A 141,023-nucleotide genomic window follows, 5' to 3' on the forward strand; every position below is an offset into this window, starting at 1 on the left:
CAACTATTTAACTCAAATCTCTTTATTGGGGGCCTTAGAATGTATCCACCTGGAGGCTGGAAAACCAAAAGGTAGAAGGCTACACAAACACAGAGTGAGGGAATTTAACCAGCAGGAATGTGGCCTATAAAATTAAACTTCAAGAACTGTTTAAGAAAATTAAAGCTTGTGCAACAGCTTGGGTTTCTCTACACATTAGTTCATTTCTTGGTGACTCCAGTGTTCTTATTAATATAGATTTAATTTTTGAGATTGTCTTCTGTAGTGTTCCAAGGTTGATTGTGATTGCAAAGGACAAAACCCTGACTCACTGTAATTTGCCTTTACACAATATAGCAAGATCCCAACCTCCTTATCATATTAGTATTTATTTGGGGCCCAAAGAAAATAAAAATCTTAGATTCAAACTGCACCCCAAACTTCCCTAGTCTGAATTGCCAGGATATCCTAGCTTCAGACATAATGATCAAATGCCCTTGGAGTTTATGGTGAATATTCAGAAATAAAAATAGAAATGTTTCTTTCCAATGGTTCTGTGAGAGTGATGCTGACACAACAAAATGTGCTCTTGTGTGGTGGGGAGAAGAAAAACTTTGCTTCAATCTTACACAGACCCTGCATATTATTTGTCTAGAACCTGGCCTCATTCTGCCTGCTCTTGACCTCAAAGGTTCATCTCCTGAGCTTTTAAAACAACTTGCTACTTAAATAATTTGAAATCTAAGCTCCTGACAAAACAATTGCAATAATTATGTCAGGCTCCGGCAGCATTCAGAGATGGAGTTGATTACATTTTCTAGATATTGAAAGAATTTTCATTTCTTTAAGTGGCTAGAAACTCTGGGCTATTTGTGTTACTAGACCAGTTAGCATTTCACTTATATCCAACCTAAATCCATTCAAGAAAAGCTGAAAAGTAGATAAAATGCAGGAGATGGTGGGAAACATATTAATAGACATTTAGGACACAGTCCTAACATAAGGACACCAAGGATGTTATAACTTCTGCTAACTTGCAGGCAGAACCACTCATGCTTAAAATTTTGCATGCTCAGAGAAACATGGAAATGAAGAGACCTGCAAAACCTGATTACTCAATTGCACATTGTTATGTGGTGACTGTTATGACTCTACCTGCAAAGCTGCAGATGCCAGTAATATTAATGCACACTTCATGACAGATGATATGTCTGTGAGAGCAGAAACCTGGTGATGAAGTCAAAAGATTAGGATTCTTTAGAGTGGCAGAAGTTGCCATTTCAGGAGCTGAATTTTTACCAATGGTTTTGAAAGTATGGCCTTTATGATCACAACACTCATCTCTCATGTGGAGTGATGGGAAGCAGTGCAGGATTCTGGAGTTAAAGGGTGCTGCTGAAAACTTCTGGGGCAGCAGAACCCGACTGCTCCTCTGGACTCAGGGTCTGTTGCATAGCACTGTGCACATCTGTGTGTTCTACAGACTCTGTGCTCATGGCCCAGGACTTGCCCTCCTCACCCAGAAATCTTGTTTCATAGGGCTCCACGTGGACATCCTGCCTTGGTTCCTCATCCTTGCCTTTCCCATCCTCTGAAAGGCTGGGTGCATGAGGTACAAAAGTGCTCTCAGACCCATGGATGGGAATCTTCCCCTGCTCGCTGGAGGTAGGTTCTTGAGACAAATCTGGAGATCTCATGAGGTGCTGGGTGTAGATCCCTTCTGACAGAGAGCCCACCTGGGTCTCGCTGTGCACGCGCAGCCAGCGGTGCTGCCGGCTGAAGTAGTTGTAATGTTGGTGTTTCCCCAGCCTTTTTTTCCCTAAAAAGCCCAGTGGCTGCTTGGAGCTGGAGGACTTGTCCGTGCTTTTGGGTGTAAGCCCTGCCATTGTCAGGCTGCTCATCTGCTCTGTGCAGCTCTCAGCACTGGTGTCCAAGGCTCCACACTCTGTCAGGCTTTCCCTCAGCGCCAGGCAGGGCTTCACGTCGTGGGCTTGGAGCACGTTGGGTGCACTGCCCCCCAGGCCACTGCCAGCCTGCTGGGAGATGTCCTGGCAGGAGGAGTACAGCAGCTCTGATTCCCTGGGGCTCAGCGCGTCGCTGGAGTCGTAGTCGCTGTCGGTTGGCAGGAAAACCTCGGAGCAGCCTTCTTCATCCGAGCAGGGCTGCGAGTCTGCAAGGAGAGCTGGTTAGCACCCACGGGACAAGCTCAGCAGAGAAATGCCTCAACTGGTGTTTATGTGGGTTTTGTCTTAATTTTAAATCTCCAGTGCTGGAAATGAACGTGTGTTTCCTCTGTGGAATTGCCACGGGCCGAGGTGACAGCAAAGGCAGTCAGAGAGGATTTATCAGGGAGGAGTTACAGATGTGTTAGACAGGTGGTGGCAGAATTAGGAAAACCAGAAATAATTAATTTTTTATGTTAAAGACAGGGAAAAATAATTTTAATTTGGATTAAGTTCTGAGAGGATGTTTTCTTATATCTTGCTTGTCTACTAAATTTCATAGACATGGAGATTTGTGAGAGAGAAAATCTCTAATCCAGGTTCTGTTATTATTAAAGATGCCAGTTAAGTTACTGTAGATTTATATCTCTGTAATGGTGAGCAGGGTGCAACTCTAAGAGGCTCAAGGCACAACATGGAGGTTGATGCCCTTTTGGCCATCAGGTGTATTGTGTGTTTAAATCCAAAACAGACACACTAATTCAAAAAGTAATTTGAAAAATTTGAAAAAAATATTTGTGGACCAAGTCCCACACTGGCACTGAAATTGCTTCTGTCTTTTGGCTTCAGGAGGATCAATAAGATAAGAAATAGTGGTATGTGTGATAGAATAGATTGATGCTCCATTGCCCTGGATAGTTTATCTTAGATTCCAGGAATTAAACATTGATTTTATACAGTGCTGGCTGCTCACTTGGAGCTCGTGTAAATTGCCATAGAGCCCAGCATTAATGAATCCAGGGTGTGCAGGACAAGATAATGCTGCAGTTCCCACTATGCCAGAGCCAAGGATTATTCTGCATTCATGGTCTGTAATACAAGGGAAAAACAGCACAGGGAGGAGTGCTGAGAAAGAACACCACAGTATAATGGAGTGGAGCAAAACACCAGCCTCTTCAGGTTTCTTTTAACCTCATGAAATCTAATCTGAATAGATTTATTCATTTTCCTTAACTGCATAAAACTGCCAATTTGAAAAATCCCCAAAATATTAATACTATAATGGTCATGGCAGTTGTTTAATGCAGCATCTGTTGCTTTTGTTTCTACTGTTTCATTTACTTGCTGCTTAAAGACAGCTCAGCAGAATGGTGGTTTATATTTTTCTCCAAAGTTCTTATTTTGTTAGCAAAATGGGTGTTGCTGTTTCCTTTGCCTCATCTTTATTTGTTGTGATACATTTCTTTCATCAGTTTAATTTTCTGGCTATGCAGAGAAGTAATAATGGTCAGTGAGGTGGGTACTTATTTGTGTAATTTAAAATGTTTGTCTAAAACACTGAGAACTCTGAGAGGTGTGTGAGAACAGCTGTTAAACTGGACTACTGGCACTAAAATTTGCTTTATCAAAACAAAGCAAGAGAGGCATAAGAAATAATTGCTGCAGAGCAGAGGAACACTTGGTGTAATACCAGAGAAACAGAAGGTGGCAAATGGAAACTAATGAAAAATCTGTGTTAGATGCTGTAAAATTAATGAAAACTGTGGGAAAGAATAATAGATACATGAGTGATGAGAATGGGTCAGTAGCTTTTGCTAGCAACTCATGTCTCATCAGTCTAATAAACTCTGAACATGTGCACAATTAATACACAGACATTGTCAGAGCTCTGAAGAGCTTTTGGTAATGTTCTTTACCATAGGCTCTGCAGCTGTAATTGGGATGAAGAGAAAGCTCCCTCCATATAAAATAGCAGATTGTTGGTGTAGGCAACAAATGAAGCAGGCAGCTTTCATCATGGATGGATTTTACTGGAATTCTGGACATCATGGAGAAGCCAGTGATAGCACTTGTCCCTTCCAACCTGTTCATTAAATGATCTGGAACAGTGAGGTGACAAAGTTGGCTGATGATGAGCAGTTATTCTGAGTAGCTGAAAATAAAAAATGACTGTAGAGATTATAGAAGGATCTCAGGATACTGAGTGGCAAATGATTGATAAAATGAGTGTTAAAATACCTTGAGAGTTGTGTGAAAAAATTTACTCCTTTTATAAAAAGACATACAAGAACTGTTATAATTAAAAGTGTGTTCAAAGAGTGCTTGGTGAACAAATAAGAGTTCTCTTACCACTCACAGCTTTTCTCCTCTGGATTCTAGGCTCAGGGGAAGAGGGAGGTGAAGGAAGACAATCTAGATGTGAAGAGGTGGAGCTCATTTTCTTCTGAGATTGTTCTTCTGAAAGATCTACAAGCTTCTTTATGGGCAGGCCTGCTGCTGGCTGCTTGTATCTTGCATACTGCAGTGCTTCTGTGATCCATCTCATGTCCCTCCAGATCTCATCAATTTGCTGTGGAGAAAACAATAGTGACAAAATACAGTTAAGTCTGAGTATTAATTTTACCTAAGTCTGTACTTTTTTCAAGTGCCCAAGTAAGTCTATAGTTACTGCCAAGAGACAGCAGCAGGATCCCCCAGAAGAACATTCAGATTGAGGTGGTCTGAACTGATTTTGGTTAAGAGGTTCCTCAGTTAAGAATTTGTAGTTAGGAGGGGTGAATCCAGACCTAAAGTCTGACATGGAAAGAACATGAAAATTTTGTTTTGATGGAATAAAAAATTGATCAGTTTGTAGAACATCTGGAAGTTGGTTTGATTCTCTACTGGAATAAAAGTGAGACTTCTGGAGCATCTTTGCAAACCCAAGTTAAAGCAATTGCTCAGGTCAGACCTAGTCTTTAACAAAGAACATACACACGTGTGGGTACATAAATGGAGGGCAGAAGCACAGCTATGAGCCAAACTGCACTTTCTCCCTTACCATTTTAGTCTGCATGCATTTTAAAAGTATAAATCTACAGAAAAGCAGTTCTAAGACATGCCTGTTGATGGCAATAAGAGACAAGTGCCTAAATCAATAGCAGGATGTAGATTTAAGTATCTCTGCAGAGAGAAAAGATACTGTTTAATGTGGGTCTGAAGAGTCTTTTGGTAATGGAGCACTTTCAACATCTTTTAACGTCATCTTCAAGCCATTCAAGATCTTTGATGGCTGAGCAAATGTTGCAACCATCAAATGGCAGTAGCTGTGAGTAAATACCCTCCTGCTGCAGTGCCCTTTCTAGAAGTTCCCTGCACTTTTCCTATAAAAGGTTCTGAATTTCAAGTGAGCTTTCCTATTAATATTGCAGTGTTTGAGGGAAGCTGCTTTGCAGTTACACAAGCTACATTCTGCAAGAATGCAGTGGGAGTTCTAGGTCAGTAATGGAGAGGCAAAAGTGAGGGGTACTTTGTGCAGTGGCAGTTGTCTGATAGGGGAGTGGCAGAGGGATCAGAGAGTGACAGAGATGACTTCTCTTAGCTGGAGCTACTTCACAAAATGCATATTCAAAGTGTGAAATTTACTCCCAAGGGATGCTGTAGATGCCAGATTTGCTGGGGTAGTTCCTGATGAGCCGTGTTGGAGGCAGGATAGCTGGGCAGATGGATCTTGGTTTTAACCTAGTATGGCCATTTTTATGTAAAGGTGAAATCCTGACTCCAATGATGTCAGTGCAAGCCATGCCACTGAGTTAATTTGAGCTAAGAATATACATCAATAGGAATAGCAAATGGTTCAGAGATTAATTCATAATCCGGCATAATTTCAAGACTTCAGTGTAGCTCCATGAAGAGAATTCCAGTTAGCAAACATCTCACCTATTTGATTTTAGAGATTTTATACATCCTTTCTGTGATCCTTCCTCAACCCCAAACAAGAACCATCCTGCATGCAGTTTATTAAAATGCAAATCCTGGTTGGTTTTTCACCTGGTGCTCTTCTTCAGGACATTGTAATGAACTGTGGTTCTTTTACAATTTAGGAGCATTTGAAGCATTATATGATATAAATTACAGTTTAACTTCAGTTTTAGTTTCAATGTCTGTAGATTTCTTTCCTTTCTAACATTCTGGTAAAGACTCCAAGTACTTTGTATTCTGGTTGGGGTTTTTTCAATCATTTTTACTTTTCAGTTGCCCTCTGACTCCTTTTCAGAACTGCATTTATATAGACTCCCTTGCTCTTTACAATGTTTGGTTTGTGTAGTGACTTCAACACTGTCTTAGATCTGGGATCACACAAATGCTCTTGTGGTTTCGTGGTCACCACTGAAGATTGCGGTATGTGGTGGGCAGAGATATTTTTGCCAATAGGTGGAATACAGCTGGTTTTCATTTGAGAGGAAACCTGACAAGCCTAATACACTGTCACAATAATTCAGCACAAAACAGGGTAGTTTAAAATGTTCTCCCATATTTTCCCAGCATAGATATGTGATTCAAACACTTTGGAGAAGAGGAACACAGAGCTGTCTATACAGTACCTGTATATTAATATACAAATGCTTGGGTTTGATGTGAAGGATGAAAATTTTTCAAATTCTTCTGCAGACTGCAAGAAAGCTAGATTTTCTGAGTGTGAGAATGAGAGGTGACTGAAAGTAAAATGGATCTTCCCTCTCTGCCCTGCTGCAGTTTGCCAAAAGTGGACAAGGCAAAGGGGGTCTGAATGCAGAACAAAGATAAATAGAAATATTATTCTTTTGTTCATAACTATGGAGGGCCAAACATCTTGTCAATGGGATAAATGGTGTCTTGGCCCCTATTCCAACAGAAGACAGCTTGAATATTAAGAATATAGAGCTGTAAAGTTATTTGCATCTCTTTGTAGAAAGACAGTCAACTGTGCCCGTAGATATACTCTGCAAAAGTCATGAGCTCTATCTATAAATAACCAATTGCCAAAATAGTTTGCAGAAGGACAGGGTTTGCTATGCTGCACAACAGAGTGTAGTTCAAAGACCCTGAGTTGAGTAGGTAAAGTCTTGATTTGGGAACAGTAGAGGAAATTCAGGATGAAGGACAGAGAATAAACAAATTGGACAAGTATGGTAACACTGGTGATCCTCCTGCACTGGAGGCCTGGAGCAGTGCCACTGCATGGTGCTGGCCAGGCTCACAGCTGCTTTTGGGGCCAGCTTGACATCTGAAATGCAGAGCTGTATTCCTGAGTGTGATATTGTTGGTGGAGATTGTCTCCACAACCTAGTCTGAATTTTCGTTTTAATTTTTTTAATTGCCACATTATCACGGTGAAAAATGTCCCCATTTCATACAGACAAAGAAAAACTCTTACACAAATGAATGCCCAGACATGGTGCTAGCTTACCTCACGTTAGATGGGAGGGAGTTTTACAAGCAGGCTGACACATTTCTTTATAACAGTCTAGTATAACTGTCATTTGATTTTACCCATAAAAATCCTTCTATAAAAGCAACAACTAAGGAAAGCATGTTCTGGGTTTGAATTTCATAAAAACAGAATTGCACTTTTGATACAACTGGTCTTTTTATGATGTCTGTGAATAATTCTCCATTTAGATTTCAAATTACAGCCCCATGCAATTTTTAAGAAAGCCACCTTAAAATCTCCTTGGAATAGTCAGAAACAGACTATTACCTGTATGTAGTCTATAACTTGCTGGTGTCTTTGTTTGGCTGCAGCGACTTCACTGTCTGAAATTGCTTCCCTCAGGGACTGCTGGGTTTTCAGAGAGTCCAGCTCTATGACAGCAGAAAGGCGGCAATACAGGCTTATAAATTTTTCCTTGTAACAGCAAAAATGAACTGTGAAAAGACCAAGTGCAAAGGAAAATTGTTACATTCTGGTTATGAAATATGAAATCCTTAGCTTGCAGAACACAAATTTTATTAAATATAGTAGCTAACTCTGGATGGGTTTCTTTAAGCTGGAAATAAATAATCCAGGCTTCAGTTCTCCTCTCATTTACACTGGATTTAGTCTGTAACTTCACTGATTTCAAAAGAGTAATTTCTAATTATATCTAAGTGAAGGGATAATCAGGCCCTTAGTATGTAGCTCCAGAGGCTATCTTTCCCTTGATAGCTTTAATCAGAAAGGCTATTTCTGAGGCTTTTATAGCTCATCATTTCTTTTATCAAGAAAGTAGTGACATGACTGGAAAATGAAACTCATATTTTATTTTTTTTAATTGAGTGTTTCAGAATGAAAGGATTATTTTGAAGGCTGATAGCTTTCTCTTGGGCTATGCTGGCTTAAATCAGGAACTTCAATGTAAATGACTCAGGAGGAAAAGCATTGCAGTGATATCAGAGTTTGGGGGAAACAATTAAAACTCTTTTAGGTGTTATCACACATCATCCTCTGAAGTCTCCTGCAGAAGAGTAACACAGAGAGTTCAGACATGACCTCCTGCTTTGTGTAATTTGACTTTGGAGCAGCACAGAACTATCCAAACTGTACCAGAGGTAACAGAGACAGAACAGCTACAGTGCCACAGAGCTTTGCAAATATTAATTTACCTGGTATGTTAAAGCTACATTATTCCAGAACCTGCCACTGCTCAGGCAAAACTGAGCAGTTACCTCTCCAAATGGCAGTGCAGACATACTGAAACTTGCTGAGGGAGAGCAAGTTTTCAGAAATACTTCCCCATTCATTGGTGCTGCAGTAAATGCAAACATACAGCAAGATCTTGTTAGAGCAGCGAGTGCCAGTCAGATTTACTGCTGCTGCTCTCCTGGACTGGGGCAGGACATTTTTCAGGGTGTTCCAGGTATGAAATGCATATATTCTTCTCATCAGAAATATTAACCAAAAAAAAAAAAAAAAAAAAAAAAAAAAAGAAATGAAAACAGTGTCCCATGTCTACTTATCCCTGACAAACAATTAGACAACATGATTAGAATAATTGAGAATATGATTAGAAGAATTGAGAAGAATTTGTTGAACTAAGAGATCCAATCACATTTTTGGTGTTAACAATAAAGGCCTAATCTGAACATAGAAATCTCATTAAAAAGTGAAAGAATGAATTCTACCTTCTGGTTTCAGCAATGCCTAGATATTGCAGGGATCCAGTGTGAATAGTGTGTGGTCTTCCAGTACATATGCCATATGTGGTGGACTCCTGAGTGAATTACAGCTGCGGTTTCGGCTCCAGTGCTGAAGTTTCGAGCCTTTGTGGTTTTAAGTCAGACCCTTTAATGTTACTTTAACAAATGTTACTTCAACGTAGTCTTTTGTGGTTATGCAATTATATAGTTGGTAGCCACCAGCTAATGGGGAATGGAAGCTTCTAATATTTGAGATGTGAATCACAGTCACTTTATAGAACATCAGGGATACATATATAATAAGTCGTATTGAAATGTCATCTGCCTTTGGCCAGAGGACTGCTTACTTAAAAAAATACTCAGAAGTAAAATTCAGCTTTCCATACTGTTTTCTCCACCATGAACTGCTTTCCCACTGCAGCAACATTGCTGAACAGAGAGGCTGCACCAGGAATGCCTTTTGGGAGATGGCTCTGTTGCATATTTGCCAGTGCCACACCATCCCATGCAGGCTCTATTGATTTGTCAGACCCATGCAGGCTGTGTCCCTGAAATGAGAGGCACTCCTGCCCCTGTCCTGTGTCCCCCTAATGAGAATCAAATAGTCTGCACAACCTCTAGTGAGGAGATTATTTGCATCAGAGATTAATATGCTCTGTGCATTAATTTGCATAGCAAGGCAGCAGGCCCCTCTCACCAGGAGAAGTGATGTGCTCCGTACTCAGAGGCCAACAGGCTTCAGGGTGGCACATCTGAAGATAAAAGTCTGGCTTTAGGGCACTTCAGCCATGGCTGTATGACCCAAAGCACTGAGCTAACTCTTCTCATTCAATTACATTAGCTTTCCTTTGAAGGGGTAACTCTTCCTTGGCAGGCTACACCATGTATTGTGTGGCTGTTCCACTCATAATTGTATGGCAGCTCAGCTGGCATCTGTCCTCCCAGGGGCAGCAGAAACCCCCAGAGCTGTCATGGGCACCACTGTGTGCTGTGGCTGATGTGGCATAAACCCAGTACTGTACTCCTGCCTGATCCAAATGCAATTTGTGTTGCTGGGTGATGGTAGCTCATGGATGAGTTGTGACTGCAGAAACACAGGCAAGGCAAGACACTCCATTAATATCTAATCTCCTACATAAGTGATTTGAGCAGCACTTGGCACTGATACACAGAAGATAGGAAAGTAATGGTGTCACATAAACACCTGAGAGGGACATCACTAGGGACACAGTCCCCACTAAGGCCTCTCCTGCAGTGGCTCCTGGTGTACTTAGTCGATCAGTTTTGGCTCATACCTTTCACTCTTCTCCAAGGCAGAGGAAAGAAAGATCCCCAGTTTTACAGGCCAGAAGGAAACAGAGCAGACTGATGTGTAAGGCTCAGCAGCCCCCACATTTTAATATTCTTTCTAAAAAGAACTGTTAAGTCTTTATGAGCTGCTTTTATGTGGAACCTTTTCTCTGTGGACCAAAGAAGAAGAAATGAGAAATAGAGGACCTTGAAGCTAAAGCATCTTATGCCTTCTGTGAAACAGCTGGAAAACTCTGTTTTGGGGAATTCTTGCCCAGTCAGCAATGCAGTGGAAGAAGAGAGCTGAATCTGCTACAGCACAAGATGTGCTCTCCAAAGAAAGAGATTCAAGTCCAGTTCTTAGGCATTTTTCAAAACAGGCTTTTGCTGCACCACAGCAATAGGACAGTCTCCTGCATTTTTCCAGGTATCAAAAGGAAAAAGATGCCTCTCACATGGGAAAATCTATTCAGACCTTTCACAAAGCTGTGAAGGAGTCAGACCTTGAGTAGGGCCATCTGCAATCAGGATCTGCATAAATCCCCATCACAGAACCAGCGATTATCCTTGTGACAATGCAGAGAGATGTTTTTTACATCTCCTGTCACACTCCAGCCTTGCTGTGTCATGTGTAATTTCTCTTGGTTCTGTGTTTGAAAGAACATCATCTTGCAAAGGAGCTTCTAGACACATAGTGGATAACTGTGGGCCTTGCTCTCTGCTTTGCATTTCAATAACGATGGCTACAGTGAATGCTTTAAGCGCCCTGCTCCCTCTGTAACTTGTACACCGTTATAGGCAGCGTTGTTGCCAAAGCCATCATGTGATTTATTGACTCTCCACTGGGACAAGGGGGAAAACAGATACAACTTTGTGACTTTATTATAAGGAGACTGGGTTAATATTTCTAGGTGAAGCAAGCTACTATACCGAGTTCAAACATCTGAAGAGGGAGGTTAAGAAATCCTGAGTGTGGGGTGTAAGGATTATTCTGTCCTGGGGCAGTGCAGACGTCGTCTGGGGCGGGGAGCAGGAGAAGAAAGGAGACATTGTGACCCAGTTCCAACACCTCCTGTGTGTACAGACGGAAGTGCTTAGCCTGTACAGGGACACGCGCGGGGGAAGGAATAGGAGAGAATTACAACATGGCACTTATATAAACAACACCCCAAATGATATAAAACATTAAAGAAAATTTGCACAACATCAAGCTCGGAATTTTTATAAAACGTAAATATTTGGGGCGGGGGTGGGGGGGTGGTGGCTAAATGTGGGTTCATGTCACTACATAAAATAAAGATTTAAAGCTGCAATGTTCCACATTAAAACAACACACACAGACACAGCCCCCCTGAAAACAACATTTATGTTTCTTATTAGGCAGAAAATGATCACATGCCATGTGCTTTTCAAGATTATGATTGCATAATTATGTGAAAACATGAAAATGGATTCAATTAAAAACCTTTAAGATTCAATTTAGGGTTGGTTAAGAGAAATATGCAGCCCTCCCTCAACACAGCACTGAGCAGGTTTAACAAGTGCTGCAGCAAGAGAAAATGGCCCAGGCAGAAGTGGCCTGAGGCTGCTCAGAGCTGCTATTGCAGAACTGCCTTCTGCCCTGGCTGTGCCCCAGTGCCACTGTCCCTGCTCCTGGTTACCACAAAAATAATAAAAATACATAAATAAATCCGTGGAATTAAAAATGCAATTCATTAACATAAAAATTTGGTGCTGAGCCATCAGGCCATTTGCATCTGTGTTTAACTGCAAGGTCATGCTGATGTCTATCTCTCAGGCACAATAGATGAGCTCAGATGCTTGGCTGAGCTGCAGCCTCAGGAACATATTGCACCATGATTTCAATATTTTATTCCCTAACTGTAAAAGAAAAAAAAAAGTTGCACAAAAGGTATAACCTCCAAGAAAATGCAATAACATAGAGACCTGTACAGAGCCCTATTGAATTAGAGTGACTGACCACAAGGCAGCACACCATCTGTCTTAATTTTGGATTTACTTGAGTCTTACTTGGCTCTTCCCAGGCTAGAAGGTGAAGCACTGATGGATTCCTTTTTAAAAGCAAAGTCTAAACCTTTCAAAATCAAGAAATGTAGAACCAGATTAATTTATTTTAAGACCACATCTTTCTAGCTGCACAAACAGACCTTGAAGTGAATATAAAGTTGATTTACTTCTACTTTAAGACCTCTTTACCCTTGCAGACCAAAATAAAATGGAATTCATGTAAACAAGAAACAAACTTCTTAGCTTATTTTTTCATGGATCTTTCACATCATAGATTATTCTCCCTGACTTTATTTATTCACATATGCATTTCTTGTACCGAAATGTAAAGCCAGAAGCCAGACACCTCTCCTCACCCACAGCAATCTGGAGGTCTGGGACTTTGTGTTTTAGAAGGGGTACATTCATCTGTGTGCAAAAGAAAAGCAAAATGCTCTATCTTTACCAGGCCTTTCCTAAAGCCTCACTCGAAACAGAAACACTCTCAGAAAACAGTCACTTGCTGTACTTGCTTGCAAAAATGCCTGTTTTTCTTTGTCATGTTGGTAAAGGTGCTCAAAATGACTACTTTCATGTAAATGTGCTTATTTGCACCTGCCTGAAGTTGCACAAATAAGCTCAAAGATGAAAAAAATAGCAGGTAGTTGAAATTAGTCTCTTAATCCTTGAATGTTTGCATGCCCAGGACAAGAACTGTTTTACTGATGTTCCCCCTTAGAATAATGGATATAAAACTTCTCTGCTTTGCTTTTCTTGCAACCCTGACACTGAATCCCTACTTTTCAGAGGCACAGTTTGTAGCTTTTTGTTGCTTCTTAGGAACGGGGTTTTAAAAAGGTGATAAATCCCACAAAGGCAAGTACCTGATGCAGAGGTAGATTGATCTGTTTGAGGAGAGCTTTCACTGCCGTCTGGAGCTCATACAAGAACAATTGAGTAGGGCAGTCTGAAGCATGATCCATACTTTCCACAGATTCTGAGCCAGAAAGTGTTTGGATCCATTCCCACTCATCTCTGTATGTTGAGTCAAGTTAAAATTAGAAATATAACAACAGTTCAATGCACAAGCAGGAATTCGGTGTATGTGCATTTGGGATCTGTTGATCATTTAATCCTCATATACCAAAACATTCTAAACTTGTGCAATCTTGATTGGACTTTGAAAAGTTTTATTTTTCTAACACATGTACATCAGGCTGAACATTCCTCTGAAGTCCAACTGCCTTTGAAATACTTCAGAAAGACTTCTCATTTCAGTTTTTATTTTTTTTTTTTTTACATTCTTCATTCCCTACCTACCACAATATTTTAAAAAACATGCATTGGAAATTGTTACAATTAACAGGAAGTTTGATCTCTGTGAAGGACTGTCTTCTACTCACTGCAACCAAAGAACTTCCTGCTTTCCTCCACATGTCTCTATTTGAGACCTGATAAACATGGGAATCATAGTTCTGGATCCAATCCCTAATTCAATCTGCTATTCAGTCTTGAATAGCAGCCAGCATCAAACATTGAAAAAAAAAGAATGTACAGGAAACCCCACTACAAGACAAGTAATAGTTGTGGTATAATCGCTGCTAAATAAAGATCTGATCTTAAACTTTAAGAGTTGGGATTGTTATAAATTCTGAAGCCTTAGCCTTTATGTTCCTTCCAACATTGTTAGCGTTCACTACTACATTCTGGATATCCTTGTTATCTATGTAAATATCCAGTTCCTTTTTCCTCATGCAAAATTCTCAGCTGGTTGCTGAAATATGTGGGATTAAAAAGCTCCAGAAAAAGCTCAGTAAAATGAGTTGCCCCCCAGGCAAGGACCAGGCATTCAAACAGGGCCCTTGCCAGTGGGTGAGGGAAGCAGTGGACAAGGGGAAAATGGCTTTCCCAGAGCACAGCAGTGTGCTGGGTGTTTGCATTTATAAATATGGTTTTCAATTGCTGTGGTTTAGCTTGAAAAAAAACAGATATCATATAAGAGAATCAACAGAAAAATTCTCCACACCAATGCCCCACAGTCAGTGACAATCCATGGAAAGGTGGTACTGAACCCACTGAAGACTGAGTCAGGGCTGCAGACTACAATCCTCTGAACAGATCGTTACCCCTGGGCAGGATTGGAATAACCATGGAATACCATCCTTAGAAACCAATGAGCCCCTATCCACGTGCTCTGGATGGATCCTCAGACTGCTGGGAAAACCCAGGTGCACCTGCTCAGCTCAGCAGGGCTCTCTGGGGTGGCACACACCACAGCCAAACCTGCTGCTGCAATGGCAGAATTGCCTTGGCATTAACGTTTGATCCATTGTTTCCAACTTTAAACAACTGTTCTCTGTGTGTATCTGTGTGTTCACTTACTTGGAGACGTTGCTGTTGTCTCGGATTTTGACGTGACACAGGACATTGGGCAGCTTCTGCAACACAAGCACTTTGATCTGATCCACAGAGCTGCAGAGTTTAAGGTAACCCAGATACAAGCCAGGAGGGAGGCGCTGCTGACTTCGTTTGTGATAGGAAAGTATGTCCTGTTTTAAGGGAAACAGTCCTGCATTAAAATCTCATACTTTTTTCCACATAAGCAGAAGAGTTTCAGAGCAAAAAGCAACAAATGTTTTTACAGCCCTTGTTCCCAATTCAAAAAGCATTTAAGCACATGCTTAAGAATATGAATAATCTCTGGTAGTTTGGGTGCACTTGGACAGTTTCTCACTTAAAGCCATACACAGGATCTCTAAGGTCTCCATGTCATGCAGGAACTGGCTCTGACAACCTGAGGTTTCAGTCTTCTGCAACTGTGGTGTTTAAACTGGCTTAAATAACCCGCAGCTCTGCCTCCTGTCTGATCATTTCAGTGGTGAGCCGGGTCAGGGAACTGATTCTTCTGAAAAACAACTTGGGAAAATGAGCAGTTGTTTTTCAGCCCAGCAGTTCCCTGGTTTAGGTTTTGGTTCGTGGCTACACAGAGGGAGCAGAGCAGCGCTGGGGAAGAGCTGGAAGGAAGGGGCTGCAGGAGCCAGGAGTGTCCCCAAGGAAATCCCAGCCCACATCTCTCCAAAACCTGCTCTGTATCACCTGCTGTCAACAGGAAGATCCCTGTCAGCATGGGGCTTGGTAGTTTGCAAAATAGAATTAGTGGCAGCATTTTCTGAACAAATATCTTTATCAACAAATAGAGCTTAGAAGAAATTAGTATTGATGGTGAATTTGCTGAGGCCAGGAGACACTTTTAGAGCTATGTATAGCAGCTCTCCAAAACTACCTGAAAAATGATGTCTGCTGCCATCCATCCTGAGAAATGTGGGCTTCTGCAGTGGGTGAGGATTAAGACACCTGGCCCTATGCCTTTTCTCTTTGAACCATCAGATTATCTGCCAGTGCTATGCTTGGCTCTGACCAGTGCAATTAGACCCTCATTTTCACAAGCACTTCATGAACAAAATACCCACTTGATGATTAAACAAGTAATAGAAGAAAGGGTGGGCATTAGATAGGAATGTGTAAACCATTAGGGGAACATTTTTTCCACTAGGATCTCTGTGGAAATCTGATCAGGCCTCTATTTTGCTTTTCCTAATATAAAACTTTTGCCCAGATTGACAATTTTCTGCACCTTTAACACATTGTAATACATTAAATGTAGCATAGATCAGGTAAGTTTTATTTTCTTTTGGAAACTTTTTAACGTTCCTAAAACCTGGTAACATATATTTTGATTGCCCGTCACTTCCCGGTATGAAAAGCAGAGTCTGTACCCAAGAAAGTGCCTCTAATGCAAAAATTATCCACAGCAGCCATCATCTCATGGACAGTGCTGAAGAAGTGACTAAGGATTTGTCTGGTATTTTGGGTAACTGTGCAACAGTTTTAGGGAGATTGGCTGCTGTTACCTACAGAAAACATGTATTAAATTTAACAAAAATTATCTTTGTTTAATGTGAGTTCAGAGATAATTCTTGAAGGGCTGAACCCCCATGGCTCTCAGGGATGGTGACTGAGCTGAGTGTGCCAAGCAGCTTCTAAGATCAGTCCCTACTTTGGCATTTTTTAATTGCAAGTCTATGAGCATGTGATGCAGAAATTAAAGTGGGGTTATGGTCAGTGAAGGATTCCTTAGTGGCTCTAAGGAACCCTGAACCCCACAGAAAAAATTTATTAAGTAGAACATTAAAGTTTAAAACTGAGATTTAGTTTTCAAGGTTGAATGGAAAAATCTTACAGAGTATAGAAATTCTAAGTGTCTGTATAGGTGCTTAAGAACATCCCAGAGAATTTTAAAGCTTTTTTATATCCCATGGTACAAAATTCCATAGCCTGGTTTCCCAAAATCGATAGAAACTACTATTTTCTGCTAGGACTTTGAAGTAATTTCTTTAGAATGTCATGGATATTTTGCATATTAAAGATCTGATCCCAGACCCACTGGAAGTAATATAAGTCTTTGCTCTCAATGGGAGCCTTGCCATTAATTTTATTGGGCACTGGACTAAGGCCTGAAATTCTACAAAACACTTCCAAAAATCAGAGCTCTGGCACAGGCTTTACAAAAGCAAATAACACACAGTAAGAGAAGCAAAGCACTACCTGGATTGTTATAAGCAAGATGTCTAATGCTGTTGGCTCCTCTGGAGTTGAGAGGGATTTCCTCTGGCTTTGTAGTTTGGATACCTGCATCCATTTGCCATTAAAAAATGAGTACAGACTCTCCACTTCTCTTACAGTAACTATCAGCATATTGCCATGTCGATCCTTGATTGGCTCATAAAAAACTCTGCCTAAATTGTGAGTTCCCAGCAAATTCTAGAAAACAAATATAAAATGAAAGTTATGTATCACATATTGTTTGAAACATAACTTTGTGCTCATTGACATCAGTCCTATTGACTTCACTAAGAATGAGACACTCTGTGTTTCTCCAACCCTTGCCTTACAGTCATATAATTTAGTGACAAAAGGAAATGTTTTTCCTTAGGTTGTGTTTGTAGATTGAGTTGTGGATCCTCTGATGCATTTGGTCCAGTAGTGTTTACTCCAATGTTTAATGGAGAACCTCAGAAAGACTATTACAACTCAATGCCTTTGTAAAAGGTGAATTAATTCACCCATTTATATTTAGGCCAAATTTCCTAGTTTTGCCCAGTCATGTAAAGGTGAAGGATGCAATTTTTGAAAGCACTTGTTGGTCTGCTGGTGATTCATTTGGTTTGAACTTAAGAGCTGGGTGCTTATCTGAACCTTCCCAGAACCAAATGTCAGAGATCATATAAAATTCTTCCTCTTTCCCCAAATCATTCATAACAGAAACTTTAAATATTTTTTTGCTGTGTTCATTAACTATAATCTCCATTCTCAGTTTTAAAATTATTCAGATTATTTTGAGCAACAAAAGTAAGAGATCCTCATGTTTGTGCTGAATGTAAATAATTCTGGAGCTAAACTATGGAGTGTGTTTGTGAAGCACAGGATTTGAAGAGACACGAACCCTTTTACTTCAGATACCAAGAATGTGCTAGACAAAACAGGCAGAAACTAACAAAACTACCAAGGCAAAGCTCTCCAGGAAAATATGTGAGGATTAAAGAAAAGTAATTTTAAAAGACTCCACATAAAATACATATTTTGGTTAAAATCCCTTTCTTCACACAGTAAGGCATCTGCTTATAGGTGCAAACACACTCAATCCAGTGACCAGCCACTGAAGAGATTCCCAGATGTCTAAAAGAAAAATGCCTAACATTTAAAATATGCTCATTACTTTGTGATTTTTCAAGAGATCTACAGTAAGCTGGATAGGGAGAAGGGTAGTGTAAAATGAAAACCTGAATTCACAATGAAGCACATTGTATCTTTAGGGAAGTGCTGTACATTAACTTAATGACATTGTAAACTGATAAATTATACTGAAATTAATTATCTGCACTTAGCAGGCAATATTTACTTATCAACTTTAATATTATTAAATTGTTTATAAACTCTCAGAAGTCAACACAGTACCTGGGTTTGGATGGCATAAGTTGTCTATTTTACCTTTGTGCATCTCTTTCCAGGGCAGACTGCTGATATCAATATAGCCCCTCTCCTCTCCCTTCTAAAATTGTTCTGCCTTTTGGGGTTTGTTTCCTTCTCTGACTGACTCTGGGTGTTTTGAGTGTACACTTTGTACTAATCCTTGTGTCTCCAGCTGGGGCAGACCCTGCCAGTAGTACTTAGCCATCTAATTGTCATTAATCACTGCAGCAAGTCAATGTGCCCAGATGAAAACAAACAGTTCTTTACTGCCACTATGTTGTGAATGATATTCCAGCACAGGGAATGGGGGACCTACTACTATCAATCCTAAAAAAGTTTTGTGTCTGCTTAGCTTGTTACCCCATCACTTGTGCTTTGTTTTAGTTGTCTGATGGTGACAACAGGCAAAGTTTAAGTCCCTGTTGTCTCTGAATCTACTGATCTAGTCCCTGAGCAGCTGTGTCATCACTGATCTTTTCCATTCTGTCCTAAAATCCTGCAGAGTTAGTCTATTAACTGCCTCAATAAAAAGTATTCAACCATATAAACTTTATTGAGATCCTTCCACTAGCAGGTCCCATCGGGCCACACACCATTAGAGGGTGGCAGCTGGTGACAATCCCTGTGCCCCTCAGGGACCAAGCAAACAGAACAGACATTCAGGGCAATGCATTTGGCAAAACTTCAGCAGGGCACCACACACACCACATGGGCTGTGTCTCTGTGTTTCAAGCTCTGCACTTTGCATCTCTGGTAGCAAATAGAACCACGAAGCACTGGGAATGTTTGGTGTGTCCCAATGCTCTCTGTTAAAGGAGGGATGGACCTGAGCTAACCAAATGTGTGCTACCTGTGCTGAGCCAACCTCACTGGCAGAATATTCAGCAAATACAGTTAAAACTTTCTCTACTGACAGCTCCAAGGACTGACAAGCAGCTGCTGCTTAACACAGGTGGTCCTCCAATAAAAGGCATTGATACATTTCGGGGCACTTTTGGGAAATTACTCCAGACAGGTGGTTGCCCAGGAAGGCTGCTCTCCTGCACAGCATACTCAAAAGGTGTAAAGTAAACCCCACATGTATGTTGTTAACAATGGCCCCACAGTGTGTGGCTCTCCCAGCTGCTGCAGGCCAGGTCACTGTGCTGGGTGATGTGTGGCCAGCACAGTGCCCAGCAGTGAGGATCTGCAGTAATGCCAGGACTGTACCACAGATTTTCTGGGAAGCTTTGCTGACTTCAACAAAAGAAGAAAGTGAGGCCTGGATATACTTTTTCTGTAACAACCATGCACACAGCTTTTTGAAAACATAATTTCCCACAAAAGTAACTATTTTAATGAAAGTGTCTGCCTGCCATCTAGAGATTTCATGTTGTTGTGAAACCCAGCTTCAGAGCTTTACAATGCAGGTAGAAATGCTCTGCTGGACAAAGTCTAATTTCTATTTGCATAACAAGTAGTGAACTGAGACACAGAAGGATTTAAGTGACCTGTTCTGTTCTACTCAGGTTGCATTGGAATAGACATTGGAATAGAACAGAGTTTAAATACTTCATTAATAGATCAATAATTAATAATGAATAGGCCTATAAGAGACTTTTGAGCAGCAAATATTAAGATTACAACTTTGGATTCCCAATTTGCACACTCACAGGCTTCTCTGCTGGTTCATATCTGTTGGTTTCTTCATCTGGCTTTTTTGTGCTTTCTTTCTATTGTTGCTTCCCTTTGTTATTCCTACTCTTAATGTAACTGCTTCCTTCCTGGCAGGAGAGGCTCAGTGCCTCATTTCACTGGAGATGAGAATGCTGCTCCAAAGAACAGTCAAGGACAAAGGACAGCTGGCAGCTCTGTCCCTTGAAGATCAGAAAGTCACTGAGCTAGCAGCCAGAAATATGCCATGGGACCCACCTGTAGCTGTGCTGCTGCTGAAAGCATCTTCTGCCTGGCCTGGAGTGCTGTGGATGAGGACACAGACACAGCCATGTTCTGCCTCAGCCACCTGATGTCATCCCACATGCAGGACAACTGCAAAAACACATCCACTTCAACCAGTTCTTGTTCTCAGCATTTGCAAAAGCAGAAGTGATATTAAAATGCATTTTGGACTTGGAAAAATCAGTAGATACTGCACATTTTGTGTTTCTGCAGATGGCAATCAGCTGACTGGATAAGTGACACAGATAATGACTCACACAGAAGGTGTTCTGTAAACCTGTTTCAATTGATTCTGGACTATTGCCAACACTGATTTTCTGTTCTTTGTGGTATAAAAAAAGTAGTGTGAGACAACTTGAGTAATGGCATAACCACAACACCGAATTTAAAACCCCTGATTGTTTCTTTAGGCTCTTGTTCTAAATGTCCATAAAATCTGTAAGTTCCCACAGAGCAATCACTCATCTAGGATCATACCTTAAGAGTTAATTGCATCACTGTCAGTGGTCCAGTCAGGATTTAAGTCATGTGACTGGTTTGTGAAAATTGCCTTTAATATGAGTGATAAAGCACTTCATCATTCAGCTTTTAATGACAACATTTCATACATTCAGAGTGATGAGCTAAGGCCTATGCAATACCAGCAACAAATCTGCAGAAGCAATAGATGAAATGAGACTCCCATTTACCTTTGTGAACCACAGGAAATCCTGCATAACTGAACTACTGTGAGAGTCATCGATTTCCACAATTGGGATTTGATCTTCATTGGTTACTAACAAATTGTCTTTGTAAAAAAGTATAACAGATAAGTAGAGTCCCCTAAAGAGAGAAGGAAACACTATCAAACACCTTTCATGTCTATTCACATCCATGCCAAATTTAGTCAAAGAATCATAGATGTTAAGTGCTGAGAAGACAAAGCGAATCATTTGGTCCAAACTTTGGTGTAGTATAAGGTCATGGCAACTTCAGTCAGTCAATTCTGAAAAGATATTTGGGAAGTTTATCACTTTAGATTATGTGAGCCTATAAGAGTCTCATATTTGAAGAGATTATGGATCCGTGCAAGCCACTGACATCAGTTTCAGGGAGAATTTTGCCAGAGTGCACAGTACACAGTAGAGACCTTATGCCCTTTAGAAATCAGAAATTTGACTAAAACTTATAATTAATGTGCTTAGTTCTCCCTTCCTGTACTTCAGAGCAAAACTGAAGTAACTCAGTTGAAATCAGGTGGGTTATTATGGATTTACATTGGTATAATTGAGTGTAATTTGGCTGACATATCTGCAAACCTGTTTATAGAGGCCATTCCTTTCAATATTTACCCTCACAATTAATTACATATGTTAAGTAGTTACTGCAGGGAATTTAAAGCCTCTGGAGAGCTCTTCTGAAAGAATCAAACTCTTATCAAAATACAAAGAAGAAAATGCAAATTGAACAATCTGATGAATGAAAGAAGAAATAATTCAGAATAAGCAACTTCCATTTGCTGAAACAAATTATCAGGGCTGAGAGTTGGGTCACAGTGGGCTGCAAACCCAGCTGAGGATGTCAGAGATTCTTATGTGTGTCCTTTTTGCAAATGTTATCTGAGCTCTGTGCTTTATATTATGAATGAATAAATGTCATAATTCCATTAATGAGCAGCAACAGAGGCAGTGCTTTCAAACAGCTCAGTGGCTGCACTTTGGGTTTGCACAGAATGTTTCACTCCTGCAACAATTTGAATCCACTTCCAAAAGTAACAAGGAAAAAGTTCTGTTGATTTCAGTAGGAGCTGGAGCCCTTTTCTTTCCTGTCACACATCTGTGATTTTATCAGTTCATTCTGACCAGTTGCTGTCTCATCAGTAGTGGCATATTCCCACATATTTCTAAGGTGCTTTTCTCTAATACAGAACAAGTGCCAAAATTCAGAATGTCTTGAACATAGAAGGAATGACAAACCGTTTCAGAGTCTTCACAAACTTGTTTGATGAATGGAAAAGGTGCTTCAGGCTTCTGGAAACCGATTGCTTGCGACCAGCATTTTGTAATTTAGAACTTTCTGAAATGGGAAAAAGAAGCAAACCCAACACAGCTCTTAAATTTCAGTTAGTGTCTCATAAAAACCCTCTGTTTCTTAAACCACAGTACTAAATTTCAGCCAGTGCCCATTACGTTCCTTTCAAAAGACAACATTTATAAAGATGCTCAAATGCAACCCTTTGATAGTGTTTTCATTAACTTAGTGATACACAGCAGCAGACAATTTCCTTACTTGCTGCAAACTCAGAAAGATAAAGCTGTTTTGCTCTGAGGCAAGCTTCAACCAGCCCTACACACTCTTAATGCTCAGAAAGGATGGGAATTTTGTAAGTGGTCTCAAAAACCCAAGAAGGGATTTGAACATTACAACATTTTAGGGTGTTGTAATTTCTAAATTTCTTACCACATGTAGCTTAAGCTTCTAAGAAGTGAATAATTGCTGCCCTGGCTGATACTGACATCCCAGCATCACCAGTGTAACCTAGGGAAAAGCTTTAAGGAGACAAGATTAACCCTCATCTTTCTGTGTATCACATTAAATGCATCTGCTGTTGCTTGGATTTTTTTTTCTCCATCCCAACAAATTCCACTCATGTATTGCCTCAGAGCTTCCACAGCTACTTTTGCTCCCTAGTAATCTGGAGTCCAAGGAACAGGTGTTAAACTCTTCTGTTCACTTCATGTCAAAGCTGAGACCTGCTGTGTGCCTGCCAGCATCTCTGGGCCAGCTCTCCAATAGAAGAATTTTATAAAATTGTCCCTATGTTCTAAGAAAATACTATTAAATTTTTATACATTGCATTCTTTTTCACTTTGATGAATTTGACTTAATGTCTTCCCTTCTCTCATGCATGGCCTTGTAAGCCAAGGAAATATCTTCCCATGGGCATTGAAAGCCATGAGTTCTGTGTAACAGCTGTGAACAGCTGTGTGCCTGTGTACCAGGTTTGGAGGGGACACCAAGAGATGGCAATCAGGGACAGGAGGCACTTTATAATGTACTGGCAGTTGTTGTTCATGTCTGGATTTGAAAGCAATGGGCATTTAACACTGTTTGGGTTTGGTTTTGTTTTTTGCAATGTCTGTGCTGTCTAATGCTGTTGGTAAGAGAAACAGCAGAAATACTTTGAAACATAGAGTAAATTCTTCAGATACTTGCTGTGATATGAAAAGAAAGACAAATCAAAAAATGTCACTGTGAAAGCACATCTCACTTTTCCAGGATCTGACTGTTTATTTGGATGAAGCGTGGATCCTCATCCAGACTGAAGTGTGAAACATTTTGAGGGACACCCTTCTCCAGTGGGAAAAAAACAAGACTTATGAAGAGCCAATGCTGAAACTGCTTAGGTGCTCTCAGAGTATTTCCCACTTACCTCTGGTGCAGAATAGGAGGAGCCTGTCTGTGTCTCCCTGGTGAGATCTAATTTTGAATACTTGAAGAACATCTAAATTTGCTGTTTTCACAACCCCATCTGTGGAAGTGCTCGGCATATTTTAGATGATGAATAAATTTGCACCACGATTGGCACATTGAAAGCCCCAGCAAGCAGACACATTGTTAGCAGTAATTACTGCTCTGTGGAACAGCGAGTACAAAGAGAACAAGGTTCTGTTGGGGGTGAAATCATACAGTTCAGATGTATGAGACTTATTAAATCATCAAATCCATTGTCTTTCCAGTGCAAACTTGTTCTCCATGGCATATTCTCCAATGTACTCTTCAGCTTAAACAGACTCATCCAAATCCATGACTACTCCTTTGTTTTCTTCTCCTTCTAAAAATATTCCTTTGTATTTCTATCCATATCTCCTTAGATAACGGTTATTTTACTGTGAATCTTTTTCAGTGTATTGCAGTAATGCAAACCAAATGCTACATGAAAACTCCTGTCTTACTGTTTCCTTCTTCCAAGGTTCAGATCAATTTAGGTATATAAATTTCATTCTAATTATTTTCTTCTGTATTCCCTCTGCCTATACAGAGGGAATGGAGGAGGAAATTACTGAAGGCAAAGCAACATAATTTTGTATAAAACACCCAGAGACTGCAGCATTAAAATAAGAGGGCCCATTACAAGTGAAATATATGTTATTGGTCTATTCAGTGGTTTGGGTTTAGTCCACAGCTTTGCAGAAGCCAACAGAAAAAAAAAAAAGCCAGCAAAAGAATTAATGTAAAACTAGATGGAGACTGTAATCTTTCCTATATTGCTATTTACTTTTGTTTTACAGTATTGTGTGTCTAGAAGCCAGAAAACATGGAGCTGAGATTAGAGGATAATTTGGATCTGCAGGAAATGGAACTTTGTCTGTTACTTAATTAACTAATAAATAACATAGAGTGACCTTCATGGAAAAGCACCAGTAGCAACACAGTAAGTTTATATTAACAAATGATACAGCAACTGAGCTGTGAGCTCTTTTAGAAGCCTGGGAGTGAGCACGTAGTATCCAAGATGGGAGAATTTCCAGTGATTAGATTTAGATCAGAAGCATTCAAACCTGGACTGAAATAGCAATTAAATAAAAAGGTGTATTTATGATATTGGCAACCTTTCTCTTCAAAGGTAGAGGGTGTATTAATATTTCTTTGCCATTTTTAACATAAATACAACACATACTCAAAAGCAACCTCTTGGAAGAACAAGAACCACGTTGTCCCCTAAAGCAAGTGTGCATCTGGGGTTTCTTCTTAAATTTCCAACCTGAACTTCTCAGTCTATAGCTTGGTTCTCAAGTCTAATTTTGCATATGCTCGCAAAGAATTATAATCTAAACATCTTAAATGCCTTAAAACAATGTGCTCTGCTTGTGAATCAAATTAAAATGAGAACATTTTTATTTCACCTTTGACTTGTCTAGTAAAATAAATTTCAACTGAATCTCAGAAGGAAAATATCTGGTAAGAATTCTACAGAAGTGTTGGGTTCCTTTCTTAATGAAGTGTCACACAATTACTTAATCCACTTTGAATTGTTTAGAAAGAAAGATCTAAAAAAAAAAAAATACTTAAAAAATATATTTGAAGTGTTGCCAGGACACACAATTGTAGTAACTCAGTTATGATAGTCTATAGCATGGTATTATGAAGACAAATGGATGACTGTTATTTGTAATTATCAGGGTTTTCCAGAAGATTAAACATATGAAAGCAAAGCTTCCTAAGTAATTCCCCAGGAGATTTCCTCATATCACAGAGCAGGTTCAAAAGCAACAGCTGATCTAATTCCAAAAGCTCTTAAACTCACTGTACATTCCAGTGTATTCTTCCTGGTATTTTTGTAAGCTTGTTTTCTCCAGCCCCTGTAATGCAAAGCCCAGGGCAAAAGGCAGAGCCTGAATGAACAGACTTGGCCAAAGGATCTGCCTGGAATGTGGACAATGTCCCTCCCAGATCCCACAGGAGTGGCAGCACACAGCCTTGTCCTCCAGCCTCTCTGGCTTCTGAGGCTTTTACTGCGTTGTTCAGATAATCTCACACCATTTCCATTGATTCCTCTCAGTTTTTATCACCTTCCTGTCACTGTGCTGTGCTCTGAGCAACCCGAGCATCATGAGCAGGAACATCCCACACAGGAATCACTTGGGAACAGCTTGGACACCAGGTTTGGTACCAGCTCTGCTCCCACTGAGCTCTATTTGTGCAGAGCTGGTTCTGCTTTCACAGCTCATCAGCATCTGTAAGCAGATTCAAGGATCTTCCTCAAACCATGTCCAGCCCTTTACTGACAGCTCAACAACAAATGGGGCAAACACAGGTCACAAGATTGGCACTAACTGGAATGTGGTAAAGGGAATCATGGCAAAGAACAGAAAAATGCCTGGGCAGGTCCTCAGCCTGTGTGTAAACAGCAGGCCATGCGACTTCCACCCTGTCAATCATGCTGATTTACATTAATTAACACTAGAGATCAAGCCTCTGTATTACATGAAGTGAAAGCTGTTATTTGGAGTTTTCATAGACAGCAGCTTATCTCAGATCCTTGATCAAACTCGTCAGATTCCACTGAGGTTGATAAATATCAGAATAAAGTGACATCATCATTCTTACTTTTCCTGCAAACTTTGATTTCTTACTGAATTAGTGAAATAAAAGGGACTGACATCATTGTGTGTTGAAGGCAAGTTCCAAAGGTTCTCCTATGATGATTTATCTCAACTATACTACTGTGTAATGCTACCATTACAAGCAATTATGAGATTTTTATTTAGTTGGAGGCAAGGGTGTTGCTCAAGCTGACTCCACAATGTGGTACTGCCCCATGTGAGGTCCCACAGCCTTTCAGGCATAGAAGAAAATGTTCTCAGATAAACACATTTTCTGTATTGTTATTTATTATTTAAGGAAAAGGTGTTAGGAAGTCAACAACAGATTTGTCTGAGCTCAGTTTTGAGACTGGGGTTAATTTCAGGAGCAATGGAATTTTATAAGAGCCAGGCACTGGTGTCAGAATGTCAAAATGAGGGATTTTCTTCATTATATTTATAACTGCTTCTGTTCTGGGCTGCTATGTCAGTAAAACAATTCATACTAATAATATTTTCAGATGTTCCATCACTTACTCCCTGTTGATGGAAAGGTGGCTGGCCTGAAAGAGCTGAGATAGGCACTAACTCCAGAGAGGAAAAACTGTACCAGGAAAAAAGCCTTCTTTAATAGCACAAAAAGCCATGTAAGAGATAGGATACATCATCTATATTTTCAGTACCAAGACCACCTGCAAGTGATAATGTTTGCATGAATTTTAATTAGAGAAACAACATTTTCTTGCAATATCTCCTTTCCCTTTCCAAGCATCATAGATGAGTAGTTTAAGTTGCCATGGTTACAGTGGGTTGTGTCAGACCGCGGATGGGTGTGATGGTTACAAATTTGCATGTAAAGAACAAAGGCTGCATCTTTTCATTTCAGCCAGATGATTTTAGCTCAAAGTATTTCTATGATTTTAAATTAATTATATCAACATAAAGCAAAATTATATCAAAATTAAATCAACATAGCAGTCATACTGGGTGAAGAAAAATGAAAACTTCATGATAGTTTAACTTTTCCATTTAAAGTAAGTCCCTTTGCAATGAAGCATTATTCCAGATAGAAGTTTATTTTAAGAAAATAAATAGTACTTTTCAACAACCTGTATAGAACAGGATTTTTTATATAGGCACTAAAAAGAATGCCAAGCTGTTGCCTTGGCTCTTGAGCTATTAAAGGCACAGTCTGTTTCTCATGAATGAAGATTGGCTTAGATTTGAACTCTCTCCTAGTTTTGATCCATTCTGTTTTGAAATGTAGCAATCTTATCTTCCCATTGCATTGTGCAAGTATTTTTCATTATGGATTGGCATGACATCCACTTAGTGTCTTCCATTTGGAGGCAGCCAATTCCTCCCTTTTGATCCAAACCAGTTGTTAACTGTCTAAAGTATTTCTTTATATGAAAAAATATAAAAAAAAGCTGTCTTTGAAACATTTTAGTGGAATCCTGTGTGAAGCTAATTTGCAGGGGAAAACAAATCAATAGGTAGGGTATGGAGGGAGAAAGGCTGTGCCTGTGTGTGTGCACATTGCAGCCTTCAGATGTTTTCATCCAACTAATTTCAAGGGTTAAGAGCGAGATGGTGTGCTAAAGTGATTCCAGATGGGCCAATATTAATATCTTTCTTTTCCTGATGAATGAGAAGGTATGACCTAGTTAGAAAACTGCTAAAATTACAGGCGCCACAGAGGCTTCAGCTGGTGCCCTACCACAGATATTTCTCCTTACCTCTGCAGTTATGGTGCTGATGAGCTGCTCGAACCTGCTGAAGGAGGCGTTCCAGGGCCTCCGTGTGTCCCCTGTGCCGAGGCTCTCTGCCACTGCAGTCTTTCCAGTCTATTGAACAAAGGAAATAAACAGAAATGAAGCACAAAGGTGCAGGAGAGGGTCTAAAAATATTTTCTTGCCTCTGGTACTTCTCGGCTCTAGAGGAGTTTTACATCTCGGCAGTCAAGAGTCATTTTTAAGTCTGTTGTTACTTGTACACTGAGTTTTCTTTGTGCCAGCTGGGTAATTAGTCATCATGATTATTAACAAAGAGCTCACGACCAGCTCTGAGAAGCCTGTGGTGGTGACTGGACCATGGCTATTGCTGTCCATGAATGGGCTCTGGTGCTGCAGGCAGGGCTGCCCCTCACCAAGGTCACACAATATCCTCCTGCCACTCCTGCCACACCAGGAGGCTCCACAACTCACCAACAGTTCTGCAAAGCAGAGAATGAGCCTCTTCCTACACCCAGAGCTTGCCCTGTAGCCAGAGATACATGCTTGAAGTAAAATCACTTCTGGAGATCTGCTCTCAGGCAGAGCCTGAACAAACCCTGCAGTTGCTGCCCTGGAGCCCACAGCTGCTCAGCACTGCACTCCTGAGGCAAAAACCTGCTGTCTTTGTTCTGCACACCTTCAGCCTCCCACGAGTTAGTTTCTTTGTTTTCATTCACTTGCTGCTAAAGAGAATCTCAGTCTTCATTAAAAAAAAAAAAACAAACTCATCACAAATAGGAAGAAATTGTGTGTATCAGAAAGGAGCTCTTTAATTCCAGGCTTGGCTATTTTCATACTTTGATTATAATGACAAAAACGCATTGCACCCATTTCCTGGCCCAAAGGAATGGTGGATCAAGGAATTAAGAGATCTGTCTGCACAGGAGACACGCTCCCATCTTGCTGGCACAGAGGCTGTGTACGTTCTCATAGCCACCAGCAGTTTGCTCACTCACTAAATATACAGATCCAGTTTCTAGTGCAAGTTTGGAGTCAAGCATTCCTTCCAATGGGCTCACTATGCCAGGGATATAAATACCTGTTTATTTACATTTAGTGTAGCAGTCAGAGTAAGCCCCATGAAAGGCTGGAAAGAGAAGACCTTTGGTATCCTGATAGCCTGTGGGCAATGTGACAGCTGCAGAGGGGCTGTCCTGTGTGCTCTGTGCTCCTGCAGACATCAGGGCCAGCTGCATTTACTGCTCTGTGTGAGGGAAATGTCCTTAGAGCTCCAGTGAGCAGCCAGGAGGGACTAACTGGAACTCACCAGTCTCAAAGTGCTTTGGTGTTATCAGACTGGTAGTTTCAAACAAGCTTGTGATCTCTCTATCCCTGTGGTTTCCAAACTTTTTGAACTTCCAGATTGCTGAATACTTTAAAAAAGACACAGAAACCAGACTGGCTTCCCCTCATTTTCCATCACTCACCTGCTAGTGAATAAACCTAGAAATATTTCTGTCTACTGGGATTCACAGAGAAGCTGCACAGCATTGGCCACCACTTTCCAGTGGCTGCTGTGTGTGTGGGAAACAGGAGGACAGTGGCAAGTGCTCACTGTCATCACACACACACACATCTCCAAGAGTGTCACCAACCTTGGATGCTCTGAAATTGGACTGGATCAGTGTCAGGTCCTGAAGCTCTCCTTTCCCTTGCATATTCTTGTGGCTGCTGTTACAGACAGTATTAATGTATTCTCATTTAAATTTTAGCTCAGGGCCATGTTTTGCTATGCAGCACTGGTGTAATGTCAGCTTGCAGCTTCCTTGCCAAACACAAATCTGCTGCTTTTCAAAACCAGTGGTGAAGGCAGTCATGTGATTAGGGAGGTTCTGCCCCCAGTAACTGCAATGGTAAATAACATCTTGTCTCTCTAATGTGAGTATTACTTAATGAAAAGATTTGCATTTAGGTCTGCTGGTCTTACTGTAAAGCTCTGTCCCTAAACCCAGGAATTCCAGGACTTTTTGTACTCTTAACACCCTGAGATACTGTACAAGGGGAATGAACAGAATTCTCTCCATAGCTTTTGTGCTGATCCACTGAAATCTGCAGGAAGATTTCCCTCACACCCCAAAATTTTGGAACTGGAACATAATGTCAGATTTCAGAGGGTTAATAGCAGGGGGCTAAAAGGGAAGTCAATGCAATATGCTGAACCCAAAATTCACATCATACAAAGTTGCAGTCTTAAATACCACTTGTCTTGCCAGGAGTGCTCCTTCTTTGGGGATATTTGGCTGAATAACTGGAAGCTACTGTGAAAGAATCTGTCCCCCAGCTGATGTAAATGTTGGGTTTCTGGGGCCAAGTCTGTGTAGTTACACCTGGCTATAGTCAAGGTAAATGCCTATCAATCACCAAGTTATTCAGTTATCCACAGTAGATTTGCCCCATGATTGTAGCCCATTTTTGTTCTCAAACAGAATATTTCTTTAGCCTAGCTCTGGTAGTGTTCTGGAGAAAACAAGAATAAAATTGAAGTAAAATGGGACAATGGTAATGCAAAAGCCTTATTTATCCAACCCTCTCTATTATGACTACTGAGAGTAGGTACAGCTTGTTATATTTTTTCACATTAGCATGCAAGGTTATTAAATTGTTACATTAGCCTAATAAAAACTAGTGTTAATGCAATAAAAAGAAAAGTCCCATGTTACTGCATTAATCAATACAAGGGGAGCTGTAATACACTGAGCCAGTTTGGCAGGGAACACTAAGTCTGGAAAAGCAACTAACAATACCATGTGATTATAATAGATTAAAAATTACAAATAACAAATCATAGCCCTAATGGAGTTTGAGAAGACTTGTCAGAGGCTGGAAAAGGAAGAAAAGCTTTTGGATATTTCTGGAACATTTACAGGCTACATCCTACCACCATCTGTGTCCATAGTGGAGTATTTTATGTTACAGGATGCTGTAAGAATGGTCCAGTGAATGACATCTGAAATGCTACAAGGTAAAATGTAAAATTACATGAGATACATGAGAAATGCTGTGCTTCTAGTAGCTCAGAATCAGGTTTTGATCCATTCATGTACTGAAAAATGAAGTTCCAAATATCAGAACTCTCCTTAGAGAAATGAAGATTAAAATATTTCTAATTTTTTTAAGTGTTAATGACTAGGAAACAATTTTCTGTCAAAGGACTGGAGAAGAATAAAAGCTGAGACATAAATACACATAAATTATTATTTTTCTTATTTTTGGGGGGTTGGAAGGTGTTGAGTTTTATTATTTATTTCACTCTTAGATAACATGACAATTACATCATGAATTTCAACATCACTAAGAAAAATGGGAGGGCAGACAAACCCAACCTACTTGAAGGAGAAGCATATTCAGGAGTAGATTTGTGTGGAGGTCCCCATCCTCTCATGTTGTATGCTGAGACACGGACAAAATATCTCTGGCCCTGCAAATGGAAACAACTGGAGTCAAAACTATCACTGGATTCAAAATCTTGGCTGTAACAACTGCAAAGCAGTGCCTCACAAAGATTTTTTTTTTCAGTGAGAAACTTAAATAGCTTTACTAATTTAAATGCACCATGATAGACTGAAAAATACTACAAAGATTTGAGGACAAGGTTTGAGACCCAGTTCTGTTTGGTGTAAAAGAGATATACAAAGACAAATAACAAAAATGAGAATGATTGCCATCAACATGTGCATTTCTGGAAGAAGGAGAAGAGAAAGAATTGTTATTTGAGGTACTAATCATCAGAGCCAGGTCTAGATTTCTCAAGAGCCTTTGCACTGATTATCCCATGATCCAGAAAACAGCAGCTTTTGCTCCAGTCTTTCCCAATTTCTCCTGAGAATGATAACTCAAAAAATGGTTCTATTCCTTTGTGACTTTTGGATTATGGCTACCAGACATACCGTACTCAATCACAGGAACATGTTGCTACAAGAAAAGCTCTGCAGTGATTTCCAAGGGGTGGAGATGCAAATTCTCATCTTTGTATCACTGTGGGGATTAGGCCATCAAGGTCTAAATGAGTCCTCTGGAACTCACCGTCCTGAGACCTGTGATGGAGCACCTCAAAGAGTGAAGTTTATCCATAATTATTTCACCAGCCAAAGGAGAAAAGTCTTCTGAAGAGCTCCATTCCACTAGAAACAAATAGCAGGAGAAAATCAAGTCAGGTACCAGTCCAAGCAAAGAAGTCAAAGGACTTGGATCACTCGTAGATTAACTTTTCTCTGAGCAGTTTCCCAGTCCATGTGGATACTAAAAGTCATGCCTTACAGTAATGTACAGCAAATATACAGTAATTAAATTATATCTCTGTGTATGGGAGACAAAACCAAAAAAGCTATTTGTTCAAAAGCTTGTCAGGAAAGAATGCTTAAAAATAGACAATACAAATACAAATTACTTTGAGTCACCATTGCTCTCATTTAAACAATTTCCTTTTAAAGATAGAGAAGTAGTGGAAAAGAGAAGGTGAAGGAATTGGACCTGTCAAAGCCATTTGGCAGTTTATACATCCTAACCAACAAAAAGCACTGACTTGCATTGGATCTGCACAGGTGGGCATGGGCAGAGAGTCCTTTTGGCTCCTCAGACCCACAAACTACCCTTGGCTAATTTGTACAGGAATATTCTCCTTGGATCTGACACTCCCTGGTGCCTCATGGTTGGTTTTGGTGCTTCTGGCTCTCCTGGCCTGCTGCTGCTGCTCTGTCACTGCAATTACAGAGCTCCACCAGGACCTGGGAAGCTGCATCCAGTTCTGAAGGGGTTTGAGTGCTGCTGGGCTGACAGAGCCCTCCCATCCTTCCTTCATTTATGGGCACCTTCACCAAGGTGCTCCTGGCACTCCTGTTCCTGCTGAGCTCAGGAATCCTCTTATGGATTCCACTTATGGAATCCTGCTGTCCATATTCTCCCTCTTGTACTTGCAAAAATTATTGTGCTTATAAAATAGTACTGAGCAGACCATGAAATGGTCTGGATTGTTTAAAAAAAAGAATATGTGCAAGTGAGGGATGGATGGCTGCAGGCAGGAAAACAGCCTTTTTTCTTAAATTATTCCCTATTAATGAGAGGTGCCATCCTGTTAATTCTGGAGTCATACCTCAGGGATTTAGTGACTTGTACCTTCAGACTCAAAATTCCAGGAAAACCTATCAAAAACCATAGTGAAATTAATCTCTTGAATTATTCTACAGTAGAAACTCATAACTCTCCTGGATTTACACCAAAGAATTCAATATAAAGCTTTCCTTTATTTCCTAAAAGCTATTCACAGAATAGTTTTTAGACACTTTGTTTGTATATTCCTTAGTATTGGAGTTGATAATTTAGAATAGTTCAAAGGATATAGGTATTCTAATTTCAACATGTGGAATTTTCATCTTCTGACAGTGTCATACTGGTATTTTCACGTTAAAAGAAAGTGGCTTCAGAGAATTTCTTGTTTAGCATATACAACATTTAACTGCCAACACATTTTTCTGAAACAGCCAAGTATCAATAGCACAACTCATTTTTCCCTTCTCCCCTAATCGCTCCTTTTCTATGATTGCAGTTTGTGAATGCACAGCATGCTCTGCAACATTTTTGTGTTTGCTGCAATGAAAAGAAGATTGCTTTTTTATATCCTCATTGAATTTTTTCACTGTGTATTTTTCTAGTTTTCCACGGGTTTTAAATACCTAATTACTGCCACCTTTAGTGGAAGCTATCTCTGCACATTAGCAGGAAAATGTAGAGACTGTTGCAGTACTGTATTGTAGGGTTTTGTTGACAGTTTAATTATAGGGATACTTAAAATTAACCTTGAACTTGATAGTCTGTCAGAACTTCCATTGTAAACCATGATTTTCAAGGTTTCTAACTCTACTTGTATTAAATCACTGCAGACACTGTATGCATGCTGCAAACTTAGACATGTTTTCTGTTTTCCAGAAGGAGAAACCAGAAGGAGAAACCCTGCTCAAACTGCTGAATCTGCTGTCAACAGGGGCTTGTAGTCACTTCAGCACCATTTTTCTTTTCAAGGATTCATGTCAAGCAAGACAGTGTCACTCAGGACAGATTCTGCCAGCAAATCCTGACTGCATTGCAATCCCCAGGCATGGCTGAGTGTCCTGCTCCATGAGAGGGGCAGTGGTTGGGTCACACTTCAGACAGCACAAAGCAAAGGCCAAGGGTGAGAGAAGTAACTCTAGGCAGCATTTGATCTTCCCAAATTTTGAACTGTTCTATAGACTGGAGACTGCCCAGACATAAAGTGGTACTTCAAGAGGCATATTTCAATTTGGGTAGCTTACACCCAAATAAATATTGCAGTCCTGTCCTGTGGTGTGCCACTTGCATTTGGCATTGAGAGGAGTGCTCCCAATATTTAGGGATGTCTGAAGGGGAGTTAGTGCCTTAATCCGAGCAGGACTGCAATCCTACCTGTCTGTAAGCCTGTGACCAGCAGGAACACCACAACACTGGTGCTGTGACTAGCAACAGCACGGCAGCTTGTTCTCAGAAATAATCAGACTGCTGAGCTCAGGGAGAGACGCTGAGTTTCCAAGGGGAGAACAGGCTGACATGGCCCTCAAAGCCATCTCAGCAGCAGCAGGGAAGTTTGAGAGGTTTTGTGATGGTAAATCTCAGGGCTTGGCTCTGATCTCCCAGTGAGCTGCTGCCCCAGCTGGTGTCAGTGCTGGCACTTCCCAGCCTCTCCAGGACCCAGTGCTTGTCCTGCCATGAGCGCTGGGGGTGCACCCCTGGGTTCCCCTGCCCCTCCACCATCCACCCTCCACTGCCTGCCAGGCTGAGGCTCAGCTGTGCCTCTCCTTATACAGTCAGCAATGCCAGCATTTTGCTTTTTTTTAGCTTAGCCAGTGGTGGCTGAGCCCCATGGATTTGAAACACAGGAGTATGATATTAGCTTGTGGATCAGGTTATGGTTATCAGGGTTGAGAACCCTCCTTATAAAGTGTATTTACCTAACAAGATGGTGTACCCAAAGTTACTCAAAACTTAATTTTCAAATGTATTTATTTAAAAACCTCCCTTTTGGAAAAAAACCCGTCCCCCAGTTTCAATAAAAATTTCCATAACTGAAAAATAAATATTTTTTCAACAGCTGTGTTGGAATAGTGCCTTCTTTTCCCCCTCATTTCAAAGTATATCTGTCATAAAGAAACTCATAACAAGTTTCAGAATTTTCTTGCTTACTTATAATTTTAACAAACTTCTTTCCTCCCTTGATTTTATGGATTCAAGTGAGAAGACTACATGATACAGCTTTAAAGAAATGCAAATTGACAGAAATAATTTATCACTTAGGTTTATATCTCCTGGCCTGCATTACCAGTTTTCAGCTCCCTATTGCAATGGTTGTCTAAAAATAATACATAATATTCTGCTATGCTGATTCATTGGGCTAGAAACCTCCTAGGAGGACATGGATACCAGTTTTCCTATGTAATAGAAGTGAAAATGAAGTAAGGAGGGGTAGAGCACCTTGTTCAGTCAACAGGCCCCAAAACAAGGGCAAAATCCATGGATTAGGCCAGTGCTGCTCCCACTGCCTGGCTTTGTGGGGTGTCTGCAGCTTTTCCTTGTACCAATACAAAGCCACTCATCCACAGCCTTACCCTGGTGATAAATCTGGGCCTAAAAATTATGTAATCTGTGCATGAGCAGCCCATCATGAAGGTTTAGCTAAATCTTTGCCTCCTTTGTGTGAGAGAGAGTGCTAGGAGAGAGCAAACAGAAATTCCCAACCATTTGTGTCACGCTGGAGTCCTTGGGACTTTAAGAAGGAACAAAAGGCTGCCTCACCTCAGCACGTAAATGCTGAATTATAAACATGCTCAAGTATAGAAAGCTGAGGATGAAGAGGGTCCTTTATAAGAGCCCAGGAACAGGAGCTGGTCTTGTAGACTGCACCAACTGTGCTGTAAAGGACCTGAAAGCTGTTGGGTGAATTAAGGATGGAGCATGTTCCAGTCCTGTTCTGAACACCCCAAAGGGCTGCTTTGTTGTGAACGCTGAATGTCTTTGCTGTTGCGGCTTTCCATCTGACACTTCATGTTATGTCAGAGCAGGGCTTTTTTGTGTGTTTAATATATTGGTGACTATGTGTTTTAATGAAGGTGCCCTGTATTCCAGAGCTAGCAAATGCACGATGTGTTGCTGCGGTCGCCAAGATAAGTAGTAATTTTTAAATAAACAGCAGTATAAACAGTTACATAAAACTCATGTAAATTGCTGGCACATAATTTTAGACTGGCTTAAGTTATGTAACTTACTTGTGGCCAAGTTTTTTTTTTTTTTTTTTTTTAAATATTCAATTGAATTGAATATTCAATCCACACACTTTAAAATAAAGGGAGAAGTTAATTTTCACCTGTTTCTTTCCCACACACAATCTTTCTGTTATACTGAGCGTGCCTTTAAACAACAGAGAGATGGACAGACAGATAAAGGGCAGACAAAACACTTCCTAACTCTATTGTAGATTCATTCAGGAAAGCACCTTCTCCTGAGTCAAGTAAATAGCCTGAGACACAGTAGAATTTGTTTCTTGCCTTGACATTTGTTTTTCCTTGCACTTAAATAACTGAATTGCTGAGTATGTTAATTAGACTGAGGGACAGGAGTTCTGCTGCTGCTTGTTGGGGTCTGCAGAGTAGTGTATGGAGGTGGAATTCTGGATTTTATTCCTGCATTTGCCACTGACTTGCTGAGTGACCTTGGGCAGTGCATTCTGCCACTCCAGCTTTCCAGGCAGGCTTGAGCAACAAAGATTCTGCCTCCTTCCCCTCCTCCCATGTCCAGGGCCTGGGCTGATGGTGGTTTTATCTTGTGTTTCCAAGGGCTTCCAAATGAATAATTGTGTTATTTATTAGCTTCCTTTGAAATAGAAAACTGACAGGGAGCCCCACCAGAAACCACTTCACGCCATCTTTTTCTGCTTGCTGATCTTGACGAAAAAGTTTTGATGATTTATTCTCATAATATCTTAGCAGCTGGATTTAAGGACATTAAACACTGCCATTCATATGAATAAAATTAGGGTGAAAGACCCTAAACAAATATTTATCAAACAAATATTTATGAAAAAGTGAAGAGACCTGAACACTAGGGAAAAGCAGGAATCTGTTCGTGTAGGGTGTCACCAGATCTGATGGAGAACATTGTTTGCAGTATTTGGTCAGCTCCTCCTTGCTGTTTTCAACTGTTCTTTCCAGCCTGATTTAAGAAAGGAACCCAATCTTTTCAGATTTTCAGTTCAGGCTGTGTTCATGCATTTCTCATGTTTGGAAATCCTCCAAGAATTGATAGGAGAAAGACAAGTCATACCAGCTGTAGGGACTACTGACAACATAATGCTTCCATTAGGCAAAAACAAATGTTTGGCACTGAGCAGTTTGTGCAAACACAGAAGTTAAAACAAAGCCATGGCCTGGGACTTGGATTTCTAGGTACAGCTTAAATTAAAACCTGAGCTCCAAACTGCTCTGAATATTAGTGTTCATTGTTTTGGATCTTATCTATCATTTCAGTTATTGTGTAAGCTTATCCAAGGCTCTTTGTACTGGGTTAGTAGAAGCATCAGTAAAGCTGAAGAGGAATGAAAAAAGATGCAAACAGCTCTGTGCCCACCTGAGGCAAACAAAGCACAGCTGTGGTGTGGTGGGAAAGAGCTGCAGGGAGGTTTAAGGGACTCTCAGCAGAACAAGACGGAAGAGTGCAAGACAAAATACCAAAAAAAGCATCTCTAGACTATTCCTAGAGAGCACATCTCCATTTGGAAATTCCATGGCTATAAATCTTCACAATACTTATGCCAGAGAATTTTTTTTTTTAATAATCAAGTGCTTTATTTGCAGTAAATCATCTTCCCAACAGCTCTGGGCTCCTTTGCATTTTACGCCTGCTAATAATAACCAATGATGTTTAAGGACCTTTCTTGTGGCCTGTTTCTGGATGTTCCTTTGACCCAGGCCAGAACACTCTATTTTATGTCTTGACATTTACAGGAACCATTATGACAGCAGGCTGGGTGCCAAAGACACATCTTTGCTTAATCATGGTTTCACTAGTTCATCTTAAAGCAAATCTGCATTATATAAATGATTTATAAGATACTATTTTTACTGAATTTTAATAAAATTCTCACCAAGGGAATATTAAAAAAAAAAAAAAAAAAAAGATCTTTTTTTCTCAAGTATTTGATTAGTGTTTTCTAAATCCCAGCAATTCTTTATCTGTTTGCAATAAGGCCAACTATTCCAGTACAAGAAGGAAACTTTTTCCTCTGCTAGTGAAAATAACATCTCTTACTAACATTTTATAAATAACTAAGAAAATATGCCATGTGGGTGCACATTCAGCCTTCCAATGTGGGCCAGTGGTTAGAAAGCTACAATGGATTATAATAACAGCCAAGATTTGTTTCTCAGCCCTGAAATGACAAACATATCCCATTCTGGCCATGGAAAGAAAAGTGGGATAGAGCATGTGTTAGAACTGTGAGAGGGGATTGGAGAATAAATGGGATTCTTATGCAGAGGCTTCACATCCTAGAAAAGCTTGGCTTGGATTCTGCAAGCTTCCCCTCCCAGTGGGATGTTGGTCTCTGGGGTGTGTGCAGCCAGAGCTGGGGAAGCTCCTGCACCCAAAGAGAGATCACATGGGGCAGGCTCAGCTTCCTCCCAAAACATGGCATTAAAATCTAATTACTAATGAGCAGCTGGCAAAATGCACACAGAAAGGTAATGTATCACAATGTAGGGGGCAAAGCAGAGCACTGCAGAGTGTGGGGAAAGAAGGAAATACTCAGAGCCTAATTCAATTAATTTGTTTAATGGGGTTCCACACCTTGTCCTCTAGTTCTATGATATAAAGAGGAACTTTGCTGCATAGATGTGGATTTTAAACTAATTATAAACTAATCCCTACAGTAACTTAAAGAGCTTTCATCTCCCCTAGCAATGCAGACAGGTGTTGCAGGCAAAACAGCCTTGATTTGGGAGCTTTTACTTAATTTAATTTATTGCCAATTGACACAAATTTCTAATAATTAGTTTGAAGTGAGAAGAAATAAATATAATTAGAAAAGCATCTAAGTGAACACCTTCCCACCATCTTTCCTAGACTGAATTTAATCCTTTATCCTCCTCCTTTCTGACTGTCAGCTTCCCTTCTCTCTGCTGTAGCTTTCACCCACTGCTGGGCTCCCCATCACTCTGAGACACAGCCAGGCCAGCTGTGAGCAGCACACGGCCTCTCCTGACCTCCTCTCACTCCTTCAGCTGCCCCTGGCTGCTGGAACCTGCCATCCATGCCCATCACTGTGCCCAGGAGTGAGCCAAGTGGGTGCTCAGGTGTGAAGTGACTGAGCTCAGGTCTGGGTTAAGAGGGGGATCATGGGTGAGCCAGCTGGGTGTTGGTTAGAAAATTAACTGGGTGCTCCTGCACAAACAGATGGGGTGTCCCTGCCTGAACTAACTGGGCACTCATACATGGGAGCAGGAAACCATGCAGTATATGCTCAATACATGAGGTAGGAGCTTGCAGCAGATACCAAGGCCTGATTCCAAATTTACAGATATTCATCAGTTCTGGGGGTCAGATCTGATTACTAGAACAGGATAAGGCTTTGGTTGGGAAGGCAAATAAGACCCAGACCTTTGATGCTTGTCAATGGTCCAGAAGACTTAAGATGAAGCTGTGAGCAGGGAAACTTTGCCATAAACCCTTTGAAGACATTCTGGTTAAGTCTTCAGTGAGTCTTCATTCCCAAACCCATTAATCAAAATATCTGCTAAATCATGGACCTCCTTCAAGACAGAAGCTGAAGGTCTTGAGTCCCTGTCCTTCCACTAACTACAAGGAATTCACCTCTTCTATGCAGTACCTATGAACTGGAACTGTAACAGCCACATACAAACAATTAAAAAAACCTCAAAACTTACTAATTTTAGTAAGTCAAAGCAAATATAAAAGGCAAAGCAGTGTCTAAAATTCAACAACATCATGATACAAGCCTTTTTGCTTAGAAACCAAGACAGACAAAAGTAGAGCCTGTATGTCTGGGTTTTCTCAGAGCTATTCATCTTGAGCTGCTGTTCAAAATCCTTATAAAACACAAAGCAGGAGGAAAGAATGATTCAGCTGAGTAACTGGTTTCTGATTAGCTGCATTAGTTAATTACACCATCACTTAATACGTGATTCATGTTCAAAGGTAATTTTAAATACTTAACAAACTTAAATAATAGAAGGTCTTAAATTTTATGTTAAGTCCAGCACATACTACAGACATTGACAGGAGCTAGAAATAGAAAGGTTTGTTTTAAATTTACACATTTCTGTACTGGCTAGACATAAAAATAGAAGTCAAATTGCACAGTCCTGTTAGCTACCAAAATGTAACGTGCAAATAAAGTGCCCGGGAGACCTAATAAAATGCCATAAATGAACTACTGTAAAAAATATCAGACCACACCTATTCAGCAGGATAAATTCAAATGTCTTACAAAGAAATGTATTCTCTTTTCTTTTTACGGAGCAGGAACTGTTTTGAGAAAAGAAAGAACGCGTTTCAAAATATACAAAGAAACTTTGAATAATAAGTGGAAAGTGTCTCAAGACCAAGTGCAGAATGCTGCTCAATTCCACTATGGACTGGACCAGAATCAAGCAGTGACACAGCATCTGCTTTAGAGAGACAGAGGTATTATTATTAAAGCACTAGTGTTCTTCTAGATATCAAGGAAAGCACAGGCTTGCTGCTTTCTACTCTGACACTGCTGTGTGAAAAGATAGCTGCCACCAAAGTGGAGAAAGATATATATATATATATATAGCTATGGATATAGATATATGGAGATACAGCAATATATCTGTATAATCAGGTCTTTGAGGATCACTGCAGGGAGCCTGCTATGGAACAAATCCAGACTTCATCAAACACGGAAGGCCAATTTCTGATAAACATATCAAATACATAATTAAAAAATGTGGTATCTGCTTTTTGTATGTGCTTATGGGGACAAGCAGAAGCCCACACAAAATGGTGAGATTATATGGTTGTGAAGGAATTACCCCCAAGAATATAACATGCAGAATCACACAAAATATATTGATGTCTCCTGTAAAGTCTTGGAGGCTTTTCACACTGAAATCTTCAATGTAAATTTTCCAGCGACCTGGAGAAAAGCCAGCTGAGAATCCCAAATTCAGCTCCACCCATCCTTTAGCTGAGACTCCCAATGACAACAGCAAATTGTACAGGTCTGCTCTGGACTGGAACTGACCCATTTCATGCAGCTGATTGACAGCATTCAAAAAAACCTCTGAAATGGGCCACCAAGTGCTTTGGAAGAAAGGAGGCAGGGAAGGATCTTTTCTTAAAATTTAAGTAAAGCATAACTCCTTTCCTGATCTAAGCTAACCTGTTTTGTTTGGTTTTGTGTTTTAAAGAGCTATGCTGACTGAAAATAAAAATCTTCTCTCCTTCCAAAAGAAATCCTGGAAGGCAGCTGGGAAGATCTGACAAACATGAAATACTCTGCTAAAATACCAAACTAAACACAAAGGTAACAAGGGCTAAAGTGGCTTAGACAGCTCAGCATCACTATCTGGAAAATAACTTGGCATCCACAGCTACAACCAAACAGAGAAGATTAGCTTTGTTTGCTACGTCAAACATGTCTTTCTTCCTCTCTCTTCAAACATAAATAGTTCCAGGCTCTAAAATAAATTAGCTCAACTTAGGTTATACAAGCTGTTTCATTTTTTTTCTTCAAAAGAGAATATAGATGTTTGTTTAAAAATTGTAAATAAAATATAAACAGAGATTTTTCATTGCATGGTGAGCCTTTCCGGTAGGTAGTGATCAGCACTATGTCCATTTTTCTTCCTTATCCTATACTTTGGGATCACAGCATTATTTTGACTACTTCTGATGGGAAATGGATGAAAAAAATCATACAGTAAGAGGAGGTTTCTCTGTACTTATTCACTGTAAAAGCAAAATGATAATCAGGTTTAAAACCCACAGAAAAATAAGTGCAGCAAAATTACTTAACATTACTTTGAAAAAAACCTGCTTTCTTTATGTGTATGTGTTGTGTGGAACATGTGAGCCCTAGAAAGGCTGATTAGTGAAAGATAACAGTTCTGAAGAGCCCAGCAAGCACTTGCTGCTCATCTCTGGTGGGATGTTCCTGGGAGCTGAATGCTGTCTGTCTGGACTCTGCTGCTGTGGGTATTTTTCACTGGGTTGGCTGCAGTGGTGCAGCTCTGGGATAACAAAACATCCTTCAGGACCAGTATGGTGTGTAAACAAAAATCTCTCCCTGGCTTCAAGCTGTGGCAAATTGTTTTGTATGTCAATGTGGAACGTTTGGATTGTGTTTTCAAAGATGTAGAACTAAAGCAGGTCCTAAGTACTTCCATGGTGGGATGTGAGGTTTGGCTCTAGGGCACAATTAACCAAGGGCAGGGGTTTTTTTTCTCAATATTACAGTGATGCTTCACATCCTTCCTAAAACTGGCTGGGGTGAGGTGTCTCTGGCTTTGAGTCTTTCTCTAGCATGGAGCAGATTATTACTTTTATTATTGATTTATGTCATGCCTGTCTGCTTCCAGCCTCAAAACACTTTACTAAGTTACAATATACTCAGGAATCATTTCATGTCAGCCACCACCACGCTGCAGCCTTCTCCAGAGGGAAACTGAAGGGAGCCATTAGGATGGTGCCTGCAACATTAAACAACAATCCAGGAGAGGAAGTAAAGAATACTCTGGCTCCTTAAAGCAATGGCTGAACAGAATGCAGCCACTGAGCTGCCATCCAGCTGGGACACCAAAGTCAATACCCATTCACCGTGTGTGGTTAAAATTAAATCTCCTAATGAAGTGAGATGGTTTTAGTGGTTAGAGAGTGAGTGCAAAGTATTATTCTCCTGTATGATTATTTGTAAGTTATATAGCCAACAAGGGAAAAGATCACACACAGGAAAACAGCAGAGAGTTAGATAATGTTCCAAGTCCAGTTTCTAAAAGACATTTGGGCAAATAAAGCTTTGGAAAAAGTATATTTAATGAAAAAAAAAAAAAAAAAGGAAAAAAAGGAAAAAAAAAAGATGACACAGGAAAAATGGAATTGGCATTTTTTCACTGTTTTTAGGGAACTAAACTAAACCAAACAGAATTGATGTCAGTTTCTATTCCCTATAGTTCAGATCCAGAAAAAAAGAACATTATTAGTTTCTGTTAATGAGCAGGTATTCCCTAAACACTGTTGCAAATGCTCCTGAATTTTAATTTGCTTAGAAAAAGAAATGGTAAAGTATTGGTAAAAACCCACCTTAATAGCCTTTTTTTTGTGTGTGTGCTTTTTTTTTTTGTTTGGTTTTTTTTTGTTTGTTTGTTTGTTTTTGTTGTTGTTGTTGTTGCTCCTGAATTAGCAAAATGCTTCAGTGATTTTCTGGACAGGAGGTTTATATATCTGACTAAAAAGATCCTCACATTTTGTTATCAAGCTCTCCTTTCAGGGTTAGTAATTGCTAGCTGGTTCTAATCATTCTTGCAAGTGATCATTTGAAAGGTTCGTTTTATGACCCCTCAAAGTAGCACAAAGAATCTCACTCAATAATGTAATAAACAATTCTACAACCAGTGCTTAATTAATTCCTGAAAGTCACCAAAAGGAGCTATTAATGATCTTTCTTTTTATCTAACCATAAATATGCATGTCTCCTGGGACAAAGGATTTAAAAAGAATATTCTGGCAAGACTAACTGTCAACTTGATAAAGCACAAATTGATCACAAGTGAGGGTAATTCAAAATACAGGGCAGTGCTACCTGGTCTGATCAGAAAGTTAGGTCAGGTTGGATTAAATTTCTCTGAATGCTGTGTTTATCAAAAACAGGACACCACTGACATGGTACAAACCAGGCTCAACCCAAATGACTACCCAAGAGAAAAGTACTGCAACCATCACAAAATTATTTTTAAAAATTAGCTCTGTTTGGGAATTTGGTTTCCTGTGAAAATACCAAGAATTATTATAATTAGAGGGTGGACAATGTTTCAGGGTTATTTAAAATACAACTATTGCAAAGAACAGTCTGATATTTTCTAGAGAACTTTGGTGTTTTAGGAGCCCAAGTATTGTTTTCGTAAGTAAATCAGGCAGTGGGAAGCTCTTAAATGAAATTTAGTTTCCTGGCAACACAAGCCATTGCCAAAAATTTGATTTAGGCTTCTGAAGAGCTTTGATGTTTTTTAAAATCACACTTCCTGCAGCACTGCACAGCTGACTAGGTGTAATATAGCAATTTGCCTTCTACTGAGGCTATCAGGGCATTATCACTGATGGCCTCAGTGGTTCTGGGAGGTTGGGTTTTGCTTTATTTTCATAGAATGTAAAAAATTATTTTGCTGGGCACGGCCCGTGATGAGTGGAGTCTGTGACCAGAAGCAGAGGAGGAAAGAGAGAGAGAATGTGCCTTTTCCAAAATAAGCTCCTGTAGTACTTTGGGAGCTTGTGCTGCTGCCAGTGGGGCCTGTGCATGCATGTCCCACCTTTGGAAGGGCTCCAGGAGCTGCTGGACCCTCAAGGGATGGGATCTTTCTGAACCTCTCCTGTTGAAACCATCCCTGGGACACCCACCCATGGAAACATGAAACTCTCCCCACCACGCAGCCAGGATGGTTCTGGCTGGGAGTATGGAAATTTTAGGTTTAGGCACCTCTGAAAGGAGTTTCCAATGATTAGGACAAAGAAACAAGCACAGCAGGAAGCATGAAGGGAGAAAATGGGGGAAATAACTAAGAGGACTTTCAGGTTCCCACTGCAAGACTCCCCTGGGCAGGGTCAAGGAGGCTTCAGACCCCCAGTCCTTGACCTGAGGGAGGATTCATGCTCCCACTGGAAGCTGGAGGCTGTGGATTGCTGTGCTTAACACTGAAGAACTTACTGTTACAAAGATTGTAGAAAACCTGAAAGCTCCTTTAAACAGGAAATTTTTAAAATTGTCATTTTTGTTCTAATCTTCAATAAAACTTGCTTTTTTTCTTAGTGTTGGAATTTCCTGTGGAACAGAAATTCTGTTTTAAAACCATCTCTATTCAACAGAGCTATTCAGATGGAAGCATTTTCTTATTCATTCCACTTTTCAACTAACTGGTGCCACCCCAAATGTATCACTCTTCCAAGAATGATGTGGCAGCCCTGGAATAGCTAATTAATTGGGCTGTATGATGCCTGTGCCAGAAGTTTCAGCTTCCAGAGGCATTCCTTTAAGGAATGGTGGTGTGGGCTAGGATTTTACAAGGATACACACGGTTTCAGGAGCCCACAGGCACCAAAAGTTAGTTTGTGTTTTGTAACTGCTCATCTCAACCCAGTCATTGAGCTGATGTCTTAACCACAGTGAGTCAAACAAACTTCTTCAAAGCACTCATGGAGAAAGCTTTTGGTTAATTTCTTTTTCTTTTTCTTTTTTTTTTCTTTTCATAAAAATTTTGTCCTTGAGTAATCTTTCAAGAAAATTCCACTCCTATGTCTGTTTACTGGGAAGATAATCACATTTAAACACTACTTGCATCATAATATGATCTCTTGTAGATAGATACCTTTGCCACTTAGTCCTGAAATTTTTGTGCATTGTTAAGGGGAATGAAAGATGCCTAACTCCTGTACCTTTATACTTGGTCACCACAGCTGAGTTGACACTGAGGGGTTCTTGGAAGGTGACAGTGAGTGATGTACTGCTCGTTACCATGAGACAGACGTTGGTTGGCGCCTCGGGGGCTCCTGGGAGAGAAGAGAAAACATCAGCTCTTCAGCACAACAAATCCTATTCAAACAATGTTCCTGAGCCTTCAAAGAACCCACTGAAAATCATCCTGCAATTGGGAGTTTTGGGTTGTAGGTGTTTGTGTTTGCTGCCTTTTGAGCATTTTAATTAGTGCCCCTGCTAAAAATATCCTGCAGACACCATTTGTTTCTGTCATGGTTTTTGGCTCCTTTTTGGTTAAAAATATCTTCCTGCATATATGTAACCCAATAAAACAGATCCATGCTAATTATGTCAATGAAAAGCCCCTATAAATCTCTTGGGGTGGATAGGAGGAGAGAGAAAGAACAAAACCACAAAGAGCTAATGAAACCTTGATGCTTTCACTAACAAACTCAAATTTATCAAAAACCTAAAAACATTTTTATGTTATTGGGATTCAAAAGTTGCAAATTCCACAATTGTTTTGGTGTAATAGTTCCAAAGTACAGTTGTCAACTGAGGCCTAACATTTTTGTTTAAAAAAAGAAAAGGAAAAAAAAAAAGCTTAATTTGCAGAATATCAATCAGATTCAATTCAGAAATCAAACACAAAATATCATGACTCACTGTTGGGACTGATTTAAAAGACCAGTATATTAACTTTCACTACTTCTGTATTTTCTGTATTTAGTATCTAAGAGAAGTAGCACTACATCTGTCTTGAAGAAATAACCTTAGCGTACAATGAATTTGAGAAAATTGTTTCTGAGTACATTTATATAAAGATGGTTGAAAAAATGCTAATGGCAGCGATTGTATTTCATCATATAGGATACAGCTAAAAGATCCATGTGTCTAGAAACAATTCAGGCCTGTTTACTCCTTCATTTGGGCCCAAATTCTGATTTGATTTGGGTAGACTCACTTGTACAACTGTTTAAAGTGACTCAATTTGTGGCTGTGGTGATGAAATAGATACCAATAGATTAAGATTAGTGCTTACCAAAATAGAGGTTAAATTTTTACAATACTTATGTGCAAAATGAAATGCCATTCCTTGATCAAATATTTAGAACAATCTCATTCCAAAACAGTGAGTTCTTTTGAAAAATAATCAAATTACAACAGAGAAAAGGCCAATGTCCTCATCCCTCTTTTTGCTTATTTGTATGTTTTATAGCATCCTGTTTTAAATTCTGAACATGGTAAATGAGATCCAGGAGTAAATCTGAAGAGAGATAAGCAGGGCAGAATCATTGCATCCCAAATGAAGAGTTAAGATGTTGGATGTCTTATTAATTTTATGCAGCCTAAGGAGCCACGTGCTTGCTGCTCTCAGATATTTGTTCTTTATTGTTCTAACACCCGTTTCCTTCTCCCTCTTGAAAAGGCCATTTCACCTTTGTGCCTCAGTTTCCCCATCCCAACCTGCTCCTGCTCCACAGCAGTGCTGTGAGGATCAGCATCTTTGGGGAGGGTTCTCAGCTGCAGATCCCTTCCTGGAATTTTGCTGTTTCCCTGTACGTGATGCCATTTGGTTTTTGCCTATTTTCCTTTTATATGTTCTCTGTATTCTCCACAGATATATTTGGAGCTCTGTAGCTTACTGTATTAGTAGCCAGTTTTCCCAGTACTTTTCCATAGCCTTTCTTTAAGCAGAAGTACAAAAATTCTAGAGCTCCAGGCCCTGGGAGATGCAGGGCTCCAAAGCTGTCTTGGTTCTTCCTGTGAACCAAGGTTGAGAACAACTGAGATCCATTTCATGGCCAGAGCACAGCTAATGCCAAGGAGGGGGCTCCAGAGAAGGGACTTGATGTGGAGGGGGGGAATTGCATAACCCTTTTTCCTTGTAAAATGTGGTTTTCATCCATTATGTTATTTTCCTAAAACCTATAAAAATGTACTCATCCCTGTAGGAGTGGATTTTGTGGACATCTTTCCTTAACTGCCCCTGAATGCCTTCAAATAGAGATCATCTTTTATACCACCTGCTGACTGAAATGACCTAGAGTTTCACTTGCAGGCTGAGCAAAGGGCAGCATACTCACGGGCGTGCTCGTAGCCGTCCTTCATGCGCTGGTAGAGCCTGGCCCTCCACTCCCAGCCCTTCAGCTGCCTCTCCCTCTCGGCGCTCTCCGTGCCCAGCCCTTCACTCCCTGCTTGTGCAGATAACTCCACCACTCTCTGCTGGGCCTCCTGCACCAGCGTGCTCAGGTGCACAGACCTGCTCTCCACGCTCACAACTGCCAGGAAAAAAGGGAAGTAGGAAGTGCTTGGCAAAATTTCGGCCATGCTGAAAACACGTTATCAGACAAATTAGATGGGAAAGGACCTTCTTTAGACCAATCCTCTTCAAAAGAGGCTCAGCCAAGAGGTCAGATCAAGTTGCTGAAGGCATTATCCAGTCTGGTCTTGAAAACTTTCCAGGATGGATGAAGATTGTTCCACTGCTTCACTGTCCTTACAGTGAAAAAGGTGTTTTATGCAGCCTGAACCCTTCATTTTAACTTTTGCCTCTGTCTCTCATAACAGTATGACAGCCAGAGTTAGCAGAGTCTAAGAATAACCCTACTGATGTGAAAAGTGCCCTGGGATCTTTACAGCCACATGAGAGCAAAGAATTACTCAACACCTCTGACATCCAAAGGGTTGTTTTTGAAGAATGTTTGTCTCTAAGACTTTGCTTTCAGAAGCTGGCTTGAAGCCATCCTTCTTAAGTTTGATCATTCTTCATATGGACATCAGGGACATATGGTCAGGCTCCCTGGAACCTGCTGGTATCCTCAGAACTCTTGTTTACTGGGAGGCCAGAGGTGATAGGGTTTCCTGGATCCATGCCTACAATAAACATGCAACACATCTGATAGCACAACAGGACTGAGGAAGGAGATTTTATGTGCCAGAGCTTCAGGTGGTTGAGAATTGGCACTGGTTCAAGTTCTCACTAAGGATCTGGCTCTATCTGTTTAATCAAGGTTCAGATCCACATTTATCGAGTCTTGGAAACGTGTCCAATCAGCCAGTGGGAATTTTAATCTTATTTTTATTTGGGTTCACATGAACAAGCCAAACCATGAATATATGATGAATAATAGTAACTGAAAAGATAACACTTTGTCTTCTCCCCAGCTAAATTAATATTTTAAATGCTGTACTCTCTGATCTTAGTTACTTTGTTTTTAAAAGATGTTGGGTTCCTGTTGAAATTTATACAATCTGAATTCCATGTGGAGATGAAGATCATAGTTTTACTTTCTATTGCTTTATCTGCTGCTGTTCCAGGCAGAAATCCAGGTGATACAGATGGAAGCTATCTGTCCTCCAGATCCTCTTTTCTACAGAGTTAGGTTAGAGGCTATAATGAGATTTCAGCTGGATGACTACAGCTAATATATACAGTGGAAGAGCAGAGGTTATCTGTGAGGGAAGCTTTTTGTGTGCACTTGGAATGAGGAATTCCTCTATTTTGCCTTCTATCAGCTCTGTGCATCTGTCTTGTACCCTTCTAATCACATTCAGAGTTGCTGTGTCCAGTCCCAAAACTGCATGAGCCAAAATTTTACCCTCCCATTCAGCCTGTGGAAGTCTTACTCAATTGTCCACCATAGAGAAAGGAAAATGTTCCTTCTGGGTGCTGGATCATGTTCCTGCAGCCCTGAGATGATACAAACAGGATTTAATTTGAACAGGGTTGGCTGAGTATGGAAAGCAGAGCAGAAAGTCTGGAGAAAATAGAGAGTGACTGCCATCAGTTCCACAAGAGGGAAGGCAAGCACAAAGATGCTGTGAACTTTTGTTTTGAGGGCTGAAAATAACTTTTTGCACTTCACTCTCAAACAGCCACTGCAAACCCTTCAGGTAAGAAACCCAAACAAAATGATTGTTTGCTTTTACTGAGAATGTTTCATCCATTATTTCAATCAGAAAAACTAAAAATCAAGATAAGTGAAGTGGAAATTTGGTGGGTATATTTTGAAATGGAAATGAGGTGGTTATATATTCATATTCTCTGTGTTCATAGGCATGTTTGCATTAATTACAGGAAATGAATACTAATTTATGATTGCCCCTGCTCGCCATCAGACTGCATTTATTTACAGATGAGGTCAATGAAAAATTAGTTTAGTCTTTTTTACTGCTGTTTAGAACACTCAAGACTGTGTTTTCCTCTAGATTTGTCATGGTTAATGAATGTTTCTTCAGCAGTCAATCATGTACTCTAAATGCTGTCACACTTTTTTTTAAAGCCTCAGTCATGAACCATGACAGAAAAATAAACAAATAAATATAAAACTAAAAAACTCTTTTCACTGAGCAGCTACACTATGCAAAAATCTCCAGGGAAGGTTAAAGGAGGCCAGAATAAATGATAATATAAGTGCTGTGGATATAGAAAAGCAATAAAGGTGTACCAACACTGAGGGTCTGGCAAAAAAACTCAACATGCACATGCACACACACTCTCCAGTGAAAAAAAACTGGCAATGTTAGTAGCCTCAAGGTGCAATTTCCTGGAGCACTGAGATTGACATGCCAGCACTAAATGTTGTTAATTTAACTAACTTCAAATTAATGGCAGAGTCTGCAGTGGCCGAACCCCTCAAACACAGTCTCATTATAGCCTTGCTAAATATAGGCATTGACAGTTTCAAACAAATTCTCTTACATCAGGGTATTTTTAGACGCACGTAAGGCGTTAGAGTTTGTGTCATGGTATATGGTTGATTAATTGGGTTGGTAAGTCACCCTCCAACCCACAAACTGGGCATAAAAAGGCCCATGAAGGAATACAAAGAAGTTTTATAACTACAATATGTAGTTATAAGCAATATTGGTATTCCAGTAAAGTGAAAAGGTCTGTTTTGTGTTTAGGTTTTCTCTGGTTCTGTAGAACTTTGAAATTCTCGTTTAAGTGGGATTTTAGGCCACTTGAAGACAAGTAGTGAGGGATCTGTGGGGAATGGAAGTGATAGATTTCAATACTATTGGCTTCCTGAAGGCAGCATAGCCAAAATCAAAAGGCTAATCAAAATAAAGCAAAGTCTAGACAACCCATCATCCTTTCATTTCTGATGACAAACTACATTTCAGACCCTAATCTTTGAATCACTGAGTTCCTGTTGCCATATTTGTAAAGATTTTTTTCTCAAAATTGCTATTAACCCAGCTGCCCTAGTGTTAATCACATTAGAAGCTCAACCTGATTCATTAGTTGGTGTACCTGAGAGAACAAAAAAGATCTGCTGAGCAAATATTCAACAAGCAGTTATTGCTGCAAATATCCTCCAGCACTCTTGTTATAATCACCCTTGTGATAAAACCAGGCAATTTTTGTGTGTTGTGTAATTGATTTTCATTAACAACAGCAACATTGATCTCATACAAGAACTATCTAAGTCAGTTTGTGTTCTTTACTTACAGTGTGGGCTTTCCTTTGCCCCAACGTGCAGAAGGGTCCTGGCAATGGGGACGTTGTTTGTCAAAATGGCAATGTCCAAAGGAGTGAGTCCCTCGCTGTTTGGGGTGTTAAGGTCCAGTTCTTCCAGGGTGAATTGATAAAGAAGAATCTGAACAGCATCCAGGTCCTGCTGCTCTACAGCCTCAAACATTGCTTCATTGCACTGAAAATTCTGTGTCAATAAAGATAGAAATTCAGTAAAACTTTTCATATGTTAGTGCTTTAAAAATAGAGAAAATATGTGTTTTGTGAGATAGCTCCTCAAAATAAAATATTGCTCCTCCAGCCCTAACTTAGGCTCAGCTTGAAGGGTGGCAAATGTTTGCAGCAGAATTGAGCTTGCTCTACCCCTGGAGTGCTTGAAATTACTTCAGGTCTGTGGGAAAATTCAAGTGAGATTCAAACCCATATGAAATAAGCACATTTTTATTTGGACATCTGTCCTGTAATCAAACTGTATGAGCAACATTATGTTTGCACTGTGAAACTGGATGATACAGTACAATTTTGGCAGAGCCTTGGATTAATAAGTTTTTCAAACTCAAAATTTCAAGAAGAAAACTACAGAGGATGAAAATCCAAATCAAACAAGCAGCTCTGCAGAAAAACCTTCCTAGTTCCAGTGGGACTCAATGTGTTCATTCTGCAACCTCAGTCATTTCTAGGTGCCTGTATTATTGCATTTAAGTTGCGATTAGAAGAGACTTTAAAATTTGTAGGCCTTAAAAACAGGAGTAGAAATTGGGCTGAAAAAATGGACTGTCCATTGGTCATGTCTGGGCAGCAGAGAGCACAAGCAGCCAAACCTGAGAACCTCCATGGCACCAACCCTCAGGCAGGGAGAACCACTGAACCTTTTCCTTACCAATGTCAAGGAGATAAAAGAATGGCACAATACAAAGGCCCCTGTTGTTTCCTAATTGAGCTGGGGAGAAGCAGGTGCAGGAGAGTAGCAGGGCCTGCAGGTTTCTTTTATGAGAACATCCTTCTGGAGCCTGCAGTAATGACAAGTTGTTTGCCAAGATTCTCTAAATTCTCTCCCAGTGTCCCATTGCCATAATTACCTGAGAGGGTTTTTCCCTCTTTGGAATGAATTAGCAGGAGAAAGAGGCCCAGCAAGGCAAGGAGGGCTCAGAGCACAGATTCAGATACACAGTGTAAACCAGCTCCCTGTGTCCCAAAACCACAGGGAGGGAGCACTGAGAAAATTCTCATCACAGAATGCACTCTTTATTCTATGAAATAAATACTGAACTGAAACCATCTTCTACTGTGATTAGAAGTTAACACTTCAACCAAACTAAAACTTAATTTTCTTTTTTAAATATGAATTTATCACCAGTTTTATTTGTGTCCAAGTTTGCTCTCAGTGAAACAACATTAACCTGCTGGAACATCTTTTTTCTACTTGTAAAATACATGGACTAAAGGTTTCCAAACAGTTCTGGAAACTGCAGTCCCCAGCTCCACCTTGTAATTTGATCAGTTCTATAGAGGGTTGTTTTCAGTGTGCTTGAAGTTAAAACTGTCTTCTGAAATTTTCAGAAGGCAGGGATCTTCTGGTCTACTCTTTGCATGTGAAATATTGCCACCACGCTAAGAAACTGCAAAGGTGATGTTACCTAGAAGTTTTAGTATGGACCCCATCTGTGCTAAATATTGGGAATCAGCAGAATGGAAGGACAAATGTACAGCAGGTGCCCTGTACCCCAAACTGCCAGAGTAAAGAAATGAGATGTTAAGATGACAATTTAAGGGTGAGATGAGCTATGCAGCAAAAAAGCAAATCTGGGACAGTAGTGATGACTTGGGAATCTTCCTTGTAGATACTGAAGTACAGAACAGCTCATGCTGGAGAAATATTTTTTCTGTAGGTTTCCATGCAGAATAAAAGATATGACTTAAACATCAGTGCTAATCATGGGGCTCTGTCATATTCTTGGGTTTAGACTCTTCTCCAGATGATAAGATTCAGTTTTAATTTTATAATCAAATACTTAGGGCACACTCCAGGGCTGGTATAAGATAAAAATCTCAGAAAAAGGGACAGTTGAATGGCAAGCAGCTCTTATTTGTCATTCTTTTTTAACCCCTCTATTCAAGATGAAAACTGTTTGTAAGGACATACACCGTCATTATGCAGAGCACATGTCCAGAAAATTCTAGAAAAGAAGGCAGCACATATTTCTCTTAGTATAGGAGAAAACTTTAAAAATGTCAAAAATTTTTTCCTGCAATGCAGGAATACTTCTTATCATTCTAGAAGATCCACAGATCTGCTGTCTTGCTTATGCAACACCTTTATAATCTTGATATCAGAGACCTCATGCTTATTCTGGTGTTTTGCCTGTACCCTGAAGGTATGAAGTGCTCTTTCTAGAAATGAAAATAATTTTAAGTAATTATAATTGCAAAATATTTTAATTATTGGTATGATTCTGATACTTCTATATGTCTTCAGCTCCACTCAACAGTGATATTAATTTAACTGCTGTATGTTACTTTATTGTGTACTCAAAATTAACATGCAGAGAGCACTGATGTTTGAAGTGCAAAGGAGAAAGAAAGTTGTGCTCTTCACTCTATGAGACTTCATTATTATGATGCAGAATAGTGAACTGAGAGATTTTTTTTTCATGGAAATTACTAGAAATGTAAAATCAGAAAATCACAGAATGGTTTGGGCTGGGAGGGACCTTAAAGATCAATTTGTGCCAACAACCTGCCACAGGCAGGGGGACCTTCTACTAGAAATACATTCACCAGTTCTTCTATATCAGCATTCTAAACAGTATTAGCTTCATCACTGTTAATGTCCATTTCAAAATATTTTTCTACTGTTATTGGATTTCTCTACAGTGTTGTTTGTGGGAATACAGGATAATTATTCTTCAGAATCATCTGCATTTTTATCCAATCAGAAAACAAGCATAAGCATATTACTCTTGTAACTGATCACAGCCATGAAAAACTACTTATTTAGCAGTGAATTAATCAATAGCATATTACAAAGGGAATTGGTTGAAGAAAACTTAATGACTGCATTGGTCTGCATTTCTTTTAGTTAAGTTCATTTTTGGAAACAGTCTGGGAGCAGAACAAAAAAGTTAGGCTGCTGATATTACAGAGAGAAAGGCTGTGGTGCTCACTCAGGACAAAAAGGTAGTTATTTCATATTTTCCCTTCTGTGGTGATGCCTAGAGAGGCTGATCTGCAACAGAGACAGTTGAAGGAATAAAATGGGTATTTATTGAAATGCCTTAAAAGGATACACCTCGGGCAGTGCAAGAGCCTGGCCAGGGCTTCGGTCAGGATGGATCCAAGATATATCCCATTCACAGGTTTTCACACTATTGTAAGTTTTGGTTCATCCACACATTGGGGTTAATTGTCCAACCACAGCCCCAGGCTATGAAGTCTCAACCCCCTGGCTTGCCCCCTTCCCTTCAACCTTGTTTCTTCTTTTTGGGTACCAGTTATCCTTGGTTCTCCAGCTGGAAAGGGATTATTTCGTTTAATCACCCTGTGAAGAGAACTTACTAACACCTAACATGAAGTTTCAGAGTTACATACCAGGCAGCAGAGAATCTGAAAAATATAAAAGCTAAAACTTAGGGTATCAGTGGCACTGAGTACACACATGGCTTTCCTTCTTTTTAAAAATCAGAATAAGTAATTATCTTTTAATTGGCTTTACATATGTGCGCAATAGTTAAATGAGTTAGCATTTGTAGAGTGCTACTCTGAGTGCTCAGTATCATTATTTGGCTTTAATTCCAATTTTGTGAGAAACTTGTACTACATCTCAGAAGTTTCTTCCATTATATAAAGCAAAAATTCACTATTACATGGTAATAAAAGAGAGATGGATAACTTCACTATTATAGCTGAAATTAAGCCAAATTATGGCTGACAAAAGCATTTGGTGCTTTTAAAATACACACACACACACCCACACACACACACCTTAACAGATTCTAACTACCTGTTGGATTGCTGTAGAATTGGTTTAAAAACTGATTTAAACTGGAGCTTTTTGATTCAGTTATCACTATTTGGACCTGCCAGTGTGCCTTTAAAAATGCATCTTTGGACTTTTGCTTGCCAAATGAAATACCTGAAGTATTTATGAAATTTTGGCCCTAAGTAAGCTGCTGAGCAGAATCTAAGCACGTGTTTAAGTTAAATTTGTCATAAACACTCTTGCCAACTGACCTGTTGGCGAGAATGTTTCACCAAAAGGGAAAAAATAAAAGCAAATGTCTATCTCTTCATTTCATTAGAAATCTGATTGAAATAGCTGCACTGATTTAAATGAGAAACAGAGCATGAATATTATAAGCTACTTCATCCAATCCAAACAATTACAAGACCAAATTGCAAATATCAGGTTTTCCAAATGAGCAATTCAGGCACAAGCAATAGGCTGAAATACATTGGCAAGTCTTGTAATTTCAAAGAGTGTAAAATCATGCATGGCAGCTGTGATGTGGCCTTTCTAACTGCTCCTGTGTGCATCCCTCACCCATAGCAGAGCACATCAAACTCTGCTAGACAGTCAGAAAGTATTCTGGAGAGGCAGCACAGTATCTATTACACCTTCACCCATGCTAGTGAGCTGCCCCATTTGGAAGTCTGCATCCACCCCAGCTCTCCAAGTCCAGGAAAATATTCTACACACCTGACCAACTTTCCCCCAACTATTTGCTTTCACACAGAAAGCAGAACTATATTTGAAAATGACAAAGTTTGCTGCAAAAAGCATATCACATTCCATGTAGAAGAATCTCTAGTCTTGCAGCATTTTTTAGGCATCTGCAGCCTAGGGATAAGAAATCCAAACAGGTATAAGGAGTAATATCTTTGGACCCCAGTGCTCTATTTTAGTCCAGCTGGTATTGTCACAAATACCAACAAGAGCCACCATTTACCTTTACTAGATAATTTCTGCTCTGAAAGGACGAAAGCATTAAATTCCAAGAAAAACTGAATCACATTTGAAAGTGATTGGGTGAAGTTTAGGAGCAGTTTTTACATTGCTTTTTCCTTGACTCAGTCCTGCAGCCTCTAATCATTAGCTGGACAGCTGTGCTATGTGATTAATTTATTTAGGTGTTACTGTGATGCACAAATGTATATACTGAAAAGAACTACAGTATTGCTTTGCAGTAAGTAATAACCATGTTCCAGTAAGTGATTCAGTGCCAGAATGTTTAGAAATGCAATCTTATGTAGCTTAATTAAAATGAAGTGCCCCTTTCAAGCTATTTGCTCTAAGTTTGACTGAAAAAGTCCACTATGTACTACTGGAGTTGGAAAAAGTGGTAAAGTAGTTTCTGCAAAGACTTGTTTTGATAAACATGGGTTCAAGAATAAAGCTATTTTGGGACATTGCTATGTCTGCAGCAAGACAACAATTTACTGAATGGAAAGTGTTGCACAGCAAGAGAGAGTGGAAAGAAAACTCCTCACTAGCCAAAACTGAAAGAAAACTAATTCTAACAAATGTTATTCACTTGTCTGGAGGCATGATTTTACTCCTTAGTTCAGCAACACAGAAACTCAATGATTAGAAAATATGTGAGCTAGCGACTTGACCTGGAATGTTTCTACCCCTTCACTAATGGTTTTCTTGCTGTTTATTTCTAGGGAAAACTGGGAAAACAAGAAGCAGAATGGATAGAATGGGATCCAAAGGACTCTGGAGTTCAGTGGGAGTCTGTTGATACCTAAGGTTGCTCTGCTGGGTGTTTGGAAGAATGAGAACTTCTGTTAAAGCCATCTTCACTTTTCTCAAAACACTTTCTATTATTTTCTTGTCAGAGAAACATTTGCATCCATAGATTTAATTCACGTTTTGCCATGCAAGTGCCAAGTTACAACCTTACTCCTAAAACAAAGCACCATCACTTGAGTAGGTGGCCTGTCTTTACCCTTCAAGAGGGTCGAGCTCTGTTTTGACAAAGGATGGTAAATGGGAAGAACGGCTGGGAAGAGCTCCCAGCACTATCAGGGAACAAAGTGAGGTGATGAGAGCAGCACAGGTTAAAAGCCAGCTGACTGAGGAGAGTGAGAGGCAGTGAGCTGGTGAGGGAGGGCCGGCATTACCACGGAGGCCTTGCGGAGGCTGAGGCGGTCGGAGCGCGCGCGGAAGTAGAAGTAGGCCTCGTCGAAGGACGTGTGGCTGCCCTTGAGCTTCTCCGACAGGTTCCGGTAGAGCCGCTTGGCAGCGCTGGGCGACGGCGGCACACTGTGCTTCTTGCTCTGCAGCAGGCCCAGGCTCTGCATCTGCTGGGTCATTCTCAGCCTGGGCTTTCTACAGGGAAAAGAGCAGCCATTTAGTGAGGTTTTGGTGCACCAACATCATTGATCAGAAGTGTGTCACTGAAACACACAGAGCGAGCCTACCAGGGCTAAAATCACCTTCATACACAGTGTGAGCCTACCAGGGCTAAAATCACTTCACAACAGAGCGAGCTTACTGGGGCTAAAATCACTTTCACACACAGTACAACCCTATTGGGGCTAAAATCACTTTCACACATAGTGCAAGGCTACTGGGGCTAAAACCACTTTCACACACAGTTTCTGGACACACAGAGGCATCTTTGGGGTTTTTCCAATGGCAAATTGCTCTTTATGGAATTAAACTCATGGATATCTATGGAAAAAGGGAGTTAAAGATGAGAAAATAAAATAGACCACCCAGAATTATTTGTTAATTTTTATAAGGAGGAGGGGTTTCAATTAATGAGGGAAACAATTTGCAGAGTGAGTTTTGGTAGTACAGGTGTCAGAAAAAATGACACGCAAAAGTAAATATTGGTGTGGACAATTTCATACTGAGGCTTCTTCCTCATGTAGTGGGCAGGCAATGGATGTGTCTGTATGTTGTATTACTTTATCTGTGTATTGTATTACTTGTATTACTTTAAAATTACTGTGCTTGTCCTGTCCATTTAGAGTATAAACCCTTCCAAGAGGGACTGCTGCCTCTCTCTGACTGCCTCGCCTAATTGGATTTACATATTATCTCAGAATTAAACAATACTTTCTGTGCTCTATCATTACAGTAATTTTTCTGTATTAAGAAAAATTGAATTAATATTTAACTGGAAGTACATTATGTGGAAATAATTTTGCCTTTCTGAAGAGAAACTTCAGAATTAGATTTGACCCAGCTGCAGACATAGGAAACTCTGCCTATGTATTTCTAAGTGAAAAGGTGACAAAAACGCACCCTTTCTTCACATTTTCCTTTTCCCCTGACAAGAGTGTGTGCACATCTATAAGGAAGAATTCCTCTTTAGGAGCCTTCACAGTTGTAATAGTAAACCTGGCTACCCTTTCAGACTATATTTTCTGGAAATAATCTGTATGTTTTTTTGTACTATGATACAAATTCTTTGTCGTTCTCATGGTCTCAGCCTTCTTCTGAGCAAATTGGATGGCAGGACCAGACTTTAATGACTATTTCCAGTAAAAGCATTCTTTACTAAACACTCACCCTGAGTCTGGTTTTGGCAGGTATTTGTCCTCAAGATTGAAGACACCAGCCAGGTCTCCTAAGCTTTCTACATCTTCCATTCTCACTGTACACTGTGGTGAGCAGACATCCTGAGCATAAAAGGATCTTATTACAAATAATTTCACATATTCTCCACGCTCCTGGGGTTTTGAAGAGAGACCAAATTTCTGAAGGGAGACTGAGTCAACACAATTGTCATATGGGGTGAAAAGACTTTGTTACATTAGAACACCAGTGTGTGCAATCAGAAGGGAATTATGCGAGCTGCACCCCTGAAATAAATGTGCAAGTGTGGAGATGATCAGAAGCTGTCTGGGACTCAGGAGGCAGCAATACTGCAAGGATTTTTGACTGATTTTCCCCGAGTTTACAGAGTAAACTGATTATCTGTCTCCCACTTTTCCATGTAATTAGTATTTTAAAGAAACTCAGCAAGTTACTAAATTTAATAATAGTTCAGTTCTCAGTTACTTACAGTAACACTTCCAGTTTCTGTTAGTATATAGTGCTACAGATTGTCCCACATAAATTTCCCCCTTTAACTCTGTTTTCAAGAATTTCTTCTTTTCATCAATAAAGTGTGGGTCAAAACACAGACCCAAAGAGTGAATAAAAATAGGCCAGGGTGTGCCATAGGCATGTTTGTAAAGGAAGTTTCAATTTCCCAAAATAATTTGATTCCAAGACTACAAATTTTGAATACCAAATACCACACAGTTAGCAGTGAGCTCAGGATAGAGACTCAGTTTGCATTTGCCACACAAACCTAACCACCCTCAAGATGAGGATGAAGAAGAGTAGACCCAAGCAATTCTTAATTCAAAACCACTGCACTGTGTCTGCTTTGGGATTAGGATTTTTTATTTGAAAAGCAGCAGCCTCAGCACATCTGAGTGGCACAGAAGAGGTTACCAGGTTCATGAAGCCGATATGGGAATTTACTGAGGGGCTGTGTAGATATTTAGTAAGTATACATTAAATAAATTAGGAACATCTACTTAGTAGGACTCCTACCTATTGTGTATCTGTTAAACAAAACAAGAATATCTGGTATTAAAGCTAACATGGCTTATGCCTCTATCAGTGCTCTCTAGGTTGATAAACTTCTCCCCCTGTCTTACTAGACCATACTACCTGAATCCCACATTTCTAAGAGAACAGCTTGACAGCAGCATTTTCTTTTATAAGAAATTACTAACCTGAGCAAGTAAAGGAGAAGCATCTGTCAGTTTTTGGACAGTTTTCCAGGAAATCAGAGTCTTTGGGAGAGGTGCCCTAGTGACACCTCTCCCAGTACACATTCAAAACTCAGACATTTTGGCAGGGCTGTTTTCTCTGTTTCAATGTGTACACTGTAAAGAGAAACTGCAGTCTCTGTTGCAGCATTCTAGAATGCTAGTGTAGGATTTGAACCAAAGCAAATTTAGGCATCACTGGGGTGCTAATCTCTGTCATCAACCCAAAATGCTTCAGACCAGTTAACCACCTAGTGTGTTTCCCATGGCGTGCGTTACTGTTCTTATGGACTGTGACTAAATATAATTTGACTCCAGATGTTACTTGGGGTTGCTGAAGTCCTTCCCACCTTGATCTGGTCAATGAAGCACGATTTGTCCATTCAGAAGAAAACAAAAGTGTGTTAGTAACCACCTAAACAGCAACTCTGAGGACAGTAACCACGGCCTGCCCTTGCCACACGTGGAAGCTTTGTCAGTGAAAAGCCAGGTCAGATCCCAAGTCTGACACTGATGGAAGAAGAGAACAGAATCTTTTATAATCTCATCAATGTTTCTGTGAAGTTAAGAGCAGGTGAATGTATAGAGAAGTAAACACTCTTGAAATTGCAGCTATTCAACAATAAAACAGATGGCATCTTTGCTATCCACACAGAATTGGTGAATCACAAATTACTTGAAACACAGATATGTTCCCTGTATACTCACCATCAATATCCCAAACAAGTGCAGGGAATAAATGTGGAACAACAAAACAATAGCTGGAATGACATGATGCAAGCAAGCTGCATTTTTTCACCAGTGTACTGCAACAGAAAAGTGCTAAATGCTACTGCAGATTATCATACTTAGCATCCTCCCTAGTCACATACAGGCATGAAATGGAAAAAAAAGGCAAGTTGCATATTCTGTAAAACTTTCTGGAAGTGGGACCTTATTAGGGTGTAGAAATGACTCACAGTAGAGCAATAGGAATGAGATTGGGCAAAATCGTGGGTGAAAAGCATAAGAAATAAGGAAAAGAGACAGCTTGGTTCAACGAGTCTATAATGGAAAGCACAGGGTTTTTTGGATGCTGGCACTTTTTAATAGAAAAAAACAAATTTCATGAGAGCAGTTTTAGGCTCCTTTAAAAAGTTATTAATTTGATTTATTTTACAACCATGTCCCTGTCTCAACAATCAGGTGAAGACCTGAAATGTGCATTGTCTTGATTGAAACAACAAATTCCCCAGCTGAAATGCCTTAGCCTGAGGATGTGTCATTGTCAGAACTAAAATTGTTACAGCTCATGGAAGACTAATAATTTAGAAAAAGAAGATGTGCAGAAAAGTCCCATTTGAGATTTTCAGATGGAGATTTCAGATGGAAGCCCCTGCAGAAAGCTGACACAGGTCAGGATGATATAAGGCCATCTCCATATGGTTTGGAGTAGCTTTGTGTGATCTTACTTGCAACCCCACAGCAAGGTGAGCACTGCAACAGGCAGCACAGCCCCAGCTTTTACTGGGAAAGGCAGGACTAGACAAAGCAACAGCAGCTCTCCTTACAACCAGTCATAATTAACAGCAGTTCGCATTTCCAAGAATTAAAGAGCATAAAAGTCCTGCAGCAGATCTCTGGGGAAACAGTTACTGCCCTGCCCTGGAAATACTCATCAAACCAGTCTGGGTGACTGTCACTGTGCTATAGCTGTGAACCAAACCAGGGACCATGGTCTCTCAAAACACATTTCATGCTGCACATCCTGCAGCTTCCTCTTTGTGATCGGATTTCTACTTGCACCTAAGCACTGAACCATTTTATTCCCCATCAGCAGAGTCCTTTAAAAGCCAAATTCAAATACAAAAGAATATAAAATAGTTACCTTTATAAAAGATTTGTGGATTTTTCCTTTTAAATTGTCAGTTACTGACCTGATATTCATGTCCCTCAAGAAGATATTGCAGAGAAAGACAAAGAAATACCTAAATTATAGATCACTCTCTGTTGTCTGTGGTACATATAGGCTACACTCTATAGACAGGTGCACTTGTAGAGCACAGCATAGATGTAAAAGCAGTCTCCTGGGATTTTAGGGAAACACAACAGCTGAGAAACTACTCAATACTGTATGTTTGTGAATCAATCATACTTGAAACTAATATTTAGGAATACATGCATTAAAGAGTTAAATTTGACTTACCAGCTTAGGTTATCCAATGCAAAACGTGAACAAATTGCTGGTAATTGTCCACTCTCTTCCTTCAATGAATCACATTAGATCTGCTGTCTCTGCTGGCTGAGCCTCTGGGCAGAATGAGTAAATCTCTTCTTTACACTGCATGAATGATCAGATATGAAAAAGCCTATTACTAGCAATTACTGAAGTCCAAGACTGCTGCTAAAACCTCAGAGCAGAACAGTATTAAAAACAAGTATTACTGTATCACAGGTAGAATGTTTGGTGCCTTAACTCTGCCCCAGTTACCTGTGCAGCTGTAGGAGTGACTAATAAATGAAGCCTCCATGTGAGAGATGCCATGACTTCTGTGTGCTTTTAGCTTGTTGTAGCCTTTAAAATTGATCAGCAGCACAGTGTGCAAGTAGAAAAAATAATTATTGCCAGAATAAACAAAAATGTGATTGTAATTAATTTGCCATGAAGTATGAGCCAAAAAGACATTAATGCAGCCATCCTCAAGCAGTTGGTTTGATGCTAAAGCAGTGAGAGGAAGGGAAAAAAAATCACAGTGCAGTAGTGCTTGTTGCATGTGATGTATTGTTTCTTCTTTCTCCAAGCAAGCTACCACTACAGCTGTCTGCAATCATAGCAACAAAAGCAGCAGCCAGAGCCATAGCTGTGGGACATCTGCAGCATCATTGGAAAGCTCCCAGCCTGAACAGGTTACGCCTCAAAAAGATTATTAAATGGATAACAAAAGCACACTCTATGGAGGTTTCAGCTAAAACAGATCCTGTAATATCTGCATTAGGATCTTCTAAAATAGTAGGACAGTGATATTTCAAAATCTCATTTTTTTCTACTATAGGGCAAAAAAGTGCAAAAACTGGAACCCACAGAAATCCACAAAAATGTTACAAAGTCAGACGTGGAATATTTTAAATGTCCATATACAGTATGCTAAAAACAGTGAAGGTGACAATCAAAGATAAACAACAACCTAGAAAACTATTATCCTTCTAGACAATCCACTGGGTTAAATTCATGCAATCAGAACACTCCAGTGCAACATCAGCTAATAGAAAAGAACCAGTAACCATTAATATCTACAGAAAAAGTATTTTGGATTGTTTTTAAGGAGATACCAGAGCTACTCTCACAATCTACTGAAATTTTTTCCCTGATTTTATTCAGACATGATGCTTGATTTTTGGAAAATGTTGGAAACCTCCCAAAATCTGTTGATCAGCCTGATTCTCCCACACTTCAAGCCTCAGCTAAGGATGCTGTGCCTCATACCCAAGGGTATTCTTTTGCCCAAGTAGCTGAAGCTAAAATGTAATCCTAGGCCTGATATTTGCATGCCATGGCCTTGAAGTTCATCTGTATTTTTTAAACCAATCTGGATTAAACCATTCTTTGGGGGGTTTCTATTGGCACATGTGTGTGCCTGTACACGTGTGTGTAAGTGTGCACTCAGATGAATTCCCAGGGCATAGTGAGAATATGAAATGCAAACAGTTACATGCTTTGCTGCAGCAGAGAATTGCAAAGTGCTATTACAGTATTCTATGCACAATATTCTATTCCTTCTCCTGTACCATGAAAATGACAGGCCCTCCATGTACAGGATTCTCTCTTTTGTTCTGCTCCTTCCAAGGATCATTAGTCAGAGAGCTGGCTGAGGTCACTGCTCCTTCCAACAGGAGGAAATTGGAAATCTTTCGAAAACCACCAAATACCTCTCTAACACTGAGATACTATCTGTAAAAAAGCATGCTGAAAATCTGAAATTACTAAATCAGTTAAAAATAAATGTAAGTCTAAGAACTCCATTTTTAGTGCTGTCCTAAATAGGGATGATTCTTCTGAGTCAAAATCCCCAATTAAGGTTTTTTTGGTCTGAATAGACCTTATTTATGGAACTCGCTCGTAAAGGAATTCTCAATTTCCAGCTGTTTTCAAGGGAAAAACATAAAGTGAATTTCCAGAAATTATTCTATGCTTAAACATTTTCTATCACTTTCTCATTGTGGTTCAATACTTCTATCTTCTGCTTTCTCCCTTCAGCTTGGTGGAAAGCAGCCCTTTTACAATTGCCAATTACCATTTGACCTATAAATTCATAATTAACCTGTTCAAAAGCCAGAAGACACAAAACAATGTTCAGTAAGGTAAAAGAAGTAATCATACATTTAGCAAATGATAAAAAATGACATTATTAAAAATTATTACCAAATGTTTGTAAATAACTATGAGAGGCACCTACATCCAGTTCTGGAAATGAGGAAGACTAAAAGAGCTACAGAAACAAACCCCTGGGTTTATGATGAAACACATGGAATCATATCCTTTAGCCTGATCTCCTGCAGAAACCTGCCCATCCTCAGCCTTTGATGCTTCCATGAGAGAACAGAGACGTCCAGTCATTATTGCACTTGCATTTCCCTCTCCATAGTTGTACAGAGCATTTTGCTGGCTGTACTCACCCTGCTGACTTAACCTATTGTGACAGGTTTTCCTCCCATGATTGATGAGTCTGGAAGTTCACTACCTGCAGCACACAAGGAGAGCTGATCCCACAAGCTGCTGTTGTTCTTATTGCTGCTAAAGCTGCGCATTTTTGGGAAGATGTCCATTTAGTGCTACATTTTGTTTAAAGAGGCCACCCAAGTAGGCTGTGTTGGCCTCTAACTCCATTCAGCAAATTCTGTTTGTTCCTCGCAGCCATTGGGCATTTCTGGGATGGAAGGTCTCGGGTTTCGCGTCCTCCATACATCGATAGGTGGCAGCGTCCACCCAGTTCTCCAAAATCCTGGCATGTCCCTGGAGCGGCGGCCACGCAGGGATCCTTGTCCCCGGGACGGGATGCCCAGCAGGCAGCACATCCTCCATCCCAGAGCCCAGCGTCTCTGTGTTTTACATCGCATCCGCTGTCATTGGGAAAAACATTCGGGTTTTCCCACTAGAAACTGGGTGGGAAGTTTGGAGTGAAGAAACTCACATGGAGCCTGAATCACTTGCAAATGAGTCAATGGCAAAGCTGTTGCCATCATAAGAGACAAAGCTGCATTTCAGACTGTTCATAATCCCACTAAAAGAACAAATATTGTTCAAATATCAGATCTCCACCTGCTGTTGCAGCAATGAGCCAGGCAGAATGAATACCTGGGAATGGGATCTCCACTCCCTCCCAAAGTAACGTGGCTAACTGTTTGGCACCTGATGCTCTCATCTTAAAAATCCATTACTTGAAAGGTAGTCAAAGTAACTCTTCTCCTTGAAACAAGATAATGTTTTTGTGTTTTTGGTTTTGTTTTTTTGTTTTTTTTTTTTTCTTCACAGTCAAAACCATTCAGTGGGAAAGGTAAAATAAAAACCAAACAAAACCCCCCAAAAATGCATAAAAGTGTATGTTTCTTTTCCCCACACTCATTCTTTCTTGAACATTTTTATACATATAAGGTACTGTAGTACCAAATTCCATCTCTGGTTTTGGCAATTTCTGCCTCTCTGGCTCCGTGTTTACCTATCATCTTTCACACATTCCCCTTTGCCAATTTGTTTATTCTCTGTCCCATTCCCTAGTTTCTTGTGTTTCTTCAAGAACATTGATTTGAGTATTACTGTTTCACTAGTTACTTTAGTTACTTTAGTTACTTCTTGATCCAAATCCACAGCAAATAACCTATTATCCACAGAGACACAAAAGTATTCAGTATGCTTGTAAAAAAGACAAATATTTCCCAGTTGATCAGTCACAGACATGACCAAACTTGAAAAATTCTGAAATTGTGAGTAAAGAAAAAATAATTGTGTTTGGACTAAGGTTAGAAAATAATTTTCCCAAGTATTATGAAATATTTGAGGCAATGTGATCTAACTGACCAAACTGAGTTGGGATGGGCAGCCCTGGCTCCCCCAGGTTTCCTCTGTAGCCATAGTCCCATCAGCCCAATCTGGAATCTAGCACACCCAGGCTCTCTGCAGAGCTGGAGCTGGCAGAGCCACCAGTGCCTGGGGCTTGCAGGCTCCCACTGCCAGAGGAAGGATGCAGAGGGGAGGAGTTCTCAGCTTTGTGGCAGCTGTGGACTTGCAGCTTGTATTTCAGAGTATGGTTTTAAATGAACTAGCAGAAACTCAGAACTGTTTGGTTAGAATTCTTTAAGGATGGCATGCTTTTCATACAGTCCCAGTGGCTTTTTTTACCCCTGCTAGTTTTTTACTTTTAATTCCTGGCTGCAGCGGAATAGAATCGGGCCTGGGTTGTCAGAGCTAGAAAACTACTGAGTCATTTGGGATCTTTTAGAGTGTAAGTTAAGGTAAACAGAAATAAAATAATATAAGAAGTCCACGAAAGCCTCAAAGCCCTTCCTGTTTGAACCAAGGAATCAAAGGGCAGCTGCTGTTACCTATCAAGAGGTATGCACCAACTCTGATTGATGGCAATGCTGCCCTATTGCAAAACCAACGCAGAGCTCTTGGCTGATGGTTCTTGCAGTTGTTCCCCAGATTAGGGAAAACCCCTAAATCTGTGCAAACACATCCATTACAGGAAGCCTGCAAAATCACATGAGGACATTGGATGTGTCTGAAGATATTGCTGCTCCTCAGAAACAAATTACCCATCTGAACATCATGGAAATAATGAAGTTGTCAGCAACAACAGGCGGCTGTGATGTTTTGTCAGCGTCCTGTTGATTATGTTATCTCGTCAGACACTCCAGATAGAGATAATTTATGCCATGTATTGTTTAGCCATGAGTACTCCCAGCTGCACTACATTTAATTCAAGCTACACCAGAACATTTTACAAACAGAAATTAACAGGCTGGCAATTTATAGATTAGGAAAGAACAAAGGAAAAAACAGAATTTAGCAAAGTTGAGCATGGAACAAAGCTGAACAGAGGTGGACATATAGCATCCCAGAGAAGCACCTTCTTTTATAAGCTAAAGACATTTTTAGGCTCATGACACAGTCTTTAAAAAGACTGAATAGAACATGCAAATATATAGATAGGTATTATTGCAACTTTTGTATGATTGCAGTAATTAGCAGTATACTTATTAATATAAGGCCTGTTTCTGAAGATTTATCTCCCTTTTCTTCAAAACTTGTATAAGAGCATCTATTATAAAGTACTTCACAAGTGCCATTATTTTTCATAATGAATAAAGACCTTCAATAACAGAAGAACAATATCCTGCTCTTCTGTGAACCCCAAGAACTGTTTATCTCACTAAGCAGATACTCCTTAAAGAGCAGGTTGTTTGCCCTGATGTCTGTTTATGGGCAGTGACCTTAACATATTAAAATCAGACGTTTAAAAAGAAACACATACATGTAAACAACAGCAACAACAAATCTCCTACCAAACAAACCACAAAAAAACCCCAGAGTAAGGTACCATGTCAGGAAAACTTTGCTACTGAGGACAAAGAGTAGTAAGAGAGGGGCTTTTTTCAAAGGGTAATATTACCTGGGTGAACAATTTTTCCAGTTCCAGATGGAGACAGATTGTTCTAGATACCAACAATTCAAACCAAGAACCCATTTGTCTGCATTATCAGAGGAAGAACCACAAGGAGCTCTGTCTCCCTGGACCAGTTTTTGTGAACAGCCCCGCAGGTTATCTTTGCAACAGGGGAGCATCCCCCTGCCTGGCTGTGAGAATTTCCCACAAGCTGGAATTCATACTGCAGTCATTTGAGCTGATGTTGCTGTTCATTTACATTTGAGTTTAAATGAAAATAACTCAGGATTTCCAAACCAATTCATCACAGGAGCCATGCAAAAACCCAAACAGAATAGAAGTGATTGCTGTGAGGTAATTCTAGATTTGACAGTGCCATTCTTTTTCACAATGAGTTCAAATGAACACTTAAAAATTCATTTTTTGCTGAGAAGTTATGATAGATCCAAGGTTTACTGCAGATCCAATCATGAAGATCCAAGGTTTACTGCAGAGGCAATGCACATGGACATAGCAGTTTTTGTTGAAACCTTTTTATACTTTAGAGAGACAATGACATATGATTGTTTATCCTTTACAAGTGAAATGAGTGGCAAAAATCTAAATATGGGATTGTTCTTTCCTCAAGTGCAACATTTCAATAAAAGTGAAATTAAAAGGTAAGAAGGGCAACCAAATCTTGTCTATTTAGAACATAGAGGATATGTAACATACTTTACCAAAAATCATTCCTTTTTCACTGTAGTGGAGGCTATTAAAAACTAGCAGTGAGAATAGCAGTTCATGAAAACATCTTCCCATCCTTTTCTTAAGCTCCCAACCTAATGAAACTGTTCCCTCTCAATTAGTTGTGCCAGCCTCTCACTGAGCAATAAACATCAGTACTTGGCCTTGCTGTGTTGCCACAAGTCCCATCTCCACCACACAAACAAGATCAGAATACAAAGTGATAATTGCTCCCTGATGAGAACACACTTTTTGGATTAATTTAGTTCACAGCCTCTCTTCCCATTTCTCTCTCTTCATCAATTCATCAATTGAATGCATCAACCAACTCCAAAGGTGAGAAATTTATCTGAAATGAACTCCTACTTTTCATGGCTGAAATGTCCATTCATGCTGTTTCATTGCAGAATGACTTACTCTGTTTTCCAACAGGTCAAGGAGAGTCTGACTCAGACTATAAAATTGTGGGCCTTATCTCCCACATTCCAACTCTGACTTAGCAAAGTCCTTGGCAAACAGCTATCAGGCCAATTCTCCAGGAGGGGTTGTGGTCTAGGCCAAATCCTGATGTGTTGGTGAAAGTCTGTGAACTTCCATCCTGTTCATAGACCCTCTGGGATGTTCTTTACTCCTTCTCAGTCCCCTCAAATCAGAAAGAGCAATGCTGGTTAATCTGGGGGCAGAGGTGCTGAGAGCACACAAAGGACACTGGCAAGTGCCCAGAGTCACTGTGGGTGGGACAACTCAATGCCAGAGCTGCTTCAGTCTCAGGACCTTCTGTTCTTCAAATCATGGTAAAGCACTTGTTAGCCCTAGAGCAGAGACATTGGCTGGGGAAACCTCTGAGGTATCAGGCTCACCTGCCCTAAGAGTTTCCTGTAGCAAGGATGTTTGGTTATCATGTGCTCACTTATGTTTCAGTTACATGCAGAAAATTGAAAATATTAAAAAATAACTTCAAAAACTATAAAACCCCAACTCCCCAATAGCTTATTATAAATAACTGCTTCCTGTATTTTATAAATGAGGTACTTCAAAAGTGTTTGTACATCACCATCCAGTTATTACATTCATTAGTGTTGTCACAGGAGACAGATGGGGAATATAATTTGCTGCTGTGTTAAAAGATTGAATATGGATTTGGAAACGAGAACTCCTGGTCCAATGAAACAACACTCTCTGCAGCCAGAAGTGCTGATCTGATTTCATCTGAATTGTGTTAATAAATATTTGCAAAACCAGGCAGCTTAGGTGGCTTAATTAAGAAAACACTTGCTTTTCACCTTTAGCAATTAATTTCCTTCAGGGTCAGCATTTGGTGGTCTTACAGCTATTGCCCAAACTTCTACACACTTTGGGATGATTAATGGTCTCTGTTCTGGAAAATTATGAGGTGCTATAAGGAAAAATTAACTGAATTCACACAATGTGAAACCTTTCACTGAGTACCTTCTCTCTGCATTTTTTTAAGGGGCATGGGCTGTATGAATGTGTGTCATAGAAAGCTTGTAATGAGTTCCCCACAAACCTGCACAGAATTCTCTCATGCAGTAATGCAGTCAGTCTCTGCTATAGGCAGCACTGAGCACAAGTGAAATCTTACACATTTCAGTGCTGGCAAGAGAATTACCCATCAAATAACACTGATCAGTGTGACACCTGAGCCTTGGGACAGAAAGAAATGCTCAGGGTTTTACTTCAGATGCTTTTCCTGGTTTCAGCATCAACCATCCTTCCAAAACAGCCTCTCACATATACATACAAAGCACAACCACAAAATGGGCACATTTTGTCCAATTTTGGCTCATCTGACTTTTGTTTTACACCCTCTCCCCTTCAAGAATTTTCTATGGAACTAAATTTTCAAATTACTGACTTGTTACATTGATACTTGTGTTTGAGAAGCCCACAGATTACATGAAGTTGGAACAGAATAAAGCTGGTGGACAGTGAATGATTCCATCCTTTTTCTCTAAATGAATCTACATTAAAAACCAGCTTAACAGTAAGAAAATTTTTTTGCACTTTAGCAAAAGCTGGAGTATTAGTATTTTGAGATCATAGAAAAGTTTGATTACTGAGCCCATTATTATATCACAGTCTCACAGTTTAAATACAACTATGAGACTGTGATATCATATTCTTATAATGTAGTTCTTTGAATTTTTTGAAGAACAACCAGACACTAGGAAAAAAAAGCTGTTCAAAGAGGGGCTGTCCTTAAAGAATGATTTTTTAGAAAGGTGAGAAATTGAAGCCTAGCTACCAGCCTCTCCTGAAAATAGGCAATCTAAAAATTGAATGCTCTGATACATCAGCACACAAGCAGTGCTGAGAGAATAAGACATTGTGGGACACACAAAAAGACAAGTGAAGCAGTTGTGTTTTGTGACACTCAAAGAAGCACAGATTCAAGCTTAGTAGTACCAGTCTACCACCACAAAGATTGCATAGAATTCCCTTTACTTATACCAGAATTTAGCTTTTAAATATAAATGATAGGAAAACCTGATTAATAGAATTCCAAATAATTTTAATATGAGTTTAAAGAAATAGTTATACATCATTGAAAACAGAAATTTTGGTCAGAGTTTTTTCACAAACTTATCTATGAACCACTGAATGGCATTTTCATATGCAGCATTTTGTTCAATAGGCTTTCGAAAATAATATGGAGAATACAACTAGTACTTTCAGCCAGAATCATTCATAGAGCCCTCATGAAAAATAAGGAGTTCAGGCTTAAAAATGAAATGGATCTTCCCTAATTTTATGTGAAATTCCACAGCTCCATGTAATATGATCTTCATTCCATTTAGGGGGCCCCTATTTAGTTAGCAAATAATAACAACCTCTCTAAATTACTGCCTTTTGCATATCTCCTACAGATCTGCTGGCTCAGGTCTTAGCTTTGGATAGGGACAGCCTCCCAGTGGGTTACAGATATGAAACCTTACTGCACAAGAGAAATACTCACTTTCATCTCCTTCTTCAACCCCAGCTTCAGCTATTCAAAGCAGAAAATCACAGTACAAACACCAGCCCTAACAAACCTTGGCAGTAGGGAGCAGCTGCTGTTCTGAGTTGTCAATCAGCTGTGAAAAAGGAAAAGAAAACTGTTTCTGCACTCAGACAGTGTTTCCAACTGTGCACATGGTGCTCACAGTAGATGACAGTGCAAGAATTAAATGTCACTTGCATACCAGAAATACTTTTGAAACGTGCAGTGGGAAATAAAGGACTGATCACGATTATACAAGAAAATCCAATAGGATTGCAGTGGCAAGCTTTGAATTTGCAGAGAAAGTTGTGTCCCTGCAAGATATGGTTTTTCTAGTGCATGCTGCAAAGCAAAACCACTTTTTTTCAATTTCCTTCATCTGTCTACACAAAGCAGCAATTGAACTGTGTTTTCAAGCAAACAATTATATAAAACTAGGTGACTTCTCAGAAAAGTTCTTCTTTCCTTGAAAAGTAATGCAGAAAATTAAGGAATTACTGTACTGAAAATTAATACATCTATATGTATCTATCTTAAAAAAGTGACTGAGAATACATTAAAAAATGAAATATTAGATACCAAAAATGAGTTGTCAGACGTCATTAGAGAGCAATTCCTGAAGTATATCTACCAGGTAAATAATTTTCTGTAAATAGCACTTTTGAGAAAACTGCTTGCAGATGATTTCTAAGTAAAAATAAGTACAATTCACTGTAGCATTTGCTTCAAATTATACAACCAACTAATTAGGAAGTAGTCTCTTTTAACACGAAATAATTAATACAGCTGATTAGTATACACAGATGGGTGAGAAAATTAAGCTTATGAGTGAAGTATGAAAGGAATGGAAATCTGAAAGTAATTACAATGTATTTTCCCCTCCATTTTCTCTCTGTAAAGAGTATTTTGTATTAGTTCTATATAAACTCATTTTCACCTCTGTCTCTGACAAGACAAGCAGAAAACTGTTACACAATATCACCTATTTCAAATAACACCAGATTTTACACTTTTTTTAAATCCAGGAACAAATAGATAAGAAAATAAAAAAACCCAAATTGTGTTTCTTTACAATTGATGAGTCATGATTAAAAAAGGTCAGAAAAGGACATTTGCATTATCTGCCTTGTTCTGAAAATAGTATTGTATTAAGAATAAAGGATGCAAAATTTCATCAAAAAACCTCAGCAAATGAGAAATGAATACAATGAGTCAAGGATCAGAAATTCCCATCCAAAGGTGCTGGGCACTGTTAACTACAGCAGGCCCTGAGCCAGTCAATTGCTCCAGGAGCACGTTTTGATTGGTTTAATTCTTCTGCTGGACAGCACAGAAGATGTGGAAGAATTTCTTAGCCACAGGCTGGACATTCTGCTACTTTTTGCTAATATTCACTACTCAACTGCCCTTGTTCTTTATTGGCACCTTGTATAAAATCTGAACAGCCAACAGAAAATCTCTTTAACCTCCACTGATACCATCACAGCAGCTGCCAGGGAATCCAAATGTGCAGCACCCACCTATCACTTGTTTGGAGACAGATTTTATTTTATTTTTAAATCCTGAAACACATTTTCTTTAAAAATTGCAAAGGCTTAGCAATAGTGATTTCCTAAGGGAAATAACTCTTGTATCCACAACTTCTTCAAGATAAAGTTCAAGGCAGGAAGAGCTGCTGAAAATTGAATCAGTACCAAAAGACAGACAAAGGATACAAGAAACCAAAATAGATGGAAGTTTAAGTAAGTGATGGAATAATTTCTTGTCTTATGACTAGTCATATTCTTAATAAATGATTCTTACCAGTTAAAACTGATATAATTTCAGTCAGTAGAAGAAAGTGAGATGCTCTTTTAGTAAATAATTTAGAAAGTGCCTATAGATGTGTATCTGGATGATTCAATAAGAAAACTTGAAAAGAAATGGTGCAGGATGTGTTAAGATTTATCTTTAGAAGGGATTAATGACAGGGTCTGGGTAAGGAAAACATACAGGAGACTTCTAAAAGCAATTTCTGATAGTAGTTCTTCAATTACAGCAGCAGTTCATAAACAGCTGAAAAAATAGGACACCCTCTCTGTTAGGTATATTCTGTGCCAGAGGAAATAGAATCTGGTTTTCCAAAAGCTAAATGAAGCAGAACTACATGGATTCTGCATAATAATGAAAACAACACTCTAATTTATTGGATCTTGAAAATATAAGCAAACAATCCAGGATCTCTGCTTGAGTATGGATATATATCCATTTATTTCAAGCTTTTTGTCTTTCCGGAAAGCCTCCACAATCTCAGTCATTTGGATGAAGTATTATACAACATTATAAATGATTATTAAATGACAGGAAGTATTATAAATGATACGAACTTATTGAAGAGATAGTAAAGGGCTGTCCAGGAGATTTCAAGTAACAAAAAGATATTTTTGATAAGAAATCTGTGCTACTGTTTAATTTGCAGATTTTTTGCTGCAATTCAGCAGCTGTTCCTTACGGTCTGAAGATTCTTCAATTATCACCTCTGTGCTGTCTGGGTAGAAGGTCATTGAAGACTCCTTTTTAAAAGTTGCATCAAGTTTCCTAAAGCAAATATTTAGATAACTGTTAGATTGTGTCGCTCTCTCAGAAAAATCAGGATGTTGATTTTCTCCCTGCTTTGATGGTCATCTTCATGACAATATTCCTGTGAAATACAGTCCTTCAGAGAGGGATTGGGGATGAACTGCTCTGGAGCTCTTCCTTTTATTTGTGCTTCCTATTGAAAGATCAGAAGTGTGGAGCATTCAGCAAGAGCTGGCAGTGCCTTCAGCACATGCAAGCTATTATTCAGCAAAGCTGGCTGTCACCCAGAAAGACACTGCACTGTCAATTTGCAAGCAGGTTAAAGCAAAGCAGTTTAGTGATAACTTATAACCAGAAATGTATTGCAATGATCAAAATGGTTTTCTTGCATTTGGAATTAAAAAAAAAAAAAAAAAATAGGAAAACATTAAAAAGTCTTCTTTCACACTACCACTGACTATAAAGGTAGGAATTTGGAGGACTTGTGAAATAGTGGAATGATAGCTTGGATCAAGCTTCAAAGTGCAGGTTAATATCTCATTAACTTTGCTAGTGAAGAAATCAACCCTTTCTGATTGATGCCTTAATCATGTCCTAAACCAACCATAAGGCAGTAATTTCATAACCACTTCCCTCACAGCAGCAAAGAAAAACTGTTCTTTCACATCCATTCCTTACTCTGTAAATTAAAAGGGAAAAGATATTTGCTTGATAAATGCAAGAGATATATTCATGGTAAAATATACCAAATTATCAGCAGAAAGATGTTTCACATAAATGGTGTCCTCAAGTAACCTTCTGAGAAGCTTGCATAACTGTGTGACATAGAACTGCTTCAAAAATGAGGTAATTGAATGGATTTTTGAGCCAATTTACATGAAATAGTTTTTAATGCAATTCCAAGCAAATCTGCTAGGTTATTAAACAGTGAATTTAATAATTAACAGACACTCCTTTAAGTTTCTAATGTAGCTGAAATAACTTCCATTCTAGGAAAAAAAATTAATAGAATGAACTCTGCTTTAATCTACATTTTCAGGCTTTAAGTTGCATTTTTAGAATTTCTTTCAGCTGCCTTCAGCCTAAAATGGCAAATAGACCTACAGGCCCAGTACCACCAAATAGTGTGAGGCTTTGCACACATTGAAGCTCATGGATTTCTCAGGCTAAACTATATTAAAGCACCAACACAGCCATTAAACCTCACTTTCCCTTTCCTTCCCAGAGCCACTTCAGTAGTGACTGTAGGAAGAAACTGTTGTTTGATGACCTCCCTAGTGAATGAATAATTTTAGACTTTCCTTGGTGATTACTCTTGTTTTGCCCACCCACTTATAACATCAACTATAATAAGGCTATTTATGGTAACTACTACAAGATAAATTAAAGCCAGATTTGTGATTTGCATACACAAACCAGGCTCCACTTAACAGAGCAAAAACCTTTGTGCCTCAGGAGGGCACTGACTGATGTGTGACTGAGGAGGGCAGTTCTGCCATTTTAAAGTGTGACTCTTCAACCTATTTTTGGGATTTTTGAGTCACACAGCACGTGACATTAAACAGCAGAAGCATCCACACAGCTGCTCCTTGGTATCAAGATCAATGAGCCTGTCAAAATAATCAAAGATGCTCCCTTGGTCATGCAAAATACTGAGATTTCCAAGTATGGGTGTGATACCAGGATTCACAGTGCTGTCCTGGAGCTTGGTACAACTCCAGCCACATTCATAGTAGCAATCTTTTCACTAAATTCCATACCAAAATACATCCCCATTCCTTCAGGCCTCAAGAAGGCAGTCACTTCATTCAACACTGCTGGAGCTACTGGATTTATAAGGATGGGGTTTTAAAAATATTGGGGAAAACTAGTTTGGGGTTACAAGTGGTACCTCAGGAAGTTTTTCTCTGAGTTGACAAACAATTGCTTGGAACAAGGGGAGTAGTTCTGACAGACAGACTGACTCTGTGGTGATGCAGGTGGATCAACAACCAGGGAAGAGGGAAGGAAGCTCAGTCCCTCTCCACACCTGTCTGCAGCCTGTGAGTTTCTATTATTCCTCCATCTCCCTTTTTCAGAGAAGAAATGTAACTATGGATTGGAAAATTACAAAAGCATTGTACAATGGTCAAAGTTTCCAATTCTCACAACCCTTAGTCAGAAATTTATGCCTAAGCCCAAGAAAATTACTCAAGTGTTGATATCATTGTGTTTTGAGAAAAGCCTCAATTTTTATAAAGATCTTTCAGTGAAAACAGTACAGTAAGAATACATCATTAACTCCAATTTAGTGTGATGTGAATGCTCCATAATGACCACCCTCTGTTTTGTTCATGAAACCAGCTGAAAGAAGCTCCATATATGAAATACAGAAGCTTGGAACATTCTGCAATGTGCACAGTGGCTTGAAACAAGAAAAAAAATGCTCTGAAGTCTTTACAGTATTAAGATATGAATAACGAACATAAACACATCCTACATGGTGAGTAATGAGCATAAAGCTTTCATCTTTCTTCGTGGGAAATCCTATGGAAGGCAAATAAACCCATAGAGACCATTGTAGGAGCATTTGAGAAAGCTTTCTTTTATCCCAATAGCTGGCAACAAAATATATGCATTTACAACAGATTTCTTTTTTTCCCTTTTAATCTGTAGCTAACTGCAGTTTTAAAGCCTCTCATTTGTTTAACTACCAGGCTGAACAAGGAAGGTTGGATTTAGAGAAAGAAAATAAATCAAAATCCAGTTAAATCTGGCACCTTCCTTGTTCGTTCTTCCCCAACAGTCCTGACTTAAGAATGGTTATTCTCCCTTCTCTTCAGATCCTTCTCTAAGCTCTCTCACCAGGATTTCAAAGTTAGATGATCAAATGTGCAAGAGAGGCACCTAATTTCTCACAGGCACTTCTGAAAGCTCCTGACTAGGTCTACAGTGAACAATTTTCTTTCTCTTCCCCTGCCCCCACCTTTTTTTCCCTAGCCTTTGATCTTTAGAAAGCACAAATGCCATTACAGTGAATAAAGTCATAGCCCACAGAGTCAATCCCCTACTATTTACCTCCCCCCTTCCCAGCCAGGCTGGCTTGGTTGGGCTCAGAGACAGCAGCAGGTATCATCAGCACTGTGACAAATGAGAATGTGTGTCAGGGGAGGCTGTTCAAACAAACAGTTGGATGCTTGGGAACACAGACAGAAGAGCTAAGATCTAGCTTTTTTTCCCCCTCTCTTTTCTTTCTCCCTCCACCTTCAAAACAGAAGATTAAGTTTGCTGTGAACATGAGCTGATGAAAAGAATTCAAATAGTGCTTTGAATAGTACCACTGGGAGCGTCACAGGAGAATTACAAATTGCTGCTGGAGACACCAGTCTCCCTTTACAGAAAGTTAACATAAAAGTACACATATCTTCTTTCTATAAGGTACTAACTTGTAAATTAACCTTTAATGGAGTATAAATGATGTCCTGAAAGAACTGCTTATGCAGCTATATTTATGATCTAGAAAATTGCAAATATTTACAAGATTATAGGTGTTAATGGTCTGTCAAAAATGTTTGTATATTGTACATACATTAAACCTCAGTTTAAGACCACCCTGCTATAAAGACCACCCCATTTCTTGTCCCATATAGAATTTCATTTGATTCCATATATTGCATTCCTTATAACAAGGCTAGGCCCCAGCATACACCCAAACCATTCCAGACAGGGAGCTGCTCCTCTGTAGGATCCACTGGGAAGGAGAACATGTTTTAGCCTCTGATCCCAGATTCCCTGTGCAGCCCCAGCAGGCAGGGTTATCTCTGGCATTCATCCCCAGTAGGAGACTGAAGAACAGCTCCTGACACAGCAGAGAAGGCAGAGCAGAGCAGGAGGGGGCTCAGCAGGACTCAGCAGTTTCCCTGCCCTGCAAGGAACAGCTCCACCTCCCAGCACTGCTGCCTTAGTTTCCCCTCTGGGGTACACGTGTTTTAGGGGAACACCCTTGGTGTCTGTGTGTGCTCCTCACAGCAGCCAGAAAGGGAAACAGCTCAAGTTCATCCTGCTGGCTGCTCTCTGCCCCTGGCTTTGTGCTGCTGTCCCCACAGCAGGTGGACCCAATTGTAAATTTTCATTTTCTACATTCAGGTCTCACATCTGACTTTTTTATTTTTCCTTTTCTTTTTTTTTTTTTTTTTTTTTTTTTTTTTTTTTTTTTTTCGCTAAGTTCATTATTGAAACTGTAATTTTCCTTAAAACAATTCACATTTGAGGCTTTCTACAAGTCCTACAGTGAAAGAAAAAGAAAACCTCCTCTAAAACATCCCCTCTTTGAGTTAATTCTGTATTTGTCACTGACTCAATTTTTGCTTTGTAAATAATTATTAATATATATTTTCTGGGCATAACAATAATTTCAAAACAAGCCAAAATATATTTGCTACTCAAAGTGAGACAATAACTTGTTCTCTGATTGATTACAGCTTCTTTTCTGGTCAATTGAGTAACTTTCTGTGTTAGAAATTTGATCCCTACTTCTGAATTGAAATTTCTTTTTCTGAAAACATTGCAAAATAAAAAGCAGTTGGACAGTGTCAGTTGTGATAGTGAAATTTCAGAAAGGTCACAGTTTGAATTTTGAAAGAGGAGAAACTTTTTTTTGGAAATGAGCATAACTCAAAATGTTACAATTTTTAATACTTGTTTTACAAACATCATTGAATTCACGCATAAATACAGCTGGGGAAAAATAAATACTTTGGGAACAAATACTTGGGGCTCTGCCCAGGTTTTATTGCAACAGATTATTTTCTTTTGTAATTTATCATTTGCTGTGCATTATCTTGCTCAATGACTGGAAAAAACCAGCGTTCTTCTTTAGGATAAAAAGTCAAAAGAAAACTTGAAAAGGCTCTGTCCTCCCTGACCTCATGCACATTTTTATTGATATCAAATTGCTCATTTTTTTTTGCTTTGCCATTTTCATTTTTATACCTGCTGGATCAGATCTTCAAATGATGTAAACTGGCATTGGCTAATGGTTTCCATGAAAGTATCAGAGCTGAGGATCCGGCATTAATTACTGGGCATTGTCTGTTATCCAGTGAGATAATGTAAAACCAGTTCCTTGCCCAGCTTGAAAGACAAAGATCTGTAAGTTAAGTACAGAGACACAGCTTAAGTGAGGTGATTTTAGGGAAAATGAACTTCTGAGATTTTACACAGATCTTCAAATGATCTAATTATTGGTGCCATAATCTGCACCAAGAGAATAACCAAAGTGAGGTTTCTCACAAATTATGAGACACTTGATTTTTTTTTTTCAAAAATACAAAATTCATTTTGATAGCTCAATGAAATGATGCCATTTGGAATTTTGTGTTGCTTTACACAGAATGAGCTGGCTTACATTGGTTTGGCTGTTAAAAGTGGTGGAGCAAAAAACAAAGGTATATAATTTTTTATTTTCAAGCACTTTTTTTTTTGGCAGACATAACCAGACACATTTCAAGTTTCCCAAATCTTTCTCTCATTTTGAGTGCTTAGTTTTAATGAGTCTTCTCTCCATCTTCTTCTAAGATTATTCAATCCAAACACTTAGACAAGTACCTAGAATAACTTCAGGATTTTATCTTCATCTCCTGGTATGGGGGATATCCAGAGAGGAGAAATCTAAAGAACAAGATCTCCCACAGGTAAATGAGAGGTTTTGTTGCAGGCAAATACTGCACATGTCACATTCTGTGTGCTTCCAAAAGGTATTTCCCAGTAAACCAAAGCATGATGAACTATGTATTTTTAACTCTGCTGGAGAACAAACAAAATCACCACACCACCATGAGTCTGGGTCAACAAACACTGAAGGTTCTACTATCAGTTTCTAAGGATGAATACAGCAACATGAGATGCCTCTTAATTTTCTCTGATTATCAAGGCATTGATACACATTTCCATGAATATAATTTGGTTTTTTGCTGCCAATACTCCCAGTGGAAGAGTCTTTTTCCACCAGCAGAAGGTCACTTCCTGATTTACCTTATGTAAACCTACATATTTGGGGGTAGTTTATACTATGCTAATTGTTTTTGTTGTTTGGACATGTATATCCAACTTAAGTGTCTTCCCTCCTGCTACTTATAGAGAGAATGATTGTGGACTTTGAATCATTTAATTGATTACAACAGCAGTGAAATGTCTTTATGCCATTCAAGTTTTTCCTCTGTAAAAGGAAGAGAAAATCTCCTTCCTTTTTTCTCCTCTCTATGTTCATTTTCATACTGTAAATTCTTCCAGGCAAGAATTATTCCATTAATCAATGCTGGTTTAGTGCCTACTACAATGGGTATCCTCTCACAGTGGGTTATTACCATGCTACAAAAAAAAAAAAAAAAAAAAAAAAAAAAAAAAAAAGGAAAATATTACTGATGGTAAAGATACAGCTCATTGACTAAAGGTGCATGAAAAGAATTTAAAAGAATTTTGTCCTGTAGGACATCAAAGTTCTTAAAAATTCATATGTCAAGTATTTCCATCTGAACTAAATTAGTTTTGTAGAACTAAGATTTCATGGCAAATAAAAATAGTATATCATCTTAATAAAAGCATCATGTGCAAAGGGAAAATAAAAGCAAGAAAGATATAATTTTATAGTACTTGCACAGTTCTTCTTACTCTGCACTGAAATTCAAAACTACCAAAGAAGCAGCCATCAACAGCCACATAATCAATCTCCTGCAAAGCTGGTGCTGGTCTCCAACTTATTTGATACAAAGGACAGGGGAAACAATAGGAAAGTTTGCAGGAGTGTAGTAAATAACTCTAATGCTTTGAATTGCAAAGGGTAAGCAGCCTACCAAAAGTATTTATCAAAGTCATATTGGGGGAAAGAAACATCACCAAACAGAACAGTGCAAGCCAGATGCTTGGAGATTAAATGGGGTCAAAAATGCAACCCTAATTTTCATAACATCCTCATAAAAATTCCCAGGAAACTGCTTTCTGAACCTGTTTAGGAAGAGATTTTTCTGAAAGTTAAAGGGGAGTTACAGACTGAGACACTATTGAATGAGATCAGAATTACAGAGGAAGAGAAAAATAACCTGTTCATTAAATAAAAACAAGAACACAAAAATCAATACAAAACAATGGCTAAAAGTAGTTGAAAGTTATGTCTAGCCTTGTGAGATCAGGTTTACATCTTTCAATTTGCACTTATGTTGAAGGTTCACATCGGTCAGCTCTTTAACCCCTTCAAGAGGGAACCAACCCACTTGACTTTTGTGAACTCCCCAGACTTGTCTCTAAATATAAATATAAAATAAAGTTTGAAAAAAATAGGCTTTACTAATATTTTCAGCTCCTGTCAACGCTCATGTCTCTCCCCTTTATATGCACACACGGTGCTTCTGCCCCATCCTTCAGTTCTTTAATCTTGACCCAGGTGTAAAGAGTAGGAGCAAGGCACACCACACACTCTAAAACACTTCACTTTATATAAAAGCCAACTTAAAAGCCATTGAACATAATGGAAGATGACCTAGACTTGCAAAAGACAGACAACATCCTCTTCATGAAATAATTGAAATGGAATCCCTCCCACATGGAAAGACCAAGATACTAGAATTCGCAAAAAAAAAAAAAAAAAAAAAAATTAATATTATTCAATAGCTCTAAAAATAATGGATGATTTTTTTAGAACTTAAAGGAAACAGATTTTTTAAGTTCTCATGATGCCCTTTAGCTGCCATTCAAAAAGCCATCTGACATTTTCTCTCACTGCTAACAGTTCCTGTGCCAGCAGCACTAGGACAATGCTCAGGGCAATGACAGGCATTTAATTTTCAGCCTTTGATGTTGCAAAACAGTGCAGTAAAGAGAAATTAAAACTTTACAAATTGATTGATAATTTTCTATTAGACTCTGCCCTTTAATTTCTACCATACCAATTTACCTCCTGCTGACTTGCAAAAGAAACACAGGGTAATTAATTTGCCTTAGTGGACAGTGAAGGAATAGAGAATGCAAATATGAGAGCCATAGCCTTGGTGTATCTTGGCTGACACTTAGGCTGTACTTATTATCTGACAACAATTTGCATGAAAGTGTAATTTTCTAAAGCAAATTCATTTTCTTAAGAGCAGACAAAGAAGTTTTCAAAGAATAAAAACCAGGCCCATCTGAACATACTGGCCACATTCTTTTAGTAAACAGAGAATTTAGTAAGCTGATATGTTTATAGGACATGCAGTGTAAATAAACCATGCATAGGAGTGACTACACAAAGCAATCTATTTCCATCAATGATTAAATAATCTACCATACTTAAAAAGGTCACCTTCCTTCTTCTATGAAAATTCAGGAACGAGTTTTCTTCTGTATTTCAGAAGAAAAATAATCCTTAAATAATACTGCAAGTGGAGCCCAAGTTGCAGCTCCCTCTGAAGGACTGGGTGTTTGCAGAGCAGGGTGTGCTTGGTGTGGCTGCATCCCAAGCCCATGTTCAGCCCTGCCCGGTGCAAACCCGACCCTGTACCCAACATGAGCACTGTGCACAGCCCCAGCCCAGCCCTGACCCATCTCCTGCTCTGGGGAGCAGTGCTGCACTAATACACGTGCTTGTAGTTACTCTGAGCACATAAAGGCTGGAGAGACAGGAGCACTTTCTGTGCCAGCAGAGTCGGTTTGAGGCGTCCCTTCCCTCCCTCATCTCTCATTCATCCATTCTGTAACAATTCTGTGCTCTGTTTCTACAGCTACGGTTTCTGACTGCAAGTGCTTCAGCTAGATGTGAGACACAGCCTTTGGGGTTCCTACAGCAAATCCAGATTGCAATGCTTACAGGTGTGCTGTGCAACACCTGTGCTGTCAGCTCAACACCACGGGAACATCGTGTCACACCTGGGTGGGGATCATTGCTGGGCACGAGGAATGGAGCAAATCTGGGCGTGCAGGGAAAAAACAGACAGAGCTATGGAGTGGGTTGGATCCTTCCTGAAGGATGTCTCTTACTGAGTGCACCTGGAATTGAAAGCACATGTGGTAGGGCTTCTGGGGAGTGCCAGCTCTGCTGCAGGCAGACAACGGCTGTAGTGAGTGCTCTCAAGTGTGTCTTGTAAGAGCTGTCTCAGTAAAACTGCCAATAGATGCAGTTGCTGATGCTCCGGTTGGCCTCTCATGGTACCTGGATAAATGTCTGAATATGTCAAAATATTGGAAGATAAAGTTTTCATCCAGAAAGGAAAACCTGGAGGTGTGGTTTCCCATATTTTTTCACAGTAAATGCCAGCATGAAGAATTGTTTCCAAATCGAAATTCCTGAGTCACTGTAATGATGATAATATTAAAGCATGTTGTGACCCAAGTACAACAGCTGAACTTTCCTGTGCTGGAATTGTGAGCTGATGTCCATGTGTAAAACATGGACAATGTTTTTAGTTGTGGGATAGTTAATTTCTCTCCCTGTATCCTTTGCTACTGTCACACTGCAACATAAAGGAAGCAATCTCACTGCTCCTCCTCTCACTACACTTTGGAATATGGAATGTTTGATTCAGAATGGCAGAATTAACTTTTTTTTTTTTTTTTTTTCTTTTTCTTTTTTTTTTTACAAAATAACTCACTGTAAGATGAAAAGGCTGTACCAAGGAAATAAGTTCACAGAGCTCATGACTTAAGCTTAATAGCTGTTACAAGTTAATTATTTATCTTGAAGCTAAAACAGCTTGAAAAAAATGTTTCCTTTGACAGTCATCCCTTTATCTAAACACTTGGCAGCAGAAACCTAAGAAATTTACACTCCTTCCCACACACTACACTTTTGTCTGGAAGCAACTAGAAATGCAACTTTATACCTATCAAATGTAAAGAGGAAACAAAGAGATGATAAATTCACTATTTGTGCCAAATTAATTTTGCCTGATGTGCTATTTTGGTGTTAAAATACAATTGGAATGATGGTCTCTGCATATAAACTAGAAACCTGGTATTACACTTACAAAGCAATATGCTAAACCTGCCCATTCAACTTACTACTGAAAATTTTGGTGGTGCTCATGGTCACATGCAGGGTACAGGGGGTCCCATTTCCAGCAGTGGCTGAGCTTAAGAGACAAGTGAGCCTGGAGGAGGAGCAGCAGTGTGGAATACAGGATAACAGCCTGGGCTGGGGTGGGAGGAGACTCCTTTTCTATTCTCGCTATATGGCTGTGACCAAGTCACTTCCTGTTCCTCTGACCCTTCCACCCTCATCCATCATCTGCCTGCACAGCAAGCTGCTTTCCTATGGACAAAACCTAATGAGATGGGGTCTGTAGGAGATCCTGTAACACCAATAATATCTGTAGGATGCTGCTTGTCTATTTTTATTAAGACACGTTACCTCCATGGTATTCTATTGTTGATTAAAGAGATGGCAACATATTACTGTCAGACTCACAGAAAACATTACTATAATCCTAACTGCCAGTTCACAAAATATGTGAACCATTAATGATGCTAAAGACTTTTTTTTTCTTTATATCTCTCTCTCTCACTAATGTCATACCTGAAACTAAAAATAAAAATTCACCCAAAAATTTACCACTTACAACTCCATTCAAGGAAGTTTCATGATTGGAAGACTCACAACAAATTCTCTTTTTAAAACATAGTCTCTTTAGAATGTAAGACTATTTTACGTGTTTGGATTTAAGAAGTAGAAAATAAAGCTCAGCAGAGCCATTTAATGGGAACAATCTTAAGGCTTGTCCACACAGGAAGTTAAGCTAAATTAGCTGAAAGGTGTGAATTTAAAGTGCATTAAGGTAAAGTGAACTACAGTCACTTTATTTCTGAATGAGAACATTCACACCAAGCTTTAATGCACTTTAACTAATATACTTTAAAATCATATCTTTAGTTAATTTGTCTTAACTTCCTGTGCAAACAACTCCTCTCTAGCACTTACTGGGAGCCACAATATAGATTGATGTGGTTATATTTATAAATATGCCTATTAACCTTAAGACTCTGAGTCAACAAAATTTGGGATGTTAAATAAAAATAAGAAATATGTCCTTGCATGAACTTCCTAGTACTTTCAAAGTGCAAACAGTCCTAGTGTTCCCAGTGTAAACATGTCATTAATTTAGCCCTAATTTATATAAAAGTTTATTAACTATTCAGAGTCAGATTTTTAAGAAACCCACAAACACTTGCATATTGTCACTGACTAAAGTAGGAATTTATTTCTGAAACAAATGAAATGTAAATAAATAGAGAAAAAAGTTATGCTTCATTTAAATACAGCACATGTATTGAGATTCACTAAGACAGGCTATATATAAAGGACTTTTATCAGAATTAACTTTTTAAAAAAGGCTGTGAAATTCTTTCTTTTCTGAGGGGTGTCTGAAAGTCTTTGTTGTAAAGGATACCTCAAATTCTCTAGAAAATGAAAAACAAGATTTTGCCTCAGATAACCTATGAAACCAATACTGTGTTTTTCCTACCACTGCCCGACTTACAAGAACCTTTTCAAAGCAGTTCTTGTAGAAAGGGAACAGGGATGTACTGAGCACTCACGTTTGCTCACAGGGGGACTCTGCTCTGACAGACCAGGGACAATGGTCTGGCACAGCCACCAGTGTGGGCATTGCTGTGCCCTACAGAGTTCACCTACCAGGAGCAAAAACAGAGGAAAAAATGCTCTTTGCTAGAGCAGGAAAATCATCTGGTTTTGCAGCTGATTTGGAAGGCTGACATTGTGTCCCCCAGTACACAGCCAGCCCTGGGTGAGCCCCACACAATCTCAGGCTTGCACAGGGGGCTCTGATTCCCCCCTGGATCAACTCTAAGTTATTTTTCTCTCTTTGAAACTGGTGAATAATACACTTCAAAAGTAAATACAATAGTGCAGACACCTTTCTTTTTTTTTTTTTTTTTTCTTTTTTCTTTTTTCTTTTTTTCTTTTTTCTTTTTTCTTTTTTCTTTTTTTTTTTTTTTCTTTCTTTTTCTTTTTACTGGTGACAGAGAGAATGGGATAGTGGGCCATGAAAAACATCCTCTTTTAAAAGAGGACTGCTAAAATAACAGAACTAGGAGTTTTTAAAGCAGGATTTTTTATGAAAGAAATCTGCTGCTCAACATACAGCACCTTTTTTTAGTTTATCAATTCACAAGTTTTACATTATTCAAGCAGATGTTCTGATTGACAAGGCTACAACAGAACAGGGATGATAATAATATATCCATGAAGTGATAAATAAATGTTTCCATCAGCCTTCATAAATATTTTGAAATGTTCTGTATTCTCAGAAAAGTTATTTTAGTTAATAGAACTCCATCAGTTAAATGCTTCCTTAAGTGCAGTGATAATTTTCTCTGAAAATTTTGCACAGTAACACAAACTCAGAGTGCTGCACTACCACAGGTGGCAAAGCTGCAGCCATCCACAGCTCAACACGATTGAAGGGACTGTCCTTGCTCAGGTATCCTGGTACTGTGGACATTTGACAGCTTTTTCTGAAAGCAGACTGTTGCTCTGACAACACACAGCCTTGAATCTCAGTTGGAGTCACAAACCTCTTTCAGTCCCTCATGTTTTCTGATTTCCCCTCCTGGGCAGCCCATGGCCTATTTCTGAGCACTCAGGCTATTGCAGCCTTTGGGCAGGCTTCCCACAGCTCAGTATTCTGCATTTTGTGCTGCCATAGCTTTTAAATCATGCTTCATTTTTGTGATGAAAGCCAGTCACAAACCTAAACCCCCTGTATAAACTAGAAAGGCTCACCATTAGGTTAAGAGTCCCAGGCAGAGGTAAAAATGCATGTGTGTGGCAAAACTGAGCTGCTTGTCCCATGTTTGTGTAGTGTCTTACTCCTGTCACACCTCACTTGGTACTTTCCCTTCGCTGCCAACAGATTCTCTTTGGAGCCCTTAATTCTGGTATATGTCATGGAATAAATCCAGGAGAAGCAGCAGTTGTTGCTTTTGCCAACACTACAGCAAATGTAGGATTCCTTCAGGATCCTCTTTGGTGTTTTCCCTGAGCAGTGGCACCCACAAGCTGAGCAAACCACACAGCTCAAGGCTGACAAGTGAAAACGTTTGGTCACTTTCTTTTCATGCAGAGACATTTTATGTCCTAAAGTTTTGGGGTCCCATTATCTTTCTTCCAAGTTTCCCCAAATTAAACTGTTAATATGGGGACATACCTTAATCTATAAAGAAATGTGCATTGATCTTGATAATCCCAGATATCACATCAGAGAAATAAAAAAAAAAAAAAAATTTAACAGCAAAACCACTAAGTGCAAATGCACCTGAGACAGGCAGATGTGTCTAATTCACACCACCAAGCACTTTACAAGCTAAAACTTTAACTTCTGTGATTATGCCTGAGGCATTTAAATGGTTTTAAATTATAAGTCTAGCAGAAGTATTTTTCTAATAATAAGCCATTAATTCTGGCAGTTTCAGACTGTCTGAATCTAGGTGTATAAACTGTAGCTGCATCAATCAGTGCTGTGTGTCTGGCTATTTCAGGCATTCCTTGTTAGTATGAAGAAAGAACAGTTTGTCCCCTAAGCACAACAGCAGCTGAGATTCCTGTTGATTGATAACTAAATGTGCCGTAGTGAAAATATATTCAGATAGAGCTGGAGAGGGAGGCACAGCAAAGACGTAATGGGGGAGGAGGAAGGAGGGATGAAATTGGCCACAACAGGAAATTCCTTCTCAGGAATCTTCCAACTAGCTGACAAGATGGATTTCATTCCTGCAGGTTACAGTGCCTTTATATTTAATCTCCTACAACATCTGTAATCATGCAAATTCTTCATTGCTCTATATGCAAGCTCAATTACTGAAAAGCTGTTCTTGCTGTTCAGGACATTTCTCCACTGTACATTAGTCCTGTTTCATATACAGAATCCACTGATGTCAACAGAATTGGTGTGTAGAGAAAGCCTAAATATAAAGAGAATTATTCTGCCAGTTGAAGAACCCTTTACTGCGAAGATGGTAATTACTGAAACCTGAAGTGGTTTATTTAGAAGCTTGTACTGTTTATTTCCAGAGACCAAATGATTTTGCAGCCAAAAATTGGAAGAAGTTCACAAGTGTCACCATAATTAAGTTGAAGAACCTTACTTTAAAAGCTTTACAATTCTAGCCAGGAAAGGAGAATTTGCTGCTGTAAATGTCAGTCTCAGTGTTCTACACTGTGACAAGTGAACCTCAACCCATTTTCCAATTTGGTAAAAATTTCAGGTTTTTGGGTTCTCAGTTTTTGGCTTTTTAGTTTTTGGTTTCTTTCTGATCTTTGACAGCCTGAAAACAAGTGAGAAGTTTCAGAGCAACAGATTTCTAAAATTTCCAAACTGTGAAATTCTACTCTGTAAAACATTGACAAAATTTGGCTCAGATCCTGATTTCATGGATCAAGTAAGTAAGCATCACTAGAGCAGTCAGTAAGACAACACTGGAATCTCCTGCATTAGTCTCTTTTCTAGAATTCTTTCAATCACTATGGAAAAATATTTTTTCTCTCAAGCAGTAAAATACTTATTTTGCATTTATTTCAAATAGATGCAGTCCCGTTAATGACATAGCAGTTTAAAATGCAGTAAATACTTACCTGAGAGGAAGAAAATCCTGTAATCAAAATGCTTATGTAATCAATCCTGCAATCAAAATGCTGATGATAGCTCTGTTGGAAGATGTAGTGAGGAAGGGACAGTGAACCCACCTGTGAGCTGTTTCCCTGCTCCAGTTACAGTCATGTGCCTATGGAATTCCTTTGGGAATCAATTTAAGAAAAGATCAGACTGCAACAGTTAAAATGAAGACATCCTCAGATGCCTGGCTTATGTGAGCCATTTCTAATCATTCTGAACTGAGGCAGAAAAGATGGTCCCACTCCTACACCAACAGCAGTTTGTGAGGGACAAGTGCTTCACCTTCAGTGCACTAAAACAGAATTACATGCAAAAATCTCCATCTATCTCATCGATGGGGCTGCATTTCATTTTCATGGTGGTTAGCAAATAATTTATTTTTGCTGCTTTTTCCTAATGTGTTCGCCCCACAAACCTTAACTAGGAGAAACTAGGCAAAAATCGATTCCATTTTTGAACCTCCTGTGCAGACAAGTCAGATGCAAACAGGAGTGGTCTGTCTGCCACCAGTGATTGTCTTACAGAACATGAAAACAAACCCACAAAGTTGCTGATAGGCTACTTTTACATTTCTAAACATATAAGTTTGGTCATGGCTTCTCTATGGATGCATAACTGTCCTCATTTGAACTTATAGGAGATCTCAATATCCACTTTTATGGGTTGGGTTTCCTTTCTGTTCAGTCAGATGGAAACTGAGGAGTTTTTTTTCAGCTTTGCAGTCTGGATTTCAAGCTTTCAAGGTTTGCTTGGCTTTCCTCTGTTCCTTTATTTCCCTTTCATTTTCTGTTGCTTTTGTCTATCCAGGAAATTACTGCAAATTACTCCAGGATGCAAATTTACAACACACCAATTCCTTAGCAGAAATTCCCTATGTTAATCTGCTTACCATGCCTCAAATCTTTAGAAAGTGGAATAAACTCCCTGGTACTTACTAAGTCTTCTAAGTGACCACGCAGAGTTGCTGCATTCTCTAGCACACAGAATCTGACACCTTAGAATCCTTTGCAGAATTTTTCTACTAGCTATTAGCTATTACATATCTTAGGTGACATTCAAAAATATCTTCAGACAGGTATATTATGTGTCTGCTTGTGCCTGGTTTTGCATGTTCATAATCCAGTTCTTCCAGTACAAATCTCTGAGTCCAAGCTTTAAATCAAGAAATGAAATGACTCCCAAGAAAAACAGATTTCTAAAAGCCACTGTTTTAAAATACTCCTTGTACAGGAGAACAAGCTCTTATTTTATGAAATGTCTGCTGATCTCTCAACACTCAGAGCTGTCTCACAGGCAACATTGCCCCACATTTGAGGGAAGCCATTATCAGTGTCCATAGTAAGAACTATGAGTGAGAACTGTTGGGAGTTCTCCATTCCTGTTTAAGATTTAACTAAAGAACAGGAAACCGTTAATGGTGAATTTCACCTGAAGAACAATGAACAAAGTATTCATGTTTCATTAGGGGAAGGAAATAATTGATTTACTCTACTCTTCTAACCCTGAGTGTGGTTTTTTTTAATTGTTTACAAGAATTTCCTTGGTCTTGCCAGACAGACAAGCACAGCAGAAGATCCAGTAAATCTTTGGACAAAACCAACAAGCCTCTCTCTCCAGTTTCCCACACTTTCCAAACATGATGCACGTTCTGTGTTGTAGCATTGAACTATTAAAAAATGACAACACAAATTTAGTAAAAATCATATGATCATAGAATGGCTTGGGTTTGGAGAGACCTTGAAGCTCTTCTCATTTCATCCCCTTGCCATAGGTAAGAACATCTTTTTCTAGGCCAGATTGCTCAGAGCTCCATCCAAATTGGAAATTTACAGATGACAAACTGTTGCTATTTTTTTTTCCAACTCTACAAACAGAGAGCTATGGACAGAAACCAGAATTTCTAGAAAGGAGAAAAATTCTGGATTTAAACAAAATTACTCTTATGCTTGCAATACAGAAATACGAAGGCAATGATAAAGAATGTGTTGAATGCAAAGACTGAATTATGGTCTTTGGGGATCCCAAATGTAATAGGTTTTCAATGGGGGAAGGAATATACACTAGAGAGTAGTTCGGTTTTTTCCAAAATAAAACAATTTAGTAGAATGTGGACAGATGTTGGATTTTGGTTCTGTTTGTTACCATACTGGTATTGCATTGAGAGAAATAAAGGTAACTCCAGTTGAAAAGACAATTGTTGGCAAGGTTAAGGACACAAACCAGTTATTCTGTCCCTAGTAGAGCAGCCAGCACGGCGCATTTCCACTGCAATCGGAAGTTGGTCAGCTCTAAACCATCTAATTAAAGTAATTATTCTAGGCTTTAATGGTTTATTTTTATTACTAGGGTATCAAGAGGCCCCTGCTGAAACTAGGTCTATATCCTCTCCAAACAGTTAGCAAGAGAGAACACTTTGCTTTTCAAGCTTTCAATATAAATAAGACACAGAGGAATCAGCCAGGTGAAGAGACGAAAGTTATCTGTGGGTTTAGTTACCTGTGGTGAAGACATGATTTGCAGCTGATCCTGCTGAGTCCCATTCCTGTATCTCACCACTTGGGTGTCTTGGGTTTTATATGTAATTTTAAGAACAACAACAACAACAACAACAAAGGTAAAATGAAGTATGAGCTACTATTCAGCTCCTTTACTGGCTACTGAAAATTTCAGGATTTTGATCCTAAAGGCCATGGAGTTTTCAGCATGACAGAAAAAAACTATTATCAGTTTTATAAATGTGGTATGTAATTAAGTAAACTAATTCTTTAAAACATCCCTTGAAAGTTCAACTCAAAGCTCATTGAAATCAGCTAAAAACTTCCATAAAATTCAGAGGCTTTTGCATTATGTCCCCTTTCTATCCCAACAAAAACCCTTCATAACATTAATTTGAAATTCCAAGATAAATCTAAAAACCCTCTTTAAGAAATTTAGGGGTCTAGCTAACATGAAATAAACAATCCAGCTACTTTTTGGGAAGTCTATCAGAGTTGAAACCTGGGTCTGTAAGGCAAACTTTGTGAGCAGGATAAAAGTCTCAATAAAGCTGGCTGGGCACTTTGAAGGAACGCTGGTACATTACACATTTTATTGCTCACATGCACAAGCCCATCAGTGTTCTGAAGGCAGTCATCCTTCTAGCTCAGTGATTTAAATCAAGAAAGCAAATCAGCACACTTCTATGTATAAAGAGCTGAATTTGGTAAGACCCATGAGTAGGTGTTTGCAAGAGTAAGGCCTGAGACATATGGTTTACAGAGCGTTTGCTCAGTTTAGTTTACAACTAAACACACTTTATATCAAGAGCTGAAATATGAAGTCTAAAGCATCACGTTTTTCAATAGCAATATTAAGCTCAATAAAACTTTTCAAAGGAAAAAAGGTCCCCTGCAACAATGACCACAGTTATTCTCAACAAGCAGTTTTTAGTTTAGTACTAAAGCAGTGCATTACTATCACCTTTCTGCTCTCTACAGATTCCTCCAGGGCACTTAGTTTTTAAATAATTTAAAATTTTCCTGTTAATCAACCTAATGAAAAACATGTCAGAAACTGGACAGAGGTTCATAACAACATAGCAAATACAGAGAACTAATTAGTATCTATAAATAATATTCAGCTGCAAGTTATGAAGTTTATATCAAACCACATGAGTTTATTTCTCATTTGGCCACCTCACCTAGAAGGGCACCCTGGACTCTGTGACTGGACAACCACGGAGACTGGGGGTAACAGGCTAAAATATTTTACTTTTCCCAGCACCATCCTCCTATAGCATCTCTCCTGTCTCTATCCCAATGCTTTCTTTGTCTCTTGAATGATGAATGTAAATCTGATCCTAACTGGCACTGCAATCAGGCTGTGAGGGCTGACTATGCTCAGTGTAAATAACACCCCTTTCACAGCTTAACTGTGGCATCCTGTGGGTTTAAAGAAAGTGCCCTATGAGCACAACAGCAGATAAGAGCTGGAAAAAGCTTTTGCCATTCTGTTCCATTCCCTTAAATAGAAAATAGCAAGGAGTTAGTGTTGTTTGATAGTGACAATAATGAGATTGGTTAGGAGCTGTCCAGAGGGATGGTTATGCCTAAACTGCAGACAAGCAGTGACAAAATGAAAGAAATTGCAACTCCTTGCACCATTCTTTCCCTCCATCCTGTTTTTTGCTTCCATTACTCAGAATCCAGTGTGCTCTCTGAAACTTCATCTTCACCTCAACTTATGGAATTCAAAAAAGCCTGTAGCATGTCATGATGTAAGAAAGCATCCTCACTATAAGACATCAAGTATTGCAATTCTTAGCTCCTTATTATGTGAATGAAATCGACTTATTTTTCATGACTGCTGCAAGAATTCATTCTTTAGCTAATATGACCTTAGTAGTTCAATTAAATTTGGTAGTGCTGAAACTTGTTACAGCTGAGCCTGAATCCTTACCCCTGTGAACACTCAGACAGCCACTTGCTGTCCTAAATGCTCAAAATAGATACAGAGAATGACACAAAATATAATTTATATAAGAACATACCATTATTATGGCATTTACTTTCAATCCCAAATTGACCATCATGGTCAGGTTTAGACAGCATCAATCTAAGTCAACATAAAGTTGTGCCAGAAAACTGAAGAACACTTTAAATAAACTTAATAGAGACATTCTACTACCCAGTGATGCCACAGGGTTTCTTTATACACAGTACAGCAATGAAAAGCAATGAGGAGGCATTGGACAATGGAAGCCACTTCTAAATTAATCCACATTTACTAGCTAGATGTGGCATATTTTATACTATGTCAGCCCATTCAGTTTCCAAAAGCCCCTAACAATCATCATCTACTTGAAATTCCAGCTCAAAGTAAAGTGCTGTGTTGATTTTTTTTAAATAATAACTTTCTGGCTATGTATTAAATAAAAATGGAATGATTACTTTCTCTTGTGAGCCAAAAAGTCACACTGGACAGAATCCAATAAAAATGGATTCTTTTTCATATTCTTTTGCAATGATCATGGATCAAATTATCTATATACAAAATGCCTAGTGATATATATATACATATATATTTAAGCAGTACAAATGGCTAAATGGGAATTCTAACTCAACATTGACTTCTGAACAAATTTGATACACTTCATTACAACAAGTTTTGAAATACGGTCATAATTTTAAATATTCTTATATAAACTTCCCCAAGAACTGCAATCATACATTCTATGAAATTTTTCAAACTTCTCCTTTGCTTTTCTATGTGCACTGGTTGCATTGGTCAACTTCCACAATATGTTACTTTAGTCATTTAAATGTTGGACCTGAAATTTCTATCTATTTCAAGTGACAATCTGACTGATCTAAAACTTCGTTTGGCTACAAAAAACATTGTGTTTCAGTCTGAGTATCTACTCTCCTTTTCCAAAAGAATTTGTTCCTCCCCTGGTGATGCATGATGGCTGCTGTATAATCTTGTACTGCCCAAAAGAGAGGCTATAGAATCCAGCCTATACAAGCAGAGATTTATGAAGTGGCAAATATTTGCTTGAGACAATTGCTGACCCCAAAGGAACATCTTCAGGAGCCCAGGCCTCCTGAGCGTTGCTATATGAGTCACACAGAGATTAGCTGGGAACAAAAACTGCAGCAACTTTGCATTTAGAAGAAACTTGGAGTCAGGTATATCTTCTCAGCTTGACTCCATGTGAAATTTAAATCCGAAGATCATTAATTTCAATATTGTCAGGATACAAAAGGAAAAGGAGACATTAGCCTTAAAAGATTTAGAAAGGAGTGTTTCAGGATCCCTCTGCAGATTTCTCTTTCCTAGCTAAGCCCCTGCTGTAAGGCAGGACACAAACACGGTCCTTGGAGCTGTTCTGTGTGCATTTCTGACATGCTTCTGAGGAAAACAAGTTCAGATTTCAGCTTCAAGCTCATCTTGAACTCCTCTAAAATGCACTCCAAACTCTCAAGGTTTATTAGCACAGAACAAACCCAATCTGAATCACACGAGATGATCCTTAACACAAGCTTGAATATGACACAAGAGGAGGCTAAAAAATTAGTGATGGACTTTCTTCTGGTAAAAAAAAAAAATAGAAAGAGAAAACTGACTTGCCATAGGAAGAGGAGAAACCAGCTCCTTAAATCCCATGGTTAAAGAATTAATAGAAGCAGGACATAAGGAAATAATACTGGTTCTCCATAGGGCTGTCCATTAAAACTTTCTTGATAATATTCAAGAGGAGATATCAAACATTAATCTGAGTCTTCTCATGTGCATAATGTTTATAAATTTGAAAAGTCTTTAAGATGGGTTTTGTTTATCCAAACTCCTTGCTGAACACTTTCAGATGTCCCACCTACTCTTGCACTTTAGAAAATGTATGTGTGCTACTCATTGCCATTATATTTTCAGCACATCACATTGTTAGTTTTACATCTTAATTGCTGGGGAGTATGTATTTTTCAGTGAAATAAATCTTTGGACTCTAAAATTTCTACTTGTTTATTCAGTAGTTTATACCACATCCAATAAGCCTACACATCAATTTAACATAATGGGATTTTAGCAAAATTTTGTCATAAATGAGTTAGCAATGGCAACATTAGGAATGAAGACATGAAAGCACTGGATTTAGTGCACCTTAGAAAACAGAGTGTTCTCATGGGTCTTTGAAGAGTTTGCCCTCTCATGAGCCTGGAACAAGCTAAGCTCATTGCTGCAGTGTTTTTACAGCTGCTGTTACCTCTGTCAGCAAGAGCACACTGCTCTTACCTAATGCTGCAGCAAGAACTGTGCATGGCTCAGCAATACAACATGGTTAAATCGGGGGGACAAGGAAAGATTTGAGGTAACTTGCTCTTTTTCAAACCTTTCATCTGTTTAAGCAAGTAGGTGGGCCATTAGTCCCATGGGCTAATGGCCATTCGATCCACATGTATCTCTCTAGCCACAATACAAAGTCTGCAAATTAGACAATACCCAGAGTCAGGACTTACATGACCCAAGTATTCAGACTGTAGCTGCAGCCACAGACTGTATATGGTCACTGGTCCCAGCTTCTTGTATCCTTTAAGGCTCTCTGAGAAAGCCAGACCAGTTCCAGGATTGAAAACATCTGCCTAAGAACCATTCACAACTCCTAGGTTTTCCTTCTCTTCCCAGAAAAATACTGAAAAATTTTTACAGAAGAGGATGCCCCCTGCCCACCTTGATGCAGTAGTGATGGATTTTAGCGAAGGATCAGACAAATGATAGCAGGTTGCAAGGGGCAGCACCACCCTGGACCATCACACCAGTCCCCTTTCCAGGACTACAACATGAAAAGCCATAAGCCATTCACAACCTGATATATGATCTGCTTTGTATCCAGAGGTATCTTGGAGGAGTTAACCTGCTGATCTTTTAATGAGTAAATCAGATTGAACAAAGAATTATGTTATAAGCCTTGGCTTTTACTTGGTGTTGAAAAATCATATAGTATATAAAAATGGTGAGATCCAGATATTTGATCTGTGTGAGATTATTCTTCTTGCTGAAACCATGAAACTTTGTGAACTCCTTGGCTGCCAGCCACATAAATCAGCTTCTCATACCTCTTTCTATAGGTCAGTCGTCATACATGTCTTTAAGACTAACATCCACTTTTCCTCCTGTTTCAGCTTAGTCTGTATTGATGTCCTATATGTAAAGCATCAAGAAGCTGAAATAGGTGTTGTTATCAATCTGTTTTGCTTATTCTACATTAGATCTTTGCTTCCTTTGCTAAGACATATAACACTTCTGTAGGTCATTAGAATTCTTATTATTTACTTAGATTCTGGATAAAGTGATCCCCTGGCATTAATTCCTTGTCTTCAGATTTCTGGGTAGGCTTCATTAAGGTGCAGTGCACTTCAAACGCTGGGATAAAAACTACAGTATAACTACTGCTAATAACAGGACAAACTTAGTAAATGTGAAGTTACTAAAAGTGCTCTCAGTGGCTTATTCATACAAAATCTCTAACTGCAGGCCTAGAAAAGGGACTGGCATTTTTGTTCATCTGAATGAAAATTGAAAATAAACTCTACATGAAAATGTTGAACAAGGAAAAACTGCAGAACTAGATACCAAATGGGGATGGGGAAAGTAATTAAGGAGATCAATATGCAATGACTTAAAATCTTTGCTAAAAATACATCACACCCTAAACCCAGGATTTCCTTCACATACTGCAAAATTTAAAAGCCAAATTGTTATTAGGAACTCAAACACAATATTTTAATCCTGTACCTTAGCTATATCACTGATTCAAGCAGTAATATTGTTTGAAGTAGGATATAAAAGGATAGAAATACAATCCCAGAGAGAAAAAGGAAACAATTAATTTCAGTGACTCATTATTGCCTTCCTCTTTATTCAGACACAAAACCTAATATTATTCATAAAGGTGCAAACATGGCAATTTTTCTTCATTTTATTTGGAGCCAAGAGACAAATTGTCAGCCCCCGCACATATGGGAGTGTCGTGACTGTTGTCACCTGTGATCACCAGGAAGAGCTCAGAGGTGCTGGGTGCTGTAGGAGCACAGAGCAGGGATCTGGAGGTTTGTGCTGAGTGAGGAAGAAGAAGAGCAATGACAGCTCCTTGCTGCCAGGACTGTGGGGAGCTGGTGCGTGACACTTCTGCAGCTGCTCTGCGCATACAGTTACAGCCACTGCTTTTGCCTGCAGTAATCAAATCACATCTGAAATACAAGAACTAAGTTGCCTGTAGTGGTGAATGCATTCACTGCGACACTCAGACTCTGTGAGTGTGGAATCAAAGGGAGTCTGCATCCAAATGATCAGCATGCTGCACAATTTGTCAAAATATGAACTTGGATGCTTGAATTTTAATACAAGTGTGATGAAAAATTGTGACCAGAGGAACTTTCTACATCAAATTAGGAAAAACAGAGACAAATTCATAAGGATATGCAGGTTCTCCACAAAATAAAGTGGCTTAACATTGGAAAAATTCAGATGTGTCCTTTTAGGTAAAATGACTACAAACTTAGGCTTTTCCAACTGAGATTGACTAGAGCTCTGGTAATACACAGCACTTTAGGGACAACAGAACAAGTGTTAACTTCAATACATACAAAGCTTAAATGTAATTATTTTACAGTATGCTGGATTTCACAGCTACCACTTTATCCAGGCTGCAGCTATTTTGAGAGAAATAAACGTCTCTATTTCTGTTACTTATACACCAGCATACACAAATTCTTATACCTAGGCACATATATATAAAAGCACTGCATGCACACATCTCTTCTTCTGTACTGGGAAGAAAAGCAACTAGATCTACCTACAGGAAAGTTTATTCAGTTAAATCCACAATAAAAGATCAATACTTTATGGTAGGTTCTGCACACCTTATTATAAACTTCAAAAGCAAATACAATTTTGACAAGAAATACAATCCATTTCTACTTTACACTCCTTCCGAGATCCTCATGGCACAAAATATCTTTTTAATAGATGAAGAAGGAAAATAAAGAGGTCACATAAAATGTTCAGGACTGTAAAGGAAGTCAGGAGCATGCTAAGGATAGAACCCAGTTGTACTAATATTTCCAGCCCCTGAAATGTTAAATGCAGACATGCAATCCCACCAGAAAAATGGGCAAGCATCACACTAGAGCCCCTGCTTCAAGCATACATGCCTACTGGGAAGTGCTGGACACTTCTGGTTGCCAGCCAGTAAACTTTCCCCCTCCTCAGCATGAACTCTGATTGTGTGCCAGTTCACTTACCCATGATTATCATTTTTTCTGTCTGATGAGTGTAGAACAATTGCCCCTCGAGCACGGGTTAGCCAGAGCCGGAAGAGCTGCTTGCCTCCAGCCCAGCTGTTGGAGTCTCCATGCAAGATGCTGTGCAAAATGTTGAGTTAAAAGAAAACACGAGTAGGGGGAAAAGAGAGCTCTCTGAGAACCTCCACATGGTTCCTGTTGCTAAGGGAACCACTCCCTTTGTCTGCATAGGTTAGGAATGGCTGCTTCATTTGGAGTCTGTCTCTTAAATACTGAAAACAGCACAACAATTTCAGAGAGAAAATAAAAAGTCCAAAATGTCTTGCAACCATAGAAAAATGGATCCACCTAGGAATTCTTACATTAAAAGCATCTATTAATAGCTGATTTGGGTGACTCCAAGGAGACTGTAGAACTCCTCTGTGCCATCTGATGGGACAATACACTGCTGCACACAGTTTAATTTAGTTATTGTAATCAGCTTTTGGGGATGAGGATAGCTGATTACAGAGAGATAGAAAGAAATCAGGTCCAGTTTACTACAAAAAATGGAGAGAGATCAGCAGTAACAAATATAAGCATTTAACAGTTATTCATGATGGGCTATAGAAGAGAGGTGCCTTTACTTACATGGGCTCCTATAAAATCCAAGCCCAAATCCTTAACTCTGATTTCTGTAGCTGCTCTGCCCTGCTGCCTCTCTGTCCCCAGAACCAGCACTGGCCCTGTTTCTGAGCCCCCATATATTTGAGAATCTACCTTCTATACAGGCCCATTGGGCTCAGTGCAATTCAGCACATGGAGTCAGGAACCCCTGCTTCTTATCTTACTCTCCATGGTATTAAGGCACACAGTAGGATGTGTACATCACATAAAGGTGATTTCACTGTGAGTCTGAGGCCCTAAAACGTGAAGAGCTGACAGAAATTGTCAGGAAGTTATTATATTGGAACAGAAACCCCTGAGTCTAACCTCAAACATTTTGTTTGCATTAAGAAAATCAGATTCTTTCTGACAATATACAGTACAACAAGCACTGTACAGCACAATCACATCCTGCTCTCTCTCATCTGATGCCACAGCCAGCACCTCAAAATACTGTCATTACAATTTTTTCAGTGAATTTGCCTGTTTCAATACTGTAATATTATGGGGTAGAAAAGGTCAAAGACTTAGATCCAGATACAAATTTTCAAGCATAGGCTTATTTAAGGCTCTTAACATATCCAGAGAACAATCAGAGAAGTGAGTTATATTATGTTTGTATAAATAGACAAAAGTTCAAAATCTTGGATGATAGGCTTCTGTATGGAAAGCAGAATTTTCTTTTTCCACCAGAGAGCAGCTGTGAGTGCCTGGAACAGTGGAGGGGGAGTCAGTTCAGTCTTGCAGTAAAGAGCTGAGCTTCACTTAATGCAAGGTAGCTGCTGACAAAAATCAGTGCCAGTGTTCTGTTTTCCAGGGAGCGAGCTGAGCTTTTTTCCCCCCAGTCAGATTTGAGTATAATCTTAGAAAATACCAGAGATGCTCTTAGAGAACACTAGTCAGATAAGAGTAATAAGATGTCTTTGCTCAAATACCACAGTCCAGCACTGACTCTTTGACATGAAGAATTCAGTTGTCACTTCATTGCACATGTTGAATTGTACTTTCAGCATATGAGTTGCAACACCTCCCTGTCTTCCTCTCACCTCAATGAGTAAAATAAAGCAGAATTGCTTTGTAGAGAGGCCTTTCTGCTCTTCTTTTCAAAATATTAGGAGATTAGAGAGTGCAACCAAGACTTCAGTTTAGGGACATTAGAAGGCAACTGTTAATAGGTTTCCATTGCATCATTTTTATCAAGGAACATTTAATTGGAAAGCAATTTAAAAGCCTGTGATTGTATGTACTATTTTCCTTTCAGAGAATTAATCTGAATTACTCAATCCTTTGTATGTGTACACACAAACGCGCTCATCCCATTTTCTCCTGCTCATGGATAGACTGATGCCAAAGCAAATGTAAATGAAAGATCTGGGGATTCTCTGCAGCCTCAGCAATGGAGATAAAGGGTTTTATGGTTGAGCTAAAGTTTCTGCCAATAAATACTTTGCCCACTTTCTTCTGCTGCTTGCAACCCAAGAACCTTCTTCAGTGTAATTGCAATGACAAGGGCAAACCAATGCACGTTTAGAGAATTCAAAGTTAATTCCCACCATAGTAAAACTCTTCAGTGCCACATATCAATGCTTAGTGAGTCTAACAGTGCACTTTATCTAAGCCTTTTAGCAAGTGTTTGGTTATATAATACTATCATTGATACAAGAGCATTCTGCTGATCATTCCCATTTTGTCACTTTATGACAAAAAGGCATAGGGAGCAACTTCAGATCACATTTGTGAAAGAGTCAGGGACAGAACCAATGTGGCCTCCTGCATTACTACACATTACCCCCCAAAAAACCAAAATAAAAGAGAATACCAATGCTTTTCCCCTTATTTTAACAAAAATAGGTATTTTCTCTATTCAATAGATATTTTAGCATCCTATACAGGACATTTACTATTTTGCAATACATTTTTGTCAGACTGGCAATGAGGCTCAGATTTTATTAAGACAATGCGAATTTACAAGAAGTGAAACTCTACTCAGAGCCTTTCTTCAGTGAAATCTTGAACTGTATCTGTTACAATAAATCCCATCTTCTCAGCTGAAAAGTAAACTGCAGTAAGTACTAATGTCCTGAAGAGCCTGACTTTGTTATGCTAATCCAAGGTATTAAGAATAGTCAGAAAAGGAATTCATTAGTGGCTACTTGAATTAACTGCTTTTTGTCCCAAATGTGAACACATCCCCACAGTCAGAAATGACCTACACAGTGTGATTGAAACTTACTTATTTACTTATATACAATAAGGAGCTGAGCAGTTTGCAGTGCACAAAGTGAGGCTATGGAAAAGTACATTACAGTGCTCCTGCTTCAGGGCCCTCACAGTAAGAATTTTAATATATTTGCCTGTTTTCTGTGTATCATTCAGGCAAAAACATTGAAACTCTATCCCCTCAGTCCACTTAGTGAGCAAGAAAAGATGGCCTGCCTTAAAAAAAATGGCTTAGAAGGAATTTTTAAAACAAATATTTACAAAGCTCTAAAAATATTATCTTGTTTTGTTAAGGTTAAGTGTATAAGCACCATACCCGTTACAAAAATAGCTCTTGTTATGCAGTGAAGGAGAGAAGGCAGATGGAGCTGTTGATAGCCTCAGTGACAATAGTGCAGTTGCACAGGAACCAGTATTCACCTTATAAGGAGAATTTTTCATATTCCCCAATTTATTTCTTTTCAGTCGCTAGTTAGAATTAAAATTCCGACATGAGAAATTTTCCATAGGAGGGTCATATTTAAAAGACCCTCTATATAAAAAAACCCCTTTACTTTGAATGAACTGACATGGATTTAAATGACCTGTGAGAGTATGAGTACGGTTGTATGTGCATGTATAAGGTTTCTTGTCCACTTTCGAGAGCCCAGACTCCCATCCCTAGTGGCAGTCTGCCAAACAGGCCAGGAACGTGAAGAAACTTGACTTTCTGGCACTGTTCCATGTGAGATGCCGGGGAGCTGAGAGCTGGGAAAAGCGGGTGAGCTGGCAGCAAACCAAGAACATCTCCATCAAAAATTTCATTGGAATAGACATTTTCATGCAACGTGTTAGATTTTGGTGAACCGGCATTAGCTGAGAGAAAAATGTTCCACTGGAAAGTTTCCAGTTTGTCCTAGTGCTAAGATCTTGACGCTTGGACCTCGTATATTTCATTCAACTGAAAAATAGATTTTTATTTCCTGGTGTCATGCACAGAGACAGAATGTAGTTTACTGTACTGCTGATTGTCTAAAATAATTTCTCCTGATACTGTAAAAAGCTTTATTTTGCCATCTGCAGTGAGTGCTGCTGTCTCATGACTCCATGATTTTTTTCTATCTCCCCACCCCTCTTCATTTCATCTAAATGGATCACACGAAGGAATGTCAGCAGGAGAGGGACTCAGTGGTGAGAGCACCACTTTGTACTCCGAGACAGATTTAAATAAGTATCTCTTGAACAAGATTTCTGTCTTACTTTCTATATTAGTTCAGTGAACAAAACAATACATCTTCATCTTAAGGCGTTACTGAAATTCATAAATATGGATTATAACAATAAACCTGTAACAGTTCTGAGAAATGTATAAAATATAGTAGCTTCAACTACTAAACTGTAGAAAAGTATTTAATTGTATATTGAGTACAGAGGGCACAAAGTTGTGGCAGAAAACTGAGATAGAGAAGGCTACAGCACTGGATGAACAGTCAACTCTATATTGAATGCAATTGCAACACACCCATGCACACTTCAAACATTTGATTTCACAGATTCTTTGACACAAAAATGTGTATGCAATATATGTAATTTAGCTCATCATATTCAAGCTGCATGTGTGACAATCCTGAGCTTATTGGAAAACTTGAACTAAATTCAGCTTTGTCACTGATGGGATATGACAAAGCTGGGCCAATTCCATGTGCTCTGCTTTTGAATCTGCCTCTCAGAGCACTCATTCATATTACACCCCATTCAGGAAGTGATCTCACTGGAAAATATGAGCAAAGCATAGGACAGAAGTTCCAGACTCAAAAAGCTAAGGAATGTTCTTTCCCCCCCTGCCACTTCATCCTCTTTTAAATGAATTTAGTCCTTGTGAAAATAATTGGATCAACAGCCCTAAGGACCAGGGCTGTTATGGACACACAAGGACACATTTCCACTGTTCTCCTTTCACATCAACAGATGTTCACTCTGAGCTGCAAGTTTAACTTCTCATCTTGGACATCATAGGACTTCACCCAAAACTAGTGCAGAGATAAGCACAGAATTCCTCAGCCTGAGGATAAATAACTTTATAAACATAAAGACAGCTTATTAATGCAATAATTCACTCCCTAATCTTTTGAATTCTCATAGCAGAGAAGAAACCCAATTCTCAACTGAGCTCTAATACATAACTGTTAATACAGGTACTGTAATAGTATCCTTTGGTCACTAGCTCTCTCCATTTTGAATATGGGCATCAAATTTGAGTTAAACCCAGCATTAAATGTCTGCCTATGGGATCTTATCTTGCTTTTTCCTACTGGTTATGAAATAAGCATTAATGCAGTAACAAAGTGTTGCACGAGCTCCAGCTCTATAAGTAGACCATATCCAAATCCTAGACACAGTACAGCATGTTTTAAGGAAGCCTCTGTGTTTCCAGTAGCTTAGTGTGGGAGAGTCAATTCAGCTCCATGTCTCCATTTTACTTCCCAGAATTTCTTACTCTCTTTGGAAGAGTAATCCCCCTATTTTCAAATGAATGAAAATTCTTCATCTCCATTTCAAGTTGCTGTCAGTATTTCCAGGCTGTGTAACCACCTTCCTCAAGTGAAATTGACAAAATTGGCCCAAATAATGAATTAATTTTTCAGCAGAAGAAAGTAGAAAGCATTCCAAGCCTGCTGAAATTGATGTGAAATTATCAGAGAAAGTATGTGCACAGAATTAACAAAGCAAAAGTCAGACCTATGGATACACGTTGGTCAATATCTCAAAACAAACAACTCCAGCTGGTGTTTGCTGCCTCTACTTGACAATGATGCACGTTTTACACATTCTCTGACAAGAGCTGACTTCAGATTTGTCTCTGCTGTTTATTTCTGTTCTTTAGAAAATAGAGATTCAGAAAGTTCTGCCACCCACTTGCAGCAAATTTAAATTTCTAAACAAGAGTGAAGCTCAGTGATAGCACTGTGAGTGAAGCTGCTGAAGCAGAATTATTCTCTTTACAAAGAGCAAGTCTCTCACACTATGTGTAAGTTTACAGAGAGGTAGACACACACAATATATTCAGACTAAATTTACTGCACTATGCTTGATTTCTTTTCACTGTAACTATTTTCTGTGCCATCACTGAAAGCATTTCCAATACATATATTTGCTCTGACACCTCTAGATATCATCATCATGTTCTCTCATGCCCTTGAGTGAGATTGACTCACTTCCATGTCTTCTGTTGCTGTGACAAAGTAAACAGTAGCTACAGTGCTGTCGAAGAATTGGATTTCTTTTTCTCTTTGCTCTTAACCCTTTTATCTCTATACCTGAAATAGCTTGTTCTATCATCCAATTCATATTCATATTTTACAACAACTCTTGCCCAGTTTTTTGCAGAAATTAATACCTGGCCCTTGTGTTACTTTCACCTTTATGAAGCCAGAAAAAAGAGCAAAATAAACCAAACTGACTACATTTAATGCAGCAGCTGTGGCAAATTGCTCAGAAGCAAGAGCTTCAGAGAAGCAGGCCTTCTGGGGGTGCTCCCGTCATCGAGCACACACAGCTAATACTCCTTTCTGTGTCTCATAAAGCAGAAAGAGCTCCTAAAATTGAACTTCACCCACTCCAATCAAAATGCCACTCAACTGCTGATTGAAATATCCTTCATTCAAATCAGAGTGAGTGCCTTTAATGGCTACCCAAAAGACTGTCAAATTAAATAAGAAACAAAATGCAAATAAATTAGCATTCCTAGCTACTGATAAGCTATAAATATTTATGAGGAAAAAAAGATGCTGTAATTTCAAATGATACCACAGGCCTATTTTGTACAAACAGTTAAAACAGTTATACATGCAATACTGTACTTTGCAATTTTTTTCCATTTCACATCACCATAATCACCTAATAAATATTTAAATGGACCCATTTGCTGTAACTATAAAAGAACCGTGTAAACTTGTTGTCATCTAGACACATAAGCCGCAGTGGAGTCAATGAATTTCAACAGTCACTTAATATTGCAAGCCACAAGCTACCTTAAACCTGCCAGCAACTGTCTGCCAGGAAGCTACTGTAGCACCACGGCTACCTCCTCCAACCCAGGACACGAGATTCATTATGAATGCTAGCATTGCTACTCTAATTAGGCCTGGGAGAGGTTTAACAACCATGCTACAGTCTTGCTGCTGACAAATATAAAAATAAAGCCTTGTTCAAATTAGCAATGTGAAGTGAGAAGGCCTAGAAGCAGCAACTGTCTGACCAGTAGTGAAACAGTTCTAATCTATAGTGAGGTTATTTTGCTTCATAAACTGCTAGTATGTTACCTGCAGGAGGTCTCCCTGTAAAATGAATTATAGTAAGCTATATGTGATAATTAACCGTGCATTAGCAAATATCTTGAAACAGGGGGGCTCTGTTTTCTCTGTATTTTGACTAATAAAAGCATGAATTTGTTCAACAAATGATCATTTAGGTTGTGGAATGCTAAGCATATTGGAAGAACACAGTAAGCAATAGAATATTGTAGGTGGACTAACAGTTTCCTTACAAAAACAGGCTGTTTAATAGGCTGGCTCCATACTACGTTATTCACAGTACTAAAAACCACAGTGTTGGGAAGACAAATACAATATACATTTAAAATAATATAAACCTTGTACTCATATTTACTTTAAAAATGCCATGGATGTGACAATAAAAAAAAAAAATCCATAAGCAAACGTTTATTTCAGAAAGAGAAAATCCCAAATGACTCTTTCCAGAATGTAAACAGATAGTGAGGCAATCGGTATGGTCATCTTCTCTAGAGGGGAGAAAAATGTGGCTGGGTTTAAAATAGTCTACATCATATGAATGTGAAGCAAGGAAAAAAAAAAAAAAAAAAAAAAAAAAAAAAAAAAAAAAGGAGCATTATGTATATTGCTTAACACAATCAAAATAAAGTGGTGTATAATTTATTTTAGCTTCAAATACATCTTACTAAAACACTTTTAACCATAACGCTTATGGAACTGTGGCTGTACCAGCTCCCCCTTGGCTGTGAATCAGGTCAGATCCACTGCAGCAGACACAGATTGACATCTGTGCCTCTTTATTCATGCTGGATGGACTGGAGCCCAAGATTCCAAACAAGACTCCAAAACTGAAAGTCATTTAACTACAGGTTAGTCTATCAGCTTTAGCCAGGCTCCACGTGGTAATGACTCATTATTGGATTTGGCTGTATCATGGGTTGATACCCATCCCCAGTCATGGGGTAAAATAGAAGTTATTGGACAGTTCATAAAGATCAGCATTCAGAAGTCTCTCAAAATGTTGAATATCTTTAAAACATCAGGAATGTTCTCTAAGTGTAAGGTAAAGCCAAGCTCAGCTGTACTGTGAGCTGTATGTGTCCATTTCCTTCCCCCAGCACAGCTCTCACCTACCCTGTGAGAAACCACATGCTCCAGTGCCAGATCTGTCCCTGCAGCATGCTGGGCCTTAACAACTCCCTGATTTCTGGGGCAGGGAGCTCTCAGTGAGCTACCAGAGTTGTGAGCCTGCAGCAGACATTCAGTCTGAGCATGGCAGGGTACTCACACTGCCTGGAGAATGCTCTGGGGCTGGGACTGCAGCATCCTGTGCCACACAGCCCAGAGCAAGAATGCTCCTCACCAGCTTCCTGCTGCCTTCTTCTGAACATCCATTTGGTTCAGCCAAAGGATATTGGCTTGGTGTTCACTTTCTAATATCTGTTTCAACTATTCTGGGGGCCAGTAGATCCATATTTGTCATATACATGAAATACTTTCTTTTTTTAGAATTAAACAATTTTTGCAATCAATTACAAAAAATGGGCCAAGAACACACTGCTGAGGAAGTATATAGAAAGAAAACGGGCATTCTTACAGAAAATACTCTATATGGTAAAAAATTACTACAAATGAATGGCAATAATATGGCTACAAGTTATTTCTTCTACTTCTTTCTTCTTCTTCTTCTACAGAAAGATAAGAAATTACAAAAAAAAATTTATATCTCCAAGCTAGTAGAGAGATTCTGTCTCAAGTTTGTAAGTGCCAATCATCTGGCAAAGGAGGATGAGTTTGAGATTCTGTTTTCCCCTAGATCTCCAGCATAAGAATGTCTGCCGTACAAGGAATTTAAATATATTACTTATTAATGTATCTCCCTCTCAACAACATGATTTTTCACTCTAACTTAGGGCATTAGATAATTTTTCACCATTGCAATTTGAAAGTGACCATACATCCATACTGTTGCAGTTAATGAAGTTTGAAAATCCAGTGTCATTTTAAAAATCTGTTTTTCAAAAAGAAAACCAAACCCTTAAATGTTTTTACCATTGCACTAACCTTCAGTTCTCTAAGGCAAATGAGAACTTAGAAAGAAGTGTGCTTTATTTTCTCAGTTGAATTATATTTATAGATTTCCAGGCAGAGGATAAGATTGCCCCCTTTTGGAATTTTTCAGAGTAACAGTCCAAATAAAGAATTGGGTGCAAAGCATTCCTAATCCCTACTCAAGATATGCATCTCATCAGGGATTATTTCTGCTTCATGCTGTTGTGTTCTCATGTTACTGTGTATGTGGCTTCACATTCCTTATTAAAGCAACAGGCATGAAAGAATTCAAGTGCTCTTGCCAGCAACCACAAAGGAACAAAATTTGAAGTCAGATAAAGGTAAACATATGGAACATTCTGAGGAATGCAGTAATAAAGATGGAATATATAGCTGAATTCTCCCCTTCTCTGCTCTGTAGGACAAACTTTAGAGACAGTAATTTCTAACTACAGTGTCCCAGAAAGCAGCATTCTCTGATAAAATTCACAGAGAGCATAGCATTCTAAATAAGAAATGGAATGACTGAAGTGCTGAAAACTATCATGACAGTTCTTCTGATCCCAGATTTAATTTAATAGCAAACTCATCCTTGGTGCACTGATCTGGTGGTTGAGAGATTTTTGGTTTTTTTAATAGTGCCAAATATATCAATAATTTGTTTTTAAACAACGCAGTTTAGTCCCTCTAAGTAGTTAATAATTAGTATTATTTGCAAGTGAACATCATTAGTCTGTTACTTGACCTGCATAATCTTCTAGTTTTAGAAAGCTAATCTTTATATAAAGCACAATTAATTGCATTAATTTGCACATTTTTGTTTCAAAACTTATTTCCATGGGGTGATACCTTTAAAGCTCTTTCAGTTACCAAATTCCATTCATTCTCATATGAACCTGATGGTTTAAAATTAGTAAAGAGTTTTATCTAAATAAATATATTAATATGGCTTCAACTAGAAGATTCTTTGAAGAACATATTGCCCAAATTGTGTGGGCTGTATTAAATAACTCCATCCCATTAATCTGTTCCAGTCACAGACACTATGGAATACAACATTTATTTATATTATATTATATTATTATTATATTTATTTATATTTATATTATATAAATATTATTTATTTAGTTTTCCCTCTTATTACAATCAAACAAAGGCTATTGTCTTCCAAGAATTCAAGTATAGTTCAGTCAACTAAACCAAGACTAGACTAGTTCATAGGAAACAGCATACTTGAGTGTCACTACTGATTTTACACCCTACAGGACAATACTATAGAGCAGTGTTCATGTAGATGCTATAAAAAATATCACTGTGCCAATAAACTTCAATGCAAGTGCCTCAGTAATAAGTCATGTCACTCATTTCAGTTTTTAAAATTTTAAAAAGCCATCAATAACATTTTTTCCTGTGGTTAATATTTTCATATTCCTAATCTCTGAGATACCAAACCTTTAAGAGTGATGAATCCCTTACATATGTTTTATCTTTGCTTCACGGCGAGCAGATTATCACAATGAAGATGATTAGGCATTGCAAATTTTATGTCTCCATAAAAAAGCTGAAATCCCAGGTTTACTGAGTGGAACTCTGAGTAAAAACCACCATTACACATAAAGCACCAAGTGTAACAAGATGAACCGCAATGTAACTTTCCAGACTGTTTGCCCAAGCTGTTTAATGCCCTGTGTATTTCTGTTGAGGCAAAGTGAGAGCTTAAGTTGAATTATGTCGTTGCTGCTTTCAAAATACTTTAAACAGTTATTGAAACTGTAGCCAGTGTGTCATGCATTCCAATACAGAATCTAAGGATCTATGTATCCAGTGTCGCTGTAAGACTTTTACTTAGAGTTTTCCTTTCAGTGCTATGAAGTTAATCATAAGGAAGGAATGCACATTCTGATCATGTTAATTAGCTCAGTGAATATGACTTCTAAAGAGATCACTTAATGAGTCCTCAAGGATGCTGAAAACCATTTTATTAAGAGAAATGCTTGGTTTCCTTTACTGACACATTCATTGGACCAAAAGGCTGCCATTAAGTAGTCTGTAGCTGTCTTAATATCTATATATGGACAATGAAACCACTACAGAAGACACGCTGTAAATTTAATAACCACATTTTATAGCCACTGAAAAATACAAGGATAAGGATAGAAGCAGATTAGTCATTTATGCTTTCAGAAAACATAAATTTGAACTTCTGAAGGCATAATTTTATACATATAAAGCAGATGAATCAGTGCTCTGGATCACTGAGCTTAATTCAGTGCTTTTATTTTTCTTCTTTGCCCTTGATAAAGGACACTAAGAAGAAATGCCAACTGATACAGAGTTTTGCTCATGGTTGCAAAAGTGCTTTAAAAAACTCTTAAATGCAATAAACTTTTTAACTGCTCCCTTGGACAAAGAAAACTATGCTCTTGGTTTGACCATGACTTAGAAATTTTTAGGATATGTTCTTATCTTTGCAATGTTTTGATTTAGATTCATCCCATTGTACCACCAAGCCCCTTTTTATGGAGTGAGGACTCCATATAGGCAAGGTCTTAATTCAGTTATTCTTCCTGGGTAGGAAGTTGGCCAAACATCCCCACCTACTTCTGCTATGAGGTCTTCACTGCTCATTCTTCCATAGAACATGAGAAACACGTTCCACCTGATAAATAAACTGTGCCTTTCTCTCCTTTTCTGTTCTCTAAGGAGTGGGGGAAGGCATTGCACCTGAAACAGCTCCAGCATCACTGCACAGTTGTTGTCACAAGAACAGTGGGACTGGTAGGACAGGTAGGAATTCCATTTGTTTTATTCATTTAGAAGGAAAAAACCACTGCATTACTAGGAATCCATTCTGGACCCTGACTGAAGCACGTGAATGAGCTGATACAATGCCACAGAATCTGAGCATGTATAACAGAGAATGATTTGAAAACAAATTTTTTCACTCTTTGTGAGTGTAGGAGAGAATGCTTATTATGTGCTTCCATAATCACATCTTTCATCCAAAATTAGAATATGTTGAGTAAATCCCAAAACAATTCATGACTTCTCTAGAGCAATTCCCACACTTCCCAATTGTTCTTCAGGCAGTTTAAAGGCCATGTAGCTCAGAATCTGCTGCAGGCTGCAGAATGTTTTCATCTGACTTTCTGGTGAGTTTCCACTCTGTTTTTCAAGGTTGAAAATAGAGGATCCACTACTGGACTCATGAATACATCCAAATGCTGGAGAATGGCTATAAGAAATATCATACAGGGATTGAAAGCTGTGTTTTAAATACAAAACTTTCTTGTGTCTGTTAAATATCAACACAGCTGCCTGTATTTTTCCAATATTCTTTGCATTTTTCCAATACCACTTAAAGAAGTCTAACAGTTTTGCAACAAATCATATATACAGCAGGGCCATTTAAGCAGTACATTCATGCTGCAAAGCAGAAATTCTGCATAAGTGGGTAGGGAATATATCAGAACAATGTTTCTGCTTAGCTTTTTTGAGAAGCTATAGGTAAGTTTCACACTGATTCACAAATGGCTTCCAGTTGATAAAATGTTGTTCACCTAAGAATAAAATAAACTGTATGAAAAAAAATAAATTTACAATCATTATTTTCTGGTTTCCCTTTTTTCACCCTTGTCCAGCCACATGCCAAACCAGTGCTAGAATGGGTTTAAATTTTGGATAGAGCTCAGTTAATCTATTCAGTTGTGAGTTTAACCCTACCTGACCATCATTACTGATACTTTATTCTTTTTTCTAAATGTAGAGTCCACAAGAACACTATTGCAGTGATAATGGTAGAACTTGCAATCAAAACATTAGCAATTCCCAATTCCTTCACTTTACAGGGTAATTAGTTTTCTACATCAAGTATTACTGAGTTTATGATTAACACTGTTGTTATAAAAAGCTTTTTATATGTATTCTACAGTTCTGCTGAATGCATTGATTTGTTCTATAGGCATAAACTAAAAAAAAAACAGTTTAGAGTGCAATATGAATTTTGCATGGACTAAACTCTGCAAAATATCCTAAATATAGCTAACAGGTGAAGTTTAATACTATTTGATATAGGAACTTTTTCAGTCATAAATCTGTGGGGAAATTTGTTGTCACTAAAACAAAAATCTGTCTTATTTTAGGGGGAGACCAAGTTTCTCTAAAAACCTAAAAATAGCTGAAGTTTTTGGATGTCACAGTAAAAATACCAAAACTGATTTGATTTTTAGAGGAAAGGATTTCTAGTCAGCCCTAATAATAGGGAAAATTCTCTGTCATCATTCAGTTTGGCTGAAGAAGGAGTCTTCAATTTATCCTATAAATGCAGAAAGTACTTGTAAGAACCTATATTTACAACATCTAATAGCATCATCCACTAAGTCTACACTAGGAAAACTGCAGGAACAATAAAGGCAAGAAATGCAAGAGAGGGCCTGTTGAGATTAGCAATAAAGACTCATTGTAATAGGACATGCCATCACACTGAAAACAAAGGAAATGGGTATTAATTCCTCTGTGAGTTACTGGCTACCCTTCTGTCATTGCTTGTATTGAGCTCACTACAAAGTTTTAGGTAAGTTCTGTGGAAACTTTCCTTATCATCATCTTAAAATCATCAAACTGTCTTTAAAAAAAAGAAACCAGTAAAACTTCATCCAGTACAGGGGAAGAGTACAGACAAGACTGTCATGCTGCTTCCAAGCAAGCCAGTCAGTTAAATTGCAACATGCATGTGCAGGCCAAGTTTCTTCCATCAGAAGGAGCAGTCTCCACAAGACTATTTAGTTACATGAATCACTATTTATCTAGAGCCTCTGACAAGATACAGTCAAATGTAATTCTTTCAGAGAAGACAGGTCCATGCCAATTTGTGTCCTCCTTTTTCACTTCCAAAAGGCATCTTAATCAGTTTATGGAACATGAAAAAAATCGAGCCTGCTGCAGTGCCACATAAATATTCTACAAGTCTGAAGTGCTGTTGCTATAGGAGGCACATGAGCTTTGAATCTGCTGCTAATAAACAGTGCTTGGAAAACATACTGAGAAATAATTGCAGGTTAATAACCACGTTTCAGAAAATCCCAAGGATCCTCTTTTATTCCATGTGTCATAGCAGTCTGACTGTGCAGTACAATGCAACTTAATTTGCTCCCTTAATCTTCCTCTGGTTGGTGTTGATTGGTTCTATTCAAAACTGGTCCCTTAAAGTTTTTGATAACTCCCAAAATTACTTATCCTTTAGTTATCACAAAAACACACACACACACACACACACACACTCATACACCCATCCCCCTAACTTTTTGCAGAGAATCAATGGAAATAAGAACTTTTCCTTAAAAATAAAATAAAAATAAAGTCTTGGACTGTCATAAACTCTATGCATACTCATTCCAGGTTGCCAGTTTTTAGTACTGGGTTTGTTCATGTGCAAATGCAGGTAAGTGATTGCTATTAACACATTATGGGATTGCTAATCCCATAAACTGACTCTTGAAGAAAACAGTAGAAATATAAACAGTTCCATACATAGAAATGATGAACATGCAGTCTTAAATATGACGACAACTTGTTTATAAGTATTCCCCATTAAAAGGTATTAGCCACATATCATAATATCAGTATACACTTGGTTGAAAATAGTAGCATTTACTTGGAAGACATAACAAAAGTGTTTCCTCCCCAACAAATATTTCAAATTCCATTCTTCATATAAAATATTTTACATATTTAGAGAACAGCAAAGAAATAATCTGCTTATGCAGCACATTAAACTGAATGCAATTTTCATTCTTCAAAGATGGAAAATAGTGTCTAGAAATGCATGTAGTAATCTGCTCATCAGGTAAGTGAAGAAATTAATTGAGAATACTTACATACAGTGACTCCAGTGTGCTTTGCCCCTTTTCACTTCTGTTTTTCAAGCCTCAGCTGAAACAAACCATCTTTGACAGTTTGCATTTCCTCAGAGCTGCTCTGTCAGTCTGCAATTCCCGAGATGAACACTCTTCCAATAATTTATATCCCTATCAGAGTTCTCCTGTTCCCTGAGCAGAGGCAGCACAGCCTCTCTGTCATCTCCCACTTGCTGAGCTTCTGCAGCAAAGAAACAATAGAGGGGAAACCGACAACTGATAGTGTTCAACTGCTCAAGGAAAAGCAACCTGAGACCAGAAAGTAACACATTAGATGGTAAGGGTACACTGAAGTGTGTCATCTGTCCTCCAGTGGCATTTTGAACCCTCAGAAAAACTGTAAAATAGTGACACTAAGCTTGGGAGGGCACAATAACGCTGGAAAAGGATTTCAAAGCAATCATTCTCATGAATATCATGACATTCAAAAAGATGCTCCTTTAAAATTAAATTATATTTTAATAAAAATTAAAATTCTCAATTTCTCTTTACCAGGAGAGCAGCAAAGGATGAAATACTCCTGACAGATACTATGTTCCCTTCAATAAATTAAATTACTCTGTTACTAGGAACACCATCATGTGGACAATTATGTTGCATGAGGATTAAAAGCAGTGTAACTATTTAAATAATAAAATTTCTTTTTTGAAGGAATAACAAGAAATAATGCTGATAGTCTGATGAAAGGCCATCTCTTTAACACAGTCTCCTAAATTTATTCTAGTGTATGAGAGACCTTAATTACAATAACTTCAATGGTGAAACAAGTGAACAGATTAATTGAACCATGAATCTTCAGCTCATCATCAGAAAGAAGTCTCCTCCTCAAAATTCAGTTATATGAATCAATAATCATTCCCACAAGCCCACTTATTTATATAGTGGTAAATCTCATTCTACATACAGGAGTTCACAGAAATTTTATCAGATAGTGCTAAGGTTAAGAAAGCATTCAATTTGGAGAGTTTGGATTAGAATTTAAATCTCCTTTGGAACATAATTAATGCACTAACATCTATTAATAACCACAAAAACTGCTAGAAGAGGCAGTTCTGTTACTACTTTTTTAGAGTTCAGTAAAACTCATTTTTATAGACAGGACTAAACATTTCTAACACTTACTTTACAGCCTCCTCTGGGATGGTATATACTGCTGCCAATTCAGCACCACTTCCTGACACTTTAAAGAAAAAAGAAAGAAATGTTAAACACAGTGGCAGAAGAAAAGTTTAAGTGCCTTGATTAATTTTTCTGCATTGGAATCTGACTGAGATAACACAACTTTTATAAGAGGGTGTTACCTTTTCAAATTGAAATCAATGAGTTGGGATTTCTGCCCCTCACTCTCATTGTAGAATACACAGTATCAGAATCTTGGCATTTGGATCATTTGTATTATTAGGAAGAAATAATAACTTAAAGACAGAAAAAAATAAGGATATAAATTCAACAATGTCAGTAAATTCTCAAGAAAATATTCCTATGTAATAGTCCCCAAATGTAGTGCTCAGGTGCCAGAAGTCCTTTAGGACATAAAGTGAAGATATTAAGCAGCTAGAATCTCTTAATACCTCATTCACATGGCAGTGTTGGAGAGCAAGGAGATAAAATAAGTACAATCACAAGGGTTTATGCCTGACCTTCTATGGACAAGTCTTGCCAGTGAGAGGCTGTTTTCATCTCCTGGATATGTAATAAGCTAAAGGAGAAGGGAGGAGAAAGGAACCTGGTGGAAATTTCATTGTATCCCTTGTTTGAATGAAAGATCTTCTGGTGTGATTCAAAGAGAACATATTTTGCTGTAAATCTTTGTTTTTTATGCTTCATGCAGAGAACTGACAGAAGACAAGCTATTTCACAACTCAGGTAAAGAGAAGCCTCCCACAGTGGAGCTATTTACAACTATTACTAGAGTAGATCTTGGCATGCTGGAGATGCAGCACATAGAGGTGGAAGGGACAGTGGAACATGGTGTGTCCTCCATTTCACAGGGAAGGCAAAAAGCAAAGACGAGACTGAAGCAGTTGCCATTTGGACACCCCTTTAGAATGCAAAATGAAACAAGGTGTTAAGGCACACTCCAAATTGTGCCCAAGGCCCAGGGCAAAGGTCTTGGTCAGTGGATCTCACAGGAATTCCAGTAGAATGTGCAATAAATGAAGCCTTGAAAGCCCACACTCTGAAGCCTTTTCAAATTTTATGTCAAAACAGTCCCAAATTTTTCCCATCACCAAGGGCAAGCCATACTGCTGTCATCATATGAGGGGAGGGTCAATAAATATTTTCACTGTTAGAATAAAATCATTTATTAAGAACTTCAAAAGGTTCTCAGACCTTCAGCCAAAGAAGTTGAAAAATTATATTCTGATTCATTTTAGCAATAACCCACAAATAAAACTTGCAAAAATGTCAGATCTAACTTTCAGGAGTGATTCAGTCAGATTAGGCTTATAAATCACTTGGATGCATCTGAAAATTGTGATTGAAACTAAGCCAATTTAAGGAAAGAATATATAACTAAGCTTTTCTTAAACAAGAACTAAATAGTGTAAGTAGGCTAGAAAATTACAGAGATGTAAATATTGCTTGTTGAAAAATTAGAAGGGATGGCTATGGCAGGATTCCTTACGACTTTATGCAGTTGTCAGAAGCAAAGGAATGAGGCTATTTTTAAAGCAGCTGCTGTTTATAATGTTCCCCTTCAGATCTCCACTTCTAAATCCCAGCTCAGAGTGCAGGGAGACCCTCAGCTAACACAAGAACATTCTTGAGTCAGTATTTTCCTTCCCAATCTTTCAGCTGACCTAAGCAGCTCCTAACACTTGCCAGGCTAAGATGACTCAGCCTTACAGTTAGATAACATTTTTTCATTTTTCTCATTTCTTCCTGAAGTCCAAATAATACAAAGTCTTTCACTCCTTTCAAGATCAAACCTAAGCAGACAACTTATAGCTCCCTGTTTCTCTGAAGCACCAATTATTCAGCTTTACTGAGGCTCAGACAAGAATGAGTCAGACACTGACATCCAAAGAAAGCAATGTCCTGCTGTGTCTATCACTATGCAGGAAAACTCAAACAGAAATTCCAGGCTCCCATGCCTTTGACATTCAACTGTATTCCTAAACAAAGCTGAGTTTTCCCTTCTCTGGCTCTTCCTGGAAGTCTACCTGCTGCAGCAGGTAATCCAGAACTGCGTTGCTGGGTACCAGACCAGACTCATTTACTGTTTTCATTAACCCTGGAGACAGTTTCTCAGGGCTCATTCAAAACCTCATATTCTCCAAATACAGTTATCAGAATTAGGGAGACACTAAACCTACTGAGATAAGACCAAAATGGACATTCTCTATTTTCTGAGTTGTTGTACATGTCCAAATGAAAAAAAGAATTTTTGCCAGAGTTTTGGCAGGTGTCCAGTATTCTGGACCTGATCAACACCCACAGAGAATCTTCCACAGATTCAAAATGGAATTACTGAAATGTGTATGAAGCAAATTTACATTACCAGTTTTACCAGTGCCACATAAACCTAGTTTGTGCCAAGGTGAATGTCACCCACTGAACACCTGCAGCACAACCTTATTCAGGAGTATATAACCAACACTAGGAAATCCCAAATCAAACCAACTGGGATATTTTCCCCATCAATAAGAGCAAAAATGTATTTTGTTTAGCAAATCTAATCCTTCCAATTCACGAGCAGCATGATTCTGCTTCAGAGATGGGGAAATCAAGTCACAGGAAAGGTACTGGCTGCATAAAAGTACCCAGTAGCTTGGTGGCTTAAGGCTGGATTAGCACCTGAATATTTGAAACCCAGAGCCTCACTAGCCAGCCTCTCCAGAGAGCTGCCAGCCTCCCACTGCCCCATGCCAGTTACTTCATCCCCAGTGGAGAAGCTCAACCCCAGCAGCCAACAGCTGTGTGTACTTTCTGCAGGCACATCTGAGCAGGGCTGGCTGTTTCTGGCTGGTATTCCCAGCTCCAACTGAGCAGACTCTGGAGAGGACACCTGACAGCACTGGCTCAGAACAAGGCTGACACAGACACACTGCACAAACAGGAAGAAATGGAGAGAGAGACTGGGTGTTATTGATATAATATTGTATTTTTACTAGGCTAATGAATTCAGTGTCTGCTCATTCCTGTAGGTGTGTGGAAATCTCATTTAACAATGTCACATTCCTGAAGAGTGCAGTTGGCATAATGCAGATAATGCACTTGAAATACAACACAGATTACCTTGTCATTTTGTAAATTAGGCTGTAGCAGACTTAAGATAGGGAAAAGGTAATCCCATGGAATGCCTTCACTTCTGATGCTGGTTTAGCCACCATCATTCCTAGCCAGACTATTTGCTTTGTTTTTGTGGGCTCCTAGGGAATAACATACTTACAAGTTTGGAAAAAATAACAACATTGACTGTGCTGACTTTTGATCAATCACCACCTAGCTGGGAATGTCAGACTTATTAAGTGTCCCTTCTTTGCCAAAAATTAATGAACCAAAAATAAGTACCAGAGTTTGGAACCAGCTCTGTCTCAGCTGTATTCAATGCCACAGTCATACTGGAGGGTGAGGAAAGGGGAAAAGGAGTGAAAGAAGAAAGGTTAGTAATAATTGCAGCACATTTTCTTTTTTTTCATTATTAAGTATGAGCAACTACTAGAACTCATAGTCACCAAAGTGAAGACAGGTAATTTTCAATTTTATTGATCAAAGATTCAAAGAGATTAAAATTTAGGAATGAGCAATAAATAGCTCTTCTTGTCCATCATTTCAGTACACATGGAGTTGAAAAGAAGTCAGCCAAATGAACCAGCTTTTCATAAAACCAAATTCCTACCCCAAACTTCTGAAGCACTACAAATAAAGTTGTAGTTTTTCTTCAAGTTTTTAATTTTTTAGATCCTTGTGACTTTTCATGAGACTGTCTCAAAGTCTTTGATAAACAACGTTCTGATGAAAAAAATTAAACGGAGTTTTTGTATTAAGTTTAAAAGAAATATTCCAAAGTCTAAAAATACCACAAAAAATTTTTAATTAATCTAAAGAGGAATGATTTTTTAATTGCCCAGATCTTACTGAATTTTAGCAGTAGCATATATGTTTGGTTTGGTTTGATTTTTTAAAAATTCAGTATTGCAGCCTCTTTTCCTTTTATTTCCCAAGATCTTTTGGCATCAATAAACTTATTTGATTTCCTTTTAAAAAAGGTCAGATTGTCTCAAGACAATTAAAAGGAACCATGCTGTTTGAAGTAACACTGCCATTATCCTGCTAATGAGCCCTTGTAATCCTGAAGTTACGGTAGGAGCAAAAGAACTTTAGTACAATGACAGTCAGTCCCACAACATTTGAATGTGCCATGTCAGAAGAAAATTGCAAGAGGAAATTGCATCCATTAAGATTATATTCTTGAATCATTTGAAGGTTAATACTTTCAAAATAAATAAAAGGTCAAAAGCACTGCAGGTTTGCATTTCTCAGGTAAAAGCCTCAGACTGTGAGCCATTCAGCCAGAATGGTTTGAGGTTTAATCAAAGGCTCAAAACATAAATATGCAAGAGCCAAGAAAATAGATTGTATTTATCTAATGTTTTATTTAATAAGAAATTAAATCTGAAAAATTTCAGAATGCAAATTTTGCAACCACTTTCCTCATGGAGTGTCTTACCTTTTTCTGTATGAAACACCTAGTGTGTTTTCTTTGAATATTGAAATTAGGAGTGGATTGGTTAACCACTGTCCCACACCATGGCCAGTTCTTTCACAAACAGTGTGAAATAATATTTCTATTCTTATATTCCTCTAATGTTATTATAGTATTTCTATTTTTATATAATTATGTTGTGTACAAGTATATATAGACAAAGCTAAATTTATTCCAACCCTCTGAGTGGTCACAGCTGCCATGAGAGCTGAGGATGCCAAAGAGCCACCAGACCATGGGACCAGAGAATCAAACTCAAAATGCCAACTCAATATGCCAACTCAACAATAAAACTTTTGCCTCTTCTCCATGTTACATTATACAGAGGTTCCAGAGAGATATTGAAATAAATATTTACACAATCAAAATAGCCCCATACACAACATCCTCCTGTGTGGGGCTGCCAGAGGGTTTTCTGACCACATACGTTTTGGTCTCATTATCTCAGCCACTACACCACGAGCATCACCAGGAACTGAATTTTTAAGTGTGGCCATCAGGTGGCTGAAGTTCAAAACTGCACCTTAAACCGAAGCGGAGGTTTTTGTGGAGGCTGGAGGAGTGTGTGTGCAGGCCCAGCCACCCCGGAGCCCACACGGCTCCAGCAGCACCCGCAGCCCTGCCCTGGGCCCATCCCCGGCTGCAGCTCTGGGAAGGAGCGCAGCAAAGATTAAAGATGTCTGAAATCCAGCTCTGCCACCATTAACCCCTCCAAAGAGTCACTGCTTCCCAAAAAACCCCTTGGGCTGCTGAGGCCCTGCTAGTTAATGCCCAGGAGAGCACACTGCATTCCACGGCCTTACAGCTCCACCTCTGGTTTCCAAGCTTTCTCACCTTCAGAATGACATTTTATTTTTGACAATAAATCCCCTCTCTATATCCACCCTGCCTCTGCTTTACCTTGTCGTCAAGAGGAGACACTAAATTGCACAAATATTTCAGAAACTGACTGGGAACGTGGCCTGCATTTCTCTTCCTGCAGTCCACCAGAAGGAGACAAGTTTTCCCTCAGTGACAGCAGTTTTCCCTCAGTGACAGCAGTTTTCCCTCAGTGACAGAAGTTTTTCCTCAGATGACACCATTTCTTCCCTCAGTGACAGCAGTTTTCCCTCAGGTGGCAGAAGAGGGGCCTTCCCTCAGGTGACAGTTTTCCCTCAGGTGACAATTGTTTTCTCTCGAGTGATAGGACAGGAGTGTTCCCTCAGATGCCAGCAGCTTTCCCTCACCTGGACAATCGTTTTCCCTCAGGTGACTGCACAGGAGCCTTCCCTCAGGTGACATTCACTCTCTGCTCAGAGCAAAATGTGCTCACAGAAGGATTAATCCCTCAGGAAGTGGTGGAGGGGATTATTTATGTGATACTCTGTGTTTTAGCAGGTTAAGGGAAAGAACACTTTTCTGCTTGGCTGTTATTTTGGTCTTTACATTTTGTGGGTTTTTTTGAGAGATGAGCAAACTCCACCCTTTTCTCTGAGTTTTCTGGAGTTTGGAAGGGGTTAAGGGAGGCACTGCACGCACGGTGTATCCACATCTTGGGCATTGGCTTTTTCCAGGCAGCAAATAAAAAGTGATTTAGCAAAAAACAGCTGTAAAGGGAGAGGATGACACGCAGTCATTGTCAAGGATTTCTTTTGTTGACTGTCACTTTGCAGATTGAGCTGCCAACATTACATGGAAAATGTTGGAGAGGAAGGAAATGATCCCTTTCAATTTCTGCCATTGCATTTATCTTGATTCCCTGAGGCTTTCTGGGGGCAAATTGTAGCCAAGGCAAGAAGGGGAGCATGCTATCTGTCTTCAGGCAGTGAAATTGAGGTAGGTATTTTTAGTTTTAAATTTTTAATTTATTAAATACTGTGATCTGTGGTAGTTTATAGCTCAAGTATCAGCCTCTGGATCCCTGCCCAGTGTTGTTTTGCTTTCACTCTTACTTATAAACACACCTACATCCAGATAAAAGCTTCTTTGTAAATTTTATTTATTTGGAGGTTTCTGCATGTGATGGAAAAGTTTTAAATGGTAGATGCAGAACTAGCTTTGGATCTAGACAAATTTTGCACTCACCAAAACAAATTTGGGCCAAATTTAGAAGTAGTGCCATATGACATGCTCTCGGGGAGTGAGAGGCTGGCTGTGGGCCCAGATCTGACAAAAATCTTTTGCACATTTTTATCTTTATGCTCTGTGAATAGTCCCACTGATCATCCTGTCAACTTGAAGTACTAAAACATCATCAGGCTGGCCCGTAAGTTTTTAAAAACTGATTTTTAAAGGAAACAACTTTTTTAAAAAGGTATTTTTTACTTTGCTTTCTGTTTGCTGAGCCTTAAGGAAACATTTGTGTCATGTTTTCCAGTCTTTTTCTTTGCAATGACAGAAACTTTTTTTTTTCCTAAAATGAATCTGGATGTTCTCATGCAGACAGATTTTAGACAGATGTCACACATTGTAGGATTCTTGGTAGGAACTGAAAGGGTTGGCACAGGCAACACAGCAGACAACACAGCACTTATTTAAAGTTTGCAGAATGTCTTGGATCATCTTTTTTGGGGGGCAAGAGTGTTAATTGTATTGTGGCTAACTGTATTGATGCATGTGCAGTTGTGTATGAGTGTGTGCAGCTCACTCTTCTGGTGCAGTCTGTGCTTCAGTCTTTTCATTGCACCATTTTCAGTCCCTCATGCAGCTGGTCCAAGGCAAGTACCAATGAATTAAAGATAATTACAGGCCAATGACTAATGCTTTTATTCTGTGTAAATCATGGGGGAAGTGGCAAAGAGTCTGTTTTAACTTCAAAACAGGTGTCTTTTGCAGAAAGACAACATACCCACAGCAGCAAGGAAAAAAAGCTGTTAAAAGTACTATGGAAATTCTCCAGATAATAACCAGAAAATTAAATATTGTGTAAATGGAGACAAAAACCAATTAGCATGTAGCTGGAAACAACAGAGAAACAAGCATTCAAAGGGTATTATCAATGTGCTTTAATTAAAAATTAAAGTAGCTTAGGGGCTGACCTAAAGTGTTGGCAGTGAAATCAAACCAAACCCAAGAATGTTTGTTTTACACACAGTACTTAGCAGCCCCAGCTGCCATCAGCCAATACTGCTACAAGGCTCTACAAAAAGTGCAATTACACAGTCTCTGCCCCAAACAATCTTGATTTAGTGTAACAGACAGAGGGTGAGTTTTACACATGGAGAAATAAAGCGTAGAAAAGGTGGTTATTCCTCTGAAATAAAAATATTTGTGAGAGGAGATGAATACAGATCTCATGTCCAAAGAGAATATTATGCCTTCAAGAGCATTCTTTCTTGACACTCCTTGTGACAACCCACACTGTTACTTTTATTGTAAAATGGAATGTTTTTATTGCTGTTTAACTGAAGAGGTCAGTTAAGCACATATTTACCATATTGTTTTTTCACAATTTGTCTCTGCCACATTTTTTATGTCTACATGTCCTCTGTGATTATTGTAGATGCCCATGGAAGGATAAGACATGAAAAGAACTGTGACTTCCATTAAAATCTATCTTAAATATAAATCACCAAAACAAATAATTTCTTAGGCTGCAGTATCTAGAAGCATCAAGAGCACAGTGAACATTTTGTGAAGTAAAACTTCTTAAGAAGTTTGAATTTTTTCAAATTACCATACTTAGATATTAAAAATTATGGAATTTACTATGAAGCAGAGGTTTCATATACATATTTGACTTTGAAGCAAGCATTTAATACAGAATTTATTATACTTGCAGTTAGTATATTAACATTTTTCTCATCCAAAACTGAGGGTGACCAGGAAAATCATTAAAAACTATACATTTTTAAAAGACAATGAAAGCCATTTTTATTTAGCATTATTTTAATATTTTTAATTTAAACTTCATCTCCTTATAAATCCCTTTATGTAGTTACCTACGAAGACAAAATAGTCTTTCTTCCAATATTGCTTTCATATATTTGATAGCTTCTCTGTGTAAAAATCTTGGTAAATAATTTAAGGTTTATTTTTAACACAAAAAATCCGAGAAATCTTGTATGACTTGATAGACCATCTCAGCAGTATTACCATGCTGCCCTCTGGAGTACACTGACAAAGCAATGCATGGCAAAAGTTTTGGAGGCATCTGCTGTTCTTCTTTGCATCCAAGAAAATTATCCCTGGGAAAAAAGAACCCTTGGCTAAACACTTTGAAGAGCAGGATGAATATGTAGTGTTTTGCTTCACTTAGCTCAGAATTTTTGGGCATGTTTTCACTAGATGTGTATTACTATGTAGGATTTCATCCCTGGCTAGATCCCAGAGCCTTTGATAAAAGTGTGAGTGATTATTGTAGGATCACCTCAGTGCTTGCATTCAAGTTCTTTACTGTAGATTTTAATTTTTGCTTTAGAATCACCAGACTGAGGTTTCTCAACAAAACTGACTTTTGTCATCTGGAGGTGTAAGACCAGTGTCAGATTGTCCCATTGAATCCAAACTTTGTGGCTCCTTTGTAAAATAAGTCTCAGAAATCCTGGGACTCTACTAGGAAAATGCAGTAGGTATCAGAGACAACAATAAAACATATTTTCCCTCACAAACTCAAAACCCCCTGAGACATTTGGAAGACATATGCATCTGCTGTTCCCTGAATTAATTAATCTTTCTCCAAGATATGTCTTGTGGAAAAACTCCTCCCTCTTCTCCCTCCCTTCCCCAAATTGCCTTAAAACCACATAAGAATGAAAGCAAAGGTCAAGCATTTATATTATCTCTAAGTTCTGGGAAAAAACCCAAAAACCAAAATACCAAAAAGAGTGGTGTTTAGGCCCAGTTTGAATTTATTATCTTTTTTAGGAGTCTCTTCCTTAACATAGATGTTTTGTATAAAGATACCCAGGTGCAGATTGTCAATAGCTGGAATTGGGGTACAAGACAGCACAGGTCCACAAACAGAAAGTACTAAAACCTGTCCTTGCTTCTCCAATACAGGGAGACTTTAAGCATATATAATTCTTGTTTATTTCTGGGTCCTTTCTCTGCTTACACAACTGGAAAAAATACACAAGTTAAAAGGAAAGGCTATTATCTCCAAAAGTGGTTTTAGGGACTTTACAACACTTGGGAGCAGCTAATATAACTGTTAGAAGTTATTAATTATTTTAGGTACTTTTCCATTGGTAGTCAACAGGAATTAGATACCTTATTTCTTTAAGTCTCTTTTTAATGTAAAAAGGTTCTTTGGGTGTCTAAAGACTTCTGAAAATCTACTTTTTCTTGACTCTAGGGTTTCAGGTCAGGCAGAAAGAAAATGTAAACTAAGTGACAGGAATTGCAGATCACCTATGGACTGACAAGGCATGAAAAATTAAGATCCTGACAGGAGTCTGCAACATTCAGCATGGTGAGAACATCAAACTGCATTTCAGTATAAGCAAGGAAAATACCATCAATAGAAAAAGCTACCTGTGAAAATGCAGGGACTCTGTAGGGAAACCAGAGAAGTCCCCAAGATAATGACACTGATGGAGACATCAAGGCATTGAGCTGATAGGGCATGAAGAGAGACAGGAACTGGCTGAGATGGTCTCTAATTACCATGGAAAACCCACATAAAGGGGCATTCCCAGACACTGAGGAAGTCAGATTTGAATTGTCACTGAAGTGTCAGGGCAGAATTCTAGTTATAAAATTATGGCTAGATACACAGTGGTTTTTCTCAAAGAATATCATAACCTCTTACAAACATTAAATTAAATTGTTAATTACTTCACAGTCTTATTGGATAAGCAGCAGTGTAACTACAGGTAGTTCAAATGAGGAATGAGAAGTGTCCTGAATGCTGTACCTGTTAAGATTTGCATTGGATCTTCACTCTGAATTCTGCTTGGAGAGCAGCTCAGTTGGTGAGTGATGATCAGGTTTTTGATGACTTTTGATGGAAAAGCAAAGCAAGTAAGCTCAGGTATTCTGTTGTTTATATCCTAAGTAGACAGTACTGCCTCCTTTATTCTGGAGTTTGACCTAGTAAAATCTCACTCTGACTTTTTAGAAGGCTTAAGATCCTAACTCCCTCTGGCAATTTTAAAAATACCACCTTCCATTTATAATCTCCAATGAGAGAAGATTTAATATTATTAAATAATTGTTTGGGGAATTTTTTTCCCCATACAAGTGAGAAATTATTTGTGTACATATGACCTGTATGATGAAAAAACCCCACATTATTAGTATGTCAACCTTTTGGGTTTTTTGAGAAAAAATCACATCAGCAAATAAATCCTGGTAAATATTTTTAAAGAGGATGCAAAACCAGATCAGAGCACAAAAGTAGCTTTACTAACATCTTCTACTGAGATTAAATATATATAAATATATGTATATATCTCCCAAGACAAAATACACAGCTTCATATAATCTGCTAAAGAGAAAAGTAAATATTTTGCAACCACAAATGAAGTCAAAGCATAACATTGTGGTGAGACTTAAGAGGAGTTAACAGACCAAAATGTCTCATTATTTCACAAATTATAGCAGCATGAAAAAACACTCCTTTAGTTTCAGGATACTTAGGTCTGTTTCATGAAATAAAAACATCTGATTAAAACAAAGCAGCGTTTCAAGGGCAGCTCTGGCTGCTGGCTGAGCTCAGTGTGACCAGTGCAGAGTGAGTGACACCAAGCCCATGCAGCAGGTATGAGAAATGGGTTTGTGCCACAGAAATGGGTTTGTGCCACAGAAATGGGCTTGTGCCACAGAAATGGGCTTGTCACAGAAATGGGCTTCTATCACAGAAATGGGATTCTATAATAGATATGGGCTTGTGTCACAGAAATGGGCTTGTGCCACAGAAATGGGCTTGTGCTACAGTAATGGGCTTGTGCCACAGAAATGGGATTCTATAATAGATATGGGCTTGTGTTAATGGGCTGGCACATGGACACAGCTCTGTGCACAACATTTTCTTATGCATGCAGCGAGGGCTTTCTCAGGCCAGGTGATGCAGAGCATACTTTAGGTTCCTTTCATAATGCTATGGATTAAAGTATTAAGGGTAAAAATGCAACTGGTGGCCTTGGCCTGGTTTGTAGTGGGCGCTGGGAGCCAAGTTCTGCCCTCAGTTACTCCCTGTAGCTCCCCTGAAGCCCGTGGCGGTGCCAAGTGTAACTGAGGGAAGAATTCAGCTGTTCAAATATGTCCATGGTTGCCAAGCCAACTGGCAGCATTTGCCAGGGAATAATAGGAGTGTTGAGGGCAAGAACTGCGGAGCCTTGGCGGGGCGGTCTGGAGATCTGCACAGTGCTTGTCTACAGACTGTCTGGCCTCCTGAAGTCAAAGCTATTAGTTTTTCCTACTTGCTCTAAAGTACTGCAGACAAAAAGGGCCTTTAACTGGTGAATGCTGATAAATGAAATGCTCACCAGCTGGGGCTCCTGCACTTCCATGCATTGTAGCAGTAGCCTTTTGTTTGTGCTAGAACTAATCTTGAAGTTTCATGGGGCAGAGGGCAGATTTGAAAACATTTCAGGTTCTAACACAGACTATCATTATTGTTATTAATGAAGTAGGGCTGAATAGCTTCCAGGCTAGTTACAAGACAGAAGTACTCATCTTTTGCAGCACAGTTAGTAGTTATTTAGTGCTTCATATTACTGAAATTGGGAACAGGCTTTCTGGCTCATACACTGACTCCATCTGAGGCAACAAAAGATGGCTTTTCATTTCCCAGATGAGGAATCAAGATCTGGAGTATCTGTCTGTACTCATATTGGAAGGAAGGAACTTAAACTCTGGTATCCTTAGCTGCAGTGCCTTTGATATCAGGAATACACCCCCGACCAGCTCACACTCCGTGAGTTGTGTGTGCCCTTGGTGAAGTCCTACAGCTCAACACTTTCAGTGTAGAAAAGTTTCTTGACACTAAATAGCCTTGATTTCTGGTATTAAAATGGAAAACAAGACATTAATCTTTCTATGGGACAAGTAGATTCTTTGAACTCCTGGTCATATATATTGTATACTATTTGAAAAGTGTAAACTTCACCAGAACAGATTCACATCCCCTGGCAGCCATTTCTGTTCAGTGTCACAATAAAGATGTAGTGAAAAATCAGTTGGACTGTTCTGATTGAAAGTATTTTTATTTTTTTTTCAGAAAGATCTTTAGATGGGCAAATTATTTATAAGAATTGGATGGAATCTCTACCTGGAAAAGGTTAGAATTAATTAATCAGACTTGTAGTTGAAAACACTTTCTTGGTCTATTTAAAATAGTAGAAGTGTTTCAATTTCAGTTTGTTCTTTCCCATCCCTTGCATTAAAAACACATTGTCTTTTGAAAAAGTCTTAAATACAGTAAAATTAACAGGCGAATACAGGAATAAACACACTGTGAGGCACTTCTGTTTTGGGAGTTCTATAATCAATAAGCCCATAATCACTGTAATCATTTCTTTAATGCTAAGCATGTAGACCCTTTCATTTCCTCTGGGGCAGATTCAAATTAACTGTTCCCTGCAAGAAGAATTTTCTTCCACTTCCAACAGTTTATTGCAATGTCTGCAGTTTCTGACTAGAGTTTTATAGAAAGAATTTGTATTTGTATGGTAATGTGCAATTTAAAACACATCAAAGGGATACTTTATGTGCAGTATTACAAGGACCAAACTCATACTTCCAGTAATTTCTGGAAGAAAATATACAAGCATTTTTCTACAAGAAACTAAAGACTTCAGTATTTAGAATTTGAAGCAAGAAATTATCCACTGATTCAAATCTGGAGGGGATGTGAAGTAGGAAGAACATTAACTGATTAAACAAAGATTTGCCCTTTTGTTTCATAAATAAATTTTGCTTATCTAAAGCACGTTCTTTGCAATGATCCAGAACTAAAAATGGTTCAAAAGGAAAGACTGAGAGGTCTCCAACTGGGCCTCAGTGTTTCCTAGGCAGCCGTTGGACAGCATGGTGAAATACAATACCCAAAGGTGGGAGGGCAGAGACACAAAGTACTCAGCTGTAAAATGAGCCCATTCTAATTATGCTAAAAGATCCTGTATCTTCAAACAGATGAATGTCATTTACTGAATCCTCGAAGAAACTGCTTTCTCATGATATTTTCTCAGAAGGATCCATCTTTTAATGCTTATTTCTATTTTCATTGAAGAAGAGAGTTATCTTTCAAAAGAAAGAGTGGAAATTAAAACTGCCTTTATGATTCCTATTTCTTTTTGAGAAGAGGGGATTGAAGGAAAATATTTAAAAGAAAGGAATCAGTCCATTCCTTCCTCATTGTCCTGTTAAAAATGGAGAAGGGCAGTCAGAATGAGAATTGCCCTTTTTTAAAGCTGTGTTAAAGCATAATACTCTTTACATTACTGCATGAGGAGGACCAGTCTCAGATGGCTGACATTGTCAGAGTTACATTGGAGTCAGAGCAGGTAGTGGTGATTTACAACAGCCTTTATGATTGTCTCAAAGGCCATAATGTTGGGGGTTTAGTCAGTTTGGTTTTATTGTTTTGTTTTGTGGGGATTTAGCTGTTTCAGTACTCATCAGGATTATATTTTAGTGTCTCAGTGGTGTGCAGTTCAGTTTCATGACTCACAGCATCTGTTACTGCACAGTGGCCAAGGGTCCACAGAAATTATTAAAATTGACCAGGAATGGAGAGAGGGAGGATTCCCTTTTTGTCTGGTACTGAATGCCACAGAGAAATGAAATAACATAAAGTACAAGTCACTCGCAATGGTGGCATGGGGGGTTGTGCAGAAGCAACATTCAGAGGTGTAAGAGAGCCAAACAAACCTCTAGTTTATACACGGCAGATTCCAAGAACAACTGAACAGTTTTTCTGTGACTACTGAGCATGTCATCATTTCATCTTCATTTTAGACTTGGCTGAGGAACAACTTGAAAGCCAACACTGCCACATTCCCACTGTAATAGAAGCAGTATCCATATGATCTGTGCACAGAAAACACTTTCCCCACAGCTCTTATGCCTCCTGGCAGCCCTTAAAAGCCTCTGCATTCATAAAATGGACATGGGACAACGTGAGGCTGGAGATCCAAAGCATGTTGTGGGATAGAGTGCACCAGTTCACCTCCAGCAGTCTCTCTAGGGAGGAGAATACCAAAGGTCCAGAGAAGAGTCAGAATGATCTGAATTACAGTTTGGAAGACAGACAAGAACATAGTCTATCAATATAGCCCTCTAAGCATTGTCCTGAAATTCTAATGGTATTTGATTGTACCTTTTTAATCTGAATTTTAAGTCATATAATCATCTTCCTAAAGTGGCTTAGGATTTAATAAACAGACATTAGATATGGTTTTAAAGGTTGATTTAAAAGAGACTTTTCCATCAATGAAAGCACGAACATGGGATATTTTAATGGAAAGAAAAAAAAAGTGTTGTTTTTCTTAGAATCACTGAGGAGAAATTTAAAAGAATAAATGTTCCAGAGAATGGACACTCAGATTATAATCATTCTGATATAATAGAACCTCTGAAGTATGGCAGACAGTGGGGTGCACTAATCCTGGTACAGCACAGCCATGGCAATGAGCGTGCTCTTCAAGTACAATAAAGCAGAAGTAGCAATCAGCTTGCCATGCAAAGTGTCCTTCCTGGCAGATATAGCTCAGGAAATATTTTAAATATGCAGACTGCTCATCAGTGTTCTCATCTGCTTGGAGAGAAATTCATTACACCATACATACATATACATACACTCTGGGACATGGAGGATTCTCTTCAAAGTACACCATTTATTTCATTATTTAGCTGATTAGGAGGGAAAAGACAGAACAATTTTTACAAATGCTTGTAATTTTCTGGTTATTGGATTTACTTACAGTGATGGCTAGTTTACTGAGTTGCTGCTGGAATTTTTCTACAAAGGACACCTTGATATGCTTCATTCATCTGCAACATCTGAAATGGATCACAAGGAAAGGATGGAATTTTCAAAAGAAAAAGAAAATAATAAAACCTCCACCATAAAAAGTAATTCTCTATAAATAATCATAATCAGGAAAACCTTTACCCCTGGGACAACCCAAGGCTGCTTTTTTAGTAGCTCTTTCTCTTGTGACAAGACAAAACTTTCCCATGCCACAAATCATCATTCCCATCCATAATTTTGACACAATCCGAAGGAAAGTCATCCTACTGCTGCAATGTGTCCCATTTTTTTTCAGGCTCAGATAGGGGAGTATTTGAATATTTGGTTGGTAAGACTTACTGAGCTTACAATCCCCAATTATGATCTTTCTGGCTGGTTTTTACACTTCAGACCAGCAATTTCATTTTGCTTAATTGATTTTTCAAACTGAATCAATTTCTGGTTGTGTTCTTTTTTTCTGGATCAGCTTCTGCAGTTACCATTGTGTTGCCAAGTTTGTATGACATCAAGTAATGTAGAAGAAAGATGTTGGTCTTTTCAAAGATGACATAGGATGGATCAGTGCTGCTTATTCAGAAATTGAATATTTGGTTTCTATTTCCTTGATCTTGATGGAATGGCCTTAACTTTGTGAATTTGTCTGGCTCAGTCTTTTCTAGAAGCTGATTTTAACTAAGTCTGATTTGGAAGGGGGCTGTTTCCTACATGCTTCAGCAGCCTCCATTCTTGGATCACACCTCTCATTAAGGTCACCAAAAAACCAGCTTCAGATCCATCATTAACAGCTCCCAAATTGTCACTTGGTTGCTTATTCCATTGCTATGGTTGCAACAATAGGAAAATGTTTGACTTGAAAGCAATATTCTTATACTAATGCCTGTCAAGCCTGTTTTGATTGCAGATTAGAAGAAACAAATAGTTTCTCTTCAGTGGGAAATAACTCCATTTGCTATTGCTTTGGCCTTAGGTACATTGCAGATAAAAGAACCAGCTGATGGCCAGGATTTTAGGTGCTCTTCTCAGTTCTTTGCCAAGTCAGGTGATTTGTATGCCTGGTTTGAGTTAGTGACTGAATGGGGCTGCACTGCACAAGGAATTCCAGTAATAAAAAGCTCATTCCCAGCCAATGTTATTGATCATCCATCTGTGCCAGATGCTGGGAGACAGGAACTGACACTGATACTGGAAAACGTTGTATCAGAAGAGCCTGAATGAAGATTTGAATATACACAGAGATGGGAGAGGGAGCAGAAAGGGGAGGGAGCAGCCCAGCTTGCAGGCTGGCCTTTGCCAAAGAAGATAATTTTTGGGTACATCACTGCTATATCTATGATGGTAACACAGAGGTGAATGATTAGCTCCTGCAATCATTGCAGCAGGGAGGATGACTTGCAGGCTGAACAGTAAATCCAAGACAGGATTGATTCTGGGCTTTTCTTACACATAACAGTGCAAAATGACAGCATTCCACTGCTTCTGTTGTTTTATAAAGGTCATAAAATGTTATCAGGGCAAAAGGAAATGAAGATGTGATCTGTAATCTGCTTCTTGTAACACCAGAGGGCTGTTGCAGATCTCACCAGCCCTGCTGTTCAGTATCTTTATTAAATTCAAGAAACAAATGTTACAAATTTGACTTGGGTTTTACTATTTTTAGTATTCCATTTGCTATAAGGTGAAGTTGGACTGAAGTGTAACTCAGCTTGATGTTATTGTAGGGTTCTTGCATGTTGAAATGTAGAAGTGTCTAAAAATAGAAAAAGATTCGCTTTGAACTATAACAATGTGTTGCTTTCCTCTGTGCTCTCCTAGAAATAACTCTGAAGTATTATTCCTACTCTAGTTCCAGGCTATGTAATTCAATTAATTGGGAAAAAAATGACAAAAAGTATTACTCCTTATGGTGTACTTTCAGCAAACAGAGAAATGAATGCAGCTACCTAAATTATATAAAACTGATTATAGTAAGAGATTGTCACAAATGTCTTATGAAAATATGAGTGACTGCATTTGGCAGCAGCTGGTGTGACATTTCATCCTTTGTCAATAAAAGAAAGCAGTTTTACAAGATCATGTTTTGGTATGATACAGAATTTATCAAACTACTTCATCTTAGGGGGGCAAACCGTGAAGTAACTATTCAGTTGCTTCAGTAAAAAGGAAAGCATAAATAAGAACTCATAAGTTTGATCCAAAAGAAAGAGATGAGAGAAAACGTAATTTGTTTCATCTTTACTTTGAGTCATGTTTGAAAACAAAAACCAAAAAAACTTAGGATCCTTAAAAACACTTTAAATTTTAATTTAAACTTATAATTTTGCCTGCAGGCCTTATTCAGATGACTATTGAAGTAAAAAGAGAACACTTAAAGATTTCAGTGGATGTTGAATGATGCTTATGTTGTTTACATTCTGTTTATCACCTTGCTATAGAATATACTTTTAAAAAGAACACTATGACTGAGGGAGATTTCCCAATACTGTCCAAATTGAGTGAATAATTATCTGAACCTTTCCAGTTCCTGAGAAAAAGAAATGGGTTTTAAATGGGAGAAATGCAGAAAAGACTTTTTCATGAGTCTTCTCCTGCAGATATTTTAACTCTACACTGTTCATGCCAGTTATGAGCCATGCTTGAAGTTCTCTTTACACATTTTGAAGTACTGGCCCAAAATTCAAATGAGAAGTCTCATGGACTCTGATAAGTTTTCAAGCAAGTTTTGAACTATTTCACCATGAATATTTTTTTTAAATTTCAACTTTCCTGCTACTGCAGCAGTAACAATTACAGCCATCAATAAACATGAGATACTCAGTGCTGACAGCCAAGGTTATTTTAGTCACATCTTACCTAACTGTGCTCAGGCTCTGTGCAGTTCCAATATGTTTTTCCTTTGGCAGCCTCTTTTTTTGTGGTTCAGAATAATTTCCCACCAAGATGTTTTATCAGCATCCAGAAGCTGGTCTCACAAAGCAAAACTTTAATTATAATTATTTTCATTATGAGTCGAGGGACTAAATATTGACCAAGAAATTGCTTTAGTCTTGAAAGCTGACAAATTTTTCTCATATGATCTTGGGAAAACCTTGATGGGAAACCATCTGTAAGCTACCTGAGAATTCTGGGGGTTTTATTTAATGGAAGGAAAGACAACCCTACCCTGCCTGGGGATTATGGGCTCACTGAACAACCTGTCTCCTCTGATATTGTCTCACTTTTTAGCATATTTTCTTTCATGCCTCTTGCCTGATATTGGAGTTTTTCATTGCATTTCATTGCATTCTTACTTCACTCCATGTAAGCAGCAAACAGATCACACCTGACCAGAAGTCATCACGTCACTCTGCAAAATCCTAAAATACAGAGAGCAGTGGGTAGGAAATGTTATCTTTCAATCTAATCCTTCCACGTGCTGCAACACAGTTCTGGTTTGAGTTGTTTGGCCGATGCTAAACACAGCACTAGAGGGCAGTGCCATATTGCACTTCCAGGGGAACCATCCCCTCCCGACTGCTGAGCCGGGCTGGGAAATGGAAACTACAACATGGGAAGTGCAAAATACAGCTACATTTCTTCTCTGAGCTTCTTTTCGGTCTGAAGCTGGTCTGAGGTGCTCACACACCCCATTTCTCAGGCTGCAGACAGCCCCCTCCCCAGCAAGGGCCACCTGATTAAGGCTCTTTCTGTGTCTGCCAAGAAAACTGGAGACACTTAGTTCAGACACCAGCAAAATCAAAGTGCTTTATGCCTATCACATTTAGACAAATCTGCCATCACGAAATTGCACTGAATATAAGATAAATGTTAATTATGTCAAGGACAGTGTATAAAAATGTAGTTTCAGTTGGTCTTACACTGAGGGTATTTCCTTGGGTCTGAATTGAGGTAACTGTACAAGAAGCTCAGTACTTATCGTCCAAAACAGATGTGGAACAGCCTGTGGACTGTTAAACACTTGCCTGGTTTGCTTGCAGAAGCTGCTGCTGGTGATGTGCTGATATTGAGATGGTAGATGGAAGATAGAGCTATGATTTCAGGAATATCCAAGCCATTTTATCATTTGTCTTTGCTTTCCCCAAAACACCTCTTGACTGTGGACTGAGCAGACTTCTTTGCTGGGGCAAAGTTTTAACTAATAAAGGTTTATGTGAGTGAGCTTGGATGGTCTTGTGTGAAGTTTAACCCGAAGGAGCATTGTAGAGTTGACCATATGCTGTTTATTTCATGAGAAAGTCAAGGTGTCTTGCATTGTTTTGTAGTGGCTGATTCAGAAAACTTAGGTTTCATTTCTTGTTGTGCCTTTGGTTGAGTGAAGCACTTTCTCTCATATTCTGTCTTTAGTGTGTAAATAATTCACATGTTGATGAAAGAACATTGAGATAAACTAATGAAAGCAAGTCTTCATTGCAATTACTACTGACTACTCTCATTTCATTCCAGCCATAATGAGGATTCTATCCTGTTCTTTGCACTTCATTACCCCACACTCTTTCAAGAAGAACCAATATTTTATCATCAGAACAAGTAAACCCCTACAATTTTACACTGGTTCCTTTTTTTCCTCTAACTTTTCACAGATAGGGTGCTCACAGTGTAAATCTCTTCAGAGGGAGCCTTTATATGCTGCTGCCATGAACTATGTGGTGACATATGATGTTATGTCACAGCTGCAGCTGGCCTGCAGCTTTCAATCAATATGACCATATCAGACCCCCAAACTCAACCAGCCTGGAAGTAAAACTAGTCCCTGGATAAGGGGAGGATAGATTGGATTCAAACCTGAACAGGGGACCCCCAGCCAATTCCATCTGATCCTAAGCTGCAGACACATCACTGGTCAGAGAGCTGGCAGTCTGAGATCCCAACCAATCGCTGCCCGAGCCCGGAAATTCAAACCCACCATAAAAAGAAGTTCTGAGCAATAAAACAGGTTGTTTGTTGCTGACCCTGAGTGAGCCCTGTCGTTTGTCTGTCTCTAACCAATGACCCCATGAAATGCTTTAGTCTCTGGATAGCATGAATTATTTTTTATAGCTATATAAAATTTGTTTTTTCAATTTTTTTTCCCGGTGTTTTTCCAAAGCTACATGAAACATCAGGAAAGTATCAGGAAAAAGGAAACCAAATGCTGATGTGACTTCTCAGGTTAAAAAAAAAAAAAAAAAAAAAAAAAGATACTGTGTCTGCCTTGCTCCTGTTGTCCCTGCACAGACCACTGAGCACTGTGTGCCCGGTGGTGCCCTTGTTTATCACACAGTACCTGTGGCCTTTTGCAAATGCTTTGATATTTCTTCCTGGCTCTCCTGTGTTTGAGTACCCAGTTTCCTGTAGTCTTTCCTCACTACTAAGCTCTATTTACTGCCCTTTTCCAGGTGCTGCTTTGCCCTCAGTTACTTCCCATGCATGCCTTTCTGTGCCGGAGTATTTTTGCTTTCCTTCCCCTCTGCCACATTCCAGAGTCAGTGATCCTGCTGCCAGCTGACTCACCAGCTGCGGATGTAAGGTCATGCTGTAAGACAACGAGCTGCCAATTTAGAACATCACCCACTGGATCAGAACACAGCAGTTTTGTTGGTCAGCATCCTCAAATTATCAGTATCTGCTGTCTAAAGCCCATTAAGGAACGATCGTATTTCTTGAGCAGACATGGTCGGCTCTCTGGGTGACAACTGAAGCCAAATTTAGGATAATACTAAATATATTTATTTCTATCCTGCAGCTCCCCTTTGGTTCCCAAACTGTGGTGTTCCAAGTCACTCTGAGTTTTCTCCCTTATGAGGCAGCACCATCAGCACTTTGAAGAGTGGATATTTCTGTACCTGGACTGTGCTGCCCTGTACAGCCACTCTTCAACACAGGCACAATTTATCCAGGGGAAAAGAGGCAGGATCCTTCTAAAGGATCTGCTGAGAGGGAAGTAGAGATAAGGAGCAAAGCCAGTGTTAAAACTCCTAAGAAGTGTGAGAGGGGATGAGGTTCAAGTGCTGCCCGTGCCACACAGCTGTGAGAGGAGGAGCAGGTTATTTGCTTCTGCAGGTTTAATGCTTTGCCTCTGTTTTATCCAGAGTATTAACTGCTCTGCAGCAGTGGAAAATGCTGATAGTAGTTGAAAAATGTTAAATTATTTCACAAAAATAAAAATACTATTTTCCTCATTTTTCAATGACAATTGGAGCTCTGTGCCCATTTTCTGTCCAAATCTGAAGATTTCTTTTCCTTGCTGCTATATTTTTCTTAGCATCTTTCTCTAGCTCTTTATTTTTAACAATTAATAATTGAAAAGTGGGAGGAAAATGAGGTGGAAAAAGCTTAAATATTTTGTATTTGTATTTGAAACAAACCAAATAACTATTTCTTAATGCATGTTTTAAAACCAAGTGATAAATTAGAACTTATTTATTCATGTAGTCTACCATATTATAGATTTCCCCAAAACTTGAAGAAAACTAATTTCTGTTTGTGGGACAATGTAGATGAGGTAGACAAAACCACAATTTTTCTTAATAAACAGCAACTAACAGAGTTGAATCCAAAGTGAAAGGCTCAGTATTTGTCCTTTTAACCCACCCAAAACCTGTGACATCAGATTAAGCTTCTACAGCATTTGCAATTTCCTCTGATATCCCCAGTAAAGCAGAGGAACTGTGTGGATGTTTCACTACCAAAAATAGACTCCACTATCCAAGCCCAAAGGGATTTCATTCCTTTGATCTCTGCTGGGAAACCACTGAAGGTGTTTTATTGAAACTGCCATTATGAGGAGTTAAAAAAGAACCTTTTTCATTTTCCTACTTGTTTGCAGCTGTAAGCAACAAACTTATTCCCAAACAAAATAATATATGAGTTGGGGCCTCTGTGCAAGGCAAGGGTGGAGCAATGCAGATTGTTCTTTTTTTTTACCTTCAAAATATCAGGAGAAAACAGGAAACAGCAAAAATCAAAGCTATCCTATCTAGAATGCCCTAAGAACTTGATGTTAGTGCCACTGTGTTAAACTAACACAGTTTTCCAGCTTGACAAATCAGAAGACAATCCCATTTCCTGGGACTCTGGCAAATATTTGTGTTCCTTCATTATTTGGTCCAAAAAACCAAAACATGCGACTTGCATATTTCAAAATATGTCTCTGCTAAGTGAAAAAAGAGACTAATGCCTTTGAAAAACTAGTCTGTTGCTTAAATGAAAGATTTTATTATAAAATATACTGAATTTACTTTATTACATAATTTTAAACAAAAACCAGTCTGTTTTTAGAATTTCTTGCCCTGCTTAGCACTGACCAACATAATTTTATATCTACTACTGTCTTTTCAGTCCAGTTTTTATTCTTCCCCCTCATTTTTCTTAATTTCAACAGTGACAAATTCTAAAAGACACAATTCCTATTCCCACATAAAAACACATCCACAGATCCAAATACATATTTTGGGAAGGCAACCAAGAACCCATGCAAGATTTTTATAATACATTAGAATGTACAAGCAGTAACAGACATAAAAATAATAGATGGGCAGAGGATGATCCTTGGAGTGATGTTTGTGCTCACTCTGGAGCAGGAAGCAGGGCCAGGCTGGCAGCTCAGTGGGCTACGGTGTCAGAAGGTCAAATCACACTCAGGGATTTGGGCTCATCCCAAATGTTGACACAGTATTGAAAGGGGAAGGGAAAGGGGAAGACATGTGACAGTAAAGGACATTGTATTCAGCAGTAAATGTCGATTGGAAATGGGATCAACACAAAGATTTGTTCTTCTTCTGTTGCTAAATATTGAATTGGGCTGGCACTTAGCACCAAATCTGGTGCTTACTAACAGTAAATATCCTTTAATATGAATTTCGTTTTCATTAAATGTGATTGAATATATATTCCTATCTAGCAAAAGAGTCTCACCATGTATAAGGCTAAAATTTTGTGAGTCTACTTGGCTTAGCATGATGTCCTTAAAAAAACTGCCTTGATAGTTAAAATAAAACTACAGGCTCATCATGGAATGCTTAGATATTCTAAATCTGCATTTCATCTTCTCTTTTGATTACATCTCAACCTTGCCCAGTTGGCCCTTTCCCAGCTTTTAACCTTTCAGATATGATCTGCAGCTGCTGGATGCAACAGGAAATGAGCAATAACAAATGGCACCAGTAACATTTGGGAGTGTGCAGCTCAGCCTCAGTTTGTCTGCTCTTGCTGTCCTTTTCCAGACTTATTCACCATGCTTACACTCAATAATGTTATTTCTTATGTAATGTAATGTAATGTAGTGCTTATTATAATATTGTTTCACTAACAAAGATTCAGAAAGTAATTTCTGAATGTTAATTTAATTTAGATTTCCCAGATTTCTCACTAACCTCATACTGATAATTTTAGCTAAATTAAGAAACTAAAGCAAAAAAGCAGCCTACAACAAGCACCTTGCCAAAAATGTCTATGTACCTGTTTCTAATACAGATCTTAGTTGCAGGTTTTTCATACACTTGTGCATCTCATTGTATCTCAGTTGAAGTTGGTCTGTTAAATAACAGCATTTGGAAAAAAAAAAAAATGCTGCATTCTCAGAAGGATACACACTGTAATCTCCTAGATTTATTAATATTGAAAATCTTGTAATAATTCAGCTTGGAAGGGACATATGGGATCATCTCATCATCCAGTCAAACCCAAAAAGCAGAACAGCACCAAATTTGAAGCTGGCTCTAATTTCAAGGTCAGATAAATTGCCCAGGGCCTTGTCCACCTGAGCTTGGAGTACCTCCAAAACCAGAGATTTCAGTTTCTCAAAGCAACTTGTTTTGTTGCTGATTATCATCACTGAGAAAAAAAAACTTTATTTTTTCTGATATCTACTGGCCATTAGAAAAAAACAAAACCAAAACCAAACAAAACCAAACAAAACCAAACAAACAAATGAAAAGGATGAAGGGCAGAATACAAGTTCTCTAAACAAGTCACATTTTCACAACAAACTTACTGACAAAGATATTGAGCAAACAGAATTACAAGTCTGAAAGAGAGGATGAGTTAAACACAAAATTGTGAAACTTTCTTTATGTGAGGGAAGGACTTCTATTAGGTGATGCCTATAATTGCATTTGGTGACCTGGCAGGTACTTCCAGGCCTGTCCTTTCTGAAAGACATTCAAAGATCCTCAGATTACTTCTTCATTCTTATTCTCTAACTTGTTTCAAATGGATTTAAAAGTGTTTTTCTAAATGTCTGTCATTGTAGGGAATTAATCAAGCTCATTATTCAGTGGTAATGCTCTCAATTTTGTGGTTCCCAGAACCACACCTTAAATGTTATCAAGGGTCAGTTTATTCCCATGTTACAAGAAAAAAAATGAGTGGAAGGCAATGTACTCTTCCACATACCCACCTCACACTCTGAGATAACAGGCATTTCTAGTGACACAGTAATTTCCTGCTGAAGGCATGTTCTTACTGTTTGTTTTAATTTGAATAGCTGAACAGCATCATGAGCCTTTCACAGGGTAAATGGTTGGCCAGGCAACTTTGGCTTCTTGTGAAATCAACTCAAATGTACAAATCGATTATATGGCTTCCATGCTGAGAAAACACATTAACTTTAAAATGCACAGCAGCCTGGTCTCAATAAAAATAATATTTAAAATCCACTCTTAAACTATAACTCCAAGTTGCAGCTGAAAATAAAATATCCATTTCCAGGCAATTACACACAATTTATATAATGCTTTGGAAGACATATATATGCATCAGGAATAGTAAAAGCCAAACCCCCCATGGCTCTGAGTGACTGAAACAGGGAAAGACTTAAAACCTTCCAAGACATGCTCAGGCAGAAATGCAGTGAGCCTTGTGACTCCACAACAGGACTCTGGTCCCAGCACATCCAGCACAGAGGGAACTTATGTGTGTAGAATTGCTTCAATCCCAAACTTGTCATTCTAGGAATAACATGATTGATTCTCATGGGTTTTTTCCATGGATGAAGAATAATAAGATAATTAAGCTTGGAGCAAAACTTGATTCTTACTGGCCACCACCAAAGAATCTCTTTTGCCTCCAGTGCTGAAACAGCCTTAGAAAAATATTAGAATCTGCAGGAAATCTTGAGTACAGATAAAGGCAAACTCACTTAAATCTTAATTGACAGATACTTGTGCTTACACTGCAGGAACAGCTTTCAGTTTAACCTGTTTCACAGCTGGGAGGTAGGAAATTTTTCACAAACTAAAATTAATATGTATGTTCAAGGCTTTTCAACACAATTATTCCAGCAGGTTCCATTGAAACACTTATTCACAGGATGCAGTCCTTACTTTGGAAATGAAGGTTTCCAGTGGAGAATTTAAAATGTTCCAGTCTCACAACAGAACTCCAAGATATATTTATAATTCAGATTCCAAATGAAAATAATTGTTTATGGTCAAGTTCTCAAAGAACAGGGAATGGTGAGCTAACAGAAAGATTATGTTCTCTTTATGTGTGCACGTGTAATCCTAATTAATATGTTCCTTGGCAGTTACAGAGAAGAATTAGTAGGATGCTTTAACACCAGTTTTATTTACCTTATTGATCAGGACTCCAAAGCTTGCAGTTGTAAGCAAGAGTGGTATGAAAAAAACCCAACAAAAGTCTACATTAACAAATAGGCTGGAAAGAAGGTTTCATGTTTTATAACACTGTGAACAAGAATTCATAATGCATGGTGACTTAGCAACTTTCACTGCAGGTAAATTCCTGCTGAAGCTATCCAGAAAGGCTCACATGACACATGTATAATTTATGGAAGATCAATATTTAATCAGTCATTAATAATGCTCTACAATGGTTTAAGAATGTCTTTA

At 38.8% G+C, this 141,023-nt stretch overlaps 1 protein-coding gene across 1 annotated transcript; it reads right to left on the bottom strand.

Annotated features, from left to right (window-relative positions):
- Positions 1-1,361: 1,361 nt before the first annotated feature.
- On the bottom strand, positions 1,362-120,455 carry ANKFN1 (ankyrin repeat and fibronectin type III domain containing 1). Its single transcript, XM_056505565.1, has 21 exons — positions 120,201-120,455; positions 114,710-114,767; positions 113,549-113,768; positions 62,335-62,469; positions 57,495-57,702; positions 51,348-51,558; positions 47,977-48,171; positions 45,850-45,963; positions 32,188-32,285; positions 31,492-31,582; positions 28,129-28,236; positions 22,280-22,379; positions 21,014-21,146; positions 20,298-20,414; positions 16,962-17,177; positions 14,739-14,905; positions 13,241-13,391; positions 11,280-11,448; positions 7,642-7,808; positions 4,272-4,491; positions 1,362-2,149 (listed from the first exon to the last, which is right to left on the bottom strand). Exons 5-21 carry the CDS (start codon positions 57,684-57,686, stop codon positions 1,362-1,364), a joined length of 3,237 nt encoding a protein of 1,078 aa, XP_056361540.1. The 5' UTR covers positions 57,687-57,702; positions 62,335-62,469; positions 113,549-113,768; positions 114,710-114,767; positions 120,201-120,455.
- Between the last annotated feature and the right edge of the window lie 20,568 nt (positions 120,456-141,023).

Source organism: Oenanthe melanoleuca, chromosome 18, assembly GCF_029582105.1.
Source record: "Oenanthe melanoleuca isolate GR-GAL-2019-014 chromosome 18, OMel1.0, whole genome shotgun sequence".
Classification (NCBI taxonomy): Eukaryota; Metazoa; Chordata; class Aves; order Passeriformes; family Muscicapidae; genus Oenanthe; species Oenanthe melanoleuca.

Bases quoted from the DNA above. Each gene is read 5' to 3' on its own strand.
- ANKFN1 (XM_056505565.1), bottom strand. From the start codon at position 57,686: ATGACCCAGCAGATGCAGAGCCTGGGCCTGCTGCAGAGCAAGAAGCAC. The intron at 21,147-22,279 runs GTTTGTCATTCC...TTCTCTCTTTAG, and splicing joins TTTGTGAAGACTCTGAAACG to GGGACTCTACTTATCTGTTA. The intron at 14,906-16,961 runs GTAGTGCTTTGC...CCCTTAAAACAG, and splicing joins TCTTGCTTATAACAATCCAG to GACATACTTTCCTATCACAA.